This window comes from Cygnus olor, chromosome 2 (genome assembly GCF_009769625.2).
Source record: "Cygnus olor isolate bCygOlo1 chromosome 2, bCygOlo1.pri.v2, whole genome shotgun sequence".
Classification (NCBI taxonomy): Eukaryota; Metazoa; Chordata; class Aves; order Anseriformes; family Anatidae; genus Cygnus; species Cygnus olor.
This window is the reverse complement of record NC_049170.1, coordinates 6,020,746-6,132,881: the sequence shown is the minus strand read 5'-3', so window position 1 is coordinate 6,132,881 and position 112,136 is coordinate 6,020,746. Positions and strand designations below refer to the sequence as shown.

The window sequence follows — 112,136 nt, the reverse complement described above, 5'->3', positions numbered from 1 at the left end:
GATTTGCCCAAACAGCTATATTTTCCTGAGGGGTTGCCAAAACATCTCTACTGTTCTTTCAAAAGTCCCTGCAGATCAATAAAACCACTTACTAAGTTGATGCCTTCACATATTTTCTTTGGAATTGGCAGAGCAAAGAGCCTAAACTTTTGCCACGGCATTCAGCTCTGAAACCACTCAATATCTTTATCAAAATATTTATAATGGATGGGATTACTGAAGAAACTCTCAGAAAGAAATCTGTTGTAGGAGTTTCAGAGAACTCTTATTATTTTGGATCCCAGAGGTGGATGGACAAGAAATCTCCTGTTAATTTTCTGTCTTTAATTTGTCACCCTATCATAAAGAGAACCTAGAACTGCATACCCCAAACCACACAGATTTGTATTGACTCAGATCCCTGTATGATATAAATGATATAAATGTCCGTTGAATCAGGAGGATAAGTCTTGTGTGCCCGTAACATTAAAGTCTGAAAAGCATGTGACTACTGTCTTGGAGTTAAAGAGCAAGCTGAAATTCATTCAACCCAAGCCAAGGCAGATCCAGATGGAAAGACAGATTCAACTTTGAAGTTAGATCAGGTTGCTCACAGTCCTCTCTGGTCAATTTCTGATTTTCTCCAAGGACAGAAATCCTACAACATTTCTGGGTGATCTGTTCCAATGTTTATCCACCCACACTGTGGATTTTTTTTTTCTAACATCTTACCAGCTCTTCCCTTGTTGTAACTTGTGCCTCTTGACTGTATCACTTTGTACCCCTGAAAGACTCTGACTTCTCTATAACTACCCATTGAGTAGCTGAAGTCAGAACTAAGACCTATCCTTTCACCTCTTCTTAAGACTAAACAAACGAATCTTTCAGCTTTTCTTCATAAGCCACATGCTTCGCCATCTCTACTGGACTTACTCCAATATGTCTCTTACGTTGACGAACCCTCTGAAAGTACTTCAGCTGCATTAATTTGTGCTAGACATGGAATTTGATTTATAATAATTTATGACTAGTTCTTGGTAGCAGAGCAATAGAAAGTTGTGTTTCAGTTTGTCAAATTGGAGATAAACTGAGGGAGTACATGCCTGTCTAAAGAAAAACTTTAGATATTGTATTGTTAGATTGAGAATCAGGAAGGAATTTTCTTTCTGTTCAAAGTAACAGATAACAAATAAAACTACTCCCTGGAGGATCCACTGGTGCAGGAGGAGAGACATGTTCAGAAGGCAGTATATCACAATGATCAAGAGCTGTCAATCTGTCATGCAAAAACCAGAACACAGTCAACAAACAAGCACCTACCAAGAATCGTGGCTGACTTGAGAGCCCAGGAAAAAAAAATATATATATATATATATATATATATATATATATATATATAAATATTATCCAAGTTACTTACAATTAATTTAATACTTCCATGATGATGTGTACAAATTTGTCATCTGTTTCACTTGACTGGCCATATTCTAAAGTGTAGTAAATGCTGCCATCTAATGGTACCTCAGTGTTGAACAAAAGCTGACAGCTCATTGCAGCTCACACCAAACAGAATAAATAGTTTTGCCTCAAAAGCATTGCTCTGCACCGCCTGCACAAAAGCAACCTGTGCCGGACAGGAGCTGGTCCCAAGCACACCAACAAAGCCATCATATTGCCCAGTGCTCATGATGCTGAGTACAAATTCATGAGTTGTCTCTGTCAACTTTTTTTTCTGAATGTACGCTGTTCTGGAAGTAATAAAGCTAGTTCAAACCATACTGTATCTAAACCCACTAACTCTTAGCTTTGACATGCCTTTATTTGTCCTACAAATAGCTTAGATTTGATTATCTGTCATATTTTAATAGTGTTTAGTACAGGAAATGACAGTAAAAATTGAGTAATTACCTTATTGTTCCTGCTATAGTTGTCCTAAAACTGCTAAATCTCTTCTGATTCCCCGTAACAAGTAAAACATTTGCACTTATCTTGTCCTAATAGGTAGCTATTTTTGGCAAGTTATATTACTGTGGTTCTACCCTCTAAAATAGATCATGTGTTGTAATAAACGGAAACTGAAGGATAAGATACATCTTACAAAACAGACAAAACTACATATGCATCTGAACTTGTTATTAAATAACCTAAAGTAGTCCTACTTCATTAGTAGTTCTGAGACAACTATATCAGTTCACCTGATTAAAAAAAAAAAAAAAAAGTAATTATTAATATATGCTCATAAATAAATGTGTTTTTTTTTCAGAGCCAATGAAATACATATTTTTGCTACCTTTAAAAAACATTGTCTTTTAACAATACCGTGAAGTCTTTTGCAGATTACTAAGTAATACTTTCCAAGACAGTTGGATGAAGTGTAATGGTGAAATTTTATGTACAGTAATTCTTAAAATTTGGTTGAAACAATACCTCTTGCACAAAATCCTTTGATCTTTGCAACCATTATTACCACAGTTCTCCTTCACTGGATCATAGAATCAGAAAAATTAAGGTTGGAAAAGACCTTCAAGATCATCTGGTCCAACCATCCCCCTACTACCAATGTCACCCACTAAACCATGTCCCTAAGCACCACATCCAACCTCTCCTTGAACAACCCCAGGGACAGTGACTCGACCACTTCCCTGGGCAACCTATTCCAATGCCTGACCACTCTTTCTGAGAAGAAATCTCTCCTAATTGTTTTAATTGTTGAAGAGTAGTGTTCTTTGTTCAATTCTTTAATTGTTGAAGAGTAGGGGCATGACATTTCCATTTTTCCACTCACCAAGGACATCGCCCGAATGCCAGGACTTTTCAACTTTGACGGAGAGAGGCTTGGCAACTCCATCAGCCAGTTCCCTCAGGACCCTGGGATTCACGTCATCAGGTCTCATAGACTTGTACCTGTTTAGATTCATCAGGTGGTCTAGAACCAGCTCTTCACTTACAGTGGGTGGGACTTTGATCCCCCAGCCTCCATCTACAGGTTCAGGGAAATGAAAGACTTGGGGAGCCCGTCTACCACTGCAGACAGAGGCAAAGAAGTTGCTGAGTACCTCAGCCTTCTCCAATTACTCAGATACAGAAACTCACTCGTAATATAAGAAATTAGCCATCTATAATCACTTGCACACTACTGTTTTCACCCCTCAGTCTATTTTCACAAGTGTTAAGGGTCCATGGTGGCCCTCAGGGACTCCTCCTGTCACCCCAGCACAGCAGCCCGAAGGAAGCTGGGTCTTTTCTTGTGCTCTCTTCCTCGAGGCTCTGTGCAGAAGGGATGCCACCTCTTGCACAAGGGTTGGGGGATGGGAAAGAAACACTCACACAACCCCTGAGAATTGGCAACAGAGTGGTTTATTGCCGGGACACCTCGCAGGTAAGCCTGCAGGATGTCTGTGGTGTTTGGTGGCTCCAAGCTGATGCTTGGGATGGAGCCTGAGCGACGAGTAGGGAGCTGGCCGGGCACTCCTGCGACACTGTTTGTGTTCTCTAATGGCAGAGAGCAAAGACATGCCAGGGTGGTCCCAGGTCTGATCTGGCCGAGGTGGATCCACTTCCATTGGTTCCTCCGCCTCTTCTGGTGGACCCAGCTCCATGGGCTCCACGGTGTTTGGAAGAAGGACAAGCCAACCCTTGCCCGGGACTGCCCAAACAGGATGCCTTCCATCGGGAATGTTTTCAGGCCAGGGTACCGCACCAGGGGGTCGTCCAGTTCCACGCACAGGTCCCACGCCACTGTCCAGTTCATTTCCGTGCATGGTTTTGATGCTGCCGTCTGTTTTAAGGCCATGGCTGGGTCCCATGCTGTATTATGGACGACAGGCACACCTCTGCTCCCCGCGGCTGTCCAGCTGACGCTCCTGTTTTCGCTCCATGCCACCATTATGACACTGGGAAGGCCCAGGCCCCCTGTCGCTGTATGGCTGAGGGGGCGGCCTGTTCCCCGCGTCGCTGCGGTACCAGTGGTACCGCCTGTAAGTGTCTGTGGGCTGGGTGCCAGAGGTCTCTCGGGCACTGGTGTTTCTTGTGCCGCAGGTGCCACCCCTCTGCCCACGACACTTCTCCTTCTCGCTAGCTGCCTTCCTTGGTGCTTCCTTGGACTGCATTGCTGTCCTCACACCAAGAAGGGCTGCCTCTCGCCTCCCTGCTTCTGCTCTTCCTCCTGCCACACAAGCTGGCTGTCAGAGGGCCTCGAAGCTCAGCGAGTGGTGGGCCAGCTGCAGGGGTCCTGTTTTATAGGGCCCGGAGCACAGGCGGGGCAGTGGTGGCCACTGTGACCTCAGCAAGCCTCTGTGATGGAGTGGCCCACGCGTGGCCAAAGGCAGCTGTGTTGGGAGCGGCCTGGAAGATGCCCTCACGTGGAGGAAGGAGGAGGGTTGGGGGGCTGAGGGCCCCTTTTCTGGGGCTGGCTCCCCCAGGCCATTTGGCTTGCCAGAGAGAAAGGCTGCCCCTCGGCCACAGGGACTACCCTCCACCTCCCATCCTGTGCCCTGGGTTTATTTTTAACACTGTTTTTTAGGTAATTAAAATTAATTTACAGAAAAGAACAGAAGCAAGGTGCATCTTCAGCCCTAATTTCCATGTGCGCTTTGTGCTCTGAGTGAAGAATTTCTTCCTCACACCACATCTAATCTAAATCTCCCCTCCATTTGTTCAAAGCCATTATTCCTTGTTCCATCGCTACACTCCCTGATAGAGTCCCTCTCCAGCTTTCTTTTAGGCCACTGTTATGGGTTAAGTCAGGTGGCAAAACTGCAGGACTTTGCAAATTCCAGCCTTATCTACCTTGTTCAACATGTTCCACATGACCCTTTCCAGCTCAGGCTCTAGCCTCTCATCAGTGTAACATAGAATCATAGAATCATTCAGGCTGGAAAAGACCTCCAAGATCATCTGGTCCAACCACCCCCCTACCACCAATGTCACCCACTAAACCATGTCCCTAAGCACCATGTCCAACCTTTCCTTGAACAACCCCAAGGACGATGTCTACCATGATCCCCAATACTTTTTCTGCAAACATCACTTCCAGCCATCTGGCTTCCAGCATCTACTAGTACATGAGATTTCTCCTCTCCAGGTACAGGTCTCAGCATTTGCTTTTGTTGAACTGCACAGTGTTCCTGTCAGCTCATTTCTCCAGCCTGCCATACAGAGATTATTTAATTTCCATAATGATTAAAATTTATTATTTCTGGAGAGTCACTGCAAAACACATGAATTGCTTAACATGCTTTAAAGCTCTTAAGTACAAGATGTCTTAAATGGGCTTCTAACATTTTACTGTTATTATATAAGATACATGAACATGAAGGCAGGTATCATCAGTCTTGCATGATATATATTTGACCTTTCACAAAACGGAAAAGTTCCAAAATATGATTTCTGTCATATTTCTGACAGTCCTTTGGGTGTTCTGAGCAATAGAATCATCAGAGCCATCAGAGCTATTTTTTTAGCCCTACTTTTCATGAAGGAGAAAAAGTTTTTCCCCATAGCTTCCTTAAAAAGGTCTATCTACTAAGTGTAGTAGACACAGTACTACTAAGTGTAGGTTCTGACATGTAGTGCTTATAATCATTCCGTTTGAAGGATCTCATTAAGCAAAGTTTACCTGACTTCAGGATTTAATTAATAGGCTTTTCAAAGCCTTTGATATGTTCTCTCACCACATTCTTCTCTCTAAATTGGAGAGGTATGGATCTGAAGGATGGACTGTTAGGTGGATAAAGAATTGGTTGGCTGGTCACAGTCAAAGGGTTGTGGTCAATGGTTCTATGTCTGGGTGGAGGCTGGTCATAAGTGGTGTCCCTCAGGGGTCGGTCTTGGGACTGGTGCTCTTCAACATCTTTATCAATGACATAGATGACGGAATACAAAGAACAAGTTATATATAACTTTCAAGCATAGTCACCTGAGGATGATTTCCTAAATCTGTTTAGGTGCACAGGTAAAGATAACTCAAAAATTCATAAGTGTAAATGAATACTCCCAAAGGAATTAGGAGAAAGATGGTCTCAGGCAATCTAGAAATTAGTGGCTGATTATATTTAAGTGTCCTAAGTGAGCTCCTTCACAGAAAATGCAGTAATTATTTCATTTTCCCACAATAACCAATTTTTCGTACCAGGCTTTATTTCTGAAGACACATTGTTCTACAGCCTTGTGTGCCTATTAATCATGTTAAAATTACAACTGATCTTGTAAGATTTCTCCCATAATAACAGAAATATGAAGTAATACAAAAATGACAGAAGTAAAAATTAACACACTAACTCCAGTAGCTGAGGAAAAAAAATCCACCGTTTGATTTTCCTCTAATATTTATTACATAGTTGTGCAAATTCTACTTACTTTAAGGAGCATTTGCAAAACTGAACAATCACAATACCTAAAGGATACTATACCTACTGTAAATTAAGGATATTTTCTTCATCCAATTACTAGCATTTGAAGACTTTCTCCATTTCAAAATAATTCTTATTGGTTTAATAAAAACGCTGCACCCTGGGCTATGTGTCCACATTATCACTATCTGTTTCAGCAATATTATCATAAAATAAAGGGAGAGATATGGAAGATGTAGTTTGTGATTTGTCTATCTTCCTACCGTAATTTCCATTAAGCATTGATGCAATAAGACCTTCCTTCTCATGTGTCCCTTCTTCAAAGACAGCACTGTTACAATGGTAACTGGCATAAGAAAGATTCGTGTCTCAAAGAACGCTGCATCAAATGCCTCCTGAAGGCCCTTTGAATAACAAGAGCTGACACCTCCTCTTGTTTTCTTTTAAGGGTTGTAGTAATTGGCTTGTAGGAAACTTTTGATGGATTGGCAGCCATAAATTTTTCTTCCATCTGTAATTCCAGACTATCCAAATCCCCAGATTCTCCTAAGACCCTTTTAGTGAAAGCAAGTAAGATATCCAAGCAGTGGATCTTATCTCCACTCACTATAGGGAGGTCCATCGATATGAGCTGAATTGTATTTGGCTTTGGAACGCGTAAAGGTTCGGCCAGTGCATCTGCAAAGTCTGAAAGAGCAGAATATTCAATAAACTGTGTTGCCTGAGGATCGAAATTTGCCCAGGTTTCATAAAACATATCAAAGTCATCCTCACAAAGCGGATCTGCACTTTCTTCAGTGGCGACACTGAAGTTCTCTAAAATGACAGCTATGTACATATTTACAACAATGAGAAATGATATAATGACATAGCTTACAAAAAATGTGATACCAACAACCTTATTTCTGCAACTATTGCTGTCCTTATCTGTTATATTTAAGTTGGGAGCACATGATGCAGGTTCTTTTATCAGAGGACTCAAAAGACCATCCCAGCCAGCTGATGTTATAACTTGGAAGAGACAGAGTATGCTACTTTCAAAAGTTTGAAAGTTGAAAAGGTTATCAATTCCATCTTCCCAGCCAAGACAGGCAAAGTTTGTCATGCCCACAATAGCATAAATGAACATAACCAGGAAAAGCAAAAGACCAATGTTGAACAGAGCAGGAAGAGACATCAATAATGCAAAAAGAAGAGTTCGAATTCCTCTAGCTTTTCGAATCAGTCTCAGGATTCGTCCAATTCGTGCCAAACGAAAAATTCTTAGAAGCGTGGGAGAGAAGAAGCTTGAAAAGCCTTCAGCAAGTCCAATAGCTTTGAAAAGAAAAAGAAACCAAAATGTTGTCAAGCCACATCAATGAAATTCCATATTTATGTTCACTTTGTTATATTCTGTGCTTCAGGTGTTGAAAGTAATCAACATTATCACTGATCATATTATCACTTATCACTGATCATATTATCACTTATCACTGATCATATTATCACATATTATCACTTTCCATAAAAACATTATCATCAATACTGCAATTGCTTATGAAAGAGCTTAGGAAAAACAAAACAAATTGTAATATCTTTAGATATCTTTACAGAGGTACTGAGCTTATGTATAGTATGGAAACTGCATCCTCCCAGATTTCTGTAATTTAGTGCATGAAGTTATGCATTGCTGAAGTACTTTTAAAAAATCCTTTTTAATCTATTCAGCTCCTGTCCTGGGGCTCATCGCCTAGCTGTTGGCCCAGGCCACATGCTAAACATTAAGACTTTCATTAATGCTTTGTATTTGAATGAGATCAGAGAAGATCAAAACTAAAATAAAGGAAAATTGTCTTCACTATTAGTCTTCCATCACACCTCATTCTGCGACCCTACTGTCACCATCAGGAACTCAGAAGTAATGTACGATTACAAACAGAAGACCTAGGAATCTGCATTCTTCTGGATGTCACAGGATAGCAAAGGGGTATTGTGATTAGGGACAAAGCAGAGAACTCTTTCATGTCTCCTTCTTTTTTCTGTGATAAAACCTAATCCTGACAGACCAAACAGACCAAATAAACTCCACAAGAATCTTAAACTTATACATGACTCTTCTGAGAAAATGACAAACACCTAGTCTTATTTAAAAAAAGAACAACAACAACAAAAACTAAGCAGGTTCTAATAAGATTTTCCACAACCACAAATAGTCACGTAGACTTATAATGGTGCTGAGCAACTCAACTTTCCTGAACTTTCTTAATCAGCCCTTGTGATCTGGCTTCTTAAAAGAAAGTCCTGGAAAAGGAGATAGAAGTTTCCCATTTTTCATACAAATGTATTTTAACCTGGATTTACTTTTACTGTGAAAATGACAGTTAATGTGGTTACTTGCAAATCAAAAGTATAAAAACATTATGAAGAGCACTGTTTAAGTATAATAACTTAGAAAAGATGTTGCTGCATTAAATTGCTATTCTGTAAATTGCTTAAATAAAACTCATACTTTTTAAAGGAAGGAAGAGTAAGAGGAAGGATAGAGAAAGGAAAGGAGAAGAAAGATGAAAGGAAACTATCCATTTATCTTTTAATATATATCTGGAAAAATATAACGGAAAACAACATATAACATTTTAGAAGTAACCACTTAGAATATGGTTTGAAAAAGTACACTGGATATGGAGTTTGTTTGTCAGATACATGTCAGTGGTAACTTCATACTGAAATTTGGTTTAGTACTGGTAAGACAAATTATTAGCAGATGATACTTACTAGCTAGTGAGAGGATCACAACAACTAAATCAAATATGTTCCAGCCACTGGTGAAGAAATAATGTCGCAGGGCTAGTATTTTTATGACACATTCCCCAGTAAATACTGCCACAAAAAAATAGTTGATATTTTTAAGAACATTCTTGACGGCTTTATTGTCATTTTCTGCCATCATGACAACCATATTTAGACAGATGAGAGTCACGACACTAATGTCAAATGCTTTGTGTGATACTATATCAAAGAGACATCCTTGGAACATATTCTGTGGAGAGAGAGAACTGATTAATGCTACTTCTAAGACCCAGGCAACAATCAAATGTTAATCTGTAAATTTTGCTTAGAAAGGGAATTTAAGAGAATATAAGCTTAATAATAAGGTACCAGAAGCATTTTTAGGTGTTTTCTTTAGACATTCGAGGAAAACACTCAGTACTTGGCCAAGTATTTTCAGGTATCGTGCAACTACGTTTCTTTAGAAAAAAATTATTCAGCAGGAAAATATTTGGAGTACTTTGTGATTGCTCTTTTTATAGTAATACTTATTGAAGCAGACATTTTAGTGTAAGCAATTCAAATTAAAAAGTCATAAGCAAGAAAAACACTGAATAGTTAACATATGAACTCGACTGGAATTAAAGTAAGAAACTAGAGGAATTAAAGAGTAAAATGATTTAAAAGTAAATAATGAGTAGCATGTACTACTCCTTACTTATTCTCCTGCAATAATCCCATCTAGTTGCAGAAGCAATATCATGCAATGTAAGCAACCAAGATTATGGTATGAATAGCAAATACTTTTAATATTAAACTTTTATAAATACTCTGTACATATGAATAAATAGGCTGTAAATTGCCTTACATTAATACCCACAAGGAAAGACTGCATTAGATGGAATTAAAAAAAAAAAAAAAAAAGAGTAATCTGTAAGGAAGATTATGGAATATCTATATGGAATGAGGACGATGATCATCTCTAACTCGTAAGTTTATTTCCAGATGCCTGGTTGCTTGGATTAAATATGGTCACCATCTTTATATTTGATACCATATTCTATTTACGATGGCCTCACCAGTGGTCTTGGGATGGGTTTTTGAGGTTTCTTGGATCCAAGTTTTTTTAGGGCATTATAGTACTTTTTCTGTTCCTCAGTTAAAAATAGATCTTTTCCACCTAAGTAAAGGGAAAAATTACTATTGTTCAGTAGACATTTAAACAGTCAACTAAATAAATACCAGCAAGTTTATCTACATATAAAAAAGTGAATTACAACTGTTCTAAATGGAATTTAAGACAACACAGAAAAAAAAAATGTTTCTTCATTATTTCTCCTTGTTCTTTGAAAAGGTATACTGAAAAAAAATGATCAAGGTTTGATTGTGAAAATCTAGTCCACTCAGTATTCCTGAATCAGATTCCTCAACTGTAAGAGCCTTTCTGATGTTTTTATAAATCTATTTCGTATTTTAACAATGACCTAAGACTCATCAATAATTAAAATACTTTTCATTTATATTTTTGGGAAAGGTAGGAAAAGAGCATGTGGCTGGGCTAGAAAGTCAATGGAGGATTATGAGTAAGCACTTTGGGACCAAGTTCTATGGGATTTTCTTTATTGCAAATTTCTGGTACTTTTCCTAGTACCATCTATGCCATCTGTACTACCTACCAATCACTTTGAACCAAGTATCCAGGAGAAGCCATCATAAAATCATTGAATGATTAGCATTTTATAAAACAAATCTGTAACAATGTTTTGTAGGGCATGTGCACTTCCAATCACTCCAGCAAAATCTCTGAAAATTCAATGTAAATTCATAGAACCATAAAATCACAGAATGGATTGGGTTGGAAGGGCCCTCATAGCCCATCTAATCCTGACCCCCTGCCATGGGCAGGGACCCCTCCCACCAGCCCAGGCTGCCCCCAGCCCCATCCAGCCTGGCCTTGGGCACTGCGAGGGATGGGGCAGCCACAGCTCCTCTGGGCAGCCTGGGACAGGGCCTCACTTCAATCTAGTGAAGAATCTCTTCCTAATATCTAATCTAAATCTAACCCTCTTTAGTTTAAAGTCATTACTCCTTGTCCTATCCCTACACCCCCAGACCAGGAGTCCCTCCCCAGCTCTCCTGCAGCCCCCTTTAGGCCCTGGCAGGCCGCTGTGAGGTCTCCCCGAAGCCTTCTCCCCTCCAGGCTGAACAACCCCAACTCCCTCAGCCTGGCTCCATAGCAGAGGTGCTCCAGCCTCTGATCATCTTTGTGGCCTCCTCTGGATTCGCTCTAATAGATCCCTGTCCTTCTGGTGCTGGGGCCCCAGAGCTGAACACAGCATTCCGGGGGGGGAGTCTCATGAGATCAGAATAGAGGTGGAGAATCACCTCAAGTGATTCTGGTGCAGAGAGCTGAAAAATTTCTTGTGCACCTTATTTTATTTTTTTTTAATCTATCTCTACCTAAGGCAGTACTTCTTTCACACTTTGTGTGTAAGTCAGCCTATGGAAATAACTAAATTGATCCTATGGAGATTCTGTTTTCCAAACATGCACCTTGAACTTGTAAACTTCCTGTCAGTATGCTTTTGCGGTATATTTTTAATGAGCAAAATGCTTAGTGGTTTTAAGACATCCAAGTAGATTAATTGACTCAGTTGCTCTTAATATTCTGGGCACATTCAGTCCCTAAATGAATCAGGGACTGATTAAACCTCGATTGAACTTGGTCAACATATTTATTGATAATAAATAAGGCTCCAGATGCTTTGTATTATCTTCTGGCACAAAGAAGCTGAAGTATACCTGGGAAGGTTGACTGTTTCTTTTCTCTGGGTGTGTTTTCCATTCCAAGATTTTTCCTTCAATTTCTTACTGAATAAAAATAATAGGTAATCGAGGAACTATGAGGAGAGCAAGCAATCAATGTTTCATGGACTTTAACAAATAGCTGTCTTATTTCTGGGACTATGGCATGGATCTCACCACAGAATTTTTTAAAACCCCCAGTAAATTAATCTGTAGAGTACTTTATTGAAGACCAGATTTTTAAAATGTAGCTAATTTAGAAGAAGTTCTGATTAAGAAGACCTTTTCAAGTTTCTTTACCAGGAAAGCAGTGGCTACTTCTCCCGTTAGCAGTCACGGGTTTTGACTATCCTTACCACATTTGTTAGGTGTTTACTCTCAGCAAAAAGAGTTATTCTGTTCTCCAAAATTAATCCTCAAAGCAGAAAAAAAGAATTCCAGTCTGCTGTAGCAAAGTGTATATAACACTTTTTTTGACTTCTCTAAAACTATCTACTCCCTTCTCCCCATCCTTCCACTTAGAGCAAACAGAAGGACCTGTCATGTAAACAGGATTTACAGGTAAATTACTAAATGAAGGAAAATTACCAAACAATGCCTAAGCATGAGCTAGCAGCAAGAATCCTATTTTAAAAACCTGAAACACAAGACTAAATTTTATTTTAAATTTCTCCAGTCAAATAGTTATCTGAAAATGTTAGATATCTAGATGTCAAACAAACATACAGTTAATCAAATCAGGATTACAAGAGTCCCTAAATTAGTTCATACAGTACTTATCTTTTTCCTTTGTTTGTTAAAATTGCTGATCACCACTCCAATGAAAAGGTTCAGCATGAAGAAAGATCCAAAAATAATAAAAATCACAAAAAAAAAGTACATGGGTAAAAATGCTTCAAAGCTTGGCTGCTCATCTATCTGTTAAAAAAAAAAAAAAATCCAAACAGGAAAACAATATTAGTAAAAACTAGATAGTAACAGCTTTGTCATTTCCAAAATTTATAACAACCAACCTTTTTATTGTCAGGATCAATAGATTATCTATGCATATTTAAAACTTTATTTACATGTAGAAGTAGAACAATTGTCTTGTTCTGTCTTGTGACTGTATGTAAAGATAATTACAAATAAAGATGCATAAACCTTGCTCTAGCAAAAATTCTTACTCTTAAATAATAGATAATTAGTTCCAATCAGAAGGAATACTCTGAATGCCTAGATGAGAAAAACAACTCAGGCTAAAACAATTTGGTGAATTGCCATCCTCCTGAATGCTATCCCAGACAAGAAGCATTTTTAAAATACCAGCTCACTATGAACAGCCCTACAAGGAAATTAGCAGCCACTTCACAATTAGTGTTTGCATGAATAAGGAAAAGGCAACTAAATTAAACATGTAAAAAGTTAAATCATACTGTACTAGTAAGAGTGAGAAACAGCACACAGAAATGGGGAAGAAATAGTAAGAATATCAAACATAGGGAAGAAACCTCTAGAAATACCTGCTAAACATGCATGCTTTTTAACGCTACTGTATACATTTTTAAAAAAAGGAAATTTGCTTCAGAGGCATAATCCTTCCAAGACTTTCTCAATTCTATTTCCAGAAAAAGACTTGTGTAAAACTTGAACATCTTGCCCTTGCATTCTTGATAAAGTAGGCTGGCTTTTCTGTGGCATCACTATTTTGACCAATTTTCTTTCATCTAAGTTTCAGGCATTTGGTATTCTCAGGATTATTGTTTCATTACATAGCTTGAAGCATTCATCTGCATGTATTTCTGGACTCGATAATGCAAACAAAGTTGAAAAAGTCAATTGTATGTATAAAAAGGTAAAGAAGGAAAGGAAAAATAAGTTAATTTCATTTTAGCAACGTACCTCACGTGAATCCACTGCTGCATACATAATGTCCATCCAGCCTTTAAAAGTTGCCTAAAAATAATTGCATAATTAATTTTATTCTCATTAAAATAAAATAACTTCAAATTTTTGGTAGAACAAGTATGAATATGTTAACTGCTGAGGAAAAGTGAGCAGAGTACTATAAAAATGTTCTAAAGATCTGCTTGGCTGTATGATTCATTGGAGTTTAGTAAAAGAAAAAAAATAATATAATGTCCTTCAAAAGAAAAACTGGGTGTGCATCCTGTGAAACGTCTTTTACAGTTCACTCTAAGTTGAGCTTTTTGTAAATTCTGTACTTCTTGGAAAACAGCAAAAGTTTCAGTTTAATTAGCAAATATATCCAAAAAGGAAGAAAACAAGTGTAAGATGAACAGCAAATGATTATTTCCTGCAATTTTTAGCCATTCTGCAGAATTCTAGAAGGCTGTGGAGGATGTAGGGCAAAGAACTTAATCTAGACACGACATGAGGATAACAACCACTTTAAAAAGTGCTTCTGTCTCCTTTGTTGTGGTACTGGGAAGATCAGTAAATTGGCATCCGTACTCTTCATGACTTATATAATAACAGACAATATAAGCAGCACCACCGTGCTCCTTCTCTCTTACCCAGTGTGGGACTAACTTTTAGTCTAAAGAAAATGAGACTAATTTAAATCCAATAACAATCAGACTGTTTCAGGCTTAGTTTGCTTATCAAAATTGAAACAAAATCAAAAAGCCATGAAACAGTGTGCTTGATTTTAACACAAAGATGCACACACTAAAGTGTTCTTTATGAGGAACTGAGCAGCTCATAGATATGAAAAATATTTATTTAAGCTTAAAAAATCCCCAATTTCAGTGAGATAAACAGAAGTGCAGTAGCATCCTGTGGTTGGGCTGCTCTTTCCTTGAAGAAATTGAAACTGAGCATGTTCTTAGAGAACTTACCACTTCAAGAAGAGCCAAGTATCCCATTCCAACGTGATCAAAGTTTACAGCATTATTCACCCATGTTCCATTATTTTTTAAACAGTCAGTTTTGTTTTTAATTTCACTGATATTTCCTGTCTTCAGTGTGCATTTCCAAAACTTTTTTCCGAGTAGTTTTACTCCTATAATGTTAAACAGGAGCCAGAAGACAACACAGACGAGTAAAACGTTCAGGATTGAGGGGACAGCTCCCAAGAGCGCATTCACAACAACCTTAAATAAATAAAATGGATGAAAAGAATGATTTTTTCGCATTCAATAGAACATATTCTCAAACAAACAAACAAACAACAACAACAACAAAAAACAATTATTTTTTTTTCTCTGTCTATTGCAGATTCTCATCCATATAAAAACTAGCAGATGACATTTAAAGCCAGCCTTCAGCCCAACATCAAGCTTGTCTTAGTATGTAATTCTGTGGTATCTATCTTGTCATTCTGAGGAAGTAAAACAGATGGCAGCCAGAATTATCCTTGAGTAAATCAAATACATAAAAAAAAAAAAAAAGTCTGTGGTAGCTATGGACTCTAAAAAGCAAGTATAGGAGAACAATCTGCATATACTACAACATGATAAATAATCCTTGTTTATCTTGGAAGAGTTTTGTAAGAGAATACCAGCTTACCCTCCAGATCAAAATGAACCTCATGCAATAACCACTGTAGAAATGTTTTATTGCTATCACTATGAGAAAGTTCCAAGCCTTTTATCACGGCCTTGTATAATATTTACTAGAAATACATAATACACTAGAAACACAGATCAGCTGCTCCAACCTAGATCAAGTTGCTCAGGGTCATGTCCAGTCAAGTTCTTATTTTTTCAAAAGCAGCTATTACAAAATATACACACCACTCCCAATATCCTTACCTTTATCCCTTCAAATCTTGACAAAGCTCGAAGAGGTCTCAGCGCTCTCAGCGTCCTGAGAGATTTCAGGGCACTCCCATGGGAACAAAGTGATTTGTCTTGGGAAACAGATTTTAGTCCCCAGGAAACAAATGAAAGCTGTGTTAATTGAATTGAAACTGAGATTATTAACTGGCATAAAATAAAAAGGTTATTTTATTTGTTTCAGTAGACAATCACAGACTTACTGTGATAACATCCTTGACCAGTAATTCAAATGCAAAAAATATACACTCAAAGCTATTATGATAGAATTTTACCTCATTCTTTTCTGACATTTTCAAATAATGGTATTCTTTCATTCCATTTTTTTTTCCAAAATCAGTTCATATAATACTTCAAAATACCAGTACAACAACCAAATTGGTAACTGTTGGTAACTATGTCATACACTAAGAAGGCTTGAAAGAATTATTCAGATAAATTATTCTCATTTTCTTTACAATTATTCTTAGAAGCGTATCCAGTAATTCCCCATTATTACTATAACTTAAGATAGTATTTTAGAAAAAAATATTTTTTAAAAGACATCCAGTCTTGATTTTAGATCTTCATAAGACAGAAAATGAACTGAAAAATTCTTTCAATAACTAGGGTTCCCCCCTGCCCCAGTTCATAATTTGCCTCTTCCCTCCTATTAAAATTTTTTATCTTATTGTCTAGCCATTTGACATTTTCATGTTTTCCCCTGTTTTGGTCAGCATTGCCATGAAAATTACAGATCTGTAATTGCTAGAGTAATTGCTTTATATTCTTTTTAAATAGTCATAGTATTGATTTTTCTGATGAAATTTCTTAGTATTCACAACTTTCAATGCTAAATATTCAGAGAGCTTATCAAACAGCTACTTTGATGTTCTCGGAAGCCAATTATTTAGATGTTCTTATTTCAAACTATTTAACTTCAGTATCTTCCAGGTGTATTGTTGACAAAAAATATTTTGTTCTTATATGGCAAGAATGCATTATTTAAATTTGTTGGGATTCAGAATAAATATGTTTCTAAATGCTGGAGCTGCCAGCACCTTCACATTTTTCTATCATATCTAATTAACTTCCCTTAATTTCATTTCTGATTGCTAATTACACTCTTGCTATATGCTGAAAAGGTGTGTACCAATATGGTCCTCAACAACAATAATACTTGATAAATGTGGGATTTTTTAAATTTTTTTAAGTAACTTCTAATTATTACGTACAATTTCCATTTAAATTTGTCCTACAGTCACTTTTGATTGCAATTCTTTTCAGTTTTGGAATCTGTCTTTTACACTTGTGTTTAATCATAATCCAATTTCACATGTAGTTTTTAAGACAGAAAATATCAAAATTCAAATTATAAGACAAGTTGAGTATAATACTTACACATACAATGATGAAGTCGAGCAAACACCAGCTATTTGTGAAATAGCTGTACAAACCATAAGCTATCCATTTCAGAAGCATCTCCATAAAAAAGATGTAAGTAAATATTTTATCAGCATACTCTAGGAGCATTTTAACTGTTTTTCTCTTTTCGAGGTTAATATCTTCAAATGCCTGGAATTTCAGAAATTTTCAGTTTAAAACTGTTCAGTAGTTTTATGGTAAATTATTTTTATATTGCACAAGAACATACAGTTTGGTTTATTATAAGCATTTCATGTTATAATATTGGCAACACCTACTTAGTTTTATACTTATAAGTAAAAACCTAAATTGTAAAATAACTACACTCTCATTTTCAAGTGGGTTGAAAATCACATACTTTGGCTTATTTATGTTTTACCCTTCTTTAAAATGTCATCTGATGAGTATCCAATGTGGCTTCTCCCTACAGTGGTCCAATTTTACTATGACTAGGAGAAAAATCTACACAGCAACTGTCACTGTGTCCACAGGACTGCTAACTTGACTGTAGGTAATTGAGAACTCTCAGCATTCATGTACATTATCCTATTTACTATTTTCTATTTTTTTTCTGAGCAAGTTTGATAATTAACCTCATTCGTTTCACTCTTTCACCTCCATCCATTAGTCAAACTACCCGCTCATTAGGAGTGATGCTCTTTAAAACTTCTCATCGCTAACTTTTTCCTTGCTCTCAGCACTTACCATGTACTTTTCTATGCATTCTTTCTATGACCACCATCTTACTTAATTTACTTCCAAACCCCAGACATGCCTGAAGATACGATATCTCTTCATTCTAGCTAGTTCAGCAAATTCCTTATCAAGAAACAACTTTATAAATTAGCAGAAAGTGGGCAAGTCCCCTTTTGCAAGAAGACATCAGAATTTAGGAACATTAAAGTTCTCAACACCACAAGAAGTCTTTGATTAAAATAAATAATTATTGTTTTGTTATTTTGCATCTCGATACCAAATTTTTTCGTGTTCAACTTAGGTCCTACAGTACATTAAATAATAACTCACTTTCCTTTCTCACTTCAGTAAACTGCTTTCAGTAAACTTAGTGAGTATGTTTTCAAATCAAATAAAAATTACCTTATTCTTCAGTAGGCACAGACATAATCAGATTAGCAATTAAACATTAGGTCAGCTTATCAGTTTACAGCCATCTTCACTTTTAATTTCTGATCATCTTAATATGTGGATGATTTTGAATCTAATGTTTTATTGAGCAGTTAGTCTGCTTTACAACTTTGGAGGTAAACCATTTTTTAAGCTTTCATAAGTAATCTCAGCCCCTGGTTTAGCCTCCCAGTTAAGCACACCAGTAGTTCCATAAAGAACTGCGAATAAGAATATGATTCCATACATTTAAGTATCTTAGACAAACGCAGGAGAACCTTGTAACTACCAAACCATACATTTATTATACTCTCATCTAGAATAGAAGAAGAAATAAATGAAATAATAGGATTCCTTTCCTTTACTGACAACCATTCATTCAAAGTTTGAGAAATTAAATTAAATTTACCAGTGCTGCACTGCTCAATATTATCATAAAAATGATAAAATTTTCAAACCAGCTATGTTTGACAATTTTGTAGCAGGTTTTTCTAAATTTCCACCAAGTGCTGCCTGGAAAATTGGTGATATCCACTGCACAACACGGAGAACATTCGACACAACCTGAAAAGAAAAAGAACAGTATATTGGTTTCATGGAAAATATGGAGCCACAGAAAGTGTAGGACAATGAATGTTCATTGTTGCTGAAAAGTTCTAAAGCCAAAGAAAAGACAGAATTTGTAGAGAGCAGTAATCTCTTTTAATAGAACATCTCATACATGGAAAAAGTAGAGAAGCTTTTGTGCAGACAAGCCCCTCTGCAAGGGTTTCATCTAAAATGTTATCAATTCTATATTAAAAAAAAAAAATCTTATTTTATCCTCTGCATTTATTCTTTTTGATTTGAAAAAAAAGATATTACCTCACTAGTGGTTTAGTAAATTATTATTTCTACTGATTATTTCACTTGATTGCATTACAGAGGTGTTACAACTACATTCTGTTCACTATTTTGCTCCAAAAACACCCTTCTTCATTCATCTCTAAAGTCAACAGGATTGAAACATCAGAGTCAATGTAGTCTCTGGAGCAGTTCAGGCAATCAGATGTAGGCGTCCACCCTGGGATGAGCTGTACAGTCTTCTGAATTCCATTAGTTGTATTGACTGGATATTCACCCACTGTACTGGGAGCTCAGAAAAACTCAGCTGACGTGCTCTTCAGATACCAGGTACCAAGATGAATATCCTGGGTGACCTCCAGCTACCCCTTCAGAGGTGTTTAAATGCCATCACTCATACACAAATACCTACAGTCTGGTGTCTCAATATAAGACTGAATCACACCCCAAAGATGTCATTTTGCTGTCAAAACACAGATGTTTAGATTCGTTGTAGGCCCTTTGGGATATCCTACAGTTCCTGTGTCATTTCTGCCATCCCCATGCAGTTGCTGTGGGTACTCTCAGACATTTCACATGGTACTAAATGCCTGTGTTCAGGCATCCCAGTCATGCCTCAGTTGTGTGTTGGCATCAGGTACATTTATGTGAGTTTTTATGTGTACAAATAAGTGTCTCAGGCAAACAGTATCTGTCAATTTGGAAATGTTCTAAACAGATACCTTTGTTCATTTGGTGTCACTGTGATAAATAAAATATTCTTACTTTCTGCAAAACAGGGCTTAGGTAGGTGTGATTTTTGAGGCTGGGAAAACATGTCCATACGAGCAACTGGATCCACAGTGCTGGCTTCAGAATAGCTACCAACATCAAATCTCTGCACAAAAGAAAGGCAAAGAAGAGAATTGATTTGTTTTTCCTTAATAAAGTCACCATTTTCCAAATAAATGAAACTCCCCTCTGATCCAAATAAAGAATATATATATATATATATATATGTAAATATATACAAGTGATCCAACATTACTGAACTTCCATTTAATTGTCTGGAAGCAAGCCATGACCTTTTTTTTTTTATGTGGAACTGCACTGCATTAGAATAAGCTAAAGTTTCTGCACCAGAACTATGTTTTTTTGGGGGAACCATTTCTAGATAACAAATTTTTGCATCCATGGATGATGGCACACAATTATCCATAAAACTGAAGAGTACGTATCAGATAAGTTTAAAGAAAATGTGTTCCTTGTTTAATTTCTGTTCAATTATTTTGTAGAAAATAATATAGTAAGTTACACTGGTAGCCACAGCTGTTCATGAGACACAAACCCCCATGTTTTAAACTAGTATTTTAGATAGAGATGCACCATCTTCTGCATGAATTATACTTGTTACTGTTTGGAAACTACTTGTCCTGTCATCTCTGAATAAGAGAACCACTGTGACAACTTTCATCTCTAGCATATTCCACAAGATGACAAAAGTTATGAATACCTCATTTTGTCCTTTCTTTTGGTGCATTTCCGAAAAGCAACTTAGAGTTTCTGAAGTCCCAGAAATCTGACTGAAGCTGCTTGAACTCTGGCACTGCTCTCTACGTTTTAATCTGTCTCCCTGAGTGAAATAATGCAAAACAATTGATGTTCTACCTTTTTCATCCTGAGAGTCATTCTGAAAGTTAAAATTATTTAACAGAATCTAAAGCATCCACAAAACTTAGCATGTCTGTCTTGTTATAGAGAATTAAATGATAAAAGGCATATAAAATAAGACTTTCTTCCTCAATGTCAAACACTTTGGAGCTGTGGTTATCCTGCGGACATGTATCATTTCTCAAGGTATACATTTATCCTACTGGTGGATTCCTGCAGCCAACATACTAAGTTCTGATGAACCGACTCAGCCTCAGCAGCTGCACCCCAACAGTCTCTGGTTCCATGCAGAATTGCTAAGTGATCCCTATCAGCTCTCAGTCCTTTTGCCAAAACAAAATCCAGGCAATACATAACTCATAACATAATACATTATCCAACTCAAAACATATTTCAAATAGCCACTAGTGATTCTAAAGTGATCAGCAATTTCTGCTTCTTTGAGAATTTGTCCAGAGATATCCACTGACAATACCTCCTCTTGCAACCAAAAGCCTAGGAAATGCATTCCACTATTCCAGCTAGACACTGACCATACGACAATCCAACCAAAACCAGCAACTGCTTTTGACATTTTGGCCTTGGCATAATGCTAGGTAACTGCATTTTGAGCCCAAATACCTGTTCTCATAGATTTAAAGCATATCAGTTTCACAGTCATACCACAACAGACGTTCATAAAATACAATTATTAACAAGCTAATCTAGGTACAGTATAGTAATCACAGCCTGCTGCTACATCTGAGCTTGCTGTTCACACATTTGGTTGTGGGTAACATTTACTGTTGAATCTTCAAGACAATTTGCAGGTGAAAGTTACAATAAATTTTCAACATTAGCATTTCTTACCCGTTTTCTGTATTCCATTTCTGTGTACAAACTCTGATTATCACCACCTTCATCGGTGTAAGCCTCTGCTACTGCAATGGGAACGCAGGTACTATGATAAGTTGAAAATTCTTCGTATTTCCTTGTTACTGAATAACTCTCTTCAGTATTGTAATACCCAATGTCAAAAAAACTGTTGTCTATATCCTTTGTGACATCTGTCATGGCATAGCTATTTTCTTCTAGGTCTTTGGTAGAAGTTTTCACCAAAGAATTCTTTTTGGCTGTTGTTTTGAGGTTTCTTTTCATTATTTTGCCACATTTATCCAAAATTCTCTCTTTCACAGACTGAAGGCCTTTGTGAATCCGTGCAATGGCAATCTGACATTTAGTCTGTTTTTCAGCTTCCTCTTGTCCCATTGAGGAGTCGGTACTGAACGAACTCAGCAGCAAGGCAATAAATAGGTTGAGCACCTTAAAGTAGATAAAGTAAGTTGAAGACACTGCTGCTTCTAACAGAGAAAAATAACATTTCAGCAAACCTTCCTTAGATTAAAACTCTCACTCTCTCTTTCATCAACCACTGCAATTATATTATTTACTATTATAATAGGAAATTAATTGTGTATGTTATGGCTTCTTCTGGAAGGAAAGACAGGAGAAAAAGGAAGGAAGTCTGTATGTGGGGTATATAAAATATATTTTCATATGTTCTGATATCCATAATGTACAAGGAGGTAGATTGATTGAAAACAGCGGGCAAAAATTAATTTTAATAGTAACACAATCAAAAGAGATCTGGTATAGACCAATAAACCAAGCATAAGAAGATTTATTCCTCCAATAATTAATTGACTGCTCATGGTAATAGAGTATTTTACCAAAGCATCTACTTGGGGGTGAGGGTGAGTATACGAAAATGCTGAATTTTCCAGAAAGTTTGAGGTTTTGGGGAAGAAAGATAAGGGGGAAAAAATGTGATTACTGCAGGCAAAAGAAAATGTAATATTTTCAAACAATGTTAAATTGTTGAACAAGGCTGTGCTTTGCAGAAAAACATTCTGGGGTAAGAACAACAAAAAGATTGCATTAGTGAGACTTTTAAAAACAGGACTAAGGCATAACTCATCCTTTATTGGAATATAGAAACAGACTAGGTAGTTTCTTGAGGACTTACCCCAGTCTTTTATGAAATTTTATTGCATTGTCTAACAAATCCTGTACTTAATGCGTTTGATATATTTGCAGCTATTGTAAACAAAATCCAACAATGCTTCTTAAGGACAGAAGATTGTGAAAAGTTGAGAGAAAAGTATTTGTGCAAGATAGGCAGGCAGGAAGAATAAACTAGCTCACAACATATGTTAGAATGAGTATAAATCACGCAGACTAGAAAACCTGGGTACTGTAGGCTTTTGATACTGTAAGGATAAATTGGTAAGCATTAAAAGCAGTTTGATTATTTGATCCCAGCGACACAATAGATGAAGAAAGCAAATTATCACCAAATTATTGAAAGTGCTGCAATTCCATACTGTGGTAGAATTAGTAATTTTGTGTATTTTAATTATTGGCTACCTCTTGTGTGACAAAGACAGAAAAAAAAAAAGAAAAGAAAAGAAAAAAAAGAAAAAAGAAAAAAAAGAAACAAAAAAAATATGTTAACTAACATCCAGAAAATAGAATAATGTGAATACTCTTTGAATTATGTTTGTCTCAGGGAAAAAAAGATGCCAATGTAACTGAATGCATTCAGTAGAAACTGAAAAATAGCTTGAAACTCACCACTAAGTTTCCTATCACCAGGACTAGCAGGAAAATGAGAAGACAGAGACCTTCTCCAGCCACTTCCATACATTCCCACATGGTTTCAATCCATTCTCCACATAATATTCGGAATATGACCAGGAATGAATGACAAAAATCCTTCATATGCCAGCGTAAATTATGGTCTATATTTATTTTTAAGAAGTTAGCCTCATAGCATTTTCCCAAAACCTGCTTTCCTACTACAGCAAAAATAAATACAGTGATAATCAAAACCAGAGTGAGGTTACCCAGAGCACCAACTGAGTTTAGAATTATTTTCATAAGAGTATTTAAGGCTGGCCAAATCTTTGCCAATTTGAAGATCCTGAGCTGCAAGCAAAACACAAGAGAACAATGATTAGCAGAACACTTCACAGATAGCACACCACACACACACACAAAAAGATATCTTGCATTTATCATGCTATCTTTACTTCCGTAAAGACCATATCCAATAAGACCATCATAATTTGTCCCCCAAATAAAGGTTTTTATCTGTTCTAATCCAAAAGTACTGTGCTTCAAATGGTTAATACTGCTGAGGATGGAGAACTGCTCAGGCAAGCTTTCAAATTGTTCATACCATGTTAAATAACAGCATGCGTAAGTTCATTTGTATTACTCACAGTACTACAGCTACTAAAAGTAATAATCAGATAGCTAATAGGTACTTGGACGAGGTTTATGAAATGACTGCATTTTGGGCTACATCAAGTATAATCAAATCACAATGGAAAGAATTTTTTCTGTTTCACACAACAGACTTGGAAAAATGGATGGGATATATACTATGCACCCTCATGATTAAAAGGGACTTTTAAAGTCAAATTAGAATTCTGAGCTGTTAAACTCAGTTACAATACAAAAGAAGAAACAGAAATCAACTGACTTTCCAGGTGTGATGACTCTGAAAAGCTAGGAAGAATATTAAAAATAATTGGTAAATTTAGCATATATAATTCTGAATACACTGCAAGGGTATAGAAAAAAGTGACATTATGCATAGATATCTGAGAGAAAGTCCTTTTACCCAAGAAGGTGGAAATCCTACTTCTACACCTAAGCCTCTAGGAAAGCCACACTATTTTACAATTCTCAACCCAAAAGGAAAAGTTATGTAGGGAAGGAACCTTTGCTATCTTTAAGCACATGAAAACTCTCTCGGATAATATATTTTCCTGACTGAAGATCTGAAACGTATTTGATCAGTGCCATTGTATAGACCAAACAGAACACTGATGAACTTTCTGCAAAGTCTAATCTCTGAGGGGGAGCACTGCACCAGAGGATTTGTAGTATCCAATATACACAGTATAATAAACATATTAAATGTATTTTTTAATGTTCATTTAATATTCATTCTAATTTAAGATCCATGTTGGCTTACTATTCACTTACAAAGAGATTTAACAGATTCACCAGTAAAATAATTTGAGGGTATTTCACTGTAATGTTTTTACAAATCTATACAATATGGGCACTTTTAAAAAGAGAATAAAGAAATGATTACCAGCCTGAAAAATGACAGATTTGCATTAAAACTTATTAAGCCAACCATAACAACTACACTATCAAAAATATTCCATTTTTGCTGAAAGTAGTAGTAAGGATCTAGAGCGATGATTTTCAAGATCATTTCTGCTGCAAAAATCAGGGTGAAGACCTGGGAAAAGGAAAAAGAAATTCACTATAAAGTCACAGAAAAAATACGTCTTACGAGGCTGACCCAGTCAGTCTGGGGCAATACCTCCATATTCACTCTACGGTAGTACTAACTTACCTTGTCACTTATATAAATCATGTCTTTGAAAAGGGATGTCATGTCAGGGTGCTCCAGAGCCATGAAAAAAGTATTCACTATAATGCAAATCATGATTATGAGATCAACAAATGGATCCAAAATTACCAATTTCACCTTCTCTTTGACTAATCTCCAGAATGGGCTACAATTCCATATTAGATACTTTTGAGCAAAACGTTTCCAAATTAAAGGGAATTTCAGCTTTGACTCCTGCAATTCTAAATGACAAAAAAAAGAAAGTGACATTAGTAATATTAAGTGGAATTTCATTTTATGAAGAAAAAGACAATCAATCATAGAAAAGATTGAGAAAAAAAATCAAACTTGCAGAATAGCATGATAGAAAAAAATTGTTTCATTCATTCTACACAAACTAGTCACAGGCCATTTAAAGATCATCATCAACAAATTGTGTAATTACAGAAACAGGTGATATTACCCACCTCTTCATATGTTTATTACCCAGACTATCTTTTCTGTCAGTTGTACCTGCACAGTCACAGATGCAGCATGCATTGAAAAACAAAATCCAGGATAAAATGAAGAAAGTTTTCTCCCAAATCTTGGTCCAACCCCCTGCTCAGCTATGAGGTCAAAGTCTGACTGTCTTCATGGTGAAAGCTTGTCCTTAGTTTGAAGCTCTTTTCTTTCAAAGTATGTCTGTTGTGTCTTGTCTTCCTACTGTGCACCACTCTGAAGAGCCCACCTCTATCTTCTTGGAAACATTGTCCCACATAGTCGAAGACTGATATCCAAAACCCTCAAAACCTTCTCACCTCCAGGCTGAACTAGCCCAGAGCAGAGTAAGTATTCCAGCCCCTGGCTGTCTTGGTGGCATTCTGCTGAACTCAGGCTAGCTCATCAGTGTATTTCTTGTATGGGAGGGGACCAAAACTGGGCGCAGTATGTTGGCTAACAAGTGTTTAATTAAGGGTAATAATTGCTTTTCTCAGTCTCCTGGCTATGCTCCTTTTAATATAGTCCAGGATGCTATCAGCCATCGCTGCTGAGCTCATGCTCAGCTCACTTCCAAAAAGGACCCCAAGTACCTTTTCTGCAAAGCTTCTTCCCAGTCAGCCAGCTCCCAGCCTATATTGTTCAAGAGGTTCTTGCATTTATGCAAAAGTTTGCTCTGGTTGAATTTTTATAAGGTTCCTGCTGGCCCATTCCTCCAGTCTGTCCAGCTCTTACCCCCAGTGCATCAACTGATCCCCCTCAATCTGGTGTCATCCACAAATTTTAAGAGTAAACACTCAACTGTCATTGATCACTGATGATGATGAAAGGACAAAAAGGATCCTAGGATACAACCCTGAGGTACTCCCTTTGTTACCTGACCCAAGGTATAATGCAACACATCCACCAGATTCTAAAAGCCCAAGAATCCAACCAGTTCATTGATCAGCTGGCTGCCCACTCATGAAGACCTTAACATCCCAACAGAGACACGAAATACTGCAGAAAGTCTTGCTAAAGTCAAGATAAATGACAACATTGCTCTCCCCTCATCCACAGACCCCAGTGACTTTATTGATCAGATGTGAATGACCTTTGGTAATTTCAAGTTACAGTTAGAGTTATGTGAGGTATGAGAATATTTATTTTATTGAAATTCATTTTTGACTACAGCATGATTTCCCCTAGTGACTTCTACACAATGCAGATTGTTTGTGACATTTTGATCTCTTAGGTCAAGTTACTCAAGCACTGCTGAAAAAACTGAAGAATTAGAGTTGAAGAATTAGAGAACTCTGAGACTTACGCAAATTATCTGTAATAACAGTGGCTGCACTCATTAACCTCTGTCTTCGAAGAGGATCATTAATGGAGTCCACTGACAATTCATAGGACAGCAGGATCTGCCTCTTTGGTTAGAAAGACAACAGAAGATAATATAGCCAGGGAATATGAATGAATGTTTGGTAATATAAAAAAATTATGTACAGTGTAAGATAAATATGCAGTTAATATGTTTTAAATACACATTGTAATAAGGCCTTACCTTGCTGACAGAATGTGAGACAAAACAACAACAAAAAAAAATCATGTGGAGACAAAGGACATTTCATTAAAAACACTAACATTCTTCAAGAAGTTGTTTCCTTCTGAAAATATTTAACAAAAATAATTATGCCATTATAGAATGTATATACTCATTCTAGAAAGTAAAAATGATTATCAGGAGAGCAAGGAAAAAAATCATTCCATCTTTCCAGTGTTTGATAAAAGGAACACATAAAAAGAATGCTGAAGATCAGTTTGAATAAAAAAAAAATAATGAACTATTATTATTAAGAAATAAGAATTTATATTAATAATAGCTATTTAGTGAGTCAAAATAATTGGTTTGCCCAGCCCTCTTAAGCCTATCAAGAATACTAATATTGAACTGCTTAAAACTAGAAATGGGACTACTTATGTTTTCATTAAAGTTACAGAATGCTAACCTCACTGTTCCTGACATGCACTAAGAAACAGCCAAATATCTTACGGGATACACTAAATTACAATCAAAGAATCAAAGATTTAGTTCCTGATACAATAACTGTGCATCCTTCCCCCCTCTCCCCAATATACCCAACACATGCATATTTTTAAAGCCTAAATAAATAGATAGTTGTAAAACAAAGAGTTTTACAAAAGGCTACAAAGAGTAGGTGAGACTCTTCAAGGTAGAGAAAAACAGAAAGGAGGAAGATTCAAGTATTAGGGAGGTTATAATTATAGCCACCAGCTGGCAGGAAGTTACTGACTGACCACATCATAATGTACAGTACCTTAGTATTCACTTTCAGCACAAAAATTAATTTCATTTCTATTTGGGGGGGAGGGTATGTAACTACAGATATGTCATATCATTACTTCAGACTTTCATCATAACAAGATTTTTATGAACATATTTTATAAAACCATTATTCAGGGAATGAAACTAATACCCTTGGCCCTAGGGGTTTACTATTAATTAATTTCTTTTTGTCTCTTTGATATTTTAATGACTTCAAAGCTAAGCAAAACTTAGCTGATAGTCATAGAATAGACATATAAAATGAATTTGTAATATAGTGATAAAGTGTTCATTTTTTCTATCTGCATTTTTTCAGAATCTAAAAGACCCAATTAGATTATCCTAATCACATTCCAGTTACCAGGGCAATTTTGCCCTTTTATTTCTTTCTGTGATATTTGGTCACTCTAAAGAGATAAACTTGTGAAATTTTGTGTGCCTGCTTGCCTGAACTTCCCAAAGTCTTCTTTCTGGAGTTCAAGTTTGTTCACAAGCTTTCAGTGTTCATGTTTTTAGAAAGGTTAAGAGCATCCATCAATGCTGAACTATTTACTGTTGCTCATCTCTCTTAAACTGAATGAAATAACTAGTGATGAGAAATCGTCTGACAAACTGGGATTTTATATCGAAATAAGCTCTAGAAAGACAGTCCTTTAAGTTCTTATGGAACTGATGATGTCCTTTCTCTCTGATCTGCCTTTTTCTCTTTGACTTGGCATCTTTAGCCTCTTCTTGCAATTGAAGTACAGAGCATATTGAAGAGCTGTCAGCATTAGCAGATCTTGTAGTTGCCAGTAGTTGCCATAATTTCTAGTTGTGATAATCTAGTAGTTGCCATTACCTCTAAGTGTTGCAGATTATATTTGACTAACTTTAGAAGTCCACATGAGAGCAACTTACATGGCTTGGATCACACTGCTTGTTAAAGAATGCAATAATTGTGAAGACTTGTGTTCTTGTAATGTGGTGAAGAGACAACCACATTGTCACTCGGTATCAATCTGGCCCAAAAAGTAAATCTCCATTTTACTCTGGGAGCTTAGTACCTAAACTACATGTAGACACCTGCAAGTAAAAACCTGGAGCACAATCCAGTTGCCTAAATATAGGAATTCAGTAACCTTTGAAATGCCATGAGGTATTTGAGATATCCACACAGTTATGGTGATTTTACCAAGCTGGGCAGCTGAGCTCCACCACAGTCTCTCACTCCCCTTTCCCAAAAGGAAAGAGGGAGAAAATACAATGGAAAGGGCTCAAGGGTTGAGATAAGGACAGGGAGATCACTCAACAATTATAATCATGGGCAAAACAGATTCAGTGTAGGGAGATTAGAGAAATTTATTGCCTATTACAAATAAGCTAGAGAAGTGAGAAACAAAGAAAACTAACTAAAAACACCTTCCCCCCATCCACCCTCTTCCACCTCCTCCCCCGAGCAGTGCAGGGGAACAGGAGAACGGGGACTGGGGGCTGCGGTCAGTCCCTGACACTTCATCTCCACCACTCCCTCACGGTCCCTCTCTGCCCCTGCTCCACGCGGGGTCCCTCCCACGGGATGCCGTCCTTCCCGAACTGAGCCTGCGGGGGCTGCCCACAGGCAGCAGCTCTTCAAGACCTGCTCCCACACGGCTCCGTACCACGGGGTCCATCCCCCAGGAGCAAACTGCTCCAGCACGGGTCCCCCACGGGCGGCAGCTGCCCCCAGACCCCCTGCTCCTGCGTGGGCTCCTCTCCACGGGCTGCAGCTCCGGCCCGGGGCCTGCTCCTGCGGGGGCTCTCCATGGGCCGCAGCCTCCTCCAGGCCACATCCACCTGCTCCACCGGGGGCTCCTCCACGGGCTGCAGCGTGGAGATCTGCTCCGTGTGGGACCCATGGGCTGCAGGGGGACAGCCTGCTCCACCAGGGGCCTCTCCACAGGCCGCAGGGGAATTGTGCTGCGTGCCTGGAGCACCTCCTGCCCTCCTGCTGCACTGGCCTTGGGGGCTGCAGGGCTGGGTCTCACTCCTTGCTCTCCCAGCTGCTGTTGTGCAGCAGGTTTTTTTCCCTTCCTTAAATGTGCTCTCACAGAGGTGCAAACAACATCGCTTATTGGCTTGGCTCTGGCCAGCAGTGGGTCCCTTTGGAGCCAGTTGAAACTGGCCCTTACCTAACATGGGGCAGCTGCTGGATTCTTCTCACAGAGTCCACCCCTGCAGCCCCCCTGCTACGAAAGCCTTGCCACGTAAACCCAATACAACAGTGCTGGAAGATGTGCCACTGACACCAAAGTTGTCTAGGATGTACAGCCTGTTCAAGAACATCTAAAATGGCACTAGATGCTTATATTTAGACAACTGAATCATGCCCCTAACATCAGCAGTAGTCATACTGAACTGAATCCAATGCTAAATATTTTGGTCAGAGAATTAGCTGTGTACAAAAAAGAAAGGTTAGGTTATTAGGGAAGTTCTGAAAAATAAAAGGATTTTCTATGTTTCTTTAAGCAGCATAACAGAGATGCTGACATATCTTACCACAGCTGTAAGTGTAGCAGGCTATAGTGTGTCTTAACTATGCCGACAGCCACTTCTAACTTTCCTTTCAAGCCAAATTTCATTTCTCCCTTTGGTCCCCAAAGCTAACTTTCAGATTGGTCCACAAAACAAATTCAATTCGTTTTATGCAAGAAGGGAGAGGGGAAAAATGCAAATAAATAAAGCTTTTCTGCTCATCAAATTGTCATATCACATGCAAGTCTAATGAATTTATCTTGTATTTCAAATACTTACAAGTTTCTTTTGGCAATGATTAGGCTGTGAATAAAATATGTGTTCCTCTTCAACATGATCACCTAAAATTAATCTTTGTCTTGAAATGGGCTTTTCTCCTTTCATCTCTTTTTCTTTCGAATTTTCTAAGTCAGCAACTGGCATTTCATATCTGACATGCAAGGCCTTATCACTCTCTCCAGCAGCCAACATCTGTAAAAGAAACAGGAAAAAGTCTGTCTATTAATACAAGGCAAAAGCCAGTGAATGGACTAGGACCATATACAGCTTAATTATTGTGCTATCTAAATGTTTTGCATTAGCAATTTTTACCTTTCAAATATTAAACTATCATAAAGAGGTAGGAATACAAAATACTACTCACAAGACTGAAAGATAAAAGTTATTTATCAGCTACTACAGAAAGAAAGAAAAGAAATATGAGAACGTATTGTATGAATCATGCATAATTAAGAACCCTTTTTCCCTAACCCACAAACAGAAGAAAACAAAAGGAACCACATATTATATATTATATAAAATAATTTGCAAACCTGTTCTTTCTCTAGAATTTGATGAGCATCTTGAAGTAATTTTTCCTTTGCCTGTGTTTCAGCAAGAGTAGCTTTATTTTGCTCTTCATACGCCATAGTTACTACAGCCAAGATCAGATTGAAGAGATAAAATGAGCATAAAAAGATGACTCCCATAAAAAATAAAATGTAGCTCTTTCCAGATGTGCGGATAGTCTGTGAAGAAAAAGGAAAGGTCGTAACAGATTCTTAACAACCTAACATTTACAACAGAATTACAAGCTAACAATTTATCTTCCAGTACAATGCAAGAGGTCAAGATACTGAGCTGTTTTCTTTAAACAACAGCACTACCTCTGGTCTAGGTTACACAGAAGGTCTAGAAATACAGCTAGTTGGGAGTTCATCTGGACTACAAGTAAATACATTTCAGCTCTTAAAAACTTATCTGTGATCATACAATATTTTTCTCTTCATGTAACAGACCATTAAGCATTCATAATGAAACTGTGTACAGCTGAGAATGAAAAAAATCCATTCTTAAAATTAAATGAAATATCTCTAAGAAAATCACTCATATGATCATCAGAGTTTAAGTTATGAGAAGCTACTTCATCTGTAAAGAGATGTAAAGCTAACTATAGAAGAAATTACTAAAACTTATTAAAGAGGAGGAAAGCTTGGATTATCTAAACGATAATGAAAGATGTGTACTTAGTGAATAAGAAGCAGTAATTAGACTGCATATTCTTATTTTTTTTTAAACAGCAGTGGAAAAGATGGCTCAAAATTAAGCTCTGAAACATCAGAAAACAAAATAACATGACCTTGAAATGGCAGAAAGAAGACAGAATCATAGAATCATTTAAGCTGGAAAAGAGCTTCAAGATCATCAAGTCCAACCACCCACCTAACACTACAAGTCTGCCACCAAACCCCAAACCAGGCCCCTAAGTGCCATATCCTCAGGTGTCTTAAATAATTCCAGGGATGGTAACTCCACCACCTCCCCAGGCAGCCTGTTCCAGTGCCTAACCACCCTTTCCTTGAAGAAATTCTTCCTAACGTCCAATCTAAACCACCCCTGGCACAACCTGAGGCCATTGCCTTGCATCCTATCACTTGTCACCCAGGGAAAGAGACCAACACCCTCCTCACTGCAATCTCCTTCCCTGTAGCTGTAGAGAGTGATGAGGTCTCCCCTCGGCCTCATGTTCTCCAGACTGAACAACCCCAGTTACTTCAGCTGCCTCTCATACGGCTCATTTTCTAGTCCCTTCACCAGCTTTGTTGCTCTTCTCTGGACGAGCCTGAGCAACTCAATGTCCTTCTTGTAGTGAAGGGCCCAAAAGTGAACACAATATTCAAGGTGCAGTCTCACCAGTGCTGCATACAATGGGACAATCCCTTCCCTAGTCCTGCTGGCCACACTATTTCTGGTGCAGGCTAGGATGCTACTGGCCTTCTTGCCCACCTGGGTTCATGCTCAGCCGGCTGTTGACCAGCAGCCCTAGCTCCTTTCTGCTGGCCAACTTTCCAGCCACTCTTCCCCAAGCTGCATGAGGTTGTTATGACCCAAGTGCAGCACCCAACATTCAGCCTTGTTGAATATCATGTGCTTGGATGTGGCCCATCAATCTAGCGTATCCAGGTCCCTCTGCAGAGCCTTCTGACCCTCAAGCAGACCAAGACTTCTACCTAATTTGGTGTCATCTACAGATGCATTCATTTAAAAAAAAATCAGTTAATAAAGGTTGCCAGAGAAAAGTTCAAGTGAACCATATGAAAGCTACAGAACAAGGAAGAAGATAATTCCTTTTTAGCACAGACACTGCATAGACATAGGAGATCCAGAGAGATCTCCTCAATTTCTGTATTGTTTATATATATATATAAAAGAATTTACAAGTTACAAAATAAAACAATAAAATATAAAAGGCTCCATTTTTTTAATCCCAGTTATCAAAATATGCTCTGAAATTTAAGCATGTTTGTTCTGAGCCAAAAGATTTGGTGAGGAGTCAGTATTTACAAAGAGAGAAACAGAGTCCATAAGTCCTCATTGTTCTTGCAGCAGCAGTGAGCTCACTAGCTGCACCTACATATACACCAATCCTTTGATAGTTACATAATTAACATATTTAACTACTAATCATTGACCCAAGTGTGCTCTCCAACAAAACTATGAGCACTCATGGAAAGATTGCTGCCATCCAATGTGCAGAAGTTGTTAGAACTTAGCCAACTGAAGCTTCTTCCTTAATTTTTACACTGGTTTCAAAACAATTTTTGTATCATTAACATTTAATGATATCATTATCATTTAACAACAACAAAAAAAAAGGAGGTGCGGATTTTTCTACGGGATGTAAAGCTCTGAACTTCATGTCTAAAGTCAACCTAGCAGGTAAAAAGAGTACCTACTTGTCTGTAGAGACGCTCCCAGGAATCTTGTGTCATCAGACGGAATAAAGAAAGGAAGGCCCAGCCAAAATGATCAAAACTAGTGTAGCCAAAGTCAGGATTCTTCCCAATCTGCAAGCATGTATAGTTTTGGGGGCACTCTTCACTAACGGAAAAAAGAACCATTAGACAATACTCATGCTTGCCGTATTAGATTGTTTCTGAAAGCACCGAATGCACAACACTATATATGGATTTTCTCAGTTCACCTGAATGTCTAGTTTCATTATTCTCCAACACAACTCTGCCAGAAGGGCTGATTTATACCAGACAATCCTGGAAAGTCATTTGTCTAGTTGAAGATTTGTGGTATAGTCCTACTGGACAGAAACTATCCACTCAAGCAGGATACATGCAAAGAAATACACAGAGGGGGTGAAAACTGAAAATTTGCTTACTTTTAAATAAATCACCAAGATGAGGAGAGTTTATTAGTACCTCACATTCTTTACTGATCTGTTCCCTTCCTCCTTTATGTCATTCTACATTACCATTGTATTACCAATGCTTAGCAATTAGCATGTACATAATTGCCTATATCGTAGTATTTTAATTCATTTGTTCTCTTAATTTAAATATGTTTTTTATTGAACTAAAAAAAAATACCCACATTCCACCCTTCTGAAAAATCAACAGCATTTCTTCACACCAAAAATAAAACCAAAGTCTATCTGGGGGAAAAAAATAGGGAAGTACTAAAACCGTTTTGTTCACTTACTTAGGATTCGAACTGAAACCACAGAGCAGTATTTCAGAAGATTTATTCATTCTGGCACAGATATCTATTAAAATAAGTAAATAAATACAGGAGTCATACAATCTGAAGTTGTTGCCTTAAACTTCTCCAAATTAAATTGAGTGTTCACATACTCATTTCCTACAGCACACAGATATTAAGCCATATGTTACTGTACTTTTAAACAACGGTCTTTCACAACAAAGGGCATAATAGAGTTGTTTCTCAAGAGATCTGTTCATAAGTATGGCTTTTTTTTTCCTTTTTTGAAAATTCATTGACAGCACAACTTATAATGTAAAATTTTTATTGCTTTCTGGTAAAACTAGGAATGTCTGAAAGAAGCAAGCAAAATCCCTGAAAGACACACTTCATGTGTGTCATCCCTACCCCCCCAAAAAAAAAATCATTCTGAGTGCTGTTCCCCTAAAATTAGGCTCCCCGTGCAATACGTGTAGGTAAAGAAGGAAATGCTTGCAGAAAACTCAGTCCCTTCTATCACACAGACTGCTTTCCTGGAATCTTTCCCCAAATTCCAGATTCACCAGTCTCTGATTCAGTTGTTCCAGAGATTTCATACCGCTACTTGTGCAAATGCAAGAACATGCCTTCTTGTGAGAGACACATGCAACCATATTTTAAGACCTCTGTGAAAAACGAGTCATACATAGGAAGATACAGAGATTACGTAAAAGGAGATAATAATAAAAATTTACCAGTTTCATTTGGTGAATATATCTTGGCATCCTTACATAAAATGTCATTGTATGTATCAACTGTAGTAGAATTGAGGATACATTTGAATTTTAAATTGCCCATAAAAAGCTGGAGGCCTATGAGAGCAAATATACTCAAACAAAAAACAGTCAAGATCAGCACATCGGTAAGTTTCTTAACAGATTCAATAAGTGAATTTACGATGACTTTCAGACCTAGAAAAATAAGATTTAAAAATATGCAACATGAGAAGAGGAATGCAGTAATGTTCTTTTATGACAACACACATGAGTTGCAAGTATGTTAAAAACCAATCAGTGTAAATCATTTTGTATCTTCACAGTATTAAATGAGGTAAAATAAAGCATATAATGAGCAATACATTTTTTATTTAAGTTTCCTAATCAAAACTTATTTGGCTTTTACTTCCTTCTAACATTAATTTTGCTAACTTGAACATTCTAGCTTAAGATGGCTTCTAACAAACTCTTCTGAGTTTTAATGAGTACGGAGAGATTTTTGTGATTGGTTAAGATTAAAAAAATGATACACATTTTGTTGAAGACGCATTACAATAAAGGATAACTACTGCTGACCTCAGGGTATTTTATTTAGAAAACAATACCTTGCAAATGTCACCAGTTTAAAAACATAAGAACATTTATGACACTGGGAAGGTAAAAGGGAGAATATATAAATTGAAGATACATATTCAGGCAGAATAACTAAATTTGAAATATGAGATAGGCAGAGAGTGAGATCCAGGATTTTTTCTAGCAGATGCTTTTAAAAAGAAAAAGAAAAAAAAACAAAAGTACATTTAATCTCTGTTCTACATAGTGTATCTGAAAGGTAAAGTATTGACAGGTGGTTTGACATTAAAAATTAAACACTTTTTTTACAATTCCTACTATAATTCCATAGCAAAAAGAAAAAAAAAAAAAAACAAACACTTGTAATTATATAGAAATGACACAGTTATTATATATCATGACAATGGGTTATACAGTCATTGTTAGATTTTCAAATGAGTTGTAGATTCTAAAATCCATACATTCACATCTAAATTAGTGGCACAGCTTACAAAAATAACAAATATCTGGATAACATATACAAAATACTATTGATAAAAGAATTATTCTTAATCCAAATTGCAGCTGTGGCCAGTAAACAAACAAGTGCAGTTCTGAAATATTGTGAGGCCAGCATTCTCAGAAATAAACCACAGAAGCTTAAGCTTGTGAAGGTATAATGTGAAAACAGAAAGATGGTGGTATAGCAATTATTATTTCTGCTCAGAAGACAGAAGCAAAAATACAAAAGGTACTGGGGTAAAAAACAGTGAACATTAGTGATGATGGAAAATTACAGAGAGGAAAAAAAGAACAGAAAATACAAAAATTTGCTTCATCAAAATAATTTTGAGGAAAGATGAGAAAAAATATTCTGTTAAGATGCTGCTGAAAGTTACTACACACTGCAAAATAGTCACACCTTGGCATGCTTTTAACTGCCACAAAAAGTGACCGACAGCACAAGAACAGGAGAGGAATTAGTAAAACAGTAATTCTCTGCTCAAACGAAGAGACAAATAATAATATATTTTGTTCCTTACCTGGTATTACTGAAATAGCTTTCAAAGTCCTCAGTACTCTGAAAGTCCGAAGAGCTGAAACATTTCCTGATGTTTTACAGATACTAACATACCTATAAAATTAAACCACCATATAATGGAATGACAAAGATCCAGCTTTTCACAGAATATGCATATAGAGGATGCAGTAATGAATATAATACAGAACAGAAAAAGGTCCAATATATCTCAAAGTAGATGTCTGAAGTTAGGAATTAAGTCCGCTTCTAGGGATTGTTATAAATAATGAGCCTTTTGAAAAATGCTGCTCAAAAGAAACACAGCAAGTTTTTCTTCTTGTGAATTTGGATGCTTTTGAAGTGTTTATCCATCAAAATGTCAAGTAAATATAAAACCTTCAATAACACAACCACACCATCTCACACTGAGGCTGACCTGATTCAGAACACTACATGAAAGTAGTAGTGTTCTACTACTGCTACAACTATCTACTACAACTCTCTCTTAAAACTACACAACATATAGTTTATGGAAAAGGAGTTGAACGAAATTAGTTTTACAATATGCTAACAACAGTTTGAAAATTTCATAAAATGAGGACTTTAAGAGTTGTATATTCCATATAAGACTAACTAGTTACCCTACATTTTGTAAGACATCCTTCACGTGACACTGGACAATAATTGTGACTCTTATAATAAGACCATAACAGGTAACAGAATTCCTTTAAATAAGAAGTCTCAGTAGCAGAATCTGACAAACACTGGCTGGAGAGGACCTCTGGAGGTCATCTAGGTGACTTCCCACTCAAAGCACAACTTCAGACCACTACAGCTTTACCTAAGCTGTAAGATTAAATAAAGTACATAAATTAATCACTGCGCTGTTAATTTCAAAATATTTTAATTTGTAGTACGATAGGACCCCAAAACCAGAAGCAGGTAATATATTGAGAAGTGCTTATACCTGCCTGAACACAAATGAATTAGGAGCATGGGTAGCAAAGACTGTGAAATGTAGTTGTTCATACAGCTATTGGACTATTTGATAGCTATTGATGTGTAAATTTCTTCCATATAAAATCCTTACTGATTTGAAGGTTACCCATAAGAAGACTTTGTTCATATAGATACATAGGTGTGTGATGGCATCTGAGTACATAACTTGTTACTCCCAAGGGAAAAGCAGTCAGAGGTATGGCAGTTGACAGCAGCCTTTGCTACAGAGCCCATTAGATGCTGCAGTTTAAAGACCCCAGGAAAAATAAGCAAGATGAAGAGGAGGATAAAAACCCTGGACTTTAGGACAACAGATTACAGTGTGTTCACAGATTTGCTTGGCAGGATCTCACAGGAAACTGCCTCAAAGGGAAAAGTAGCCCCTAGAACAGTGGGATGATCATCAAGGATATTTTCTTCAAAGCATGGGAACACTGCACTTCACTGATGTTTATCACTTACACTGATGTTCAAGAAGGTAGTGACTAAGGACATGTAAAAGTTGAGGCTGTTCAACACTGCTTAGATCTTTATTTGTGAAGTCTGCTGTCAGGCCTCCGAGATCCCTGAGCGTAGTCATCACTTCCGAGATTGAATCTGATTGAATCTGGAGTACTGTGACCAGCCTTGGGCTCCCCAGGGCAAGACAGAAATTTGACATACTGGAACACATGCAGCCAGGTCTCTAGGGATGGCCGGTAAAACAATTAGATGGTTAGATTCTTAGCCTGGGTTGGGTTTGAGTCCGCAGAAGAGCAGGCTAACAGCGTGATGGAGCCTTACAATCTTACTGTTGTTATTAGCTCCCCAATGCAAGGGGTTAGAGAAGATGGAGTTGCACTGTTATTGGAAGCTTACCATGAAACAATGAGAGGCAGCAGAGTTAAGTTGCTACATTATTTCATTTAGGTATTTGGGAGAAGAAAAAAAAAATCGCATTGTGGTTGGAATGGATTGCCTGGGGAGGTTATTGAGTCTCCATCCTTAGACAAACTCAGTTCTTGGTTGGACAAGATCCTGAGCAACCTAATTTTAAATTAGCCCTGCTTTTAGCAAGGAGTTGGACCACATAATTTCCCTTCCAACATACATTTCCCTTTAACAAATTAGGACATGAGAACTAGAAAATACTCAGAAATGCTAAATGGCGGAGAAAGCTTTAAAAACGCTTGAGTCTTGGTTTTGAGTGAATCTGTTCACTGCTGTAAGACTATTTTGCTTTCAAGATTAACATTTTGTATTTGAGAGGCAAATTCTGACTTGCTTTCTTCTTCATTTCTTGTCCACCTAGCTAGCTGGTTTTGATATGAACTTAAATATGACCACAGCAGTGATCCATCTGGCCATTTACCCTGTCTTCAAGAATGGCCCATAACAAAGGCTTACAGAAGAGTTTAGCATCAAGGCAATCATACAGCAATGCCTAACAGATTTCATTCTTCCAGAAAATTTATAGCTCAGGGACGTCCTGAAGAAGACATAGTGTCTTTGTTTTAAATATAACCCTTAACGTCTTCTCGTCCTGGATTCTGTCCAGAAACCTTCTGATTGCAAGCAAGCTTTCTGTATCCACAGCCTCCCAAGAGAACGTGCTTACACATAGTGTGAAAAACTAAACCCTTCTTTTTCATTCTGTCATCCGAGAACTTTAGTTGGTGCCTTTAGCTCTCATTTTAGGAGAAAAAAAAAAAAAAAAAAACGAATTTATTCTCTTTTTGGCTCTATGCTAGAGACTTCTACAACGTTCCTGCTTTTTTGTTTTGTTTTGTTTTGTTTTTCATGAGAGCCCTACTCTAGGTAGTTTCTCATTAGATGGAGCACAAGATGTAACCATCTTTGTCACTCTTCTCTGTACTGTTTTTTAATTGTCATCTTTTGAGATGTCAGAAGCAAGACTACATATAGCCTTGAAAAAAAAAAAAAAGATTTCTACAGTGAAATAACTCTGTGTTCTGCTCTGTTATTTATTACCCATGATGCCCTCTTTTTCTATTTCATTCTCTGACCATTATTGATTGCACACTGGAGTGGTGTTTTCACCATTTTTTTTTCCAACAAGCTCCTAACTGTGTATGTAAAGCTAGGTCTGCTTTTGCTTGAGCATCACTTTACATTCTTCAAATTTCATCTGCTATTTATCACCATGTCATTCAACATCTTGTGGTGCGCTTTGAATCCTTCTCAGATAAGCCTCATCTGATCCAGACCACAGCAAATAATACAACATAAGGAAGCATGCTTGGTTTTGGCTGTCTGTGGAGACACTTCTTTTTTTTTTAAAAAAAAAAAAAAAAGTACTGAAAGTACTGCACTGGGAGCAATAAAACAGTTCCATTAACTGTGACAATACATGAAGTAAATGAGCAAATGAATGCTAACTCAAAAACATGAGCTTTGCATTTAGGTCTTGCTTTAAAGTCTAAGACAATTTTTCTCTCTTCAGGCAGCAGATATGCAAAGAGTGATTCAAACACAGGAACTCTTCAATAGGTAGAATGTCAACTACCGTAAAGAACTTCAGACCATCAAATATCATATTATTTGCATGTTTGTCCCTTGAGTGTAAAAGAACAACAGAGTTTTACTTACGTCACAATGATAACAACAAAATCCAAACAATTCCACGGATCTCGAAGAAAGGTAAATTCATTCCAAACAAATCCTCTTGCTAATAATTTTATCAATATTTCACCAGTATATATGCCAGTAAAAAGATGTCTGAGAAGGAAATAATATAATTAAGCTATAGAAATAAAAACATAAATGAGATTAAAAGACATTTAGGCACATTCTATCTTTTCTATGATTTAGCCACAGGATGGAAATGAAGGTAGAAAATGCAAAGTATGATACGGCCGGATAGATTACTTTTAGAAACACATTGTAGGTATAAGAACATGCATTTCTGACTTTCAGTAAGATTTGCATATAAATCTATAATCATAAATGTTCATGTAAGTATACCATACTAATTCTGGATGAAGAATAGTTCACACTTCCGTATGAAAAATTATGAAAGTCCATGTTTATGATCTAAAGCAGACTGGAAAGTATCAAAGCCTCAACATTTTGGCAGAACAGTAACAGTAAAGACTTTTTTTCTGCATAGCCTGATAAGATTACATATTTTACAGTTACTCTAGCAAATACTCTAAAAAGGAAAGAAACTCTACCTAAAACTAAGCTAACATTATTCTACATAAAACTAAGCTAACATTATCACTGTACTTAGCCCAAAATAAGAGGGTTTAAAGTTATGGAACCTCTGATGCCACAGGCAGATTTTCAAATTTTAATTCCAGAACCTCAACTCAATTTACACTGGATACAGAGCACAGTTATGAAAGGTAACGAGACGGTACGAAAAGCTCCCTAATGTGGACAACTGAACTGGGAGTGTCCCCAGAAAACACCAAGAGAGAATGGAAATAATATTTATTCCTCTATACTTTTTGTATGAGCTGGCCATAACAGACACTCAGGTTATTCCCCTAGGATGAGGTGGTTTTCCTGCTCTATTTAGCGTTGGTGTGGCCTCACCTTGGATGATGATCTTTGAAGGTCCCTTCCAACTGCATTATTCTATTCTATTATACAATAATCCCAAATCTTCCTCAGAGGTCTCTCAGAGGATTTTCAAACCCCAGAATTAGATCACCACATTATTCAATCTTCTTCAGTCCAGCAGGTTAGTTTCCTTAGAGTGAAGAAAAGGCAATTGAGGTAACTTACTCAGTCCAGTTGAGCTGTGCTGGAAGGTTATTTACAGCCATGGAAGCACAATTGAGTATCACAGTACATGTAATAAAGCCAACAAATATTGTGCATAATAAGTCAAGGAAAAAGTGCTGTATTATAAAACAATGAAGTTCAAAAAAGTTGCCAATTTACAAACAAAACCCATTAAGTTATTCAACTACTTATTATAACTACTTTGGTTTTGAATATGCATGACTTTTCTTGCTTTTTTCCAAAGAAGCTGATGTCAGATCAAATTTCTGCTCGGCTGGGTAAACCTCATGATGTAAAAATAACAGCATGTGGGGACAGTTTTGGAAGATAGGACATTAGACTGAAATTCCAGGTGGACATAAGAGGTCAAACAGAGCTGTCGGAAGACATGAGGATCATAAATAAATGAAATACATTTAAAGAAGGAAATCTGAGAGTCCTCTGCCGTCTAGTATTACTTGAAATTTTAGAAACCTCCATTCTCTTGCAGCAGTAACATGAAATACAGAGAAATGGGTCACAACCCTATACTAACCATGGTTTTTAATAAATCCTAGAGAAAAAGAAAAAAAAAGATGAAAAATATTAATTATCAATAACTAGTGTTCTTTGAAGTTGGAGGTCCATGTATACATTTTTGATGATGTGATATTTACAGCCTACCACAAATTCAGAAAGTTTTCTCATTTTATGACAATGTGGCAGACAATGAAAACATACATAAGAAAAAATATCCTTTCACGAAAGTTCAGTCATCACCTAAAAAAATGTTGGTTTTGGTTTTGTTTTTAAACAAAATTTAGGATTAACTTGGAACTGAACAGCCAATTTAGTAATTTCTAATAGCACTAATATACATTCAAAATCAGCCAAAGGTCCCTGGAAAAGGATCTATTTCTACAAATGAATAAACCTAAATGAAATCAGATGTTTGGCAGAAAAAGCAGAAAGCCTACAGCTTTGTACTTGCAATCCTTCATATTTTCACTTTCTTCAAACTACGCTTATCTTTTTGCAAATACATGAAAAATGGGTGCTCAGAGCTGTCTATAAACTTGAGTGTGAAATACCTTTCTTAGGGTAACACCAGATTCTTTCAGCAAAGCATTGCTGTAATTCCTACTCTTCATGCTTTAATAACTTGGCAGTCCCTATTTTGTTTTGTTTTTTAATTAAAATTTTAAGCTTGTCACCACAGCGCAGATTTAGAAAAAGTTCTAGAAAAGGGCTAAAATATCATACAGTAGCCTCTAAATGTTGTTTCATGACAATATTTGCAGATCTGACTGTTTAAACATGAGATTTTTAAACAATTTTACTTGTAGCAAGCTCATGTAAACATCTTTGCTGTTGTAATACAAGATTCAATATACCTCTCAGTATCGAAACCACATGAGCCTACAATTATATTAATATATAGAGAGGAACAGAATCACAGAAAATGGCACAGCATATTCTAAAATTAAAATGACAGAAATCAATGAAAGGATATGAATGAATTAGAATGTGAATTGCTGCTTTTCTGACTGGATTGAAAGGACCAAGTATACATAAGGCAGGCGTAGCAGTAAACCGGAAAATAGTCCTCCTTTTATTTATCACCATGAAAGTCTATTAAAAAATATAATAATTGTATATGAAATATTTTAAAGAAACACAAATTTCTTCCAAAACTAAATGTTTTGGTTTTTAAATCTGGACTATATCTAATTGCAGTTATGAGTAAAACTTTCTTGCATTCTTACTTGGAGCTGTGACACGATGATACAACAAGACCAACTATATGCATTTGTATTTACTGTGATGAAAAAGTAAGAACAAAAATTAATTAGAAGAGCAACTGCTGATACTCACTTGGTCAAAGTAATTAAAGGATACCATTCTGGGACTGCAATGTTGTTGTCAATATTGCTCAGAAGTACCTTACCCTTGGACAGTTTTATAGGCTACAAGAGATCATTCACAAAGCACACATTGTTTTGTGTAAGGCTGCCAGAAAATTTAATTTTGAAATATCCTTAAACTATCAAGTAACTGTGTAATTCCCTGTAAGCTACCCTAAGGCCCATTGCAGCTCAGTACTATTGCCAGATGAAGTTAAAATGAAATCTCTTAAATCAAAACCACAGCAAACTAACATTATGTAAATGGCTTTGGCTGAATCAGCCTTAGTTTCTCTTTTCTTCATCAAGAATGTCACTCTGATTACTTTGAGAAAAAAAAGTCTCCGGAAGAACCTTTTCACTAATAATTACAAAGCCTTCTGCATGTTCTCTGATTAAATGATTACATTCCAGAAACTTACTGGTATATATTAAAGAATGCAATGTTCTGCTCTTCAGGTCAAGTCCTCCTCAATAATAAGCAATCACACAATAGAAATTTAATTTAGAAGGAAATACTACAGCAAGTAATTTACATATTCCTATAGGCAAAAAAAAGAAAATACTTTGCAATGGCATGGAATATATGCAATATAAATATGGTACAATAAACAAAGCTGATCGGATGTTACAAAATAGAAAATTAATGTAGTCTGATTTTTTTTTTCTTTTTGTTACATAGAGTACAGGAAATATTTCAGATCTGTCTCTTCTAATTTGTATATTTGTATTTCAACAAAAGCATTTGCAGTAAGACCATGGTGACCTTCCATTTAACAGGTACTGTTTATACTACAGTGAGGCCAGCCCCTCAGACTTCATAGAAACTGCTCTGAATAAGAAATTATCAGTTATTTCAGAACCTATTTTTGATTGAAAAGTATCTATCATGTGTATCTTATTTTCATAATTAATTCTGATTGCTGACTGGACCTTAAAATACCTTATAATTAGATTATAAGGAGCATACTTTAGCACTCCTACCCCAACAAATGCTAGTAACATTCTGTCTACAGAACAAAGGGCAACTTCTGAACTCAGCCTTTACTATCTCTTAAGAGATTAGCAGACCAAATTAAACCAAAATATGCTTTTGAAGGTTTTAACCTTGTGATCACTATAGTATGGATCCAAATCTTCCAGGGGTTCCCCAATGAGCTCCACAGGAACATCCCCATAGAGAGACGGCAGTTTTTTGTAGGTTTTCAGATCAAGCTGAGGAGTAGGTTTATCTTCTTCAACTTCTTGGTCACTACTCTCCTTCTTAGCTTTGTCTTTCTTCTTTTTTTTCTCAGCAATTCTGTTCTCAATTGCTGCCAAGGATTCAGGAGTGAAACGCTGAAAGCTGTTGGTTTCTGGTGGCCAAAACAAGGGATCCATCTTTCCTTCTATATATTTGTTTCCAGTGCTAGAAATAGCTTAAAAGAGAAAGTTATTAATAATAAGAAATTAATAGAAATAATACATAACTGAAATTAAAACTGATTAGATAAATTAGTTCTTCCTTCTGTGAAATCCTATATGAAAATGGAGCAAAAGCAACTAGAAACAAATTCATTTAGAAGAAAGGGTGATGTAAAACAAAACAAGTAAAGACTAGCAGTTGATTCTGAAGTCATCCTGTATAATTCAGGTTGCAGAACTGATGCTTTTTTCCTTCTCCTTTTCACCTGGGAAGTGACAAAACCCCAGCCCTATCAGAACTCTGACAATCACTGAATTTCTCTCTGTAGCAACTTACAGCATGAGCAGCCTTGTACCTTAGTTACCGTGTTTTTTGCTAACAGCACTCCCATATCTGCCACCCCTCCTGCTCTCTTGGTTCACAAAATAGTCTAATTGGAAGGGATCTCAAGGCTCATCAGATCCACACCCTGCTCAAAGCAAGGCCAACACTGAGGTTGGTCAGAGCTTTGTACGGGCTGCGTTTTGAGTACACCCAAGGAGATGGTAATGGCTCATAGTAAAAACCTCGTGAGAAATGGCAGGTTTTTGCCTTGCTGGTTTTGAGCTTTGCTCTCCTCTGATTCTGCAGATTTGTTAGTTATGTTTGCGCTTTACACAATAGGAAATACGCTCAATTGCTATTAACTACTGTGATTTTGATCCGAGTCGCTGACTTGTTTATTCGTGCTGACAGGTTATGGGTGTGATTGAAAACACAACTCTGCCTCCCACACCAGCCTGGCAAAGGTGAATATGATGAAGCAACTTCACCTTCTCACATACTGATGAACACTGCTTTTCTTCTTTCTTCTACCAGCGTGCCTTTTGCCTGAGCTTAAATCACTGCCAAAGGGGTAGGGTGGCAAGGTAATGAGAAGTACTGAAGTGACTAAATGCAAATCATTAGAAGTATTCAGCTACTCATTACATCTGGTCCAAATTTATCATATTATCATGGAATCACAGAGTGGTTTGGGTTGGAAGGGACCTCAAAGCCCATCCAGTGCCACCCCCTGCCATGGGCAGGGACCCCTCCCACCAGCCCAGGCTGCCCCCAGCCCCATCCAGCCTGGCCTTGGGCACTGCCAGGGATGGGGCAGCCACAGCTTCTTTGGGCAAACTTGTAGATGACAGCAATTTATATGACTGCAGCTCTCATCCACAAAAGATGAAAAAAATATGGACCCATTACAGCATGACTTACCCCTTCTGACTTGTGACAGAACCAACTGCACCCAGCTAATAAACATTTTTGGTCACCAGCAGGTCTTTAAAGCACTCTGCACATTTGCTTGCCCAAAGTCCAGCTGTGCTACTTTATTTTTGTGAGCTGAAGTATGGACCATGGAAGAGAATCAATATGCTCTTGCAATTAATAGCTCTCTTCTTTAATTGCATTGATATCATTCTTTAAAAAGAATATACCAGTGATTGACAGATTGTGCAATAATTTTGTTTTGGTTTTGGATTTTTCCTCCTCCTCTGGGACTTTACAAAGAAGTTCAGATCTGACCAGGGACCACAATTCAGAGATCAAAATGTACCACGGTAACAAATTGAAAGGGTATAATCAAACAACCATTATTTTGCAAAACCACATAGAGCCATTTCCAATCAAAAGCTCAACAGATAAAGTGAAAAATCAACATGCTCTCTTCTTCAATTTTTAATAATTCTAAGAAGATTGATTTTATTTTCAAAGAGATTTTGTGGACAACAGAGGAACTGGTTTTTTAGATAACTGCACTGACTATAATAAAGGAAGCAAAGGAAATGTTTTCAGTTAATATGAACATTGTTTTACTACCAAGGATTCAGAAGCTGAATTTTCAAAAAACTGAAGGTTGAACCTGTCAAAAGTGATGATGAAGAAAAAAAAAAAAATAAATTACATTGCCTTCAGCAGCAGTAACTGGAAGTTGTAATTAGACAAACATTCATGGACAACGTGAGAGGATTTCTTCAGAAGATGTAGACCAGTGCTGTCCTTGTGCTCACATGGAACAACACATTCTGCCACTTCATCAGCTGCCAGGCATTTGTAGATTGTGACTTCGGTTAGGAAAAAGGAAGCTATGAACACCTGTGACTGAAAAAAATTCTTTGTGACTCAGATGGCTACAAATTTGAAAAGACAGAGTAACTACTGGAAATTTCCTGAATTCAGTTATTAACTCAGCTACCTCAAGAGATGATGCTGGTCTAGCTGAACTTTTAAGTCAAGACATTGAGGTAAATAAAGTGTTACCCTCGGAAATGACTTCAGTCTGCATTGGGCAGGAAAATCTCCTTAGCAGAAAACTCTGAGATAGAAGCTAGAAAACACGTGTTCCTAGAGGTAATGACACAGCACCAGCGGATGGGATTTCTTCTAGAACCTCAGAGATCAGACTGCGGTGTGTACATGCAAGTTAGTGTGGGGAAATCCTAACCACACACGACCCAGAACATGCTCCTGAAGGCCAAAGTGCAAATCTATTAATTTGTATGTGTGAAATTTCCATTTAAATTAAATTAACAATTGCAAACCCTACGTTTTGATGTATCGGGTCCTAAAGAGATTGGTCCACCAGTAACAGTTATAATTTTGCTTTCACTACGGAAGGACTACTCTCTACAGCATCAGGAATATAAAAACATGGCACAAAATTCACAATTTTTGTAATTAAAATGGAAAACCCTTATTTTTCTCATCTTGAGAAAAGGAACGGAATTGAGTGTAAATAAGCTAGTTGTGGTTTTAGGTTAGGCTAACTGGCTTAAGGCTGACTTTGGGTACTAGGAAAATAACACAGAATCTTTTTATGTCCAAAAAGAACCCACAAGGAATTCCAGATATACCAATGAAAAGTATACTGCAAAGTATTAGGAAGAGATGAACATGTCGGTAAATAAAGCGGACACATGGCCACTATTATAGTACAATTATCTATAAAGTTTCTTAAGACAAAAACTACCCTTTCAGGACATTATCTAGAATAGCAAAGTACTGCCAAAAAATGAGTCCATTAATACAATGTTTCACAGACACAATTTAAAAATTGCTCACTGGGATAATGGCTAATTACTACAGATAATAACTAATGGTCTTAGACTTTTAGAATGAAAAACAAAATATAAATTCAAGTTTTATATGCAGCTCCTTAATTTGGTTATATTTATGTGAATTTTAGAACTCCTTTCAACTCCCTAGAGGTATGTAGGGTTCCTTTTATAGGTGGTACCATTCAAACTATTAACCAATAAGATATTCAAAAGTTAATACGAGAGGTATTTAAATTAACTAAACTGCTCAGCAAAACACTATCAATATCTGTAAATGGTGTTTTTGACAGGAAGGTGTTCTTGGAATTTGATAGGAAAACAAAAAGGAACATAAATAGAAAAATGTCCTTTTTGGAGGTTTCAACTTAATTCTAGCATATATAGTATTTAATTCTGACTCTCAAGTTACTTCTATCTGCTCCTCATTTATAGCCACCGATTGAACATTTTCTGTAAGCATCTGAAGTTGAAAAAATAAAGGATGAACTGCAATTATCTGCTTATTTTTTATTATTTTTTAATATGCATTTAATAGACTCTTTCACACAGAAATATTCACAAAGAATAAAAACGATTCCCTGTGGTAGGATTTTGTTTGCACAAAATCCAATAACTATATGTTTAACATACGTCAAAAAGTACCTTAAAATGAATGAATAAAACAAGAATATAACATATAGCATTATTTACTACGAGACCCACCACCATAAGACTGCAACTATTAAAATCCATGCTCTCGTCAGAGTCCTGTTCCCTTTTCAATACTCATCAACAGCATTTCCAGAAAGCTTGTTTTAACTCTGTATTTTAGCTTGTTAAAAGCTCTGTATGTTTCAAAACTCATTTCTAGTGGTAATGTGCAAAATCAAATTTAAATCAATCTTATACACAGTTCAGACAATCATTAAAACAAAATATCCAGAACCTAATACTTCCAAGTAGTTTATGAAAGAGTACTTAATGACACTGGCACCATGTATATCATATATAGCTTTGGTTCACATAGCAAAATTAGCCTTCCAGCTGTATCAATAAAATTAGTAGCCTTTTTAGTACCTTGACAACATAGAATTGCAAATTAACACATATTCAGAAACACCAAGATGTTGTGGGTGGATATAGTCTGTAGATAAAGACACCTTCACTGAGGTCCTGCATGTGAACGAGGCATCTTAACTATCACTACAGTTGGTAGATATCTAGTAGTAGGCATAGTCAATCCAGGCTGTAGAGATACTCAAATGAACAAAGGGAGATAGCTAAACTCCAGTGACGATAAATCTCCACTGACTGTAATAGGAGATTAAACTCCTAGAGCACAGACAGACAGTCTATTTAGACGCTTACATGCAATCTTACGCTGAATCAGTCCGTAGCTGCCCAAACTTTCCCTGCTGTTAAACAGATATCTTGAACACTCTGTAGAGTCACCTTTCCGTATGATCTACACGAGCAAAACTGGATGTCAGCAAAATCAGTGATCTTGAGCTGCATCAGCTATTTCAGATTTCAAACTTTGTATTTAACCAGTTCACCATCCACAGGAAACACTGATCTGAAAACTCTCAATGTTATACACATCTTCAAATTCACCATTGACTTTACGTGTGGATATGTGGATGCACTAGACGTGTATACTGTAACGAATACTCATTATTAAAAATGACCACTAATATTAAAACAAACAAACAAACGACAACAACAACAACAAAATGTAAAATGAATCAAACCATTTTCATGTGCAGCTCAAATTTTTTTGAAACAAGAAACTGCAAGGAAAAAGAAAAAATGCATCAATACCAGGGAATAGGCTAGGATTTCTCTTTTCTGTGCCATACAACATCCTGCAAAAAGCTACTGCTATCACCTACTCAGATCCAATACAGAAAAAAAAACACATCTGCTCTCAGATTACCATTTTTTTCTTCTATGTAACTACCAATAATTATCAACACATTTAACAGATTTATTTTATTCCTTTCTAAAAACAATCTGGGAAATAAAACACACTTTATTGGACTACTGCTATTTCTGAAATACATGGTCATTTCCTCCACCTAGCACTGTGTTCCCCTTTCTCCTCAACCTGCTTCCCCCCTACCAAACTTTGTGTTTTTTCTGTTGATAGCTTTGTTTGTTTTTGAAACAGACACAAAAAGCTATTCACACTATGAATATAATATAAAATCCGTTCACTCTATCACTTCCAAAACCAGAAATGGATGCAACAGGCTAGATGGTGAATTACTTAAATGTCTTGAAAAAATGACTTGCCAGCATTTTCTTGAGATAAGCATTACAAATTTCTGCAGGAAAATAAATTGCACTATTTGAAGATAATTAAAGCTCAGATTAGAAAGTATGAAAAACAATTTGAGGGCTACTGTGCATCAGCCAGCATACCAAACCAAGAGTACAAAAAGCAGTCTGAAATTAATGAGAATTATATTAACGTTCAGTTAAATGTTATACTGCTACACGTAAACTAAAGGAATAGTTGCATATTTTCTGTAATATAACAGTTTTACATTAAAGGCACATTTTCTTATGTACATTCTACCTATATCTAAAATAAAACCACTTCTAAGACCTAAAAGCATAGGTGCACATATGTATATGTATCCACAGAAAACCTCTTGAATATTTTAACGCAATACATGTAGATTGAAATTAACAAATTTGCAATGGATATTTCTCATAGTATACAAATATTTAGCAAAAAAAAACCAAAACACTTACAGCATCCCCATCGAAATAAAAAGCCTTCACACTGGTTTCTTAAGCTAATTTCAGCTAGCTGGTATCTTCTACAAGACAGAAGGTTTTCATTCTCTCACTGTCACCATTCTGTTCTAAAGAATATCCTGCCTACTTAGCCAGCTCCCATCCAGAAAGTTTTCTTTTGTATTGGGATGCTTGTGGGAGGGATGGAAGGAGGAGCTTGGCTGTTCTGGGAGCAATAAATGAAATTTTGTGATCTCACTGGGAATACTGTAAAAAAGGAAAAAAGTGAGAGGGTAATTCTTTTGAAGAATAATCACCTAAATATTACTCAATTATTTTATTTATTTTGAAATCACAGCTGCACTTACAAAAGCACAGAATGCTTGTGTTCAATGGGAAAAAATATATGTAGAAACGTGAAAACAAAAACTGTTCTACTACATATTTCCTTCTGAAGCTGATCTTTTAACCAGCTGAACTTTCCAGCATACATTACATATTGGGACAAATTTTGAACTTCATTAAAAGCTTTTCGTAGAAATTACATTTATATATTACTGGGTTTAATTCTCTAAAATCTACTTATTATTATTCCCAGCTGTGATGTGTATCCATTTTACTTTATAAAGACAAAATATCATGGTCAAATAGTTGTACCTGTACCTTATATATACAAAATCTGAGCTTGAAATGCATTCAATATTACATTATGCCATAACTTCTATTAAAACATACATGCCTTGTTTGAGCAAAATAAAAACCACCATGTTTATCCTCCTATCCTGAAATTAGTTATATTTTTAAATTAAAGTAATGTAAAAAATCTGCTAGCAACAGGTATTGGTAGTAACAGGTATAAATACAAGCCTTATTGCTATGAACAATTATTTTTCTCACATCAACAGCACCCGTTACTGTCCAACAACTATTTTACTGTTCATCAGATCAATCCTAAATCTTTGTGACAGATGATGAAGAGCTGTCATGGGTTTTGCTGGAAGAATTGCACTGAAGAAACTATGCTGTCCTTAAAAGCCAGGCAGCCCTAATGCGTGCAAACAGAAAAACAATTGTGATCAAACACTTTGCCTGATAGATGCCATCAGCAAAGGAAACAACTAAAGATGGTTTTAAAGAAAAAAAGATGCTAAGTGTTCTGTGATGCAAGCACCAATAAGGCATTTTAAGTTCAAGTGTAAGTTATTTTTCCTGAAAGCAATAGCATGTTCTCAAGTTCAATTAAGAGCGCAGAATTTTAAATATCAGTAAAAGGTCATTCTATAATGGCACTGTATCTGCTCTGGTCAAAATCAGCCACATTTTATAAAATGCCATCTGCTAGTACTGCCAAATACAAAACCCATCCTTACCTGAACATAATTCAGCTGCATCCTCTTCATCAATCTGACCCTGTGAAAAATGGGGCACAGGGACTAAACACAGATCTCAAAGGAATACAAAGAGTTGCACTTCTCCCTTTTTTTTTTTGCACACTCTAATACCTGTTTTCTTCTCAGTTTCTTTCATTAATCTTCAAAATCTCAGAAAGAAGAGAAAAAAGCTCATTTAACAAAATGTTCATTATAATAATAATAATATATATAATATAATAATAATTATTATATAATATATAATTATATATATTATATATTATATAATATATTATATATTATATAATATATATATAATTATATTATATATAATTATAAAATAATAATAATAATTATATAATAATGTTCATTACAGAAACAACTAACTGTTGATTTAGTCTCCTTGTTCTTGCCATAGATCTGTCTCTTCCATTAACTGCAAAGCGTACTTTGCTTTTCCCTTTTTTCTTTTTTTTTTATTGCTAGAGCACAAGAAAAAAATATTTTTTTCTTGGTGGCATTAGTACATCACCATTAGTCTAATGACTGTGAGCACGTAGATGTCAAGTGCTGAAAAAAAACAGATTTTTGGACAGTTAAATGTATCTTGTGACTGTGCCACGACTCTAAACGTGAGATGCTGCTTTAAATTACTATTCAGATAAATACACTTATTAAAAATTGCAAGGCATTTGACGATTCATGCACATTGCATGACCCTCTTAACCTCCAATTCTATCCAGCATCCTCATCTGCTCATTTCTTGCTTCTGAGAAATACTCTGTTGTGTAATCTTAGAAAAAGTTGTCTCCTATATTCAGTGGAATAACAGACCTGCAATGCTTGCCTCTATCTTAGAGAAGGGTTTCACACAAGGTTTCTGTTATTTTCCTCATTTATAGGGATGATACTGTGTTATTTAAGCTCCTATCTTAAATTCAGCTGAACCAGAGCCTTACTAGTAAATAACTCTTCAATCCAACACACAAAAGCTGAAAGCTGAAACTAGTCTAATGCAGACCAATACAAGCACGTGTAATTTGACAAAAAGGACAACTAAGCACTGAAACAACTGGTGAACACTTGTGGCCTTCACAAATACTCAAAATCTTTAGCATTGATTAGATTAGGCCTTCATTTTTTAATCCTTATCTTGCCCTACTTACATACAAACACAGTTTGAGAATTGGTAGTAGATTTTCATAGTATAATACTTCTCTATAATGCTTACTTGGAATAGTGTAAGTTATTAACCCTGATGCTTCTAGCTCATAAATGATATTTCTTAGAAGCTATGTAATGGTGGCAGCTCACTACTCAGCAATAAAATTTCACACTCCTTGTTAAATGCAAGCAGACGCCTTTGCATCAGATATACTTGCAATAAGATTATTTGCAGGGATTCCTGTCTACTAAAGCTCCAGCTCCAGAGAACTTGCGATCCTCCCTCCTGTGTGTATCTAAAATCTGCAGATAGAAAGAGGCATGCCCGCAACTGGGGAAACACTACAAAATAGCCAACATATCACATTAAGAGCTCTCTCTAAATAATGCACACACGCTTATTACAATGCAAACTCAAATGCATCCATTGCGGACTGAATTAATTCAGCTGCTGGCCAGAAGCTTCAGGATTCTCCTTAATTTCAAGACCTAAATGAGCAAGAGATGCCAGGAATGCCCTGCATAAAATACCATATCCCCTGAACCGAGTGACATGGAATATCAGGCAAAAAGAAATACATCTTCTTTGCTATACCTGGAATGCACAATAAATAAACGTTGTATGTAGAATAAAGCAAAAACAAACAAACAAACAAAAAATAAACATGCATACACAGAAATAGATTTATATTATACAGAATAGGTAAAGGCCAGAGTTTGTCAGTGAGAAATATTCAGAGGCTCAGGCCAACAGTCACATCTGAGATACACTGAAGGTGTGCCCCAATCCCTCTTAGAAAAAAAAAAAAATAACAGTGTAAAGGATGTGATGAATTTATCAAGGTAATAATTGATTTGATTCCCATCTTCCTTTCTTCATTGTGCACAATGAAATAAGAAATCACATGGACATGAAATTTGGTATTTGGTAAATAGCTAATTGGTTTTACAGAATAACAGGAAATAGCTTTTAGGGTAAGTACACATTAAATGCGTTGTTACACAAAGTAGCTTTCTGCCTAATGACCTAATGTACACTGAGTAAGTCTGAAAATTAGCTCAGTGCCTAAAGTTCAAGCCACTCCATGTTTCTTCTTAGTATTCTGAAAAACAGTTAGGTATTTTTGAAGCATTTTGTATTTCTCAAAAGTAACATGCTTATTATAAGCATGCAAACATTGCTAATACCATTTCTGAAAGATTTCCAGTATTTTTGATGCACTCTTGCTTACACAGCTTACTCTTGAAGTCTCACCTTATATTGCATGCCTCCAAACATAATTATGAAATGACAAATGGAAGAGCTCTACCAAGAACCGAACATTTGGTTTCAAACATATTTCTTACCATAGCTCCCTTGTAAGATTAAGGTCTAAATTTCAACTTTTTGTCAAGAATGCAACAATACCAAGCAGCTTTACAACCTGAAAACAAACAAACTGGATTTTAGTTCTGCCTGTCCCTCCTCTCCAGCTAGCTTGGGCATCTGATTTATCAAAATGGCTTGAGAATTTATTTTATGTCTTTGCTTCCAGTTGCCATCATACTGGTTCCATATCTTCTACTTACATGAAACTCCAGTCATTAAGAATGTATGTGTGGTCACTGTTTTGCTATTGTATCCACTGTGCCTTTGCTCATAAGTGGCCCTGCTGTGATACCTGCTCAAGCATGTCACCTGCCTTAGTGACACCACCAACTCTTGCCCCTCTGCACCATGAGGAAACTGACTCCTTCTCATCCAGCAGTCAAAAACAGAAGGATCATAAACTCATTTGAAGTAATTGTCATTGAATTTCTACAAATATTCCCTCATTCTGAACCATGCAAGAAAGATAATACAAAAAATCCGTGGGTCTTTAGACTGTCATCTAAAATCAGAACTTTATTCCAGATGAATTCTGCAACTTTTTGGACGTTAGACCAGCAGCAAGACGTGCAGTTACAGACAGACCAGAGACACACAGCAAAGACTGTGACTACTGTACATTGTTCTGTGAATAAATTTTTGTGACTTTTACAGCAGATTTTGGACATGAAGGAGCCTAAAGATTATATTACTTCAACAAATGTCTTGTTCTTGTAGATATGTAGAATGTGATATCCCAGGAAAAATCAGTCTCACAATAATATTAAATAGGACTTAAGATCAGCAACTTTCACACCCCGTAAAATACAGAATAAATACAGCAATATCAAACAGTTACCACTGAGTCATGCCCATAAATTATATATTGGCTGCAATACTTTTGGCTTCAAGCTACGTAGAATCTATCACGTCCTTTGGGGGATTTCTTCAGTGATTAGCTGCCCTTAAAAAGCATGTCTTCTTCATAGCTTGAATTTATGTAGCTCTTCTCCAAGCTACATAGCCTATTACAGCGTTTCCTAGAGGACTAAAGAGCTTTTTGCTTACGAAAAACATTCTCTACTTTTATAATTATATTTAAAAATGTAGTTGGAAGTGATATCCTAAAGCCACCTCACTCATACTTTAGCCCAAACCAGCATCAATTATCCTGATGTAATTCCTGGAGATATTTGTCTAGTTTTTTTGTTACAACAGATGGTGATTCCAAAGCCTCCAACATATTCTAGTGCTTCACTATTCTCACTGCCAATGAAGGTTCTTCTTGTGCTTCATATAATTTTTTTCTGAACTGCAATTTCAGTCCATTACTTCTTGTCTTCATCATGGACACATAAACGAGTTTATTCCATATTTCTTAATTATTTCAAAACTGATACAATGGTTCCTTTCATCTTCTCTTCTGTAGACATCTGAATTTTTCACTCTAATTCCTACTTCTCAGGCTCCAAATCGTTCTTACTGCTTACTTCTAAATTATTTTCAGATTTATTTATTTTTTAATGCTGTGGCAGCCAAACCTCACGAAGAGGGGCTGGAAAAAAAGCAAGGAGAAGCAGCTGGCAAATGCTATAGCATTCTTCACCCTATCATTATTGAGAAAATATCTTTATATTTTTATTTACTTCAATAGTTACTTAACCAATAAACATCCTTTTAGTTTTCTCCTCATCTCCATGTCCTGGCTTTACCCATGAACCCTGCTCAGTTCTCTTACACTTCCTTTTTGGCTCAACATCTGTTTTCTTGCACTCCTGTTTTCAGAAATTCACAATTTAGCCAAAGATGATCAGATTTTCAGGGAAATTGAAAAACAATCCCTGGACTCACATATACATCATGTTGCTCCTCTTCCAAAACCAAAAGCTAACATTATAAATGTGGTGATCTCATCACTTTTCTAAAATGAAACAAAAATCATGAAAGGCTGAAAGATTTACTGCAAAACAAAGAAAAATTTACCTACCCCATTTTTAGTGTAATATTGTCTTTAGGACTCCATATCAGTTCAGACTTACTAAACATACACACAGAAGCCTGAAACTTATCACTTATCACTACGATAATTCTTTTGTTTTAGCAGCCCTCAGCAAATATGACCTTTGTTGGACTACACAGTCTCCAGAGGTCACTTCCAATTTCAATGATTCTGATACAGTGATTGCTGTGCATTTTTTTTTCTCCTTCGAGTAATTAATTGCTGATATGAAAGGTTTTTGAAACACTGTACTATATATACTAATAGCAGGGACTATCCACAAATAGTCACAGAGAGAGGAAAAACAATTTAAAAACTGCACAACAATGTAAATAACAAAGGTCCTCAGTCTATAAACAAATCTAATTTTAAAGCAAATATACAAAGCACGAAGATTGCCCTTGAAGACATAATATGAAGATTAACTCTAGCAAGTGAATAATCCACTTGCGATTATAATTAGTAGGGTTTATGAATTAAATTATTCCATTTATTTTTTCAGAGTAACAGAAAAATCATAAACAAATATGTAAATATCTTTAAGAGAAAGATACAGAGAGAATTTAAAGTATGTGTGAAAATTATTGTGCTATGAAAAGAATCTCAAACCTCATAATGGACTAATGCGTACTGAAAGGTAGTAAGGCACTTGGCTCAGAATTTACTTAAGCAGAAAACTTCTGCCTCTTTCTTTAGTCCATAGTCCATTAAGATTACATAGGCGATGCATATCAGTATCTGAAATGCTCTGATAATTACTGTTAGTCTGAAGCTAGTACACAACTACATTCTTTTTTAAAAAAATAAATTATAAAATAAAGCCTTAATTTTATCTAAGAGAAAATACAATGCGTTAAACAATAAAACTTTTTCACATTTGTCTTAGATGCTTTGAATCATATACTTCCCACTGCTGTAATAACACAAAATAGTAGAAATACTGCAGTTAAGGAAGGGCTTTGGTCAAGACAGATCTCATTTCAGAACCTTAGCCTCCACTTGCAGTTGTGATGGTGACACAGCACACTCAACAATGCTAGAAAATGTGATCTATATCAAGATAAGCAAAATTTATATTAGCATTAGTGAATGGCCATTGAATTTTCTGGTTATGGCTATAATCAGCAATAAACGAACGTGAATATGTGAAAATATATATTTTCCACTTACCCCTTACCCATTTTTTTTTCACGGTAAATTTTTGTCACTAGGTATTATCAATCCTCCATCCAATTCACCAGTTCCTTTACTGTTTACAGTTCTACCATAATGAAGCAATCAGTGTAAAAAAATGCCTTCCAAGAAGACAGCCCTATACACAATTCTATACAGATCTTTACCCAGAATATAGCTACTGCCGCAACCAAATACTTGATGCATTAATGGTTTAAGTGCCGAAGAGATGCTTTGAAACTGGGAGGTGTACCTCTGAAAATCAGTGTAGAACTTCATACAGCCATACATTCACAACTTCAGGATCTATTTTTGCATTAGAAAAAATAATATGATCTTCCCTTGCTCTCTAGGGAAGACAGACAAGTCCTTCCTATCAGCTCAGAGGGAGAGCCTCAAACAAGGGCCAAGCACTTGTCCCCCACCACAGACTTTTATGACAAAGGCTTTGGAGCTGAGTACCCTGAAGGGTGTGCATAAAGCCTCCAGCACCTCGGAAGCGCTGCCGGTGAGCTGGAGCTGGAGCCCCTCAGGGCTGGGACATGGCACCAGCCTTGGGTGAGCACCTCAGCCCCAAGCAAAGACCTCCAGCCAGGGGGAAAAGAACTCAGCCCACAGCCCTGGCCTCTGGGGCTCTCCTGGGGATAAAAACATGGCTCTTAGGCCACTGCACTGCATGGAAATGAAAACAAACAAACAAAAAAACAAAACAAAACAAAACAAAAAAAAAAAACAAAAGCAAACAAACAAACAAAAAAAAGCAGGGAGCAAGCAACAATGCAGGTGAGGAAGTGGCCCCTATGGTCAAGGACATGGTCCTTGACATGGTCCTTGAAAGACTCTTTGACGTGGGCTCAAACAGCTTCCTGGAGAAGCTGACAGCCCATGGCTTGGACAGGTATACCCTTTACTGGGTTAAAAACTGGCTGGACGACTGGGCCCAGAGTGCAGTGGTGAACGGAGTGAAATCCAGCTGGCGACTGGTCACCAGTGATGTTCCCATGGGGTCAGTGTTGGGGCCCATCTTCTTTAGTATCTTGAAGACTTGGATGAGGGAATTGAGTGTATCCTCAGTAAGTTTGCAGATGGCACCAAGTTGGGGGGTAGTGTCGATCTACCAGAGGGTAGGAAGGCCCTGCAGAGGGACCTGCACAGGATGGGTCGATGGGCAGAGGCCAGTGGGCTGAGGTTCAACATGGCTAAGTGCTGCGTCCTGCACTTTGGCTACAACAACCCCATGCAGCGCTACAGGCTTGGGGCAGAGTGGCTGGAAAGCTGTGCAGAGGAAAAGGATCTGGGGGCACTGACTGATGCTCACCTGAACGTGAGCCAGCAGTGTGCCAGATTGCCAAGAAGGCCAACGGCATCCTGGCTGGTATCAGGAATAGTGCAGCCAGCAGGAGCAGGGAGGTGATCGTCCCCTTGTACTCTGCTCTGGTGAGGCCGCACCTCGAGTACTGTGTTTGGTTTTGGGCCCCTCAGTACAAGAAGGACATTGAGGCCCTGAAGCGTGTCCAGAGAAGAGCTACAAAGCTGATGAAAGGCCTGGAACACAGGTCCTGTGAGGAGTGACTGAGGAAACTGGGGTTGTTTAATTTGGAGAAGAGGATGCTCAGGGGAGACCTCATTGCTCTCTACAGCTACCTGAAAGGCAGGTGTGGGGAGCTGGGGGTTGGCCTCTTCTCACAGGTAACTAGTGATAGGACTAGAGGGAATGGCCTCAAGTTGCATCAGGGGAGGTTCAGGTTGGACATGAGAAGACATTTATCCTCAGAAAGAGCAGTCAGGCATTGGGATGGGTTGCCTAGGGAGGTGGTGGTGTCACCGTCCTAGGGTGTGTTCAAGGAGAGGTTGGACGTGGTGCTTAGGGACATGGTTTAGTGGTGACATTGGTGGTAGGGGGATGGTTGGACCAGATGGTCTTAGAGGGCTTTTCCTGCCTTAATGATTCCGTGATTCTGTAACTGTACGATTCTAGGGCTGTGTGATTGTGTGACCGTAAGGTTTTACGAAGGGCAGGACGTTGCCCACTGCGGGCACAAAATGGCGCAAAAGAGCGCTGGCCCCACCCCCTCCCCTGACCCCGCCCCCCGCCGGTCTCCCTAGCAACGCCTCAGCCGTAAGCCCCGCCCCGCCCTGCCTCCGCGCGCGGGCTCGGGGAGATGGGGAGGGAAAAAGAAAAGGGGCTTCCGGTCCGGCTCGCCCTCCTCGGAAATGACGTCAGAGTGTCAACATGCAAGATGGCGGCGCATCACCGGCAGAACACGGCGGGGCGGCGGAAAGTGCAGGTGGGGCCCCGCGGCGGGACGGGGCGGCCGGGGTGGGCCCGGCACTGCTCGGCTCGGCTCGGCTCGGCTCGGCTCGGCTCGGCCCGGCCGCCGCAGGAGGGCTCCGGGCAGGGGCTGCGGGGTGGGGGCGGCCCGCAGGACAGCGGCTGCGCGGCCCCCCGGGGCTGTGGATTCGGCTGCGCTCGGTGGGGAGGGGGAAAGGAGCAGGGGGCTGGGGGCTCTGCCCTGCAAACGTCGGCTCCTTGTGCCTGCTGAAATGCCGAGGGGAAGGGGGAGGCTCGGTGCTGGGGAGGGGCCCGTGGCCGCTTCGGAGTGGGGAGGCAGGTGCGGGAGGTGCTCAGCTGCCCCCTGTCAGCTGCCCCGTAAGCATTGTTTAACAGTAAAAGTCATGAAAATGTGTTTGTTGTGGTCCTTAACTTTAGTTTCCTTGTTGTCTAGGATGCTACCAGCGATTTAGATAGTTTTACACTTCTCAGTATGGGAAGGGTTTAAGGTTTTATCGATGTGTAAAGCTGCCTCCCTCTAACGGCAAGTGCAAGTTTCAGCTCTTTCTATCCATTGTAATCAAAAGAAACGTTGATTAAGCCTGAAATAGCATCCTTCCAAACAGAGGTCAGTTCAGTGGTCGAAGGCATCATTTGTGTTTTGTCTCAAAGAGAAAAAGTGTTACCTTTTCTAGCTTTTAGTGGTTTTCGTGGTTAAGAAAAGCAGATGATAGATAAAGAATAAAAAATTCCCTTGGTATTCCAAAAAAAAAAAAAAAAGCCCGCTGACATTGTTTAAAATACAAAGAATCCAAAATTTAATGTCCCTTTTATTGATCTCGTTGTCTGTGCCATATACAGGTTCTTGCAGGTGAACTTCCTAAGGCGGGGGGTTTACGATAACTAGTTATTTCTTTGATGTAGCCCTATTTCTTTATGAAATATTATTTCTCTGAGAGCAGCATATATCAAAGAGTACGTTGTTTCTGTGTTTACTGCTACAGTCCTCTTCCAAACAATGTTTAGCTCAAAAATGTGTATTTACGGGTGTTTCTGTGCTGATTTATGACGTCCCCTTTTCTGCTGTCATTGTGTTACTTGATGCTTTTTACTTCGCGTACTGCTCTGCTGATCTGGGCTTCAGGCAGTGCATATTAAGTCTAAGTCAGCAGAGAATAACTTTACATATGCACATAATGTAACTAAAGCCTTGAGTAGAAGCTAAGTATTTTATTGCACTCATATTATTTCACTTACTCGGTTAGATAGAGAATTTTGGCCACGTAGTGGATTTCTAAGTGGCTCTTGTATCCATCAGCTGCTGAAGGAAAGTTAAAACCATTAACAATTTATTTTGCTTCCCAATGGCTGAGTGTTCAGGGCGCTGCTACATCAAGCGAGACGGGGAGAGCGATTTCTTCCAAATCAATGAGGCTAGGGGAAGACGCTTTTTAGAAAAACACCTCTCGGGCATGGAGGAACCTGATTCCTTACGTGACATGAGACCTGGTTAAAGTTTATGGAAATCTGGACTATTATCTTTGATGCACCTGTTCTACTGGTCAGCAGAACCATCCAAAACGTCAGTTTAGGATGCTTCTGCGTGTAATTTTATGTTTAGAAGGGTTTAATCAGACTAGGTGTTTCAGGCCTCAAAATAAATTCCGTGCATAAATAAAAGTAAGAAGTATAATTATTTAAATGTAAGTCGGGCGTTGGAAATGGCCTGTGGAAGGCTGTTTGTGCTGCTTAAGCTTGGTTATGCATGTATGGGGGTTGCAGTGGTAAGGTCGCCTTAGTTCGGGAGGGAATGAGGGTGCAGGGGTGTGGGAGCAGCAGCCACCACTGTATGAGAAGCAGTTGGCTGTGTGCTGTAGCTTTCAGGTCTGTTGCTGTGAATTAATTCAAGATGAAGCCGCTTTTCAGCAGGTGGCTTAAAGTAGCTGCCCGTGAGGGGCTGCTTTGTAACTGCTCTCCCAAACCTGCTGCCTGGCCAGGATGAATTTGCCCATGTGTTCAAAACCCCTTGACGCAACAGATGAATTTGGATGTGACTTGGATCAGTATCTTGGTTATGAAACTATTGGCTCAATTTTAAATATTTTTATTATTAAGTCCTGTACAGAGAAGACTTTCTGCACTGATTTTGTCATATCCATGCACTAATACTACATGGCAGCCAGTGGAAAGTAGTGAAAGAAAAAATATTTCTAAATATTTCCGATACCGATTTTTCTTTGGTAGAATTTACTAAAATGCACAGATTTTGTATACTACAATTTATTAGATTATATATATGTATATATTATATCTAATTCTTAAGCAAATGAATAACCAGTAGGTTGATTCATAGTAGAAGGATAAGATGAACTTCTTAATACATTACTTCTATTCTAGGGCTTGGAACCTCTGGTGAAAATTCAAATATCAATATGTTCTTAGTTTTAAAAACTTATTTTGAGGAATATCATCTGCTCTACCAAGATGCTAAAGAAATAGGTATTTTTCTTGGTGGGTGACTGCTTTTTCTCTCACTTTCTAATGTAATTGATGATAGTCGTGGAATCCTTCCAGGGATTTAGAAAAATACCATTTTTTTAATTGTCCACATTAGCATCTGTCTCTGAAATTTTCCCTGTGCTTAAACTCAGGGAATACATGCTATCAGACCTTGCCTGTTTGCTTCTTATTCCACCGTGATGGAGTACTGGTATGTTTAAAAGCACACGTTACCCACCCATTAAGAAAATCTGTTATAAAACACGTAATTTAACTGGGGTAGCAAGATTTCAGATTAGTTGATATACTCACGCATGAAGGAGATTAATCACAGGTCCTCTAAGAACCTCACTTGGCCTTGTGTCCTGAAATGTATCTGTTGACACTGGTTTATATCTCTAGAGCTCGTAGTCATTGAAATGCCTACTCCTGATCCATTTAGGATACCGGATCCCATAAATAGTTTATAACGAGGGTCCATCACCTTGTAATGTTTTCTTTCAGTGTCTACCACAGTGAAAGCTTGTTATTCGTTATGGCAGTTTATAAATGCTATGGCAGTATAAATGTAAGAAGCCTTGGTCAGTATTACAGTATTTCATATCCCATCTTGCCCCTTCTGGAATACCATGGCAGTAACACAACTAAATCTGTATCACAATCTTTATCTTTGTGGTTTGAAGCCGCCTTTGTGAATCAGCGCAGTGAAGCAGGCGGTAATGTGCTCTCAGTCGGCTCTGTTTGAAGTCTTTGCCAGGTGGTGGTGGCCACAACTTCCTGGTGACCTTCACAGCCCTCTTCAGATACAACACAGGACCTCATCTGGGGCAGAAAAGTTGTGTATCCTGTGGGTTGGGCTGAATTTTACCACAGCAGAAACCTGTTGCGTTTATATTTGTGCATGGGCACATATGCTTGAACATTTACTTTATGTTTATTTTATAGTTACTGTATGTACTAATAGTTGTTCTATTTCCATATTCAGTGGCAGTTCAATTTAAAAAAGCAGACCTTTCTTCTCAAAACTAAGGTTATAAGGAGAACCGTGTGGATTACCAGCGATCTTCCTCTGTTCATCTTAGTGAACTCTAGGTTTTACTGAACTTGCCTGCTGTCCACCAGTCTTAAACAACTGTCGGGTCTTTTAAATCACGTTGTCATTTTTATTGATCCGCTTCATTTTCCCTGTTTTGAGAACCATTTCAGCACCCTTTCCGCAGATCTTATGGAAGCCTTATTTTGTCCCTTTCTATTATATATTTTGTTATTATGTAATTAACTATTTGAATACAAGCTTGGATGCTTCAGGCGTGCAAATGTCTTGTGAGGTTATTTTTTGTTGAGCAATGTGTATACTGTGTGTGTTGTTGGCATGTGGAAGTGATTAAAAAGACTAAATAAATTCTGTTGAGTATTTCATTACTGCTGGTAGTTGAAAACTGTTGTCAGTATTCCTGTCATGTCTAAAACAGCAGAAAAACAACACCCAGTTAACCCAACAGCCAGTTTCAAGATCATCTGGATGGCAGTTTAATAGTTATGCAAGCTCCATTACCGATGGAAGTGAAAATTATTTTACTACATCTAATCTGTATGAGCATTCTTCACTGTTAGTGAAGATTAAGAAAGTAACACTATTATGAGCAAAAAGGTCCTTAAAAAGTTTGGGTGACATGGTGGTTTTACTCTGCTGGGCAGCTGAACTCCACCACAGCTGCTCTCATTTCCTCTCCTCGAAGGAAAAGGGGGAGAAAATACAATGGAAAGAGCTCAAGGGTTGGGATAAGGACAGGGAGATCATCCACCAATTACCATCACGGGCAAAACAGACTCAAAGTAGGGAGATTAATGTAATTTATTGCCTGTTGCTAACATACTAGAGCAGTGAGAAACTAAAGGCAAACTAAAACCACCCTCATCTCCTTCTCCCCCATGAGCAGCACAGGGACCAGGGGCTGCGGTCAGTCCCTGACACTTCATGTCCGCCGCTCCCTCACGGTCCCTCTCTGCCCCTGCTCCACGTGGGGTCCCTCCCATGGGATGCCGTCCTTCCCGAACTGAGCCTGCAGCTACCAAGCCCTTGCTGTGTAAACCCAATACAGGTGACCGATCTAGTTTGACGGTCTTCTTTATGAACAGAATAAAGAGAGAACTCTCGATTCATACCTGAAAATATAACAAATCTGGGAGATAATTGACAGAAGAGGAACAAATCCAAAAACTGAGGATTTGTCAAAAAAATGGCCTGCTAGCTGTTTGGAGGAGCAACAGCTGAAGGACCTCTGCTGCTCTGGACTCTGTCAGTGCATTTCAGAAAGATTTTCACCTTAGTAGTGAACATCAAATTTGATCTACTGATCTTTAAGTTCTTAGTTCTTTCTAGCTAACGTTAATTTGCGTTTATCTGCTTGTGCTTAGTGTTTTTAACTGAACGTTTTCATTGCCTTTATTTAAATAGTTTGAAAGTAGTGTGAATTTGATGGCCATCCCTTTGGTTTACGTTTTGTGTGGTGCTAGACCTTGACTTTGTTCCTAACATTCTTTTATTCAAGCAGACTGTGTGGGTCTTTTAACAACATAGCTGTCCTATTATTAAGGCCAGGTGAGGAGTAACACAAACATCTTGCTCTATACATCACTAAAAAACACTCCAAGTATTTGAAGTGTTTCACCATAACTCTATTAGCTGTGCTTGACTGTCCTCTCAGTAATGTCTCTAAAGCTGTGTAGGTGGAGACTTGAGCATGGATGGCAAGAATATTATGGATGAATCTGGAATGGGTAGGATAATTCAAGAGTGTTCGAAGTTAGGACAATCTGAAATTGAGAGGAAGAGCTGTGACTCTGCAAGGACTGTGAGCGGCTAACAAAGACTGAGCCAGAAGTGCTTTTAAGAGCATCAGGACGCAACAGATTAAGTGTAGTAAATGGACTTGTGGAATAGTGATGGAGCGTATTGCAGCACAAGGATTCACAAGGCCCTAATTCTGATTCTCCAGTTGATCAATAGAGCTGTTGGCAGCTGTTTCTAACACACAGAGAATAGGACTGAATGCATGGTTGTCAGAAACAGTAGGTTTCTTCCCGTGCTGCTTGGGGATAACAGAACTCAGTTGAGGACGCATTCACCTAATGGACCTGTCAGTCCTCGTGGTATAGAGTCTGAGATGGTGTACAATGTTTCTTCAGTGATGTGGACCACTGAAAATTTTGTTCACTTTCTTGGTTTTATTTTGCATAATTGAGAACGATCTGGAAAATGTTTTCTTCGTACTGCTATAATGCAGTTTTTGGACTTCTAGATCCAATAATTACTTTCAGATCTCTGGTTGAAGACTACTCCTTCAAAGTGTTTTCAAAAACACTGATAGCTATATATCCAAATGATTCTTGGTGCTGGCAGGTTGGATTCTGGCGAATTTATAACTTTACCCCGATGTGACTGTTTTATATAATCTGGGAAGAAGCATAGATGGCGGTTTCCCCTCCTTTTCTCCAAGTGTGAGGGCTTTCCTCCTAGCACTACGCAAATCCTGTGTAAGTGATGAGAAGAGAGGCAGCACAGTGTGAATGGGAGAGCTCTAAAGAGTCTACAATGCCTTATAACTGCATTTACTGCACAGTAATAGTGGAGAGTGCAGTAGCCCTTGCAGTTTGTCTCCTCAAATCACCATTTGGTGTTTCTAAACAAAACAAAGAAATTACCTATGCACTCAATGCTGTGAAATGCAGAAAGAATGAAACTGAAAGAATAATTTCTCTGGTTGAAAGAACAGTAAATATTTATGCTGCTTATTAGATTAGAAAGGAGGTAGTTAAAAAAATAACAAAAAAACAAAAACCAGATGTCAAAATATTGTCCTTCTTAAAGTATCTTAATACTACTAATAGTGATATCTGGGATAGCTAGGATTTGTACCTGCAGTTTTTCAATGCTGTGTGATCCTCAGTGCTTGTATCCTCTCCCCTGTGAGTCAGGAAACCACCATCATCCCAGCTTTGGAAGCTATGAAACCCGCTTAGAATATGAGACATGAACTCATTGTGTTTTTCTGGGATCACCCAGCATATCTGTGCAGAGCAGGGAAATGAACTAAGCATTCTCTGAGTTAAAATGCTTAAATAATCCTTTGGGCTCTGTATCTATGACCAAGAGTGATGGTAACTCTTGAACTGACAGACTCATTAAATGCTTTTAAAGCTCTTCATATTTTCTATCTGAGAACCTTACAAAAATGAAATTGTATGGTAGCATTTTGTGGCCACGTCAATATCTTAATGCCATAATCAGATTTGTGTAAATGTATTTTAGGTCTCCTATGTGATTAGAGATGAGGTGGAGAAGTATAACCGAAATGGGGTAAATGCACTTCAGCTGGATCCAGCATTAAATAGACTTTTCACAGCAGGCCGAGACTCTATTATAAGGATATGGAGTGTCAACCAGCACAAGGTAAGCCAAGAGAATTTATCAGTCTTAAATCTCCCCCCCCTTTTTTTTTTTTTTGAGTTATCATGCTAGTAAGCTGCCTACAGGTATACACCTGTTACTGTTTATTAACAATATTTAACAGTATTTTTAATTAATTGCCAGTCATTTTGACATTACTCATATTGTAACAAAATATGTGGGATTTTACAAACCAATGCGTGGGCCAAACAACTAGTTAGAGCTGAGATAAATACAGAATGTTGTCATTTCCAGTGATAAAGATGACGGAAGAACAATCACTAGGACTACGCATATCATGTTAATTTTGAATGAACTTTTCAATGGATTGTTTGGTATATTCTTCTATTTTGAGATGACCTTCAGTCATCACCTCCCCTTTATTGTTATCTTTGCTTTGAAGAAGAAGAGGAACCATTGATCAGATTCTATTGGTTCCACTTTCTTTCACCATTGCATTTGATCTTCTAACTAAAGAAAACTTACGAAAATGTTACACTAAACATATGCTAAACACTCCTGGCTCTCTCAGCCTTTCCTCAGAGGTGGGATGTTCCTTACTCATCTTTGTAGCCTTTTGATGGACTCTCTTGAGTACGTCCATGTCTCTCTTGCACTGGGGAGCCCCGAACTGGACACAGTGCTCTCGGGATGGCCTCAGCAGTGTTGAGTAGAGGGGAAGGATTACTTCCCTCCATCTGCTGGCGATACCTCGGCTATTACAGCCAAGGACACCATTAGCCGTCTTTGCAGAAGGTCACACACTTCAATGTTCATGTTCAAAGAGGTATCCACAAGGACTCACAGTTTTTTTTTCTGCCAAGCTGCTCTCCAGTTGGTTGGTCCCCTCCTATGGGTCCAACTGAACAAAAGGTGAGTGTTACAAACCTGAATGGATTACTGGAAATCAGGGCTTCCATGTGAAAGACGCAGAAAATAAAGCTTCCTAAAGTTCATGACTTGGAGAGATCTTGAGAGATCTTGTATTGTGTTTTGGTTGTTCTGTTTCTCTTTGCAACAGAACAAGTCTGATCCCGTAAATGCAGAAATAACTACCTTGGCAGGCCCTGTTGTTTTGGTTATAAGTTTTCCTGTACATACAGGATACAAAACCAGACACTTTAAGGTGAAATTATATATGAGGTAGGACTGAGAGTCTAAAATGTATAGGAATTCCACTGAAAACCACTTTGGTATCTTACATTGAAGAACAAAACGAAACCTGGAACGGTAACTTCAAGCAACTTCAGTTAGGGAACTTTCAGTCCATTTGAAGGTTGAAAATGTCACAGCAGGATCTGATAGTTGTGTTAGCTTTTCCATTCATGAAGAGATCTTATGAACTTTTTTTTTTTTAATTTCCAGCAAGACCCTTATATAGCCTCTATGGAACATCACACAGATTGGGTAAATGATATTGTACTGTGCTGCAATGGTAAAACATGTAAGTATTAAAATATTTAAAAACTAAATACTCAGAAGTTATGTATAAAACTTTATTATCCACTGCTTCTGTGGTTTTACATCTTGTCTTAGCATGTAAAATTTCTGTGATGTATTGTAAATTTACTAAAAATAATATAAGCACATGTTTAAATGAATCCCATATACACATTTCAATTTTCATTAAATCATTTGAAAAGAAAATTAAAGAATAGTGCAGACATTTTCTAACGTAATAAGCCTTTGAAGTTTACTCTTTATTCTTTCCAATCTAGTGATATCTGCTTCTTCAGATACTACTGTTAAAGTGTGGAATGCACATAAGGGATTTTGCATGTCAACACTAAGGACGCATAAGGTGAAAAACATTATCTGCAACTACTCTATTTTACTGACAGTCTTTTAAATATTATGATATAGACTTCAAATGAATAATATTGTTGACTCATGTTATTATACTTTGTTGTAGGATTATGTGAAAGCCTTAGCATATGCAAAAGATAAAGAACTGGTAGCATCTGCTGGGCTGGACAGACAGATATTCCTCTGGGATGTAAATACTCTAACAGCACTGACTGCCTCAAATAACACTGTCACAAGTAGGTACCTAGGGAGGGGAGGCAAACGCAATGTACTTTGAGTAGCATAATTGTGTGGTCATTTTAAGACTATATATACCAGTTTCTGTGTGTATGTTAAAAAAAAAATGTGCAGGAATCTTTGATTTTTTTTAGTATGTACTCAGCCCATTTGTTGCATTCTATAATAGCTGAAAATCTAGAGCAACCACCAGTCATGGTATTCAGAATAGAAGGCAGGTCTCTTTGAACATTTTCTTGAAATGTAATGAGCTGTTGTTCATTGAAACTTAATAGAGCTTTAGCTTGACAAGCTTTTTGCTCCTTGACTAAAACAAATTATAATATACACAAAAAATACTGAGAAATATCTTGAGGGAAAATTTCTGTAATGTATTTTGTATTTGTTTAGATGCTGCAACAAATGCAGCACAGCCCCTAAAGCAGAACTTGATAAATTTATCAAATTCATCTGTCAGAAAAATAAAGTTACTATATATATTTAGATATAAATTCCTGCAGTTGTGGGTGGTGTTGAAGTAATACTAAGCACTGGTTATATGCAGGGATAGTGTAGTAGTGAGATCTAATCACTAGTTACATATTAGAAGGCAAGGGGAAAATGTTGGTAGATTTTCCATCAGGGTTAATCCTTAATTTCATCATCGTCTTTTAAGAATGCTCTGATCCTTCTTCTCTGTCCCAGTAAAGACATTGCAGTAAAATATGAGATTTTTTTCCCCAGAGAGCAGTTTCAACACCACTTTTTTGGAATAGTCAGCATAGAGCTGGTTAAGTTTCTCTTCTGGGAAGCATAGCACCAATCTTGAAGTTCAGTTATAGTAAATTGCTTGAATGAGTAACACAAGTCTGGGTCGTCAGCATCCTGCTTTGCATTGGCTCTTGCAGAATTTCTGTTTTGTGGTAAGGGATCTAGTTTGACAATGATGTGCTTTGCTGCCTGTAGGTTGTTTGGAAAAATGCTGTTCCAAGTGAGTGATCTCTTCCATTTTATGTTTAATGTTTGGTACATGTTTGAACAATAGTCAAGTTTCAGCTGCATGTGTTGGCAAAGCCCTTATCTTGCCACACTGCCACACTTAAATTCCCTAAATAAGACCATTTGCCTACTCATTCATAGGTTAGGAATAACTCAAAGGAAAAAACAAAAGTCTGCAAAGCTAAAATTTGGAATTGGCACAACAGGCAAATTAAGAAATTTCAGGAAAAGTATGTGATTATGTAAATAAGAAGCAGGCATCTCATTGCTTTGGTGTGGTTTTCTTTTGAATTATGGTTTTATCTGTTTCTGAAAGGAATGTTATATTTCAGGGTCTGTTAGCTTTAAAAATGAAAGGTGCATCTGGTGGGCAGAACTGTCAGTTTTGCATTTTTTTCTGTCTACAGGACTCTTAATTCAGGTATAGCCTTACGCTGACACATCTGTGCAGCCTTCAGGAGAGAGAGGACTTCTAGTGAGGTATTTTGGACTGCCAAGTAGTAGTAGGATGACACATAACTGCACATAACCAAACAGATATACGTATTATTCCCCAGAAGTCTGATATCACTAAGAGTAGAAGTGTTTTATCACCAAACTTAGCTGATAACTTTAAAACGTTCTATCTTCTGGTTGAACAGGGAGTTTATGAAGAAAGAATTTATTTGCCTGTTAATAAGAAAACTTGGTTGTGGGGGGAAAAAATGGGTTTCTTAAACACTGCTACAGTGATACAGAACCCCAATGATCCAGGTGAATCATAATTGGGAGACAGGGAGTGCTGTTTTGAGCACAAGATGAAAACGAAGTAGAGGCATTACTTCTGAGATGGCAGAAATAAATTAGCATTTCTGGAGCTAGAGCAGTAGTGCTTCATTAGGGAGAGGGAAGAGAAGGAGGCGGGGGGTGGTTTTTCTCTATAAGTACAGCTCTGCCAACTAAGAGTGCTTCTGTTGGGAAGAACACTGTATATGTCCTAGATAAACTGGTTTTCCTCAGTCCTTTCAAACACAAGTGATTTCCACAAAGTCTAAGTGAAGATTGTATTAGTGGTTTAACTTCCTGTCTGATTATAGGGAAGCAATGTACACAAGCCAACATTAAAAGGAAACTTCATTTTAAAGAGTGTGTCTCAAATCAGGATAACCATAATTTAAATAAGAGGGAGAGATTTTGCTTTTGAGAGGTAGTTCTTTCCAGAACAGGGAGGAATCAAGCATTGCTTTTTGTCCCACATAGATTTTGTTTTTGAGCACTTCAGATTCTTTCTTCTGTTCCTGATGTTCTCCTGCCTGTGATAACTCTCTAGAGGCAGATTTAAAGCCTCTTATAAATTGTATGGTTGTTGGACAGTGTGCTAACCTTCGAAGGTTTTTAGTGCTGCTTTTTACGTTCAGTTATTCTCTGGGAACAATTGAAGACTATTACCTATTTTGACCACATATAATAGATTTCATTTGAAAGTTTGCATTTAGATAGCTATAGGTAACGGTTAAGAGAACCCTGAAGTAAAGCTGCACAATTCTTTCCCTGACAAAATGTTTATGATACAGGTCGCAAATAGCGTGTTAAAAACTTACTTCCATGACGTGCATAAATTACTATATAAAATTTCACGTTTTTGCTGATGGTATAGTTTGGTGCTGTTGTAGGCTTTTTGGCATACCAGTGATACGGTTTTGAATCTTTGAAGCTTGCTGAAATGCCTCATGCTGCTCTCTGAGTAGATTTTCATTTGCTTTGACCGTGCTTGTCTCAGTTGAGGGTTGATACTTTAATCTGTCCAAAACTAGGCTATGCTCGATGGTACAGAATTTGTGAGCTCTGATGATTACTGCAGTCCTTTACAGGTAGTTGTGATGCTAAAGAGTTTCCATAGGGTTTTCCTAAACAAAAAGGTAGCATCCGTGCCCAAGTAACATGATTCAGCGCTACAGTGAAAGTTTACTAATGCATCTCCACTAAACAGTCTTTAATTTATAATGTAGACTTTTACTGTTGTTTGGCTTGGAAAAATTTCTGTACATTAATCCAAACACTAAGTTATTATGAGATCACTTAGAAGTACCATTCTCTAATGAAGTAGTTGGAAACAGCAATAGCACCCTGCACTGAATTGTTGTGCCAAAAAGACACCAGGATTGTAGTGACCATTAATCTGAGGGGTTACTTTGTTTTTATATAACATTAGATCAATAATCACGGTGGTGCTTTCATAGGATTATGCTGTCGGCAGTCTTTCCTTTTTTTGAAGGATCCCCATATGTGGGGTAGGGTGGCGGTATTTTCATAGGTCAAATTGCATTTGGGTCTGAAAAGGTAGCATTTTTGACTGAATATGTTTTTAAATGACAGCAATAAAATTGAAAATGTTAACTTTTTATTTTGAAATAGCTTCTTCCCTGAGTGGGAACAAAGACTCTATCTACAGCCTTGCAATGAATCAGATGGGAACAGTTATTGTATCAGGGTCCACTGAAAAGGTAAGCAAAAATCTATTAAGGCATGTTCTACATCCGTTCATGTTTTAATGTAAAGAAAAGAGACAACTTTATTCATTTTGAGTTTCACATCTGTTGGAGCTTTTGTGTTTTAAATAGTGAAGGTAGACACTTTTTGTTGTTTTCTAAGCAAAAGTTGAAGTGTAGGATACAAATACCTGCCCCAGTATAAAAATGTGTAAGTTATCTCCATAGCTTTAATACATCATCTGACTTTAGACCTCTCTATATCAGGGATCATTACATTTCACCATAAGAGCTCTGATTTTGGGGGCATATTAGATGATTATACTCAGATGATTATGCAAACTGAAGCATGTGCCACATGTAAGAAGGAAATGGTACAGCAACTTGCAGTGGTGGGAAATGAAATGGGATAATGAAGTAAAGTGTTTGCAAGAGAGAGACCATACTTTTTGTTTTATTGAAAGATAAAATACTCTGAAGTTCTCCCTAATAATTTTTTTCCTAATCTGATCTTGAGAGAATTTTATTTCCAAGTCAATATGAAAATGAAAATACCAGCCAAGCATCTGAGAGGATTCTCAGAATCTTTTTCTTCTTTCCCCACATCACACTATCTTGCTTCCAGTCATTTCCATTCCTTAATGTCTCAAAAAGATGACAGAAAAAGCCAGAACAAATGCACTTACAAACAAGGGAAGAAAATCCCATCTGATTATTAGAGGTGCATAAGATCTAGTCATGTATATCCTGTTCTAATGAAATATGCTTTTGGTGATGGATGTGTGCATGTTGAGAATAAGGGTCAGTTTGTTCAGAAAGACGTAATTTTCTGTAGAGGAAATGCAATGAAAAAGTGTGAAAAAACGCAGTGAAAAGAATGTTAATGCAGTTATCCTGTGTCTATGCAGGTTCTAAGGGTGTGGGATCCAAGAACTTGTGCTAAACTAATGAAACTCAAAGGGCACACGGACAATGTGAAAGCTTTGTTGTTGAACAGAGATGGCACCCAGGTATGTGCTTTTATTTGAGGCAAAGGCATTTAACAGAACACAGAAATGTCATTAGCTTTTTCAGTACGGTAACTATTTTATTTCGTAGGCTACAGGAGATAGCCTAACTAGAATTTTAAAGATATTGAGTGATTAAGGGTTGTCAGTGGATGAGGTCCATCTAGGTATGGGGTGGTGGTTGATACAACATGTCTGGAAATTGTGACTAGAGTTGTTAACTGCCAGTCTTCATTTAGCATTGTCTTACTGGAGAAAAAAAAAAAAAAGTAAGAGTTATAAAAGATCTTTATGGAAGAGAAAAAACATACTTAAAATACTTGCTTGATTTAAGTACAATGATTGTTGCTCAGTGTCTTTCAGGCAGTTCCGATGGGACTATCCGTCTGTGGTCCCTTGGGCAGCAGAGATGTATAGCCACATATCGAGTCCATGATGAAGGTGTTTGGGCTCTGCAGGTCAATGAAGCCTTCACTCATGTTTATTCAGGAGGAAGAGACAGGAAGATTTATTGTACAGATTTACGAAATCCTGATATTCGTGTGCTTATCTGTGAAGAAAAGGCACCAGTTCTTAAGGTAACTGATTTTGCTTCACAGAATCACAGACTGGTTGAGCTTAGAAGGCACCTCTGGGAGATCATCTTGTCCAACCCCCCCCTGCTCAAGCAGGACCACGTAGAGCCAGTTGCCTGCGTCCAATTCCAGACAGCTTTTGAAATCTCCAAGGAGGGAGACTCCACAACCTCCCTGGGCAACCTGTTCCGGTGCTTGGTCACCCCCACAGTAAAAAAATAAATAAATAAATCCTGATGTTCAGAGGAAATCTCCTGTTTTTCAGTTTCTGCCCATTGCCGCTTGTCATGGCACTGGGCATCACCGAGGAGAGCCTGGCTCTGTTCTCTTTGTGCTCTCTCTTGAGGTATTTATACACATTGAGATCCTCCCTGAGCGTTCTCTTCTCGAGACTGACTAGTCCACCCTCCAGAACGTGTAACCATTTCTAATTGTTGGCTAGAATTGGAAATCTTGGAATTTTGGATTATATGAAAAACCTATAGATTTTTAAACGTTCCTAGTATTCTTTCTGTCACAAAGCAAACAAGTTCTTCTAAAGAGAATATTTTGATGGAAGTTGTGGTTTAAAAAAAAGAAAAGTTAAATCATCAAACGTTTGTGTTAGGAAATAGAATATTAGGCCTGGTATAAATCTTTAGCTGTGTCCTCTGATGCATGTGTTAGATTTTCTTTTTTGCAACAGTTTGAAGTCTCACAGATTAACTTCAAACTATATTTCAAATATTTAATACACATTTGAGGAACAACTTGAAATTTTCTCTGCTAGAAAGGCTTTAAATCAGTAGCGTGGACAATGAATTTAGTAAAACATGCAATTATATTGCATGTTGTGTAATGAAACAGTGGCTTCAGGTATATATTGTTAACAGAATGTGTATTGCACATTCTTACCTGAGTAACAAGTGTTTAGCATATCACATCTCCAATACATTGACTTTGTCTCCTAAATTACATATAAAACTTAATTGTCTGAAGAAATGCCTAGCTGCTACCTAAAATAAATAAATTCAGATATTCCTGAAATTGAATATACTTCAAACGTGAGAAGTTGTTTTTACTAGGCTTTAGTACAGTTTTAAGAAACAAAGACAGCATTGTCAAGGCTTTAGATAAAAATGGATGTTTCTTAGAAGTACTTTATATGGACAGGACTGTATTAGAATATTGTGCATAATCATGGGAACCAGTAGGAAGATTGATCAAGGGATTTTTTGAATACTGAAACAGAATTTTATCTTAACTGGAGAAAACTGCGTGCTCAAATCTGAGTCTTTTGAGAAGACTGCTTTTGAAGAGAGTGCAGATTGGAAACATTTTGTCGTCTGTAACTCTAGATGACATGACATTGGAACATGTATGTGTAAAAAGTGTGTGATTGAAGTAGAAACCAGTATATAAGCAGTGTGTGTGTGTAGATATATATTGCTTATATTCTAAGCCAACAGAATATATTCACAAGGAAAGCCAGTATATAAGCTGTATGTGCACACAGAGTAAAATTAAGTTAAGCATGGCTGAAAGCATCTATGGTTTCGTTATTTAGATGGAACTTGATAGATCAGCTGATCCTCCTCCAGCACTTTGGGTTGCAACAACTAAATCTTCTGTGAATAAATGGGTAAGTGATATATTTTACGCTATTAATTCAGTAAAGTAGTTGTGGAATTTGCAGTCTTGGTTTGGGATCTGTTGGTCTGTTGCTTGCAATTGAATTGTGACTTGCCATGATCTGTAAGTTTTCTTTAAAAATAATGAAATGTTAATACTCAAGTTGACCAAAAGACGTCAAGCTTTGAATTACTTTGTGCTATCTATTTATGCTGCTTTCATGAATAAAGTATCTTATCCTGCAATAGATGATTAACATCTAAATAGCGGCATGAACTGGCAGTTGTTAGTCAGATACGAGCAAAGTTTTTAGACTATTATGAATGTGTCATTATTTTATTTCTTTCTTTAGACTTTGAAGGGAATTCACAATTTTAGGGCATCTGGAGACTATGATAATGATTGTACCAATCCTATACCACCACTATGCACACAGCCTGATCAAGTTATAAAAGGTAAACAGCGGTTTTCTAGAATGCTTATAAAATCCGGTATCGTTAGCAGAAATGATAGATCTTTAAGACTGGCACAATTTTTTGGTACATGATTTCTGAAAAGACCTCAACTCTGTGTAAGGACTGCTCTGCAATGACTCTCTCTGCAGTGTTCTGCAACTGCTCTTCAACAACTAAAAACTTCAGTGGGTTATCACCACTGTTTTCATCAAAAATCCAAAACACAGCATCATATGAGCCTGTATGAAGAAAATTAACTTTACCTCAGTCAAAACCACAAGAAATAGAAAGACAATGTGATTAACATTTATGTAAAGTTAGTTATGATTAAAATAGTTTACACATTGGTGATGCTTATATAAAATAGTGAAACCAAAGAACAGTCACATATGTTGTGTTATACGGTTTAATTTAATGTAAAATTATTTAAAGAAACAACTACTGTAGTGACCTTAATTCTTGTTTCTTTGATAGGGGGTGCTAGTATTATTCAATGCCACATTCTTAATGACAAGAGACACATATTAACCAAAGACACAAATAATAACGTGGCATACTGGGATGTGCTAAAGGTAAGTACATAATTCTGGATTAAACATCTGCTGTCGGATGAATAAATACTTCGTGTTTTTTGAAAAAAAATACTTATTTTTTTTTAGTGTGGGAGATTGCTGTGGTAGAAAAAATAATTTTCGTATGGTTGCCTTTTTTTTCTTTCTTTTTTTTTTAATGGGAGGCAGCATTTGTGAGCTTTTCTGCATCTTAGGAGCATCTTTGTGTCATGTGAGGTTGGGTAGTAACATCTTCATTCACTTCAAAGTCAGACCCTTGAATTCTGTCCTGAAAATAGTCACCTAATTCAGTAATGTATGTTTTGATTGGATTTTCTTTTGAAGAGGGCTCAAAGAGGGCCTTGGACATGTCTGCCCAATGCTGTATGTAGTAGTATAAGAACACTTTTCCTGTAAAAAGGAAACCTGTGCTTCAGGTCCTAAGTCTGCTATGAATCCATAGATCCCAAGAGACTGTGCTGATTAGTAGTCAGTGGATTATTCTGGGAGCTTGAATTTACCACTTCCACTGTTGGCTAGATAGCAGGCAGGAGTGCAGGACTGGACAGAAAGCTAGCAGGAGAAAGCATGACTCTTCCCTAATGCCACTTGCTTCTGTGGGATGAGAGAGATGTGATGTCTGTCCCTAGTTGTCTTTATCTCCTTACACCCAACGATTGGTCAGAGGAGAGGAAAGGCAGTGCAAAGAGGACTGGAGCCTCAGATCAGTGAGATGGTCAGCGGTTTCTTCTCTTGCAAAACCCTGTGTGCTCCAAACAAGATTTAATAATAAAGCACACTCAGCTATCTTACTGAGTTCTCGCTGACTGAAATGAAAAAGAAGGGAATGAGGTTAGTGAATGTAGATCTGTGCTAAAAATGTTCTAGAAAACTTGTGGAAAAGTGAATAGCTTTTCTTAATTTTCATTTACAGTTGTTATATGTTTGAGAACAGTATTAGTAGCAAAGTTAGATTCTAATGTTAATCATTCAATTATTTTCTGCTTTTGTTGGTAGGGTTTTCAGAAGCATCTCTTAGACATATCTGCATACATACTCACTGTAGAGATGGGGTATTCAGCAAATGAAGGTGGTGTCTTCTGTTTAGGATTCACTGCATTCTAAATCTGCGACTCTCTATTCAGGAAACTGGAAGAAAAGTGGGAGTTTGTTACTTCTCACTACATCCTCCAGTCTTCCTGTAACATTTTCTTTTTTTATCCTTCTCTATTGGCTTGATGCCATTACCTCAGAAAAAAATCATCACATTCCACATGAACTATTTTTCAATTTATGGAGAAAAATTTGAAACTTTAACTTGTGTATTTCTACACTACATTATTATGGAGAAATCATAATTGTCGTAATCATGTTGAGTGTATGTGAAAGTTAAGTAAAAGTTTTTAAGGGTTTATGTAACTCAACACAACTTAAAAACTTCTGTGTTTGTTTTGGTGTACAGGCATGTAAAGTTGAAGACCTTGGGAAAGTAGATTTTGAAGAAGAAATTAAGAAGAGATTTAAAATGGTGTATGTGCCAAACTGGTTCTCAGTAGACTTGAAAACAGGGGTGAGCTACAACTCCTAAGTCTATTGCTCTGCTGTCATAATTAATATAATTTTGTATGCTGTTAGTTCGCTGTTTGAAGAACAGTTTATCTGATGGGTTTGATTTACTTTGAAGCAAATCAGCAAATTTTACCTTAGTCCTTAACAGTCCTCTATAACTTTTTTTTTGTTGTGTTATTATCAGTTTAAATGCTCCAATATGAGTTATAAATTAATTTTTAGCTTTGTATTCTCAGCTGTTCCTTCAGTAAATTTGTAGACTTTTTTTATACAAAACAATTACTGTGTTCTTCTTGCTGATGGTGGTCTTCCAACAGATGCTGACAATTACTTTGGATGAAAGTGACTGCTTTGCGGCCTGGGTTTCAGCAAAGGATGCTGGATTTAGCAGTCCAGATGGTTCTGATCCAAAATGTACGTTTTTACTAGTATTAGTGCTTTATAGAAACAAAAAAGCAGAATGAATTCCAGTATTTGTTACAAAATATTCCAGTGTGAGATAAGTTGTTGGTTGGTTTTTAGGTATGTTTTCTTTAGACTAAATTCTGCAGAGAATTCTCCAATAAAAATGTTATTTTTTTCTGAAATATTTCAATTGTTCAATTTTTTCTATTTAACTTGGTTTTAGGCCTCCAGAAAGCAAAGGGAAAAAGTAATATTTCTCAACTTAGAGCTATTACTGAAACTAGAGAATGCTATAGCATGTGAGTGATCCAGCAGTAGCATTTCAGAAACTTTAGTCTTTTTGAAAAATCAGCTTTTTCTGAAAGACTGTAGCATCCAGTTTTGAGTTTGTGATATCTGTTCCTATAAATAGTTTTTTTGGGGGAACAGAACTACTCAAACTTTTGGGAAAGTTCTTGTCTGTGGATCAAATAGGGTCGGCCTCTTTTCACAGGTAACTAGTGATAGGACTAGAGGGAACAGCCTCAAGTTGCACCAGGGGAGGTTCAGGTAGGAAATGAGGAGACATTCCTTCTCAGAAGGAGCAGTCAAGCATTGGGACGGGTTGCCCAGGGAGATGGTGGCATCACCGTCCCTGGGGGTGTTCAAGGAGAGGTTGGACGTGGTGCTTAGGGACATGGTTTAGTGGTGACATTGGTGGTAGGGGGATGGTTGGACCCAGATGAGCTTGGAGGTCTCTTCCAACCTTAACGATTCTGTGATTCTATGAAATGTAAAAAACACTGGTGTCATAACATCTTATATAACTGAAGTTTTTCCTAACTGTGTCTTGACAGTAAACCTTGGAGGGCTTCTACTACAAGCACTTCTGGAGTATTGGCCTAGAACACACATCAACCCAATGGATGAAGAAGAAAATGAAATAAATCATGGTTAGTATTTTTAATGTTTTCCTTTTTCAGGATTTATTCATATATTTTTGTCTGTTTATTTAACAGATACAGCTTGATTTGCTATCTTACAGTTGTCTGTATATGAATTGTAGCTTTTAATGGTGTTTACTGCTTTTAAAGTTGTTTTTCACCAAAACATGCTGAGTAGTTTATTCTCGTCTAAGTGTCAGCAAATATATTAAGAATTCTAATCTTAAGAAAACAAAAGTAAGGTTCTGAAGTTACAGAAACATGATGCCGTGATGAAAAACAATTAGTGGCAAAAGCAAGGCTCAACTTGGAAAAGAAGCAATCTAGATAATGAGAGCAAAGAGCAATGATTCATTTATTCAACATTAGTCAGTACTCTCTTGACATAACGCCAATTTGCTTTCAGGCATTATGAGCAATATAATATAAAAGAAATAGTTTTTGGAAAAAAATGCATTCAATGAATGTTACAGTCATGGGGTAAGTCTATAAAAAAAAAGAGTGGTCTTTTAGGTAATAATGCGAAGTCTAATCAGGCAAGTAAAATGCAAGATAGTGGCTGAGTTTAGCAGAATGAGAGGGACTGTAGAAGTCCTACATTTGTGAATTATTTTGAAATATGTTCAACCCAGGTCAGAGTTGACTAAAAGTCTTTTCTTTGAATGGCAATTAAGAAATTACTTTCTGTAGATAATGCAATTAAGAAAACTGTAAGTTCAGCAATATCTTGCCATTTTGTGACAAAGATTATGCCAAGAGTTACGTACTTTTTTCTTTCAGAAGTGATCTCTGAGCAGGGTGACAGCACTTGGCAGACTTTTCTGGATAATGTTGCTGATTCTGATACTTTTGTGTGTTGGCAGTTCACAGCTTGAGAGTCAGAGAGAAGTGTAATTCTCAGGCTTTTGTATTATTGGGACACTTACACTACTCTACTTATTTCTGCGAATAGTTGTGAATTAGTGGAATGTTCAGAACATTCACTACAGAATCGGAGTCTTCATTTTCCTTTTCAAAAGTAAAAAAGGAGATGAGAACTTCATGTATTATTGTTATCTGTTGTTAACAGAACTGTTGGGAAGAAATCTTTCAAACTATAGAATTTTTCTCTTGCTTCTAGTTTGAGTATTATATTCATCTGTCCTAATATGTAATAGAGTTTCTTTTTTGAGTTCTTTGATGATTTTTTTGATATTTCTTTCACTACATTCTGCTTGTAAGAATGCTAAGTATTTATTCCTCTCATGAGCCTGAGCCATTTAATTTTTTTTATGTTGCTTGAATTCGACATAATGTTCAAATGCGGTAATTACATGCTGAAATGCAGTCGAGTTGATTTTTCTCAAGTGGAAGGAATAAATCTAAATACTTCTATCTTGTGTTTCAAGACACCTGAATGACAAAAAACAGTGCTCTTCAAAAATGACTAAATAATGCTGGTTTTGGGGGGTGGTTTTTTTTTTTGAATCTTGCATGGATGTAGAATCAGGTTCTTCATTGTTTGAAGACCATACTGGTAAAACTATCTAAAAAATGAATTTAGAATACAATAACTTCAAGAAAGTATGTGTTTGAGCTTTACTAGTACGCTATTTTGACATTTGGCAAATCCAGGTAGAAAGGCAAAGCTTTTCTTTCATCTTTGCGTTCTGTACTGTCAGTGTAGGGGAAAATTTCATCACTTTCTAGAGTTTGTTTAGATATACTTGCTGCGTGTTGGAAATGGGGATTTTCTTGCTTTTATGAAGCTTGTGATTTTGTTTCATTTATTAAATTCATTAGCTGTGGGTAGAAAAGACACCTGGTCTATGCATACCCAATTTTAATGCCTAATGCAGTCTTACTGTTGACTTTTTTTTTTTTCCAGCAGTGAATGGTGAGCAGGAGAACAGAGTCCAGAAAGGAAATGGATATTTTCAAGTGCCACCACATACACCAGTTATTTTTGGTGAGGCTGGAGGACGCACTTTGTTCAGGTATAGAGACTCAAAAGTGTAAATTAAGTGGCCAAACATTTCCTTTGTGCAAGCAGAAATGTTGTCAAAATATAATACTTGTATCCATTCTGTACTGTACATTCAAGACATGCCCTTGGCAGAGAAAATAAGCAGCTGTTAATGATAGTTCTTGCATTGTTCTAACTCATGTATGTTGGTGGACATCAACAAGGTGTGGGGTAGGTTTTACAGCATTAAAAGTTGTATGGTAGTTGTAAGTTACATGGTGTTATGGCTTTGAGACTTTTTTTTAATGCACATTACAATTACTCTTTTCCTAAAGCTTAACTCTTTCATTCATAAAGCTTTTCTGTGTCTTAGGTTATTATGTCGGGATTCAGGTGGTGAAACTGAGTCTATGCTTCTTAATGAAACCGTGCCACAATGGGTAATTGACATCACTGTGGATGTAAGTATCCCATGTATAGATTTTGATATTTTTGTTGTTGTTGATTTGTTTGTTTGCTTTAAGGTCAATTACAAAATTTTTATCTGAACTCAATCTGAAGTGATATTTTAATTTTTTTGCTCTGTTCTTTACATATTGCATTTTAAAATAAATGGTCTGAAGGACTATATTTAAGAACCTTTGAAACATGTTATTTTTTGATATGTCCAGTTCAGATTTTTTGTTCATGTCCTTTTGACAGAAAGCTTAGAGAAGGAACTCACAGCACTGTGCGTAGTTGGTATCCTTTTCAAGTGTGGAGCTCAGGAACAGAAAGTAGTTTTCATATTGCTGCAGTCATTTCATGCTATCTAATTTCCTCTGAAATGAACAATAATTCATATTCAAAAGCTAGATATAGTACGTATATCATCTAAACTGGAGCATCTCGGGAGCATGAGTAATTTGGAAGTTGTCTGTGGTGGTTATGTTTATTAAGACTCTCTTGGGTTTTGATAATTAGGATCTGAATGTACTTTACATACCAGCTGGTACAAATAGGAGCTGATAATAGTTCATCCTAAATTTAACACTTTTCAAATTGCTTCCTTCTAGAAAAATATGCCCAAATTCAATAAGATTCCCTTCTACCTCCAACCTCATTCATCTTCAGGGGCAAAAACTCTAAAAAAGTAAGTAATAATGCATATTTGACTCTCAAAAGTGGGGAAAAAAAAATGGAAGCTCAAAAAAAGTTTAAATAGAATCTTACTGTGGTTGATGAACTTGTAGAAAAATGTTTCCAGTCATTTAATCACCAATGCTCTGAAGCATTCAGTTGTATCAGAATATTTGAAAGAAAATAAGGGTTGTTTCGGTTTCAACTGACAGTTGCTTAAGTTGATGCTAAGAAGTCTCCAAAAACCAAACACTGTAATTTAACTTGGTGTCTTTTTGTGGTGTTTGTGGTATTTCATCAGAAAGCAGAGGAACTTACTGATTGTTACAATGTCCAGAACCACAGTTTTATATTCAGTTATGTTTCCTCTTTGTAAGAGTGATGAATAATAGATTTTTGAAAGGAGAAGGTACAAAACCTGACAGGGAATGCGAGATAGTCTGTCCATCACATTAGCTGCAACTGGGGACTGTGTAGGTTAGAAATCAGTGCAGATCCTCAAATATGAAGTCAGTGTTGTGGACAGTATGCCTACTGTTTATTTGCAACAATTCTGGGTATTGTTCATAAATGTCCAGGTCCTCTTTAAGTCTTGATGAATTCTATACATCAGAGACAATTTGTGAAAGAGCAGTTCCATAGACTTTGTGTGCTTTGTGGAAAAACTGCTGCTTGTTGCTTCAAAATTCCCTTTTGCTGTGTAGTAAGGAGAACAGCGTAGTGTATTTTACCTCTTTTATTGTTCCATATCCTTTTCATCTTCTTGTTAATCCCTTGTCTATTGAAAGAACGAAGGTTGTGTACAATGCTCTTCATCTAAAGTTTGGTTTTAATTCAGTCTTTTGAATATCTTATGGCTTTTCTGAGTTCCTCTGGGTGAATCTTTGGAATCTTCAGTTGTTACATCATGGTATTCTGGATGATCCTGATAAACTCTTCATATTGTAGTAGGAGTAACATTAAATTATCTTGTGTACTTGCATAGTTTGCTACAGGTAGGGTATTGTGCAAATAAGAAATAGTTTACTCAAGATTATTCTACCAACTTTTGCTTAATTTACATAGAGACCGACTGTCGGCAAGTGATATGCTTCAGGTGAGAAAAGTGATGGAACACGTCTATGAGAAAATCATAAACTTGGATAATGAGTCTCAGACAACCAGCTCTTCCAATAATGAAAAAGCAGGAGAACAAGAAAAAGAGGAGGACATTGCTGTGCTAGCAGAGGAGAAAATTGAACTTCTGTGCCAGGACCAGGTAAGTTACCCAAGCATTTTAGCCTGTGAATAAAACCAACCTTTATAAGATCACTTACTCATGCTCAACAACTGTACTTAACACTATTCCATAGGGTTCTTAAGTAGCTCTTAGTCCGATAGCACAGTTCTCTGTGGTGTGTATATATATGTATATTATATTTATTTGAATAATACTTCAAACTTTATACTGAACAGATGAGTCCTCCTATTTGGACTTCTCTCTTCTATACTTTTTTGCAGTCCGAATAGTCATGAAGGAAGTCGTCATTGTACCTCTCTGCGTACAAGTCAGGTTAAATAAATAAAGTGTTAATTTTTTGAACTTTTATACCACTTTCTTAATTTTTCTAATTATACATTTCTAGCAGTGTTTAAAACTTGTCCAAAATCATGGATTGCTTAGTAAGTATAATAACTGGGAAAAAAAAAGCCACAAAGCTGCAGTTGCAGAAAGTGAGACCAAACTTCGCTGTTTCTGGGATGGGTTTACTTTTTCAGTGGTGTAGGAGGGCTGAATAGTGACTCTGGACTCTGTAACTCTACCAGAGGCTACACCACCTATTTCTAATGCAGTTGTTTGTGGAATACACTCACTGAGTGCAAGGCGTGGTGAGCATTGACATGTATAAGCAGACTTGAATAAAAAACAATATATAAAGGTAATGATTGGCAGTGTTCTCAATATGAGCTCTGAAAATCATCCAGTTCAAAATTTTAATCAAGGAATTGTTCCTGTCAGCTGCTTGCATGAAGGTTAAATATTGAGGAGGTGGTCGTTAATGAAATTATGTTGGTAAAACCTTTCTGTAATGCAAGAGATTTACTCAGTAGTTGAAAAATCTGAGCCTTTGCATGGTTGATCTTTGATTCCATTCACCAATAGGAGTGTTTTTGCCCAGCCAGTGTGTTTTATCCTTGAATTTCTGACGGTGTAGCAGATTGTGGATTAAAACACACAATTTGTGGAATAAAAGATGAATTCTTTCTATTTAGGTTTTGGATCCGAATATGGACCTTCGAACTGTAAAGCACTTCATTTGGAAGAGTGGCGGTGACCTGACGCTTCATTATCGCCAGAAATCAACGTGAGGGGAGTGGTGGATGCAAATGGTTGCTCATTTACTTGACCATACTGTGCTGGTTCCAAGAGTAGTACTATAGAAGCCCACTGAACCCCTAAGGTAGATGAGACTTCTAATGACTCAGTATGGACGGAAAGTATACATTTAATTGAAGTGACTAATAGATCTGTAATATAGAGGAAAAAAGTCTATATGATTTAAACTAAAGTCTGTCCTAGTCTCAGCCAATGAGATGGGAAGTCCCTGAGTGGTTCGTATTGTGTGAGGTGTACAGAGAATGGATGATAATCCAGTGCAGACTTTTGCTTCCTCCTTTTTGCTTTTGTTTTGTTTTTTTTTTTCCAGAACATTATATTCTCATTGGCTCATGCTTGATATGAAACCATTTTGGCCATATTAGTAGCTGTGTTCGCAATATAACTCAGAACTGCACACCAGGTATTTTAATACATTCCGTTCATAAAGTACCTACAGTGATCTCTCACAGGTTACTAAAACATTTCTATCACTTAAAGACATTTGGAAAAGAAAAGGAACAGACGATAGGTATTGCATACGTGAAAGAATCGGGCCATTTAATTGAAATTGAAGGGATTATATTAGACTTGTGTTAATACTGTGATTCAAGCGTTGCTTTAGAGAGCTATTGACATGCAGAATAAGAACACTAGATAAATATTGTAGCAGGGTCAGTCCAATGATGCTGTGCATCATAATAGTGAACATGCTTTGCAGCAACCTAAAGAGATTTTTTTTTAAATATATATATAACTAGTTCCTGCAATGTGTTTTAAGGACACAGTAGTCTAACTTTTGGTAACTTTGCTCCAAAACTATGTGACAATTTGTTAAAACTTCAGACCATTCTGAAAATAACTTCATGTGTTTGATGTCAAACTTCAGAAAATTCACAGCAGATTTCATACTCGTGATATAAAAATACTTACTCTTTTTTTCAAAAGTTTTATATGCAGTTCTTTTGTTGTAGATGTATGCAAATCTTTTTTTTTTCACTGCTATTTCTGAAAATCTGTGGCTGTTGTAGACTCATAGTAGTCTTTTATAGAGTTTAACTTATTGGGGGGAGGGAGGGAAAGGCATTTCAGCTTTTGGTGGGAAAATGTGGGACTGTCCCAGAAAACCATTTGTAGCCAGAAGAAATTACAAATCCTCATAAAGAAATTATATAAAAATGACTTTCTGAAGCAGAAGCACAAGTGCCTTCCAAGGGCAGTATAATATTTGAGTTTCTTCAGGAGACATATGCTCTTGCCCGTCCTGTGTCTTGCTATCAAGATTTAGGTTGAGGCCTAAAGAAGGTCCCAATAGATTATATTACTGGGATTATATTGGTTAAACAAAAAATGAAATATTTTTCATTGTATTTTATTTGAAAAATAATCAAATCATTACCTTCTGCACTCTTAACCTTAGCTAAACAAGCTCATTGTTTAAACAAAAGATGTGGTTCAGAACTAAGCTAGCCTTTTATCCATCCTTTGAAAGAGTCAGTTTCAGTTTTTAAGGCCTAGTTCTGTGTATGCTCAGTCCAACGCAGTTGTGCTATCTGCACATTTTAGTGGTGTTTGTGAATTAAATGGTTAAACAGAACTGTAACTTTTATTGATGAATTGTCCTGACTTGTATTTATTAATAGCGAAGGTCTGTGCTTCCTTTCAAGACTTTTTTTCTTGTTGGCTTGCTGTCCTGTTGTATACATTGTAATTGCTCCCAATAATTCTGTTTGAAATCAGCCAAGGTTGTAACTTTTTTTTCCCCCCTAACCATCCCAAAACTGCAGTTTCAGTAAAGATTGACAGAGGAGTCTGCAATGCCAGAAGGATAAATGATGTTTCACAGTTGTACAGAATAAAAGGCTTTAGTTAAAATAGTCTAAAGTTGTTTTGTATGTTGGATCACTTACGGAAATTTAGAGCTTGTACCATTGCTACTTAGCCCTTGTACTACAGAGGACCTTAAAGTACTTTCAGGTTTCAAGTAAAGGAATGGCTGAAGTAATTGCAGTGCCTTAATGAAATCCCTTGAAGATGATCTTGTGATGTGGGTGGATGTAAGAATTTAGCAGGCATGCTAGCCTTCAGATAAAGGCTTTGAGATCCTGTTGAGGTAGATAATGTGCAAGTAATGCAGTTTGCATGGGCAGTGCTTCCTTTTGTACTACTAAAATAGGGTGTGCCAAACGCCGGTGTACCAAACAGAAAAGACTGCCCTGCTACAAGGAGCTCTTGACACTGAGTTTTCTGGATGTAGGAAGATTAGTGCTGTAAGAGACTACTGGAAATCACGATTGGGTTTCCTGATGTTGCAAATGACAGTACAGAATACTCAAAGCATTTGCTCTGCGCACTTTCACCTGGGCTGCTCTCAGAGGAAGCAGTAATTCAGTGACCAAATGTGTTCCCAGAGACTGCCAGCACCCATTTTGGATGGAGTGTCAACTAAGAGGAATTTTTTTGCTACTCCCTTTTAATTTTCATCTCCTTTTCTGGAATGCTGCTCTCTGTACGAGTTCTGAAGGGAAGAAGAGGAGAGGCTCTGCATAGCAGTTCAGGAGTAATCTCGAGAGTTGCAGTCTGTTGGTGCATTATGAACAGAGAGATTCAGATTGTCAGAATCATAGAAAAGGCCATTGATTTATAGAAGTTTCTTTAATTTCTAAGCTCATACTGGAAAGGAGTTATAGATTATTTAGTAACATAATCTGTCCTGAGGAAGAACTTTGGAATTTACTGTGGCAGGTGATTTTTTTCTTCAGCTGGGGTAGTACTGAAAACAGGAGCATGATCCAGTAGTTGCAGCTGAAGCGTGAGTATCATTTTAGGAAGAGGGATGGAAGTTACCACTGAATCCTTCACTCCATTTGTGGATTGAAGGATTTAGTGGTAATTTTGAGCACTACTTTTGTAGTGTTTCTAAAATTAAGACCAGAAATCATAATGTAGTTCTACCTCATGGCCAGAAATAGTGGAAAAAAGTGACTTGGGATTTGTTGATTCAATTCTTTATATTCTGTGGGAGAGGGGTGACACAGGGTACTTGCCCTTACAGCAGAACTAGCGCAAATGAGTACTTCCTTAAGGCGAAAGCGAACAGTATGTATAGACATCTATTTAATGCCCAGGAAATAACAGATTAGCATAGTCAATTAAGTGCAATGAGTGACTTGTACCTGCTCTCACGTAAGAACAGCCAAAGGCAATGGAGGTGAAAAATATTTGCCCAGGAATGAGGAGAGAAGTGGAATGGTAAGGGCTCTGAAGGAATTCTGAATTAAAGGCTCCCTGTGAGGCTTCCCTCAGCTTCTTCCCAGTTCTGCTGAAGTCATTGAGCAGTGCTCCAGGAGCACAGCGGGTGCCAAACAGCTGGTCACCCTCTTAATCAGTTAGTACTGTAATCCTTGGTGCTACACCAGGTTAAATTCTGAACCCCTCAGCACTACAAGTGCCTAGTTCAAATCATCGGTGCGCACTGGAGTGTTGTGATCTCCACTCAGTTGCAGCCTATTGTGCTGCAGCATTGCTCAGTTACAGCTTAGAGGAATTCAGTCAAGTGTGGCATCTTGGATGAGATGCTTCTAAACATACCCTAGCAGGAGAGTCATGCAGACTAAGTAGATAGACAAACCTCCTGTGAAAGTTGAAGGGGGGAACTAAGTCATCTCTGTCAGAGTTTTGGTATTTCCACAATCCTTTTCAGTAGTTGTTCACCTTCAGATCACTAAATACCTTAATTCTCACATTTAGCTGGAATTAATTTTGTATACATTTTGTTGTTAATAAAATTTGCAGGTTTATCTTTAGGATGATTATTTTCAGATCATGAGTTTTGGGTGTGAGGATCATTCGAGTACAGGGTTATGCTGCCTGAAGTTCCTTTGTGTCAATTTACTTCAGAAGGGAGGGGTTTGGTCCTGCTCTTTGAAGTCAGCCACACTTGAGTAAGGCTTGATGTAATCACTTACACCTTTGAGCAGTTGTATCTGGGTGGAAGGAGGGCCCAGGGCTTCTTGGAGCACCCATCAGCAGCTTGACCACATTCAGGTGCTCTAGCTCACTCGGGTTGCTCAGTGAAGATAGAAGCAAGAGCTTTACCTCATCCCTGCTCTAACACTTGAGCTCCTGGTGGCCTCTTTGGATTTAACATCTGCCAGACTCACGGCTTCAGGCTTGACTATTTAGGGAGCAAATCAGGTCTGGAAGCTTATCTTGTTGTCTGGCCATGCTGAGCCACTGGGCAATACCAAGCCACAGCTGTGCTGCAGCCAAGCTCTAAAATTCATAGAAGGTACATTAAGCTAATAACCTCTCTTTGTTTTGCCCTCCACATGGCACTGCTGAGCTAATCCTTCCTGTCTCTGCAAAAGAACTACTACTGTCAGGTTTAACAGATGCCCCCAACTATGCAGCTGTCATACATACTGGAAGCGGTAGTTTGGGACAGCACCTGATTGATTGTAAGTTTTCTCTTTTTAAATAACATAGAAGTGAACCCCTCAAGCCATGTTAACACTTTTTGTCTTCCATTCTCCTTGTTCCAAACCTGGATTAAATATTTACTTTTTTTGCAACTGGCCTCTCTTCACAGGCTTTGTGAGGTACCTTTCTTATAGCAGTAGTACCTGGTATTGCACTTCCCCTGATACTCCCTTCCTTAAGGCAGGAGCAGTGAGGTACCTGCAAATGCTCCAGCTCACTCTGTGGCATGTTATCTGTGTCAGGTGGGGTGGCTGTGCTTGCAGCAGGCCTGTGGCTCTGGAACAAGTGGATCCTGTCCCTTGTAGCATGAGATTTGGCACCAGCCCCTTGCAGGAGTTTCCAGAGTTTGTTGTTTTTTTAAGCTAATATTCTGAAATTAAAAAATCCGTGAGCTTTTTTATTTCTGCACCCACAAGTAAAAGAATACTTCGTTTCTCTTTATTTCAACAAAGATGCAAAATACTCAACAGGTACTCTCTAGAGCTTATAAAGGGACAAGGAATTGGATTTGAGGTTCTGCTTCACCTAGTTTAGCTCTGTCATTTAAGTGCTCTCTGTTACAAGAATGTAACATACTACTGCTAGAGGTTAACACTCAATGGGATTTTCTAACCTGGCATATTAGACAATTGCCCTTTAAACATTATGAAAAAGGAATCAAGTCTTCAAAAACATAAACCACCTCCCGAGAGCCAATTAACATAAAGCAGGCTGGACAAAGACTGCTGAAGCATTAAGCTGTTTATTCCTGTGACATTTGAAATTAATTTTGACATTTCCTGCTCTGAAATTTCGGAAGGGTGCTTACGGTACAGCATCACTTAAGTGTACTACTACAAGCTTAAACACAGGGTTGATAAAGGTGTACCACTAGAACCAGCCCTAAACAAACAACAACAACACAAACTCAATAGATGTCCTCGGTGTCTCAGAAACACACCAACCACTTGAATTACTTTATCTTTAGCGTTTGGCTGTTTGCTCTTCTATCAGTCAACTAGGGGAAGAAAATAAATTTCATTTTAGCAGTACGTAAATAATGAACTTCTTTCCCAGACCGCACAGACTAAATTTCAAATCCTTTAATTCTACCATCTGTACCTAGGGCTTAGTATTTTTCTTTTAAGCAGGAAGAGGAGGATGTTTTGACCATCCTGACCTATTTTATGGCAAAACAGTATTTAAGACTAACACAAAGATTACAGAATATAAAGGACAAAGTTTACCAAATGTTGTACTCATCTGAGACCCCTCTTGTGTTGCTACTTCATCTACACCGTTTTGTTGAAGCTGAGCTGTTGCAAGCAACGCTGTGTGACTGCAACTCCCCATCCTGCATGGTTACTAGATTACAACCAAGTCAGTCATTTTGCATCCTGATCTCTATAGGGCGCAGCGTAGAAACACACCACGAGAAGGGGAGGAAGGGAATTTGACACTGGCCTGCCAGCTACATTTACAGTAGTTCATAGATTATACCTAATGTACCCGATGCCCTTAATTTACTGAGGATTTTCATCACATTAGCTGCACTAACTACTGATTAGGAATACCTTCACTCCAGATTTCAAACTCCATGACAAATCACGGTCCTGAGGTGTATAAAAACACCCTCATGTTTTTCATTTTCATTTCATATTTAGTATTCACCATGTAACGTACATTCAGAAGCTATTCAAAAGCAAGCTTAAACAAAATAAAGCTACAAAAAAGATTAGTGTTGCTGCACCGTGTTCTATTCCAGTGTCTTAATGATTTGTATGAAAATAGTAACTAGGTAAATAGAAAAGCAGAAGAAAAGCTATTCCTTTGTCACTACAGAAACCAAGACATACTCAACTCCATTGAAGACTCCGGTCTCCAAATGGTTTCTGCCCTAGTTTTGTCTTTCATTTAGTGATTTTGGACAGCATTCAAAAAAGTTGGAACACAGATCAATCTATTAAACAATGATTAGAGAAGACAATAGAATATGTATTCCATCTAAATATGCTTTTCTGGTTTTTATACTATTGTCTACACTAACAAAATAGAACAGGCGTAATTCTTTCAAGATCAGAAAAATATTCCAAACTGTAGAATTACAGCATATGGCCATCTGTAAACAAAAGAAGCATCCATTTCACTCTTGATCTTGTGCAGCTTCCTCCTCTTTCTGTTCACATGCTTCTTCATCATCAGGTTTCATCAGAGTAGTGGATAATGAGCTCTCAAAACTGTTTAAGAGTACTGTTTCTTCGTTCTTGGAATCAGTTCCTAGTGTTGTTTTTGAAGAAATTTCATTAGGAAGAGTAAAAGAAGGCAAAGAGGAAGCTGTAGGCAGTAGGTGGTCCAACTCAGGCTGCTTGGCAGAGGCTTCAGAATACATCATTAAATCTTCAGGGTTCAGAGTTGTGGCATTCTCTGGAAAATGAAAAAATAGTTAAACAAAAACAAGCAAACACTCAAACCTGTCCAGCTAACAAACAATGCCTCTGGTTACCATGTATCATCACCTTGAGTGAGATACCTCTTACAGGAATGTGACACAGATTCACAGCTGCCAAATACGTGACCTGTTTTTACTCAGTTCTGCAAAAATCCAGAAAATCTGATGATGCAGTAAGTTTTAAGAGATACTTAGCCATCTGGTCTATTGCATGCTTATGCATGGAAGAGCATCCATAATATGAAATTGTTTTGTTTTAGATAGAGAAGTCATTATTAAGACTGCCTTTTTTTTTTTTTTTTTTTTTTTTTACTTTTAGAATTGTGAATACAAGCCTGTGGTACAAAGACTTATTTACACAGAATTTAGAAATACCTACTTTTGAAATCAGGTTAATTTGGATCATCAACGTTTTAAAATTAATGAGAGATGTTCTACAACTTTATATAAAAAAAGAAGCCTGTTACTTTTTGCCCATTTCTATATCTGATTTCTGCTGCTATATTATTATCAGTTTAGCCAAATCTCCTTTCTCATTTTTCTTAAAAACATCTTAATTCCCATAATCATAATACAGTTGATCAGGCATGAGTTGCTGCCATTCTAGAGATGGAGGTCAGAGGCCTGGAAGTCTTGAATACACTTACCAAAATAAGCAGAAGGTTCACTGTTTGACATGAACTTTTCAGTGCCTACTGATGTGTCTACCGTTGGTATGGTGAAGGAGGCAGATGAAGACATGTTGGACACTTTCGTTAAGTCAGGGAGTTCAGGAAGTGAAATACCAGACATGTCTAGAAATCCTGAAAAAAGGAAGTGTTCCAGTACCGTTTTAGATTAACACAAAATTCCAGATTCAAAAAGATACGTTACGTGCAGATTGAAATCATTTAACTCCATATTATTTATTAGACAAACACTAATAAATTTAACCTATCAAGTCAGTGGAACAACTTTTACAGGATCTTAACGTTGGTAAAAGCTCACAGTATCAAAATTCTGCAACTCTGAAACCCCATGAAGTCAAAAAACTTTAAGGAAAACACCAATGCTCATAGTTCTACATTTAAGTCTCAAACTTCTTTAAGACCTTTTTATTTTACTTAAATGCCATATAAAGAATTGCAGAGGACTGGGGGAAGGGGCGAGGCATGCTGGAAAAAGCACACAGGAAAACATACCTGGATCCATAACTCTCTGGAGAGGGGGAGGAGAAGAAAGTGAGCTTTCTGGCGAATACCCACTCATTTCTTGGCCTGTGGAATGATCCAAGTTCATAACTATTTCAGAGTTGTCACTTTGAGAAGTAGGTGCCAACAATGGAGTCTGGAATGACACAGTAAAAAGGAAAAACGTCTTTTTATGCTGCAAGTTTCACCTGAAATCAACCTTCCTATGACAGCATTCTGCCTCTGTCTCCAAGTACATCAATTCAGAGAAGTTGATGCTGAACCCAATCATCACACTGCTGTTGAGGACCGGTTCCAATGTACCCTTCAAAGCAGTGTGTTCTTAGAAGAATGGTTGATACTTAATTCTTGAAGGTGTATTTTATTTCCTAGTGAGAAGGGCATTCTGCTATGGTTCTCACTGATTGACACGGGTGTTGCTATGCATGTTGTCAAAACAGCAAGTATCTGTCAAAAATTTCAGCCAATGCCGATGAAAAACTAACTGGAATATCTGTAATTGCATCCAAATACCCAACTACAATAAAGAATATGGAGGGAAAACCAGAGGGAATTTTGAGGAAATAAAGGGAATTTCTCTTTCATGCTGTCCCTCCTGTCACCTGCTTGGCATCATCAGTTCTTACTTCCCTTCACCTAAGTTCATTTTCATTCAAGCAAAACTGTATGCTGTACTCAAATACACTGTGTTATGAATCTTAAAACAAGCTGAAGTCTTTGAAATTCCAGAGGACATGCCATAGATGCGATCTTATTTCTTACATACCTCTGTGTAACCATTAGTAGATGGTGCAGGAGTTCCAGCTTCTGGTAAGGGTGAAGGTGGTTTGCTTTCTGGCTTTTTCTTCGATAAAGACTGTGTTGGAATTCTGTGCAAATAGCCATAACCAATTCCACATCCTAAACTGTGCAAGAAAAGTAAAACAAGACTTGAGAAAAGCTTAACAAAGCTAGGAAGTGTTTTGAATTCTGACTCTAAAGCAGAAAGAGTTTGAGACCTTAAACTAGAGCAAGAAATACCTACCTGCAAAAATCATTTCAGTTACTTACAGTACACAAGGAATACTCTGCAACTGATATTTAACAGATATGTAGCTCAGTTTTTGATTAACTATTTTCTATATCTTTACAAAATATATAACCTGACCTGATTTGGATTTTGTTCTTGATTTACTGAATGCTTGACTGTGAGAATGCAGCTAGTAAATCTGCTATCAGGGAAGTGAACACAGGTTTTGCCATCAATGTCAACTCAAACAGGGCTAGGTCCAGAACATGACTAATTATTAGTTCTCTCTTTTTTTTTTTTTTTTTAAATGGAAGAATGATCATTTTTCTGTGACAAATGTAAGGAAATAAGGCTTTAGTTGAAAACAACAAGCTGTAATCAATATTTTCAACAGGAGCTCAATTAAAGCGAGTGTATAACCTGTCATCAGCCAGTGACAGTCTGGAGATCAGTACCTTCCTTCTCCACCCCAAGCTCCATTGGGAGTCACAACTACCTCTCGAATGGAGTCTGCTTCAGTGTTATAAACCATCAGCTTCAGCGGCTTTCCCTCATGAGATTCAATCAGTGAGAAGAAGTCCTCTGACTAAGAAAAAAGTAATAGTAGTTATTAAACTCAAATGTGTAAGATGAGGAGCTGGAAGCAAATTAGCATTTCAGGCATTTGCTTCAGCATGAGATAGTAAAACCCTAAGACAGACTAAAATTCACTAGTGTTGTTTGATCTTTAGGGGCATCATTTTGTAATAGTCAGATTTTATTTTATTTTTTTTTTAAAAAAAAAAAGGTACCTCAGCCTTTAATCATCTCTCATAAACATCAGCCTCACGAAATCCCCCAATACTATCCCCCATACATTTGATGTGCAAGCAGTTACAGATATAAGAGAAACCCTACAACATAAACATGGCAGGCACAGAAACAATCACTGCTTGAAGGAACATGCACCCTACCTCCTGTAGAATCTGATCAGATCCAACAATGTAGTCAGTGTATGGCTGCAATCCAGCTACAGCTGCAGGAGATGCAGGTTCAACATCCTGTGAAAGAATGACACGTCATCTGTGCTCACAGCAGAATAAGTTACCCAAAGATCAAAATGGAAAGCTAACTCCAAGAACAACAGAAGGAAAGAGCATTTTGTTTATGGGACAAAAAAAAAAATCCTTGAATAGTTTACATATAGGTCCTGTAGGATATGCTGAATTAAAAAAGACCAAGATACCAACAATTCAAAATGAGATACTTCAAAGACGTTAAGATGCATTTTTTTTTTAACAACCAGAAACAACAAAATGGTCAGTCTTACCTAAGCTGTTCTACACTTCCATCTCTCCCTTTTAATTTAAAGTGGGTTTTTTTGGGTGCTTTTTATATATGAATATTACTTTGATGAAGCTGAACCAACAGAGACACCAATTGAACCAAAATCCTTTTTTGCTTTTGCCACTGATTCTTCAACATAAGACACAAAATGGCCTTCTCCCCATCATACAGTCAATGTGGTCTGATTGGAATGTAGTTAATTTTCTTCATAGCAGTACTAACAGTTACCAACGTGTCCCTGTTCAAATGGCTCAGATGAGCTTTCAAGACAGTGTTCACTTCTTGTGATTTCAGCATTGCACTTCTGTACTCAAACTACTCTTAAATACTAAGAAACGATGTTGTATGAGCACTAACAAGCCACCAACTGAGTTCACTGTACTTAGCATGAAGATGCAGGTGAAATTCTCATGCTTTATCTATAGATCCTTATGAAAACCTTCCCAGAACATCTCAGAGCATGAACTACGACTTATTCCAAATACTAAGTGGCACATTTCATCTGACAGAAAAAACATATAAAAAAGTTTCAGGTTTGAATAGTAAGAAACCTTTTCAATGTTTACCCTCCATGCAGAACAGTCCCCAACAACAACAGTATATCGGTATCTTGCAGGAAGTTTTCAAATGGCAATTTACATTCTGTTCTTAGCTTGTTAGACAACTTGTTGGACAAGCAAAGAATTGCGTCTCACCAAAACATGCCACACGTGTTCATTGGCTCCCTGGAAACTGCAGAACCTCACGCTGGCTCCAAGAAGACCTTGTCCTCCCCACATGTTACTGGGGATCACCTCCACCTCTCTTATTTTCATTGTTTTGATATTATACACCTCCAGCTTCACCGCTTTTTCAGCATTTGCCTTCAGCAGATCTTTCAACATATTATTTTCTTTATTCTGTAGAGCACAGAGAGAGATACATGCTTAACATTTCTAATCGCACCCGTAACACAGACATCACACCTGTGGCAGAATTTGAATACTAAGAACCAAAACAGTCATTAGACTACATTTTACGATCAGATCCAGCAGTTCAATCTTCTATTATTAGAAAAATGTCAGTACTGTCAGCTCATGTTCCTCTATGAAAGTAATTACAACTATTCAGTTTCATCACTTACTTTCCTTTTCTTCCTAACAGCTGCTGAGTAACAGGAATATTAAATCTTAACTACGCAATCAAAACAATAAACAGCAACACTTCATGCCTGATCCCAGTCCTTACTCCATACCCTTACTCCAACCCTTCAAAAAAAATCACTGCAAATTGGCTGTGGAAGGACAGACTCTTTGGGAGCATCTTAGCAAACTACAATTCTGTAATGTCATCAGATTGACTGATCTTCCACCAAAATCTGCCGTTACACTGAACATTTCCAGAAAGATACCTGCACTAATACACAATGAATTCAGCTTCCATGTAGCCAGGATGAAGCACACAGCCAAAGCTGTGAGCCTTATTAACCAAAACAATACATTCAAGTTTACTCAACTCTTCTTTGATAACTCACCATACGGAACTGCGTTACCAGCCTTAAAGTATAAGCTAACAGGCCACGTGGCGGTTTTCTTCTCGTTAATGGTTCTTTTTCATATTTTATCAAATCTTGAAACAGGTTTGCTTAAACTAAGCAAGCTCTTACCATTGACTCACTAGTTCAATAATCACCTTGTGGCAGAAAATATGCATGAATGAGCGATATCATAAACATAGTGTTAATCTGTTAAGAAGTTAAGGTGACTAAAGGCATAAGACTCTTTCGTCAAATTCGTATCCAGCCAGAGAAAAGACTTTAAACACTACCAAGTTTTACTTCACCTTTTTAATACCATATCCATGTCCAATAGAACATGCTTTCTCTATTCTGACAACTTTGGCTTCTACCTTTCATAATTACAATAGCCATGCTTTATATAGGAAAGAAAAAAAAGAGAAAAGACTTACAAGCCTAGTGTGTCCTATTGCAATGATGAAATCAAAGAAAGGTTCCAGTCCTCCTTGTTGAGCTGGGGAGTTTTCCTGAACCTGCAAAGCATACAGTTTTTTATTACTATACATGGATCTGTGGTTACACTAAGTGACACAGTGTTAATCTTTACACTTGATTCAATATTTACTTTTGATTGAACCAGAAAAGAGATACCAAGTGACAAACCTTGGGAAGCAGTCCACTATTGTGAATTTATTTTTTATAGAACTAAGAACAACAGGTGGCCGAATTAAGCTGCCAAATATAGGTTTTGAACCCCACATAAGAAACAAGTATTGCGATGCAGAGCGCATAGCGTGGAGTTATTAAGTACTGAAGACTCTGGAGAACGGCTCAGTTTTCCAAGAGCTGCTTGGGGATTTTCTTCCATGCCACTAATTGCCTGAGCTCTTGGAGAGTTCCCAGTTAAAGTACTGTTTTTTCATAAACACAATTTCCCACAACTTAAAGCACATTAGAATAGGAACACTTAGAAGAGCATGCTACAAATGCATGGCTAACAGAACTTGATATACGCAGAGTATATCTTTTAGAAGCATAGCAGCAAAGCAACTTAATGCTAAGGGAACCATTGCAAACATCCTAACGCTGCTTTACTGTTAGTGAACACCAAAGTACAGCCCGTAACCTGCAATATATTTGAGTCCTGAAAGCCATCCCGTGCTTTCAGTGGCTAAGTTATAACCCACACATCATCTAAAATAAGAAGTTCAGAAGTTTCATTTACAAAGTTACAACTGCTACATTTTATAATTGGTCTCGTGCTATATCGTAAACCTTTTCTCTATTAAATAGGTAAAGCTGCATCTGTATTGGGGCTATTCCTCGCATAGCTGTCTATGTGGGTTTAAAAAAAAAAAAGTATTAGCATAGTTACTTCAGCAGAAACTTTAAAACTGAAAATTCATGCTTTATTATCAAATAGTCAAGACAAGCGATGTTAACCACAATGGGTGAAGGAAGCATCAACTTTCACCACAACCATAAAGCGCATCAGTAGCAAATTGCCACATTACACTGAACCAAGCTACAAGGTTAAAAAAAAAAGTTCTGTCTGCACTCCAATTCTAAATAACATGCAAGAAGCTTTACAATGAAACTATCATATACCACAATGCCAAAGATTAAAATGTACACAAGAAGTCGTAGAAGTTATTACAGAGCTCGCGACACCTGTCCAGATGTCTGAGAGCCACACACATTCTCCTATGGAGCTGGGAGTTGCAAAAATCCTGCAGTGTTTTTGAAAGCTAAATGACACCCTGGCAAAATTTGCATGAAATCCCTGGAGGAAAAACAAAACAAAACAACCAAAAAAAAAGGAGAAAAAAAAAGGAAAAAAGAAAAAACAGACTGCCTTTTGCACACCATAGGTCACAAAATTCAACAATCATCGCTCAGTCAACAGACAACTAAGCAATATCGTGTATTTAACAAAAAAATGGGGGGAACATATCGTGACCGATGGTCTTTTCTGACAGAGCTAAGTCAATGAAAGAGGCTGACAAAAGCAGATGAAGGGAGCATACCGGTACCCCGAACACATCTTGCAACTCCGGGAAGCACAAACTGCTGATGGAGTGGGAAGCAGCACGTTCCTGCTGCTGTTTGGGGAAGAAAAGCAGCGGCTAAAGGTAAGCACGGCTCATTTTGGCTTATTAAACAGCTGTTAACACGGCAGAGGCTACAGCAAACCCGCCGCCACACGGGCGGCCTGCGAGGAGCGGCCCCGGGTGCAGGGAACCCGGCGGGGAGCGAGGTAACGCTGCCGGTGGAGGAGCCCCGGAGCCTGTCAAAAAGTTTTGGGGCTCCCCAGTGGAAGCCGCCGGGCTGGGGGACCCCAGGACCTGCCGGCAGCCGCCGCTCCTCCCCTGCCGCCGTGGCGGCCGCCGACATGCCGCTCCCTCCCGGCCATCCCCCCTCATCCCCTCGGCCGCCGCCTCCTCACCCCGTGGACGTGGAAGCCCTCGGCGCCGCCGTCGGGGACCTCGGAGCTCGAGCCCAGCCCCATGCCCACCAGGACGGGCGGCGGCTCAAGAGTTGGCGGCGGGGATCATCGCCCGGCTCCACGGAGGCCTCCGCGAGTGGGCGGCGAAGAGAGGCGGGCGGGCGGTGTGAGGCGGGGCCGCCCCGCGGTGGGCTAGCGCCGCCGCTTCCCGCCCGGCCGCCATCTTGTTGGGGGCGGGCAGCGGCCGCGCCATGACGGGGCTGGGCTGGGGCTCCCCGCCGCTGAGGGAGGTGCCTCGTGAGGGTGGGAGGGAGGGAAGGCACGGATGGATTTGATTTTTATTTATTTATTTATCTTTTTCTTCACGTACACTCGTAAATCTCTGAGAAATGTAGTTGTTTGTTTTTCTCATTCTGACGGCTTTTTCAAAGCGATACTCCTGTTCATAGAATCATTAAGGTTGGAAAAGCCCTCCAAGATCATCTGGTCCAACCATCCCCCTACCACCAATGTTACCCACTGAACCATGTCCCTAAGCACCAGGACCAACCTCTCTTTGAACACCCCCAGAATGGTGATGCCACCACCTCCCTGGGCAACCCGTTCCAATGTCTGACTACCCTGTGCCAGGGCCTCACCACTCTCTGAGTAAAGAATTTCCTCCTTACATCTAATTAAATCTAAATCTCCCCACTTCTAGTTCAAAACCATTACCCCTTCTCCTATCACTACACCGATAATGTGTTTTACCAACACACACTTAACACATTTCAAAAGAGAAAGTGTTTCTGTTCTGTTCCTGCCTGTAGGCATATATTATCTACTATGCTCAAGAAATGTATTTCCACTTGCTGAGCCAATTTGCAGACTTGGAACTGAAGAAGCAAATCAATGATCCAGTGTTGCTGATTTTCAAGGCCTATGGAGCCTTGTGTTTAGGTAATTATTAAGAAGTGGTGATATTTCCCTTCCCCTTGAAATTTCATATCTGTTCCACTCTGCTTTACTAAGGATGAATTCTTCTGATTCTGCCTTTTAGTCTTAATCTTCAGTAATAGAAGAGTTCTGAAAGTTTTCAGAGTAATAGTAGTAATTTGAAGCAATACTATATTAATATAGTTAAAGTGCCAGCTATATTTCCTCCATGAGTTCTTTCATTTCTGTATAAAAGCATCCATTTTGGTTAAACTAATTGGTACTTACTGCTTGAACCTCTGAGATGTCATTTTTCCAAAGGATCTATCCACATAATTCCTGTGGTTCAAGTGCGATGCATAAAGACAGAGCAATAAAAAAGCTGTTTCCTCCATCCTTTGCCTTTTCTTCCAAGTGAAGCTCTTAAATTCCCCATCACTTCAATAGCTATTTATGTTCAAAAGCCATACATACTGGCTTATCCTGACCAGGATATTCTTAGGAGCCTTTTTAAAGTCACTTTTTCCTGTGTAATTTCCAATGTGGGATTGCAGATCTGTGCATTATATTCATTGAGCATGTGGTAGAAGTGCATGCAAATATTCAGAAAAAAATAAATTTGTCTTAAACATTTTTTCTGTGTTTCCTGCTACACACATTTGGGAACCTTATTACACAACTATATCTTTTCCTAAATTTTGTTCAGAATGTCTTTTGTAACAGATGGGCCAATGAAACACTGTGGAGTTAGCCATATAATTGTATTTCTACAAATATTAGAAATAAATATTTCTTCAAACATACCAAAAATGGATGCCAGAGTCTGTAGCACACCTACTAACCAACCATAATAAAAAATAAGTCTAGTGGGTACCTGAGTGTTACATTCTTGGGAAGGGTCAACATGCCTTTGATAAAGGGATGTACTGTCTGACAGATCTACTGGAGTTCCCAAAGGGGTTAACAAACATACAGGAAGGAGTGATCTGGTTGTTTAGATTTCCAAAAGTCCCTCATAAAAACCTTATCAAGGGCTTTTAAGGAAACTAAACAACTATACCATAAGATATCTAAACAGAAGGTAGGAGTGAATGATCACTGCTTGGAAAGATCATCCATGAGGTACTGCAAGAACTAGACCTTACTTTTCCTCATATTCCCCAAAGTTTGGAAAAAGGGAATATCAGGAAATGACAAATTATACTGATATCATGGAATTATTCAGAACAGTAAAAATAAGGAGCAATTCCAGAATTACAGAAAGATCTTAGACTATAGGCAATATCGACTATGTAGGCAATAAAACCTCAGGTATAATTAAGTGTAGATAAACATAAAATTATCCATATGGCAAAAAATCCTGACCAATTTGATGTGTGAAATGGTGGCCTCTGAGCTGTTCAACAGCAGCCTGAATTGAGACCTAGAGTTTAAAAAGTGTCATTTCAGAAATCAGTAATAACCAAAAAGCAAATCCATTGAGAACTATAAAGAAAATAAATGGAGAATGATAAAGAGGACATTGTTGAATTACCATATGAAGTCATAGTTTTCTCACATCTTCCCATTAAAAAAAAAAAAAAAAAGTAGAAATGAAAGTGGGCTTTAAGTATAATTAAAGGTATCACTAGTTGCTCATAGGTGTGATTAGGTAAACCAGGGCTTCTTCATTCGGATGAGAAACAATTGAAGAGAGGATGTACTACAAAGTAATTTGCAGAACAGAGAGCATAGTCAGGAGTTGAGTGTTTGCTCTCTTTCAGTTTAATAACAAGGGAACTGTTGAAACAGTGAGGGCACAGGTTCAAAGCAAGCAAAAGGATGTGATTTTTCATGTAACACCTAACTGAGTTCTGCAGCTCCCTACCACAGGAGGCCGTGATACCAAGAGTTTATTTGGACCCAAGGAGGCACTGGGCAAATTCACTGAAGAAAAATACAGGGAGGGCCAATAGGTACACAGAAACCACTACAGCAAAGGATGTTTTCTGAGCTGAAACCATCTGAAGGCTGGGAGAGCATTTGAGGGAAGTATCATTTGTACTTGTCCCAGTCATAGTGTTTGTTCGCTATGTGCTTTAGAGTTGCTGTTGCAGGTTGAGAGCAGGCTAGATGTGGCTTTGGTTTGACCCAACTCAGTCGTTCATAAGTCAATGCTCATAGCTCCTTATCCCTTTCTATTCCACGTACTTTACAAAGCTATTATAGAAACACACATGCACTGAGAACAGCTTATTGTTGTAGAGCTTGTAAGTGAAATGAGTTACTAGTTAGACTGTGGCTCAGGGTTCATTTATACAAATCACTTTTAAAGTGATTGCTAATTATGTCTGAATCAACCATCCATCTGCAATGTCTCCGCAGGTGAAATACAAGATGCTAACTCACGGCTGGGAAATGCCAGAACCGTTCTGATGTTTCATTCTCTTGTCTTTTGGCACTCATTTATGCACACAAAAGGTGTAAAAATATAGGCAAAGTTTTTTGTGTTTGCTTGTTTTCTTTTGTGTTTGTTTGTTTTTCCATGTGTTTTACATATTACTTCTCAGAAGTTTGGCAATACATTAGTCCAATATTTTATCTAGTTATCCAGATTAAATTAAGAGTTGTAGAAGGGAAGAAACCTAGAGGTGATTTGACAAAAGTAGGTATATTTTAAGTACAATTTTGTCCAATTTGCTAGGTACCAAAATTGTACTGCTATCACTGAAATTACTGAAAAATTGAATCTGCCTTGAAGCACTCTTTTGCAACGTGTTTGTATGTATTCAGAAAGGTAATTTAGTTCATGTTTATTTAACACTTAAACAGTGTTTTCATGTTCAATTTGTCAACTTATACAGAGCTTGGAGACTTCAATAAGTCTCAGCAGCATTACATAGGAGAATTTGTAGTGATCATGTTATGATATTCTTATGACAAGAAATCAAGTTTTATTTTCATGCATATATCTTGAAGTAGATTCTGTGCTACACCAAAGATTTATTTTGCATGGGTGTTTCTAGAACATCAACACAAGAGTATTCCAGATCCAAAAGAAAACACTAGCTACTAGCTATTTCTTCTTCTATTAGAGGTAGTAAATTTTAGGAATACAAAGATCGTGAAGACACAGAACACTTACAGCTCTCATGGGAGCGACCCAGTGCTCGGCAGCAGTTAGGACTGAGCAGAAGTCCCATCTAAGGTGATGGGAGATTTACATTCTATATCATCGAGGAATTGTATATTATTTTTCAGTTTGTCTTTCTGCAAAAAATAGTTCATTTTTAAAAAATGTGACTTCTAGAGGAGGAGAGTTTACTAATTTACTTTCCAATCTGGCAAATGCTGAACAATTTTGATTTCAGTAACACTAGCAATCCGAGAAGTTATGTACATATGAAATTTAACACATTTAACACTTTTTTTTTGTTTGTTTGTTTTAGATTGTGTAGCTGTTTTAGAGCTGGAAAACAAATGAAACAAGAAAAAATGAAGGGACTAATTAATTATATTGCATAGGAATGTTTTTATAGCTCACATGTGAAAATGTTGAAATGCTTGACAGAATGCTGAAAATATCCCCAGGAGCTAGAGAAGTAGCATATAAATGGTATTTCATCCATAACAAGACAGAAGTTCTCATTATTTAAAAAGTAAAATGAAATAATCAGGCTTTTAGCAAAATACAAGAAAATATAAACATGCAGAAACAAATGTATAATGTACTTAGGATTATTATTATTTACATTACATTTCTTGTTTAATATAAAATCTAAGAAAGTTCATTGAATTTTTAGTGGATAGTTCTACATAAATCCAAACCTCTTCCTCTTTCTGATGAGGAAGAATATTTATGTTTTGGGTTGGTTTGGTTTGGTTTTCCTGCAGTGGGAAAATAATACAGTGGTCAGGTGGTAAAACCGCTTAATCAAGTCTACTTACAGTTTGTTACAACTTTGGAGTTACTTTGATGTAATTACATGCCAGAGGCAAACAGGCTAGAATAAAAGGCTTTCTGAACACGTGTTACAGATAACTCCACTAAAAGGCAAATCCTTACCTACTGAGGAAAACACACACAGAGTTTAAGAAGAGTTTCAAGCCTCATCTTCCTGTATTTCTTTCCCTGATTATTCTTCATTTATAGATTGTGTTAAACAGGAAACAGTCTGCATTTAAAAGATTTTCCAAAAATATATGGAGAGGACTGTCTGGTCACATCCATGACATTACACAAAGGTTACCAATCTGCACTTTGATGTAGTCAGAACTGGCTGCTCCGTAACTGGTGGATGGAAATTGCTGTCAAGTTTCTTAATGAATATGTCTTGAAATCTTATTCTTTAAATTTAACTTTGTTAGTTGTTTACTAGAAGGTAAAAATAAGATAGTATTATCGTCAGTAAATGTCCAAGAGTATAATTGTAGTCATTCTCCAAAATACTTTGTCGAGGGAGGATGTTCCTTTTATAATAAAGTCAGTGCATGAAATAAAACAGCTAGTTGGCAATGTGAAGTTAAAAACATGACTAATTGGAAGTCATTAGAAATATATTCTGACTTTTACAAAGTTTTGAGCTACTTGAAATAATGCAGTTATGGCATTTTCAGACAATGAAATCTATATGAGGTCTTTGCTTTTGCAGAAGTTGAATTTTGAAAGAAATGTAATTTGTCTTTCAGGGTAATGAAACTAAAACAATGTGACATGTAACTGACAGATTCTGCAGAATATTGTAAACGTTAAGTGCTTATTTTTCAAAGCTCTTTGTGTGTTTAGCAACAACTTGCTTGCAGAATTGGTCTTTTCTAAAGTTCCCTATGTAAGTGAACGTTGATAGGTGAAATGTGTGCTGACCATTCTAAAATACGCTTAGATATGTTGATATAGTATACAAAGCTGCAGCTGAGTTAGTCATAGGTTCCTTTTTTTTTAATCAGTGGAGAAAACAGGCACTTCTATGGTGTAGCCCTTACAATTATTTTCCCTGCACATTGTACAGGTTATTGTTCAATATGACAGAAGAATTGTGTAGTATCAATAAAGATCTTTGGCTTCTTTCAGAACTGTTTTCTGTAGAACTTATCAGAAATTCTACAGGTGATGTTTCAAAGGAGTGAACACTTTCTGATGTTAACCATCTGAACCCAGTAAGCTTCAGAAGCAAGCTTGCAATTCAGAGGAAACTGTGAATGTGTTTAATTAATTAGAAGAATAAAGAACGATGAAAAATGTTCATGAAAAAATAATTCTTTGGTAATTATGAATGCAAAGTATTTGTATAATAGTACACCTATTACAAATTTTAAGATGATCAAAGAAGTTGAACCTAAACAAGCAGTGATGTTTTGGCCAAAATGGTTCAGAATAAAAACTAAGCATTACTGAGGACAGATCACAGGAATCCATCATTCAAAACTTAGAGGAAGACTATCTAGTAGGTCAGACTGGTTTAAACTCCATTAGACTCCATTGGCCCTACTGAGCGTGGTGCAGGGCAGCGTTAGCAGTGAGCTCAGCAGAAAGGAGCTGGGATGGAGAGCGGCAAGCTAGAGGCAGGACTGAGCCCAAGGGCAGTGATGAGGGTCAGACGCAGTCCAGTATGACTGTATGAAGGGGCGGGTCTGAGCTCAAGCAAGAAGACAAGCCAAAGAATCCAGATCAGGGCCGCCATGTGAGACTGGGCCCAGGCCTAGCTGCTGTGGTGCCGCAGCATGGCTCAGGGGGCTGGTAGTGAGGCCTCAGCTTAACAGCAGCTCCCATGGGAAGGGGGAGGCAAGCCCTCTCTTCAGATACCTCAGGGGATCTCCAGGGACACTATGTCCCTATGTGTGAGCAACTGAGTTTGGTCCCCAATGATTATGTACCAGCCAAGATTATCCATTTCACTGGTAGATAATAAATCTGCCCAGATCTTCAGTCATATTTGTTTGTAGCTCTTTGAGGACACGGGCAGGATGCTCATGAACAGGAATTGTGAATGCAGTTGTCTCCATGACAATGTTAAGACAGAGTTTTCTTATGTACAACATACATAAAAACTTTTAATGATTATCACCTCGATAAAAGGACAGGACTTGCAAAGGATTGAACCTTGCAATCTTGGAGAAGCATATGTAAGGATATTTCTACATATAAAATGTGAAAATGGTTCGGTTGTATCCAGTTTTATTGATTTTGTTGTGCTGGTGTGTTTCCAGCTCCCTCTGTATTCACAAGAGAGAAATTGTATTCAATACAAATAACACATTGATGTTCACTGTTAAAGAAAGTTTGGGTATTTCCAAAGCTCTAGAGTGAAGCTCAGTTCAGTATAGCAGTACAGAATAACGCGTTTGATAGACTTTTTTTTGTCATGTTACTGAGACTTGCAAAGACTAAGCAATTTATATATTTGCTCAGTTACTGTACCAGCATGCGGGTGCTATCAAAACTGCTCGGACTGGTAGGCAAAGGTGTGCCCCATACAAACAGAAGTCTTGGAAATGTTCCAGCCTTTACACTGTACCGGGTGGTGGAGGAGCCCGGCAGGCTAACCACGTTGGTAGCAGTCAAGCAGTAATGCAGTCATGAGCAAATTGAAGTAACTTGGATAGCGTTTGGATTAAATCTCAAAGCTTCAGGGGCGAATAGGTCTCCCTTTGGCCCTATGCCAGCCCAGAGAGGATGTGTCAGATATTCTGGGGCATTTAAAATGGCTGTGTAAGCCTGTGTTTAAGTGACTAAATAACTTCCAATTGAGCCTGAAGAAGTATTCTGCTGGTGCAGTGTGGCTTTATACTACCAGGCAAGCTGATTAACCCTAGGTTCCAGTCCCCTACTCTGGTGGTCCTTTACAGGACTTGTTCTGGTATGTGAGTGTCTCTCTTGTATTGGGGAGAATAAAACTGGACATGCTGCTCCAGGAATGCAGCCTAACAGCTGCCGAATAGAGGGGGAAATTACTTCCCTTGACCTGCTGGCTACACTCTTGCTAATTCAGCCCAACATGTTGGTCTTTATTTGATGCAAGGGTTCACTGTGCAATTTGTTGTTCACTGGTACTCCAAGACCCTTTCGTACAAGGTGCCCCCCAGCCTGCACAGTTGCACATGGTTATTCCATTCCTGAGGCAGGACTTTTAATTTGACTTTGCTGAACATCATAAAGTTTCTGCCAGCCCATTTCCAGCCTGTCCAGGTCTCTCTGAAGAGTAATCTTGTCCTCCAGCATATCAACCACTCCCCCTAGTTGGGTAATACCTGCAAATATAGTGTGAGTGCACTCTAATCCATCACCTAGATCATGAATAAGAATATTGAACTGTAGTGACCTGAGGCATGCCACCAGTATTGCCACAAGTGGGACCTGGCAATCCACCCATCCACTTTATTATCTAGTCATCCAGTTCTTACATCAACAGTTTGTCTGTGGTCAAGATGTACAAACAACATCCACTGCTGTCCTCCGAACCAGCCAGTCATCTCACTCTGGAAGGCATTGGGTTGGTCAGGTGCAATTTGCCCTTGGTAAATCCATACTGGCCAATCTCAATCACCTTCTTGACCTTCATGACTTTAAGGAAATTTTGTACCAAAACCTCATAATATGAGAAATATGCTGGGAAGAAAAAAAGTATATAGACACTATAGTTCAATGGCCATGCTCTCCCCAGAGAGCACAAGTAAAGTTTGCATCCCTACTCTAGTTAATATGTTATTTATGCAAAATGGAACAGCATCAGTGGGGAATGACTGAAAGAGATTGATCTTATAATACCAGTAGTCTGGTGTTTGGACATAAATCTGGTGCTAGGAGACTTGAATTGAGTTCTCTGTTTTGGAGCAAGAAAAGGTGTTGTGAAGGCAGGTGCCCACTGCTCAGGTGGATGCCCAGAAAATAGACGCAAAAGGAACTGCTCTGAAAAAATACCAGAAATTGTTGCAATTAATATTTCAGTTTCATGAATCTCTCTTACGCTCTTCTTCATTTCTACATGATTTTGAATTGCATCAGAGAACACTGAAATGCGTCTCTTTGGAGCAGCCAGGTTCAACTTCTTCTCAGAAGTAGGTGGCAGCAGTGATTAACATCCAGTCTGATGAGCACTAGGTGGGTCGGAAGAACTATGTACGAACTACTGGGATCTGTAAAAATGTGTTAACATATACAACAGCTAGTAAAGAAAGTCTTTTTAAAAATCTTAGTCAACATCTTATTCATAATATCTGTACACAAAGTGAGTGAAATTGTTGTTAGTGTCATGTCCACAAAAATGTAAACAAGAAAATATTTATTGATTTTTGGACACCAAAGAATTGTCATAGGTGAATTCTTAAATCATATTTCTTGCATTTGAATGGGATATGATCCAAAAAGGAACATGAATATGAAAATGAAATACAGTCATGTTAGCCAGTTTTGTGCTTATTTATCCACCCAATAAAATGTATAAAATTGAGAAATATTTCTAATCTATGTGTAATAAAGTAAATCACCAGAAGACAGTAGCATAACTCAAATGTAAATATCAGGTCACAAAACAAAGAAAATTGGTTGGGTATGGTTTTCTATGAGCAGTAAACTTAGGTTTTAAAGCCCATAAAATATGGGTTTGGAAAAACTCCCATTTACATTTGGGAATGCTTGCTTCTCAGGTCCACTAAATGGCAGAAAATAGCACTGAATTAGATATGAATTCCATCTATGTTTTTACTGGCAGCTAATGATATGGAACATACTGCAAGCTTTAATGTCTAATAAGCACATGTCACTTCATATAAATGGAACTGCTATTGACATTTTCCAAGATTACCCTGATTTTTGGCCATCTTCTTATTTTTTGTACTTGATTTCCTCCATGTTCCTTCTAGTTGTTTATTCCTAATGGAAATAATTTTAGCCCTGCCATTTCAGATACTTAGTGATTCACATGAAAAAATCAGTAAAGAATCTTGTTTGATGAATATTCATAATTCGTTACATATTGAGATAGCTGTTCTAGTGGGGTAATCTGTCTTTGGTGTAATTATAAAGGTAGATGGGAATTGTCTTGGAAAAAACTGAGCTACTCTGTCTTCTGTGGTAGAGCTCAGTAGAGAGAAAATAACAGGCTCTTGATACTTATTAAAATGTTTATCTATATATGTTTATTTTTAGTTACTTCTTATTTTATCAGATAGTACTGGAATGCTTTATTTATTTATTTATTTATTGAAGAAGAAGATTTTGATAATGTGAGCATCAGTGACAAGACGACAAGTGCAGTCAAGTTACAACAATGGTATGAACTGATATTATTTAATCATTGATGTCACGAGCCAGTATTTCCATGCCTACACACCAGCGTACTATTGTTACATAAAACTACTAATAATGAAATTGCTGTCATGATAGGTTGGCATCCCTAAAGTTTTTACAGAAAAAGTCATAGAAAAAGAGGGAGGCCTGATGAAAAATAGGCCTCTCTTCCTAAAAAGTGGAGATATCCCACATGCTTCATGGTAGTGTAATCGTTTGTGCTTTTAAGATAATGTCTAAAATAACCAAACTTTTAATATTGTGCAGTACCTGTTCATATGTAGAACTCTTTATTTGTACACCCCCTTTTTACATGTTTTTGTCTAGTGTCAGATCTCATGTTCAGGAAATAGAAGCAATGAACAAGCAATAAACCTTTACCAGAATGTTTTAGAAAAATCACCAGGTATGTAACATTCTGTAGTCTTGAAGTCTGTGTATTTGTTCGGGTTTCCACTCAAAGGCGTGGTTTTTTTTTGTTGTTTTTTTTTTTTTTTAACTAGTAAGTAAAAATATGCAAACTCTATTTTCTTAATTTCATTTACAAAATTGTAATTCTCAGTGGAAGTCAGTATTTTCAGGATTTTCTTTAGTGTCACAAGTAGAAATGAATAGATTTGAAATATTTTAAAAGAGCTTTCTCTTCCAAGAAGCTGAAAATCTTGGCAATATCTGAATTCTCTTTGGCCCTGTGACTCTGCCATTATTTTTTTTTTTTACTTTATGAGCCTTAGCCTCCTGCCAAGAGATAAGCAGTATTGCTGTATCTCATTAGTTACAGCCTCCAAAACACAACAAAGTACTGCATAATTTAAGTCAGTGTTTAAGTTTTGCAAGATTTGGAAGCATCTGAGTTATTGTAATGTTGAGATAAAATGTACTTTGTTGCTTTTAATTTATAGATAACTTTTCAGCCCTGGAAAATAGCTGATTTGCTGAGAAGTGATAACCTTGATAAAACTGCATTTTTCTTTGAAATGGTGAAGAAACAAACAATCCGCTCGATTAATTTTGGAACTGGAATGTAACTACAGCAAAGGACTGCTGAGGCATGCAAAGTAATACTTGTGCATTTCAGACTTTCAGAGCAGTGCCTCAGAACCTCTCTGCAGATTATTTGACCACTTTAAGGCTTGCTTTTTTAAATGAATCGAGCTATTTCTTCATGTGCACAAAAGCGAATCTAGGGATTTCAGATTTGCTTATATAAGTTAGAGCTGGTAAAAATACAAACTTCTTAATAGGACAACATTTTTTGGAAGGAGGAGAAAGTGTTGGAACATGGAGATGGAGAAAGCCATACATATAGTGAAATACGGTGCTCCAAATAGAAGAGAAGCCTGTTAATTTGAATATATCAATTTCAGACGCTTACTTAAGAGCTTTAATTGTAAGTACTCCTCTGTCTGAAAAAAAAAAAAATTGTCAGATCTGGCTTAAATTATTTCAGTGAGCCAGGTTTCTACCTGAGATGTTCTCCTATAATGTAGTCAGTAAGAGAATTCAAATAAGTCCTGTAACATACTTTAAAAAGCCTCTTTTTATTTTGGGGATGTCAGAATATTTTGTAAACTGTTGATCATTGTATTCTACAAATTTAGTTCTTTTTTACCTGCTTTCAGGTCATATATATAAACCAAGGTAGTTCTTAGTGTCTCTTTGACTTTAGATCTTTCTGGTGTTTGGCTTTAAAATAATAGATTATAATAGTAGGGTTCCACATCTAACATGTTTCTGTAAATGATAATATCAAAATACAATGAAACAAAACTAATCTGGGCTATATAATCAATCTGATAACGAAAAGCTGGTTGGTTTTTTGTTTGTTTGTTTTTGATGTGTAATGCAGGATCCACAAGCCCAAATTATTCATAACTGGAATCTGTTTAACTTATGTATTTATTGATGTCTTTACAACTTGATTGCTGAGAGTAGATCTGTGAAGGCATAAGTGACTGGGATGCTTTAAATATGTGAAGACACGATAGCGAATATATTGCACAGATCTTTCAACCTGCACTGGACTGTCTTTGCAGCACTGAATGAAAAAAACAGTTTATTATGTAAAAGTCCAATTTTTCTTTTATTTCTGTACATTGATGTCTAACTACATGATAGAGAACCAAGCCCTTCAAGAACTGGCTGTGCTGAAGTGGGACGGTCCTGCTCTTCCTCCTGCCTTGCGTCTAGCCATGTGGTCTACCTGCTTCTTTGCATAGGCTCTGAAAACTATCCAGTTCCATACCTGCCTGATTTGGCTTTCTACAATGACAGAGCAAAAATGCAAATAAACTTTCCCTGGGTTAGTGAATCAAATCATTTTACCGTGTGAGATGAAAGGTCCCAGAGCTGACTCAAGGCAGATCAGGACCTTGTTGCCAGGAGCGGACTGATAACAAGGCACATTTTTTTGTAGCAACAAGCTGTTAGAGCAGCCCAACCATGTGTGTAACATTACCCTTGGCACAGCTGATGGAACTGGCCCAACTCATCAGTTTTGTGTGATGTTAAGTACCTGTAACCGGAGAGCACATGAGCCAATGCCCTAATGCTGTATGCTGCTCTAATTATAAATTATCCTTGCCAGTTGCTCCAAGTGATTCCTTCCAGGCTGCAGTTGTTAAAGGAAATGCTGCTCTTTTTGAATAATGTTCCTTGTTATTTTATTTGTCATCATCACCATAGTATAGGTGTTATCTCTGTGTATTGTGCTAAGCAACATAGTTAACATTTGTCATGACCAATCTATTCTCTTGTTCACTATCTCACAAA

The 112,136-nt window shown here is 37.6% G+C and overlaps 3 protein-coding genes across 4 annotated transcripts; 1 reads left to right on the top strand and 2 right to left on the bottom strand.

Annotated features, from left to right (window-relative positions):
* Positions 1-6,044: 6,044 nt before the first annotated feature.
* LOC121065861 (sodium channel protein type 5 subunit alpha-like) lies at positions 6,045-51,971 on the bottom strand. Its single transcript, XM_040548980.1, is given in 29 exon segments — positions 6,045-6,680; positions 6,682-7,643; positions 9,084-9,348; positions 10,157-10,257; positions 12,659-12,800; positions 13,764-13,817; positions 14,723-14,977; positions 15,638-15,775; positions 17,042-17,215; positions 18,600-18,754; positions 19,799-19,910; positions 20,526-20,645; positions 21,533-21,985; positions 23,297-23,650; positions 24,831-24,983; positions 25,101-25,339; positions 26,884-26,986; positions 30,679-30,870; positions 31,212-31,406; positions 33,615-33,759; positions 34,372-34,435; positions 35,106-35,321; positions 36,722-36,813; positions 40,288-40,416; positions 41,431-41,520; positions 42,923-43,041; positions 44,421-44,731; positions 50,544-51,573; positions 51,899-51,971. Coding segments are annotated over 27 exon segments (5,481 nt in total). The 5' UTR covers positions 44,694-44,731; positions 50,544-51,573; positions 51,899-51,971; the 3' UTR covers positions 6,045-6,494.
* Positions 51,972-59,752: 7,781 nt separating this feature from the next.
* Positions 59,753-86,677, top strand: WDR48 (WD repeat domain 48). Of its 2 annotated transcripts, none has more exons than XM_040547921.1 (19): positions 59,753-59,870; positions 66,666-66,806; positions 68,169-68,247; positions 68,522-68,604; positions 68,716-68,845; positions 72,219-72,307; positions 73,201-73,302; positions 73,653-73,877; positions 75,421-75,495; positions 75,838-75,940; positions 76,415-76,512; positions 77,954-78,061; positions 78,378-78,474; positions 79,302-79,397; positions 81,259-81,364; positions 81,707-81,794; positions 82,389-82,465; positions 83,518-83,710; positions 84,706-86,677. In XM_040547921.1, exons 1-19 carry the CDS (start codon positions 59,823-59,825, stop codon positions 84,799-84,801), a joined length of 2,034 nt encoding a protein of 677 aa, XP_040403855.1. In that variant the 5' UTR covers positions 59,753-59,822; the 3' UTR covers positions 84,802-86,677. The 2 variants fall into 2 exon arrangements, with proteins under 2 accessions (XP_040403855.1, XP_040403854.1); XM_040547920.1 differs by having other exon boundaries at positions 81,256-81,364.
* Positions 86,678-90,016: 3,339 nt separating this feature from the next.
* On the bottom strand, positions 90,017-99,426 carry GORASP1 (golgi reassembly stacking protein 1). The gene is made up of 9 exons (XM_040547922.1): positions 99,185-99,426; positions 97,191-97,271; positions 95,939-96,142; positions 94,871-94,957; positions 94,373-94,503; positions 93,675-93,813; positions 92,900-93,044; positions 92,366-92,521; positions 90,017-91,693 (listed from the first exon to the last, which is right to left on the bottom strand). Exons 1-9 carry the CDS (start codon positions 99,245-99,247, stop codon positions 91,413-91,415), a joined length of 1,287 nt encoding a protein of 428 aa, XP_040403856.1. The 5' UTR covers positions 99,248-99,426; the 3' UTR covers positions 90,017-91,412.
* Between the last annotated feature and the right edge of the window lie 12,710 nt (positions 99,427-112,136).

Bases quoted from the DNA above. Each gene is read 5' to 3' on its own strand.
- GORASP1 (XM_040547922.1), bottom strand. From the start codon at position 99,247: ATGGGGCTGGGCTCGAGCTCCGAGGTCCCCGACGGCGGCGCCGAGGGC. The intron at 94,504-94,870 runs GTAGGGTGCATG...CTTTTTTCTTAG, and splicing joins CTGATCAGATTCTACAGGAG to TCAGAGGACTTCTTCTCACT. The intron at 91,694-92,365 runs GTAAGTGTATTC...TTCATTTTCCAG, and splicing joins TGAACCTTCTGCTTATTTTG to AGAATGCCACAACTCTGAAC.
- WDR48 (XM_040547920.1), top strand. From the start codon at position 59,823: ATGGCGGCGCATCACCGGCAGAACACGGCGGGGCGGCGGAAAGTGCAG. The intron at 73,878-75,420 runs GTAACTGATTTT...TTCGTTATTTAG, and splicing joins AAAAGGCACCAGTTCTTAAG to ATGGAACTTGATAGATCAGC. The intron at 79,398-81,255 runs GTTAGTATTTTT...TTTTTTTTCCAG, and splicing joins AGAAAATGAAATAAATCATG to CAGTGAATGGTGAGCAGGAG.